Source organism: Vigna umbellata, chromosome 5, assembly GCF_029865625.1.
Source record: "Vigna umbellata cultivar VRB3 chromosome 5, Vumbellata_1.0, whole genome shotgun sequence".
NCBI lineage: Eukaryota > Viridiplantae > Streptophyta > Magnoliopsida > Fabales > Fabaceae > Vigna > Vigna umbellata.
In genome coordinates, this window is record NC_142169.1 from 57,335,709 (window position 1) to 57,479,887 (window position 144,179).

General features: G+C 32.8%; 12 protein-coding genes and 4 pseudogenes across 13 annotated transcripts; 6 read left to right on the plus strand and 10 right to left on the minus strand.

Moving 5' to 3' along the window:
• Positions 1–6,624: 6,624 nt before the first annotated feature.
• LOC124820213 (N-terminal acetyltransferase B complex auxiliary subunit NAA25) lies at positions 6,625–24,557 on the minus strand. The gene is made up of 19 exons (XM_047291865.2): positions 24,245–24,557; positions 24,000–24,156; positions 23,322–23,440; positions 23,123–23,197; positions 21,958–22,051; positions 16,222–16,340; positions 15,269–15,339; positions 14,220–14,361; positions 13,928–14,103; positions 13,282–13,487; positions 12,126–12,256; positions 11,306–11,382; positions 10,695–10,769; positions 10,363–10,555; positions 9,824–9,943; positions 9,600–9,738; positions 8,386–8,426; positions 8,005–8,256; positions 6,625–7,701 (listed from the first exon to the last, which is right to left on the minus strand). The coding sequence occupies exons 1-19, from the start codon at positions 24,389–24,391 to the stop codon at positions 6,994–6,996; spliced, it is 3,042 nt and encodes a 1,013-aa protein (XP_047147821.1). The 5' UTR covers positions 24,392–24,557; the 3' UTR covers positions 6,625–6,993.
• On the minus strand, positions 16,390–21,191 carry LOC148198704 (uncharacterized; annotated as a pseudogene).
• Positions 24,558–36,332: 11,775 nt separating the features above from the next.
• Positions 36,333–37,199, plus strand: LOC124820205 (uncharacterized). Its single transcript, XM_047291856.2, has one exon. The coding sequence runs from the start codon at positions 36,555–36,557 to the stop codon at positions 37,029–37,031; it is 477 nt and encodes a 158-aa protein (XP_047147812.1). The 5' UTR covers positions 36,333–36,554; the 3' UTR covers positions 37,032–37,199.
• A 6,031-nt stretch (positions 37,200–43,230) lies between these two features.
• Positions 43,231–45,830, minus strand: LOC148198705 (cation/H(+) antiporter 14-like). Its single transcript, XM_088116234.1, has 3 exons — positions 45,636–45,830; positions 44,404–45,402; positions 43,231–44,313 (listed from the first exon to the last, which is right to left on the minus strand). The coding sequence occupies exons 1-3, from the start codon at positions 45,828–45,830 to the stop codon at positions 43,231–43,233; spliced, it is 2,277 nt and encodes a 758-aa protein (XP_087972360.1).
• Positions 45,831–48,888: 3,058 nt separating this feature from the next.
• Positions 48,889–52,123, minus strand: LOC148198706 (cation/H(+) antiporter 15-like). The gene is made up of 3 exons (XM_088115449.1): positions 51,806–52,123; positions 50,211–51,215; positions 48,889–50,122 (listed from the first exon to the last, which is right to left on the minus strand). The coding sequence occupies exons 1-3, from the start codon at positions 52,052–52,054 to the stop codon at positions 48,980–48,982; spliced, it is 2,397 nt and encodes a 798-aa protein (XP_087971575.1). The 5' UTR covers positions 52,055–52,123; the 3' UTR covers positions 48,889–48,979.
• Positions 52,124–55,141: 3,018 nt separating this feature from the next.
• On the minus strand, positions 55,142–57,059 carry LOC124820210 (uncharacterized). The gene has a single exon (XM_047291862.2). The coding sequence runs from the start codon at positions 57,057–57,059 to the stop codon at positions 55,461–55,463; it is 1,599 nt and encodes a 532-aa protein (XP_047147818.1). The 3' UTR covers positions 55,142–55,460.
• A 5,251-nt stretch (positions 57,060–62,310) lies between these two features.
• On the minus strand, positions 62,311–65,611 carry LOC148198707 (putative WRKY transcription factor 26). The gene is made up of 5 exons (XM_088116753.1): positions 65,212–65,611; positions 64,682–64,858; positions 64,012–64,577; positions 63,745–63,906; positions 62,311–63,088 (listed from the first exon to the last, which is right to left on the minus strand). The coding sequence occupies exons 1-5, from the start codon at positions 65,464–65,466 to the stop codon at positions 62,662–62,664; spliced, it is 1,587 nt and encodes a 528-aa protein (XP_087972879.1). The 5' UTR covers positions 65,467–65,611; the 3' UTR covers positions 62,311–62,661.
• Positions 65,612–76,994: 11,383 nt separating this feature from the next.
• On the plus strand, positions 76,995–77,734 carry LOC124820211 (wound-induced protein 1-like). The gene has a single exon (XM_047291863.2). It carries the CDS (start codon positions 77,221–77,223, stop codon positions 77,731–77,733), a length of 513 nt encoding a protein of 170 aa, XP_047147819.1. The 5' UTR covers positions 76,995–77,220; the 3' UTR covers position 77,734.
• A 130-nt stretch (positions 77,735–77,864) lies between these two features.
• Positions 77,865–78,404, minus strand: LOC124820202 (senescence associated gene 20 pseudogene; annotated as a pseudogene).
• A 4,790-nt stretch (positions 78,405–83,194) lies between these two features.
• LOC124820209 (uncharacterized) lies at positions 83,195–86,559 on the minus strand. Its single transcript, XM_047291860.2, has 7 exons — positions 86,474–86,559; positions 86,034–86,186; positions 84,912–85,248; positions 84,746–84,830; positions 84,515–84,601; positions 83,533–83,763; positions 83,195–83,277 (listed from the first exon to the last, which is right to left on the minus strand). The coding sequence occupies exons 2-7, from the start codon at positions 86,180–86,182 to the stop codon at positions 83,195–83,197; spliced, it is 972 nt and encodes a 323-aa protein (XP_047147816.1). The 5' UTR covers positions 86,183–86,186; positions 86,474–86,559.
• A 767-nt stretch (positions 86,560–87,326) lies between these two features.
• Positions 87,327–91,914, plus strand: LOC124820206 (mitochondrial 28S ribosomal protein S29-like protein). Of its 2 annotated transcripts, XM_047291857.2 has the most exons (7): positions 87,328–87,745; positions 87,873–88,039; positions 88,901–89,112; positions 90,283–90,537; positions 90,655–90,741; positions 91,010–91,182; positions 91,568–91,914. In XM_047291857.2, exons 1-7 carry the CDS (start codon positions 87,432–87,434, stop codon positions 91,677–91,679), a joined length of 1,320 nt encoding a protein of 439 aa, XP_047147813.1. In that variant the 5' UTR covers positions 87,328–87,431; the 3' UTR covers positions 91,680–91,914. The 2 variants fall into 2 exon arrangements, with proteins under 2 accessions (XP_047147814.1, XP_047147813.1); XM_047291858.2 differs by lacking the exon at positions 90,655–90,741 and having other exon boundaries at positions 87,327–87,745.
• A 331-nt stretch (positions 91,915–92,245) lies between these two features.
• Positions 92,246–93,751, minus strand: LOC124820212 (tetrahydroanabasine acetyltransferase-like). Its single transcript, XM_047291864.2, has one exon. It carries the CDS (start codon positions 93,714–93,716, stop codon positions 92,352–92,354), a length of 1,365 nt encoding a protein of 454 aa, XP_047147820.2. The 5' UTR covers positions 93,717–93,751; the 3' UTR covers positions 92,246–92,351.
• Positions 93,752–103,092: 9,341 nt separating this feature from the next.
• On the minus strand, positions 103,093–106,210 carry LOC124844012 (uncharacterized). The gene is made up of 7 exons (XM_047320863.2): positions 106,064–106,210; positions 105,691–105,813; positions 104,768–104,881; positions 104,377–104,655; positions 104,153–104,266; positions 103,419–103,491; positions 103,093–103,330 (listed from the first exon to the last, which is right to left on the minus strand). The coding sequence occupies exons 2-7, from the start codon at positions 105,751–105,753 to the stop codon at positions 103,293–103,295; spliced, it is 681 nt and encodes a 226-aa protein (XP_047176819.2). The 5' UTR covers positions 105,754–105,813; positions 106,064–106,210; the 3' UTR covers positions 103,093–103,292.
• Positions 106,211–107,012: 802 nt separating this feature from the next.
• On the plus strand, positions 107,013–109,359 carry LOC124844013 (pentatricopeptide repeat-containing protein At3g62890 pseudogene; annotated as a pseudogene).
• A 15,148-nt stretch (positions 109,360–124,507) lies between these two features.
• On the plus strand, positions 124,508–126,868 carry LOC124844010 (protein NUCLEAR FUSION DEFECTIVE 4-like). The gene is made up of 2 exons (XM_047320862.2): positions 124,508–125,976; positions 126,291–126,868. The coding sequence occupies exons 1-2, from the start codon at positions 124,871–124,873 to the stop codon at positions 126,718–126,720; spliced, it is 1,536 nt and encodes a 511-aa protein (XP_047176818.1). The 5' UTR covers positions 124,508–124,870; the 3' UTR covers positions 126,721–126,868.
• An 11,659-nt stretch (positions 126,869–138,527) lies between these two features.
• Positions 138,528–139,446, plus strand: LOC148198708 (uncharacterized; annotated as a pseudogene).
• The last annotated feature ends 4,733 nt before the right edge of the window (positions 139,447–144,179 follow it).

The window sequence follows — 144,179 nt, forward strand, 5'->3', positions numbered from 1 at the left end:
AAAATTAAAAACGAATATTTAAAACTATAGAAATATAAAAATGTTGTTTAGAAAAAAATTAATTACAAAAAAATATAAAAATAGAAATTTACAAATATCACAAAATATCAAATTTTTAATTGAAATTTACAAAATTTATCAAATAGAAAAAGTATTAAAATTTATTAAAAAAATTATTTAAAGAATAAATATAAAAATAGAAGTTAGAGTCAACTATTTTTTTTTCAAAATTTTGTTTTTCCTTTTTCTTTTAATAATTTGAACAACAAAGGTACATTTAAAAATCCGGTATGAGAACTAAATTTTGATTAGTTTTCTGGTGCAGAATGATCACATTGAAATTCAACTCTTGAGAGATTGAAGCTGAATTTTGACATAAAAACAAAGTCATGCTATCCTTTTAAATATTCTAACTGTTCTATGTTTAAAAAAATATTTCTTTACATTTACATCTTTAAATACAATAAAAATAATAAAATTTATTTCAAATATCTTAAATTAATATATTTTTATATTTCTTCTAAAATAAAATTTCTAAGATAAATTTCTATAATTTTTATATTTTCAAAATTTTATGAAATTCAATTAAAAATTCTACATTTTGTTATATTTTTTATATTTTTTCTATATATTTAATAAATTTTAATAATTTTTCTATTTTAAATTTTTTATAAATTTCAGTTAAAATCTTTTATATTTTTGTTATCTTTTTAATTTTATATTTTATATTTTTTTTCTAAATAAAACCTTTTTCTAAACAAAATTTCTATATTTCTATAATTTTAAATATTGTTTTGATATTTTTTTTCAAAATATAAATTTATATTTTTTCAAAAAAAAAATATAATTAAACTACGTCTACACTAAAAGTGTTTAGTTGAGAAAATAAGATGTATGTAAGTCTAGATGTGATAATAAAGATGTTAAAGAATCTACTATTAGAATAAAGTCGTCACGTGTTAAATCATTTGAAAGACGTTATGTGTCAAAATTTAAAAGATGCTCCATGTCAAATTAGAAAGACGGTAAGATAAAAGATGATCCAGATTTTAAAACGTGTCACCTTTCAAATGGTCTTAACATTAATTTAACGAAAGAGACAAAATTAATTCTATTTAAAATATATTAAGATTTAATTAGTATTTATCTCAGAAAACAAGCCCCTAGTGAAATTCCAAAAATGCTCTCTTTGAAAATATGACAGTTGTGTGTTTATGAGGTTTTGTTGTCATTTACTCACTACTACTCGAAAAGAAATTTCAAAATTGTCCATTGTACATGAATGACACTTGTTCCAAACCATTATCTTTTTTTCATTTTCATTATATTGATTTGACATTTAACAACTTTTGAAATTTTGAATATGTTACGAGTTGTTATTTTATTCAACCCTTTTCACACTCAGTTTAGAGGAACATGTAAGAGTTGGGTTGGTGTATTGAATACTTTAAGTGATAAATTAGTTTTAACATGAAAACTTGGAGTCTAGAGAATTTTCTTTAGTAGTATTGTGCTTTAAGCTTGAAACTGAGTTGTTAGTCGATGGGATGTCTAGGGTGTAACTAAGCTGTTAGATGATGGGTCGTCTGGAGATGTAACTGAGTTGTTAAATGATGGGTCGTCTGAAGATGTAACTAAGTTGTTGGTGTTAGAAATATACAGCGGAATGTTTAAAGTCTATACAAAACCAAGAGGAGGTGAATTTGTTTATTGATTGTTAGATGGTCTTGGTGATGGGGGAAAGGGCCAAAAATATAACCACTTATCAAACAGTAATAACGCAGTGGAAATTCAATCCCCCTTTCTTGCGAGAATCTGTGAGGAGCACCAAACAAATAGAACAAAAATAGAATCCAAAGCACAAAGAGACACCAACAATTTTTAGCGTGGAAAACCCCTCAATGCAAGGGTAAAAACTACCCAGACCAAAGAAAAATCTACTATGATCAATAATAGGGTACAAAAGAGTCTCCAATAATAACACCAAATGATATGTTCATTAAGCCAATTTAAATAAGCACAAATACTTACAAATGAGAACAAAGAAGATGAAAAATCTCCAAAATAGGACTGCTGGTGCGGGACCGATTTCTCCCAATCTAGACCTCCGATTCACGATCCGAACGGTCAGAATGAAGAACCATATGTTTGGAACCTACTGTCCAAAAATCAACTCGATCCAACGGTGAACGACTTCACAACGACGAAAACACCAGTGCAGGTTTAGGGTTATGCGGGAATGACTTTCTCTCTTTCTTTTTCTCTTACTTGGCTTTTGCCTCTCTTCAAATGACTCTAATGTGCCCTACTAATCTGACCCATCTCTATTTGACCTAGTGAGACATAAAAGTCCACATTATTTGGGCCTATTCTCCACATAGGAAGGGAGCCCAATAACCCAACACTTGGGTGTTAGACAACCTCGGGCGTTCGATCATTAGGGGTGTTAGACGTGTCTAAGTGTTAGACGATCTTGAGTGTTAAACCGTTTGGGGTGCTAGACCATTTTGTGTGTTAAATCGTCCCGGGTGTTAGATGGTCTGAGGTGATAGACTGTCTAGGGTGTTAGATGGTTTGAGGTGTTAAACTGTCTAGGGTGTTAGACCGTCTAAGTGTTAGACGGTCTAGGGTGTTAGAAAGCCTGGGACATTAGATCGTCAGGGGTGTTAGACGTGTCTAAGTGTTAGACGGTCTTGGGTGTTAAACCGTTTAGGGTGCTAGACCATTTGGGGTGTTAGACCGTCTAGGTGTTAGATGGTCTGAAGTAATAGACTATCTAGGGTGTTAGATGGTCTGACATGTTAAACTGTCTAGGGTTTTAGACCATTTGAGTGTTAGAAGGTCTTGGGTGTTAGACAGCCTGGGGCGTTAGATCGCCAGGGTGTTAGACGTGTCTAAGTGTTAGACGGTCTTGGGTGTTAAACTGTTCTGGGTGCTAGACCATTTGGGGTGTTAGACCGTCTAGGGTGTTAGATGGTCTGAGGAGTTAGACTATCTAGGGTGTTAGATGGTCTAAGGTGTTAAACTGTTTAGGGTGTTAGACCGTCTAAGTGTTAGACTGTTTGGGGTGTTAGACACGTCTGGGGTGTTAGACCGTGTAGGATGTTAGATGCGTCCGAGGTGTTAGTCAGTTTGGGGTGTTAGACCGTTTACGTGTTAGACACATCTAGGGTGTTAAACGATTTGAGGTGTTAGACGATCTAGAATGTTAAACAGACTGGGGTGTTAGACCGTTTAAGGTGTTAGATGCCTCTAAAGTGTTACACTCTCTAGGGTGTGAGACGGTCTTGAGTGTTAGACGATTTAGGGTGTTAGACTGTCTGGGATGATAAACCATCTAGGGTGTTAGACGCGTTTAGGGATGATAAACCATCTAGGGTGTTAGACGCGTTTAGGGTGTTAGACCATTTGAGGTCTTAGACACGTCTGTTATACGCTTAAGTGCATAGACACTTGAGTAGTTAGACACTTGAATTCTAGACTCTTGATCGTCTAGGGGCCTAAACACGTCTAGGGGTTACAAGACTTCAACAACAAGATTATTTGATTTTAAATGTCTATCTTGAATTGATTCATTATGTAAGTCTTCAAAACTTCTCTAAACATCATCATCATCATCAAAATTCTTCTTTTGTCAACAGTTAGACGACGAATAGTCTCAGGTTGTAATTGAGTTGTTAGATGATGGGTCATCTAGAGGTGTAACTGAGTTGTTAGACGATGGATCTTTTTTGGGTGTAACTGAATTGTTAGAGGATAGGCTGTCTGTGGGTGTAGCTGAGTTATTAAACAATAGCTCGTTTAGGGGTGTAACTCAGTTGTCAAACAATATGGATGGGTCGCTTGGGGTGATGTTGAGTGTTTTGACGATGGGTCATGTGGGTGTTATAGAGTGTTTTATACTTTAATTGTGACATCCTAAAACGGGATATTACAAAAGTCATGGAGAGCTCAACCTTGTAGGAGCTCGGTTGAAGGAGCTCGGAGAGCATGGCTATAGGAGCACGACCTTGGAGAGCTCGGCTGAAGGAACACGACCTTAGAGAGCTTGGCTGAAGGAGCTCAACCCTAAGAGATCAGTTGAAGGACCTCATCTTTCAAAGAGTTCGACCTTAAAGAGCTCAACCTTGGAGAAGCTCGATTAAAGGAGCTTAGAGAGCTTGGTTAAAGGAGCTCGACCTTGGAGAGTTAAGTTGGCGAAGCTTGGCTTGGACAGCTCAGTCTGTTGGAGCTCAGCCTTGGATAACTCTGCTTGGAGGAGCTCGGCCTAAAAGAGCTCAAGCTAAGGGAGCTCATGCTAAGGGAGCTCGACCTATAGAGCTTGACCTGGGGGACCTTGGCTTAAGGGAGAGCTTAGCCTTGAGGGAGAGCTGGACTTGGAGGGAGAGCTCGGCCATGAAGGATAACTCGGCCTTGATGAAGAGTTTATCCTTGATGGAGAGCTCGGCTTATAAAGCTCGACCTAAAAGAGGTCAGCCTAGAAGAGATATGCTTAGATATCTTGGCCTTGAGACTAGAGGAGCTTGACCTGGACAACAAAGCTTGAAGGAATTCAATATTGGTGAGCTTAGCCTCGGGGAGCTTGGTTTGAAGGAGCTTAGCCTGGAAGAGGTGTGCCTGAAGAGAGCTCAGCCTAGCTAGTTCGACCAAAAAAACTAACTGGAAGAACTTAGTCGAACAAACATATAATATAATTATTTCAATAATTACAATTATAACAATGTAACCTAATTTTTATAATATCTCATTATATAATAATTTCCCTACTTTATTATTTTATATGTAAAATAAAAACGATTATTAACAAATAAAAATAAACAATCCGTGCGTGTGTCACTCGGTTAGTTGAGAAAAAAAATATATATAAAAACTCCAAAGTAAATTATATAATTAAATATATAAATTATATTATAAAATTTCTATTTTTTTTTATTTTTAATTTTTAACGTTTCAGGTATTAGCACCCATTCCTTAAAAGAAAGTAATGACCGAAGTTGCTTTGTTTGGAGCAATCATAATTGGATAGGTTGGATGCTTGGTTCGTTCAAAAGCATAGGTTGTCCTGTGGCCATCAAGAGTGTTTTTTTTTCAAATTCTTGGGAAATGAAGTTTCAATGTTGTTGGTTGAATATAATATCAGATGACCAATAAAAAGCCTTCAAATCTGTGTGTGACTTTTACTTCTAAGACGTACAAACCAACAAAAGCTTTGAAACTAAGCACCATCCCAAATCAAACTTGCATCATAAAAGCCATTTAGTGACATTACCATTTTCAGTTTGAACTGTAATAGACCGTTCAAAAAATTTAAAATATCGGAGCTCTTACGAAAGCATCCTAATTATATTCTGAGCATTTGAAATTTAAAAACAAAAAGCAGAAGTGGTAACCGTAGAAGAAGAATTTTTAGTATTTATTTCATTTGTGCGTACGATGCACAGATCTTAATACCTATGTATTTGCCAAGTCTCCCTACACAGTTTCCAAAGAGAAATTTATTTTCCCCCTCTGCTTGAATTTTTGTTAAATGAGCCCACTTGAGTTAAAATTGTGAACCTTGTGATTTACCTAATTAAAATCATTTGATTAAATGCAATTGCAAACACAAAATTCCTTGGAAGTCATTGCTCACGTCATAGATCCGTTGCAACATTTTATGAATAGTTTCTTTCAATTAGAAATTTGTGAAGAGATTATGATATGTTAATAAATTTTTATAACATTTTTTTAATAATAAGTTACATGTTATTATTTTATTGATTTATTTAAATTTATTTTTAAAAAAGTATTTAAAATGAATTAATCACAAATCATTATGTAGATTTTATATAAAAGTTATAAAAAAATTGTTAAAAAGACATTTTTTTTCTTGTGAATAGTGATTGCTCATGTTTTCATCTTTTAATCTCCTAATTAACTAACTCCTTTTAGTCCCCCACTTACAAAACCACGTCAAATGGGACCTTTTTACATTGTCATAAATGAAAAACAAAAGCAAAATATTTTTTTTAAGAGCTAAAAGCCAACATTATATATTTACGGACATGTTTCGTTTTTCCTAAATATTGACTAAATATTTTATTTATCATACGAGGATTTTATGCATCTAACAACATATTTCCTTTTTCCTAATAATAACAAAATATCATTATTGTTACACATTTAAGAAAAAATTTAAAATATGAGATTTTTCAAGAGAACTACTAACAAGTCTTGTACTACCAGTTGAGATTTAACTTTTAATCACATGCTATTAAAAAAAGTCAAACCTACTTTAATAATCTGTATACTTCAATAAAGAACCATTTCTCAACTCTTAAAAATGTGAAATCCATTTCATTGATTATGTTAAATAAAAACGAAATTTCTAAGATTAAGAAAAAATATAAATACAGATTCTGTCAAGCTTTGTCCTCATACTTAAAAATATTTAAAGTCCAAATTCATAGTAAGTTATAGAGTAAATGAAAAATTAAAATTAACTAAATTTAGAGTGGAATATAAACGCAATAAAAGATAAAGCGAAATACTAATAAAAATGCAATATACGAGAACATTTCACTCTCGAGAATGAAAATTGCACCGTTACTAACCAAATATGGGATTTTGCAATAATGATGCATATATCATCATCAGAATATTTTATAATTTTACTTTCATTAATAAAATTCGAATCAATACACTGCCAAAATTTCTGCTCAGACTACACTTACGAAAATCCGGCGACAGCTCAAAAGGGGGTGGGTGGGTGTGATTTTAATGTACACTCCAGAAAATTTTACAAGAAAAGGACCATAAAAACAAAAGCGAACAATGAGCTAGCCACAAACCATGATAACTGTTCCATAGAGGCTTTTCCAATATGGCATTCTGTAGATGAAGGCAATGAAAATAACAGCAGGAAAGAAACACATTTTCTCAAACCCTGGCATTCATATATGTATTTTCAAATTGATAAGCGGTTTGTCATGCAGAAATAATATGGAGGATTCTTCATAGTTGAGCTATCTGCTGTTTCAAAGAATGTAATAACTTCCATTTTGAGTCACATATGTCTCCAAATTCCATGAGTACTCTAAGCTTCCCAGAAATCATTTTCCTGGCAACATCAGCAGGACTCCAAGACTTGAGAGGTGGGGAAATATGATCACCAAATTCATCGTCGTTTACAGAGGAAATAAATTTTTCTAGCATGCGAAAGACCTTCCCTGGTCCATCATTATTCCCGTCTTTGTTAAGAAGGAAAAAAATGTTCTCCATATTCTCATCTTCAGGTTTTCTCATCCATTCAGTAATCCATTTCATAACATCCTCTAACACATGAGATAAATGCACCACAGAATCTGTTATAGCATGAGCCATATTCGAGCTAGACTGATGATAAGCTGATCCACTTTTCTTTTTCTTTTTACCAGATGGAAAACAGGATCTCAGACAAGATTGGATAACAAGTCCATGCCACGCCAAAGGTTCTGTAACTAACTGTATCAGAAGTTCAATGCCACTCCAAGGAGAGCAGAGCTGAGGCTCTATGGACCTAATCTTCTCTAGAGTATACTTTTCCAGCAAAGAATCTAAGATATTCCAAATTCGAGGCCTACATCCATTTCCTTCTGGATTCACAAATTCATTGGAACTCAAGCTCCAAGCATTTAAAAATACAGTGAAATTCAACCAGTCAATCAAGTTGGAGTCAGAAACCTGCCAACATTTTTTGAAGAGATGGATTAAGTTCCAAGAAGCACCCATGTAAGATAAGATATTTCAAGCAGAATAAATAACTTGAACACAGCCTAAACAGTTTCACAACTCCGAAAGATAATACCTCACACAGCTCATTTTTCTGTAACACCAGGCATCATTGTCTATATTATTAATACAAATATAAAATATGTTTATATCATGGCACAGTTACGTCAGTTCAGCTCCTGAGAGGAAAAATAATCATGTAGCTTTTGTATTAAAAAATAGTTTAACAGCAGCATAAAAACTGAACAAACATACCACAGAAGAACTTTCTTCATTATGGAAACCCATGACCACTTCTATTGCTTCAGTCAGAGAAAAGCCCAAAAATTCTGCATAGCACTCCAGCAACAATTTTAGCTCCGATGTAATGTCTGGGGTAACCGAACCATTGACCTCCGCATGCTCCTTGACTGATACTGAAGCACTTTGAATCGAAAGATAGATCATCCGAGGAAGTAGGGATTTCTTTTCAACGACTCTCTTTAAAATTGCTTCCCTATCTTTGGTCTACATCAATTGACAAACCATGCAATAAAAGGCGGGGGTGTGAGAAAAAAAGACCCATATAGATAGTTCAGTTTTTTACTGAAAAGAACATAAACCAACCACAAAACATGAAGGACAGGATTGACCTACCAATATTTCTTTCGGATAATAAGAAATCCCTTCAAATGGCCCTGAAACACAAGGCTATCCATTATGCATATTACAGCGATCAACAAACTTATATACAATACAAAAACAATACCAGATTACAACCTGAAGCTCAAACCATGACATTTGGAACTGCATTTAGTCAGTTATACGCCACAAAAACACACATACACATACGTTTGAGCCCTACTAGCTATAAGAATTGCCCAATCACATAATTTTCCATTTTATTTAGATTTACAAGCCCACATATTCCTCCATACAAGCAACCCTATTCTTTAAGTCTGTCCAATCACTCTAAATTGACTATTGTTACGTACCCGTGTATGGGACGTAACCTGCAGGCTCACTCACACATTCTCAATGATAAGGAACAATGGAAATTTACTGAATATACCACTGTTATTGAATAGAAATATTGAGTCAAAGATAACAACCAATAACTGGGAGCAGGATCTCCGTCAGTTACCTGAGAGCATAACCTCTCTTACAAAAGCTAATTATCAAAAGCTAATTATCAAAAGCATACCCTTCCCCCTAGGTTTCCCCTATCTTATTCCTAATCACTCCCTCCCGAAAAGGTAAAGAATAATCATAATTACGTCTATTTATTATGATTATCTGGTAAGAATATCTTTATCCTTATTTAGCCTATATGTAATTATATCCTGAGATACGACCATAAATTCTAATAAATGTCCCGCCCATCCTAATTGTTGTGTCAGTTAGGATGCTTCCCACTGCTCCCAACCGTTCGGTCCTCTTTCTCTCTTCCTTCTACCGCTCGGCTAGGTCCCTCTCCACCTTCTATCAACTCGTCCGCTCGCTTCCTGTTATTAACCGTTCGACCATCGTGCTCCACCCTTTGGCCCACGTCCTCTACCGTTCGGTTTCCTTCTTTTTCCCTCCTATATCTCTTTCTCTTGTATACTCACCAACCCTTAACAACTATCTACTCAAGGAAACCAAGTTAAGAAACAACTTAATATCAAGTTAAACTACTTGTAATGAAACAACAACATACACAGGTAACAAGTACTGCATAAGCTTTCATTACCTTTTATTGAAGCCAAGACATCAAATTGACATAAGATAACTTAGCACATACTTCACAGATCGATATTTGCTTAATATATTGGTGCCAAAAGTTGCAAGAATACAACAACCTAAGCTAGAAATATGATTGAAAAGCTAACCTAAAAGGTAATTTTGCTCTGAAGATGGTGTCCACCAGGGCCGTGACTGCAAGTCCTCATTGAAGGTCAAAGACTTTGACCCTACCTCCTTAGACAGCTCAAGGAAGTGAACACCGCATTTCATACCTTGAAGAACACCCTGAGAAAAATCTAAACTGGTTAACCCTACCACTCAAGTTTATCAAGAAAGGTGATAAAATAGACTACATTCAAGCATGAATCACCTCTTCTTCTTCAATGTTATTGGCATTCTGCTTTAGTTGTAAAATGGATGTTTCAACTCGGGCCACTAAATACTGACTAGAGTGTTGCAACCTATCTTTAAACTGGACAAATTCAATTACCTGGAATATCACATTGCATCATCAATTAAATCAACTCCATGACATTGTTCTTTTAACATTACATCAGAACTGACATGAACAGAAAATTATCATGCAATGAGTACATCTTTTTTTACAATAACATGAGCAGAACCACGTTGATAAAACCCTTTTGTGCTTCATATTAATTTTTACTTTTGGGAGAGGGGCACTAGAGGAAGATTGATGATCTTCTCATATTTGAATACTGTAACTTAGCATAGATAATCAAACCACTTTATGCATAAAGGGTTCCAAAAAAGAAAACCAACTTGCAATTGCAGCTTTATGCATTCATATATGCTCCACGTAATTCAACTCAATGGAAAGTCTCTAGAAATTATAAGCATCTGCAACTCAATGGAAAGTCTCTAGAAATTATAAGCATCTGGTATACATACTTTTGAGTAATTTCTATGTCGATATGCAAGAAACGTTAAATCTGCAGATTCTCTGAAGTGGTCATCCATAAACTTCAAGTAATCTTTTAGCAGATTGTTTAATTCGGTCCAAAGAGGAGATACCAACATCTGAGGCAATATGTGGTGCAATATACTTTCCATCAAGATATTTTTGACATCCAGCGACTTGTACCTGAAGAGAAGAAAAATATGCTTTACATAAGATAGTGGCAAGAAATTAGTCATAGGAGTAGAAATACATGTACATAAACCAATCAGCATGACAGACATTCTATGAAATAATGTAAAATTATAAAATTGAATTACCATACCATTCATGTGCCACTGAAAGAGCACCACAGTGGCTATACAAATGCAACAGCAAGATCTTGTATTGTGACACATATCTGATTAAAGACAAGGAGTAAGAAACTGAGAAAGTCAACGATACACTGTACCATTACCAATAGCAACATCCATTGGTTCATAAGTCAAAAGCTAACATGTACCTATAGGTAACCTTGTAGTGATAAACTCAACTCTTCAAATACAAGAAATAATATATATGGAAAGATCTAATTCGGTCAACTAATTTAAAAGACAGCAAAAAACATGTAATACTAACTTGAAAATCAAGACAAATCCTAAAAATGTTGATATTAAATTGTAAATGATGAGCTGAAGCCCAATAACAGTTTTTTTTTTCACACATCATATAGTTGCAATTTCGCTTTCCTAAATGTAGTAATTCAAAAAAATGCACAATGGTATTATTACAGTATTGAGCATGTGTCACAAACTAGTATATACTAACATAAAGGCACAAAAATGGACTTGCCAAATATATCCCAAGACACATTGAAATGCTTTCTCAAGTTAATACATTTTTCATGGGAGATTCCAATATATATATATATATATAAGGCAAAACAGTCATCCCAACCTCCGTATTGCCAAGCCGAACTCCAAAACCATAATTGCCTCAACCAAATAACCAACGTCTTTAGTACGCCAGAATAACTATACAAACAAGAAGAAGAGGTGAACAGTGGTCAGATGATTGTATAGATATTTGAAATGTTAAAAATCAGATGATGCATACTTATAAACCATGAAATGAGTACCAATGTCACATATATTGCACATTAGAATCCTACAATTCAAAAGCAAACTGAAGAATTTAAATTGAGAAAGTGTAGTTTTAAATTCTCTTACTACACTTGGTTAAGTTATTTTTATGAAAAAAAATCTATAGAATGAATAAAAGACTCAGGTTTGGAATGAATACAATATGGGAAACTCTTAATAAGTTAAAACCAAGTTCAATGTTAAACTAAGCATGTAGGCCCATGTCAGTCCCTCGTACTAAAGCCATAATTGGGTTCTTTTAAAACAAGAAATCAGTGAAGAAAAACAGTAAGATACAACTGACAAGAGCAGAGGTAAAATATCAATTTAAAAGGAAAGAAAACAGACAAAATTGACAAATGACTTTTGTTATAAGAGTTTGATACATAAAATAAGAAATAGTTAGTCAATATTTCTACTCATTCTACATTGACAGCAACAGCCTTGAAACCTAACATTAAATCTTTTTTGTTTCCTTACCGACCTGGCACTGCCCACCCCACCCAAAATAAGTAGGAAAATATATAGATTCATGAGTCAACCAAAAGAATCAAAACTATAATAAGAATAGAATACCTTCACTTTTCTTTTTTTTTTCAGTGTGCATTACAAAATATAAATTTAATACAACATACCTGGACCAAAATGCTACATATCATTGAAAGCAGCTCCTCACCATATGTGCCCTCCTGTGGATCCAAATCTTTTGAAAGTGGAAGGTTTGTGCAATACATCTCAAACATTTGAACACAAGAGGCCTCAAGATCTGAGACAAGTTTAGAATAGTTTGTATTCATTACATTAACAATTAAAATATGAAGCACAGACTGAACTGCAAGACAGGTTTCCACTGATAGATCCAAAAAGAAAGAAAATTATATTGGAATAAAATAATCAGGAAGGAGCGCCATTATGAAGGTGGGAGAAAAGAATGGAAAACATAGATATCAACTTGAACAGATAGTATGATTTCAATCAAAAAGATATGAACAAGCTTAGAAGTGAATTAAACCATCTAGACAATGACCCTATCCTCTGCATTGGTAGGAGAAGCAAACAAGGAGGCCTGCACTTCTAAAATGCAAAAGAAAAATAAAAAGGAGAGTCAAGCATATTGTGACACATGGAACACAAAAAGGAAGTTTGACAGTTTATAATACTACTGATAATAAATTTGTTTTTTTTTGTATATCTTTAGGATGCACTAAAAAATTTTATAGACAGAATATTAGGTGTATCAAACAATAATTTCTCCTGTTCATTAAAATAATCCTTAGGGCTAGAGGATCAAATACATGCTCACTCATTAAAGCACGATGAACAAAAGGATTCAATTACTTACATTTGATTATAGAGGATCTAACACTGAAAGACTAACTCCAAGGCCTTGTTCTTTTGAGTGGATTTGAGGGAGTGGATTTGAGGGGATTTGAGAGGATTTGAAGATAAATTTTTTTGTCATTTATTTGAGTGAATTTGGAGGCAAATGAGAGTGAATTTGAAAATAAATTTTTTTAATTTGTCACGTCAATACAATTCTATACTAATTCTCACAAATTTTATTTCCAAATTCACTCTCATTTACCTCCAAATTCACTCAAATAAACGACAAAAAAATTTATCTTCAAATCCCCTCAAATCCACTCAAAAGAACAAGCCCTAAAAGCTTAATTTGTAAGGTGATAATGCAGACATGGTTTATATATCTTAAAGGGCAGAGCATTGGAATAACAATGAGAAGATTTAAAGAATTAATCCAGACAAGTTAGTATGCAACAATACAACACCCACCCCTTGCACAAGGTGTGGAGATGTCCCCAAGCAATAATTGTTTAATTTTGAAAAAGCTTATAGACAGCCCAAGAGCCTTGGTTGGTGGAGCTGATAAAGTGTCCTGAACTTTCATTAACTTCTCCAAAAGTTCTGTCCTCTGATCAGCAGTGAGCACTTGAACAAACATTTCAACATCGGACGTAAAGCAGCCCAAGTGACCAAACCTGTGAAAAATTAAGCAGAGTTCTTAAGCAAAAAAAAATTGTAAAAGCTTCACTTTTACAAGCATTACTTTAAAAGTACAAGGGACAACATTACTAAAGAAGAATAACTAATACAGCTAGTTAATCCTAAAACAGAAAATCATGTTAAAAACCTCCCCAAAAGTAGGCAAATGGCACAGAATTGAAATATTCGAACAGAACAAAAGTAATGCAGACATAAAGAAATCAAAATGGATTTTTCACACTTTACAATTATTAAAAAAACTAAGCCCTCGAATAAATAGATCTGAACCCACAAACCTAGACTTTAAAATCCATTGGATTTTCCCCAGTAGCATTAGTCAATGTCAAATGTCATTCCCGTAAAGCCCTTCACATGCAAGATATTCAAAAGGAAATAAGGAAATCACAGGAATGATTACTTCTGCACCATAACGTACCTGCAAAAGTATTGCACAATGCCATCCATTACATCGTCAGCATTTCTTTTCCCATACAAATGCTTTCTTCGCTCAATTTCTATAGTTGCCAGGTATGGACACCTTATCAAGTTATGAACAGTATCTGCTAGCAACTTTTGTACACATGTGGAAGCGATTGATATTTGACGGTCAAACTGCATTCATATAGTAGTTTGCAATTATTCAGGAATCAAATTCTGTGAAAATAATCAATGGTCACTCTATGCATAAATAAATGACAAATAATGGCGACCATAGACTAAACATTCACCTGTTCTTCCGTCAAGTGTGAGACTTTGCAGTTGACAAACTTTGGGGGATGAACCGGATCATTAACAGCCTCATCACACCAAATACTATCATCTTCTAACAAACAGCCTAGGTACTGAAGGAAACCCTCCCAGTCATCAGGGCTGCCAAACGATGAGACAATATCAATGGAAGAAAAAAATTGGGAACAAAAATAAGAGACGTGCATAAAGAAAACCATGAATGAGTTTAACTCAGGACAAACATTTTAAAATCACTTCACAACTACATTGACAAGTCAGCCATATCTTAGAGTACAACATAAAATTTCATTCTTGTTAGAATAATTATTAAATCTATGTATGTTAGAGTAATTATTAAGTCTAAAGTAGGGGATATTGTGTCGAAAACCTCTTCCAGCTGTACCTAGTTCTATGCCTAGGAGTCTAGGGCAGTCTAGTGATCTTTCATCTTCCCGTTGTATCATAATTCTATCATTATAAATAGAAGATCATAAGAGGAGTCTTTCAAACCCTCCAAAATATATTTTTTCTCTCTTTTTAATCTTAAGTATGCTCAACAACACAAATTTCGATAAGAAACAAGAACAAAGAACAGTTGAAAGTCAATAGTACAGTTTACAATTTCTGTGTTACAATTGAAAATTAATATCATGAAAATCAAGTTTGCTTCACAGCCAATGACAGAATAAGAGTTCATCTCGTGGACAGTCAAGCTTTGAGACTTCTGTAGCCTACATGCCACAGGTTATTAAACAATTCAGAACCCACCTTCCTACTACTAGTCCATAAGTTTACCTCTAAAGACCTGGCTAACATGAACATTGAACTATGTAAAAGTACAGAATTACCAAAAGGGAAAAGAAGATGCTAGAATAGATATAATAGTAGGTTATTCCATATTCAACTTTTAGCAGACTTTACACACATTGTGTTAATGATACTGTTGATAAAACCAATAACACTTTTATCCATTAACATCTACCACCAGTGAACAATTTTAATTTTTTATTTTTTATGTATAAACAATAGGGGCAAAACCCAGGCATACCATAACTCCAGAATTTTGTTAAAGATATCAGCCGCTGCAGTGTAGTCCCCTGCCCGAGCCAGAAGTCTCCCCTGTCAACTTAAAGTCAAAGTATAGAGGTTGATAAGAGAAGTCAAATAAGAAAAGAAAAATCTTCTGATTTCTGCTGATTTTTTTCTATTCTATAAAAGAATAACAATATTGGAATTGGAAGGAAAGAAAACATAAAGGAGGATAAGATAGAACAATACTGAAAAGTAAAATTGAAATCAGAAAAAAGATTTTCATTAATCTGCATTTCAAACAGGGAAAATATTGAAAGAAAATATGTGAAGAACGCCACATAAAGCCATCAAAACAAACCTAGCACAAAGCAAATTAAATTTTCCTAATGGTTTATCCTTCAATACAGCTAAAAGGGTACAAAAGACTTAGTCTTATGGTGTTTTTTCCAGTGCAGCATACTTCAATGTTATTATGTGCATTAGAAGTTCAAAGGTTCCTCTAAGGTTAAACATTGGAAGTTCAAAACTTCCTCTAAGGCCTAACAACATTTTTCAGTTTAGTACATTTCGCAAATCTCTGACTCCTTATATACGTCTGATGTGTTTCATAATTAAAAGCCAATATTTTTTCCTACAATCCTTGAAAAAAACGCACTTTCAATAATAAATTATAGCTTGAATCTAAAAATCCACTTCCGTGCAGATTTTCATTTCTGAATAGACATTTGAAGAAGAATTTGCCTTGGAAGGTCAATTTCCAAATATTAAATCATGATAATACCATACAGAACGGAACATTATGGAACATACTAATTTGCATGATTATGACTTTCCAATGAGCAACATACACATACCAATGTACCCTTAGTTTAACTAGATGGTCATTTATACTCAACAAACAATGTATGAAAGTCAGAACATAAAACCTAAACACAAATTAGAAAGTTCGAAGAGAACTATTGAGATTACCTGCATCCGTAGCTTATCAACTTCAATCATCAAAAGTGATCCCAATTTCCCAGACAGAATTTCTAAGGCATCCCCAAACTTAGCTTGTCGTTCCAATATAGAAATGTAGATTGTAAGAGCTGCAACCAATTTCAAAGATTTAAAACAAGCACACATGGTATACTCAATTACACGAGAAAGATTAATGGTTGATCATAATAGATAAGAAGGAATGAGCACAGGACATTCCTCTTCTAGAAAGGGTTTTTCGTGTCTTTTTCATCTTTCTGCTTAAACACTAATTAGTGTTCAATTAAAGATTCTACTATTTCTTGGAATTTTCACCTATTGTTACGTAAATGATAAGGAATCCTTCGAGTTGGAGTCCATTTTGAGCCTTCTTGACTTTGTTATATTATCTTCTGGTCCAGATAAAAAGAATTTGGTCTCTTGACCCCCTTCTATGGTTTCATAATGAAAATCATTCATCCAGAAAGTGGGAAGCCTAAAGCTCCATATTGATAAACCTATTTCAAAGTCTAAAGCTCCTCTCCCCTAAGGCCACACTTTATTTGAAAAGTTCTCCATAATAGAATTACTAATACCATAAAGAATTCAGAAATGAGAGAAAAAGGAAAATGAAGTCTTATTAAATATAAAATTGAATTAATTACACAAGAGCTAACAACACAGTTATATATACATAGGAATAGCTTGAGCTACATGCTAGATCTAAGACCAACTAACTCCAGCTGCCATAATAGAAAGAAAACTGGCGAACCCAACTGACTCCAACAGTCATAACAGAATCACAGTTGGCTATCTAACTCCAACAGAATAACTTGGGCTACAAGATAGACCTAAGCCCAACTAACTCCAGCTGTAAAAAAGAATGACAAATTGATAACCCAATTAACTGCATCCAACTGTTATATGACAGTTGGCTAACTCTGACTAATTAATCACTAAACAATCTACATATAAAAGTATACTCTGTTAGTACACAAGTCCCTGTATCACAATGCTATTTCATCGAGTTGCAAGGAGTGTTACAAGCTAAGGGTCAGTTCCACATGAAATTTGACACTGATCTGTAGCTGGATTTTATGATCTTTGTTTAGCACCTTTGGAAAATATCAGATGTGTCAAAGGACCTTCTACCAGTATTTGAAGAGCAGTTTGCTGGTTTTGGTGAAAGTGAAAAAGGTCAACAGTTCTAGCAATGTGCAGTACAGTCTTATCGATATCAGATAACTGGAAAATATCAGCAACCCAGATATCCTTTATAAAATTATAATGGAAACCATAACGGGTTATGGCAGAAACATAGCAGTCAAAAGAAATACAATACCACCACATATAATTCTAATGCAAAAGTAATTATATTATGTCTAAAAATTCAAATAATAATAACATCGTATCAAAACACCACAAATTTGAAGTTCAAAACATAAAATAACAACAAATCATAAAATAAATATATTAAGTTTCTAATCATCATATTCTTCTTCAATCCCAACATAGTCTTCAATATTATCCATCGGGCATATCCCTCCTCTTCACCTTCTGAGAGACTCTTCTCAAAGTTAAGTAATCTTTCAAACTCAGAATCAGTGCTATCATGCAATTCATTCTAAACCCCAATTTGAGTCTTCTATTTAACCCTTCCCAATTGGTGTTCGAGTTGGAATTGCACCTGGACCTTTCTTAGAAGCATGGGAAGATCCAATAACAATACCACCACTTAATGGTTGCTTGTCTCCTTGTATAAACTACTAGTTCTCCAATACCTGAAGCTTCATAAACAACTGCCCAATTAGGAGTGGGATCATCATAAAAAACCAACTCATTTCCACACACTTTATTATCATTATTATCATCAACTTCTCCCACTAACCATTCATTACATTCATTCAATACAATAGCGTCTACTTCATCCCTAATAACGTATCTTTGAGCAAGTTCTCTATTATATAAACCAAATCGTGCAACTTTTTGTGGTCCAACCTATTCCTTTTCTTTGAATGAATCTGCATTATGAATAAGTAAAATGTGAATCAATTTCTTTCCTCACTCTTTAAAGAAGATAATAATGAAACCAGTCATGTCTTATTACTTGCTCAAAAACACGCTAATTGCGTTCACATCCCGATGAACTACATGTCAAACTTAAAATCTTAATTGCTAGCTTTTGTAAGTTGGGAGTTGCATGCCCATAATTCTTCCACCATTGAGCTACAAAAGCAAAAAAAGTAACTTAGAATGTAACCATTATATCTTTGTGCAGTTTAGAAAGCGTTTAAGTGTCTCACATGGAGTTGTGGTCTTCCTTGATTCTTTGGCAAAATCATCACCAAAGAGTCCACTTACACTCTTATAAAGAGGCAACTCAATTAAAAAATTTTGCTGCACATCTTTACTTGGCACCAACCTCCTCATGCAAGCACACAATCCATTTGTAACCTCCAAATCATATTCCATGTCTAGGTTGGAATAATAGAACTTTGGGTTCAAAAAGTGACCAGCTGTATGCAAGGGGCGATGAAGTTGACAAGTCCATCTATTATCAGCGATCTACATCATTGTATTTACTTGCATTGTTGTTGAATGACTTCATTATTGTTTCCTTGGCTTTCTCTATTGCCTCATATATATAGCCCATAGCTGCTTTTCTTTCCCCATTCACTAGATGAAGCACATGAACAAGAGGAGTCATGACTTTGAGATCAAATACATGATTCCAAAATGAAGGCATAAGAATAATGTTTGTGCCTCCCTCCCCTTAGCTTAAGTAGCTTGTTATTGCTCCATTCATCATATGTGAACATCTTTCTCAAATTTCCCTTCTCTTGGTGCAACCTTTGTAATGATAAATAAGAGGTAGCATGCATTGTTATAACATGTCTTACTAATTCCCTCTTATTTGTAAATTGTCTCAACAAACTCAAAATACTAGAATGGCTATAGATAAAGCCAACAAGACTAATTCCCCTTTGAATTGTCTTCTTTATCAAAGGAAGTTTCCAATGTCTTCAAGCATCAAATCTATACAATGGGCAGTACAGGGAGTCCAATAGAGATGGGGCATTTTCTCTTCCAACAACTTACCAGCCAAACACATAATTGCTCCCATTATCTGTTATAACTTAACATTTTCTTCTCCAATTTCCTCCACAAGGGAATCAAGCATCTCAAATAGTTTTCCTCCTGTCTCACAAATTTAGAACCATCAATGGACTTGACAAACATTGTCCCTGTAGGGGAGCTCACCAAAAAGTTAATCAAGCATCGTTGCTTTCAGTCAGTCCACGCATCTGACATAATAGAACAACCATGTTTGCTCCACTGCAATTTATGATCCTGCAACAACTTCTCAGTGTAGTCAACTTCCTTGTTGAGAAGTGGAACTCTGATTTCATGATAAGTAGGAGCAGGTAAATTAGGTCCATATAAGCACCTATGGCATCAATCATATCTTGAAAACTTTTCAACCTCACAAGGTTGAATGACAAGCCTACTTGGCACCAAAACCAAGAAATATATTGATGAACTCAGGCCTTTAAATTTTGTCACATGCCTCTTTGATGCTTGCCTTAGTTTTTCCATTTTTTCTCTTCTCCATTGCAGCAGTTGGATTTCTACTGAACATATCCATTGGTCCATTTCTTCCACTGCTATTTCTCCCTTTATCATTACTGGCAGTGGAAATTTCAACTTCATCTTCACTCTCACGATTATCATTGGCTGTGGGCCATATATTGATGAAGCAGTTGGATTTCTACAGAACATATCCATTGGTCCTTTTCTTCCACTCCTATTTCTCCCTTTATCATTACTAACAGTGGAAATTTCAACTTCATCTTCACTCTCATGATTATCATTGACTGCATTATATCCAGGAGTGACGGAGGAACAGCCTTTTTTTCTCTATATAATTTCCAAAGTTCTTCTCTCGCATTTTTTTGAATCTTGGAGCAAGCAGCAACAATACCCTTCATTGCCATTAGATGTTCTTTTGCTCTAATAACTCCTCCTTTCATAACTTTCCCACAATAATTACAAACAGTAGTATTTAAATTTGATTCATCCATCGGGTAAAAATGTTTCCAACCCAGGTCACTTTTGTGAGATGCTCTTGAATTATCCCGATCATTGGCCATTATTGTTGCTGGAAAATAGGTATATTTTTTGCAAAATAATTATAGTGAAAGTACAGAAGTAGAAAAAAGAATAACAAAATTGAAAAAGAAAAAGACTTGACGGCGCACAGCGGCTGTCGGTAGTCAGCGACAGTCAGTAACAGAAGTAGTGGTTGTAGGTGGGCAAAGGCAAAAGTGAGAGGAGGGATTGTTTTAGGTTAAATAAAATTTTACTGCAGCTGCTGGTGAATGCAGTAACGGACGGTAAAAGGAGTTTTGTACATTAGGTTAGATTAAATAATTTTTTTAGTGGGCTTGGCCCAAATTCTTACCTTATTTTACAAAATTCATAAAACTATGGATGCAATTAGGCTTTTTGCTGCTGGTTATCACTTCTTTCTCCCTTGCCGCCACTGCCATGTCTCTTGCATCTGCTGTTCTTTTTCTCCAAGCCTCAACTACCCATTTCTTCTCTTCTCTTTTGTTAAGTTCTTCTTCCAGCCTGCTTTTTCCCACATGACCGTTCCGCCACCACCAGCCGCCATGGACCACCACGGAAAACCTGATTCACCACTGCCTTGTTGTGGCAACAGGTTGGGAAACCTCTAACAGTTTCCACCATGGCCAAAATTCGATAACACTGGTGCAGTATATGCTAATGCTTACAAGTCAGAGCCTATGTAGCACGCATACTAACATGGACAATGGACACAGATACTATGATATGCATAATCTCCAAAATGTATGGCACGATCAAGATTTATATATTCAAAACCATCTATAAAAAGGTTAGCCACATATAACAATCTAAACATATTGTCAACTAATACATAAATGAATCTAATCCATTTATCTAAAATTCAAAAAGTGAAAAGAGTCTTATTCATTTAAGACATTCCATTCCCCTCTTGATCATCATCATCATTGAAAAAGATACTTTAGCTAAGATTCATTTAAACACAAATTAAGAACTTCAAAAAATTCCACATTATATGAAGATATGATACGAGAATACATAAATACATTCCTAATAATACATATATAATCTAAATATTTCTTATTATATAAGATTTTCTTCTCACTTCTATAATCATATAGAAACTTACTCAACAAGTTTCTAATATTTTGGAAAATCATTGTATCTATCCTTGTTAACATTGTGTTGAAACCATGTTAAAACTATGTCATAGACCCAACAAAACATTATTCAAATTGAACACTTCACCGATACATGTCGTACAGGGTCAAATGCGTGTCAATGTTCGACCATGTTGAACACAAGGACACACCATTTAAGAGGCATGTTCGATCTTCATAGATTAGAGCATTTGGTTGGAATGTAATTCTCATCTCTTGGAAGCTTCCCAAGTGAGCAACTTCTTTTGGGATAAGATGAGGTGTTTGGCTTCTACTTAACGTAAAGTTGGTGGTTTTGTTATAAAGGTTTTCCTCATACATGTGTACATATTGGTTATCTTTGCATCTTTGATGATTTTATCTCTTACGTTTGTATTTTCATTGCTTAGGAGGATATCTTATTTTCAAATTTGTGTTATCTTCTCCTTCAATCTAGATGAATTTATTTTTATCAAAATAACCAATAGCATTAGAAAATCACCTTCGGGCTCTTGTAAGCTATGTGAAGCTACATGTTTCTTAAGTAAGCCTTCAGCTAAAAATAAAAGCTTGTCTTCTCCACTGCCACAAAGTACCTATGAATAGCCCAGTTCCCATAAAATAAGTAAATAAAATGTTTTCTAAGTGAATAAATATCAAGCCCAACACTATGAATAATTTAATATATCTGAACAAAAAATACAAAGAATGTCACATTAATGAACTATTGATTTTGAAAATTTCACAAGGAACCTAGATGCATAAGGTACGGCATGTTTTAAAGCCAAGTTACAAACAAGTAGCACAAGGGCAATTAGAAGTTTGCTTTATGTTATCAAACAAATATTGATATCAACAAAAGTTCCCAACTCAAAACCATCTTATTGCAACATAATAAATGAAATTGATGGTTATTGCTTCAAAGACTTTCAGTTGGATATTATTTGCAATACAGGCAATGCAATATGACTAAGTTCATAACTGAATCGTGATTCACATATGTTTAAGACACTTATACAGTTTCATCATGAATGAGACCAAAACTTGAACCTGAAACCCAGATCAAATTGTTGAAATACTGCAATCAGCAGCAACATAGATCTGCAGTCTGGTGTCAGACATCCCTTGATATCAACACAAGCTTGATGTAAAACATCTTAAAACTATATTGTTTTATTGCATAGTGTAAAAATGTCTGGTGCGAACTACAAATCTCATGCACTACATAACTTTTCTTCCCTAGAGTTTGCATGTTCTTTGAAGAATTATGTACTGGAAACTGAGCAGTAAAGAAGCCAAAAAATATACAGACTTATTAAGCACATACTGAATAACAACTACTATGAAAAAGAAACAGGAAAAGGGAAAAAAATCAACAGTTAACTAAACCTATGGCCATTCTAAAATGAATAACAGAAATGAAAAAAAAAAAAAAAAAACTAAAATATAGGCCACCACTAACTGTAAAGATACCAACTTACAACTAATGTACTAGCAGTGATCATGACATTTGAAATATACTTTATTTTCTTATCAATCCATCATATCATGAAATTTCACATTCTGATCATGTTTATCCCCTTTCAAATTGACAGTGCATTCAAATAAACTCTTTTAATAGACACTGCAAAAGATAATTTAGAGTTAAAAATTGAACTGGGGAGAACCTGTAATTGGATGCTACAAACTGCCCAAAGAAGAAACCTTTCTTCTCCAACAAGCTTATACATTTTGATAGCTGTCTGCCAATTAGACAACAGAAAAACATAAATTTTAAAATTAAATAAATATATATATATATATATATATATATATATATATATATATATATAACATAAACATACATTCATACATACAAACACAAACCTGTTGTTGCTTCACAAACGAATACTCTCGAACATAGCAGTTAAACAGCCCCATCATTAGTTCCAAGTTACCAGGGAATTTACTACAGGCATGTTCATAACACCCAGTAGCCAAGTCCACTGCAGAAACACAAACTCTGGTGAACCAACACACAAATAACCAATTAAATAAATAGCCATGTTTATTTGCTAGGCTAAAATATGTTCTAGATCCATGTAATTAATCCACTTTTTCATTGTCATCCCTTTACCTTCTTTTCAATAATCCCTGTCATGTTTTTTTTTCATTATTCCTCGTTGTTACATAGTTGTTATCAATAATTAATTCAGAGACCACAATTTTTATTTTATTCCTAGTGTTTATTATTCTAGTCTCTGACTTTTTAAGCATCTCAGGATTTAACAAAGCTAAGCAACGGCATGGAAAGAGCCACGAATTCGAACATTAGGATTAAAACACAACGAAAGAACCAAAACAAAATGTAGGTAGATTGTAAGATTTAATAGAAAATGTAAGTTTAGTTGTTACAAAGCATCAAACTAAGTAAGTTGAACCGACAAATATCTCGAAGTTCTGGCCAGTTCAATCTCTACTTTCAATCTTAAAACATTGTATGCAACAAAAACAATAATGGTAACAGCAATAAGCAAAAAAATAAAAATAAAATAAGAGACTAACAGTGATCCAGTCGCTGAAACACAATCTGAAGCGTGCTAAGGGTGAGATCGTCCATCAGCAGAGAATCGTTCGCGTAGAGAAGCTCCTTAGCATTGAGCGCAACGGAAAAGGCCTCGTCAGGCTTCCCCATCCGTTCAATCACGAGCGCTTTGAGAGCCTGAATGGAAAAGCAGGAGCACGAAGACAACGTGAGTTGGAAAAGAACGAAGAATGAATGCAATGAAGGTGAGAATTAGGGTTCTTACGAGAGCGTAGGGGGAATTAGGGTGTTTAGCGAGGAGCGTGGTGACATGCTTGAGCGCGTTCTTGAACTGGCGGGAATCAATGGCGTCCCATATTGGACGAACCTTGCGTTCGGGAATGCCGCCGGCTAAGCCGAACTTGGTTGCCATTGGAATGAATCGAAGGTCCCAGGTGAGTGAGTGAGTGACACTTTCTGCTTGGTCGAATCCGTCACGAACAAAACAGAGAGGAAGAAAAAGAGAATAAGAGAAAAACCTAACCTAGCAGAAAGAAAGAAAGAACTGAAACTGAAAGTACAACAGCGGCGATGGGCTTAGATTAAAATAAAGTGAAAGTGGACTTCACTTCTAAAGATAACAAAATATTACTATAACATTTTCATATAAAAGATTTTTAATATTTTATTTCTTTTTCTAAATTTCATTCCCTCTTCTAACACTTTATTCTTTTTCTTCTTTTATTTCCTCTTCTAAATTATTACCAAATCTGATTTTAAATAATTAATTGTTATAGGGTGACTTGGCGGCAAGAGTGAATAACTTATGTTTTTAAGTCGATTGAAAAAAAAAGTGGGAAAATTTTTTCCCTTTCGTGGAATGCAGCCAAATTAGATATGTTTTTGTCAAAAAGGTATGTTAGATACTAAATAAAGAAATACGCATGTCTTGATGTAATTATAATTTTTTTCTATTTTTAAATACTTGTTGTTCTTACCATATTTTATCTCATTTCACTCGTCATATTCTAATTTAAAATCGGCCCAAGAAGTCCAATTTGATTTCTTGTAATACCTTATTATAGGCCTAAAGACCTTAATTTTACTTATTGCACCACTTATTGCTACCTGCGCCCCTGTAACTTTTAAAATGGCTGCTCTATCTTTGGTATTTTATTTGAACGTTGGATCATTTTTCTTTCAGTCTTATTCTATGATTGCCTAATTCAATTTTATAAAAATAAGGAAATAAATAGAAACAGTAAAATTCAAGAAAAACTCTTATCTTTGTCACGATGACAAAAAAAAAAAAAACTAACTAGGTGCCATATTACAATTAATCATTTGATGACCTATAAATTTTTATTAGATATTTTTTATTAAAAATGCTTATCTAGAAATACTCCAAATCACAAATCACTATCCCGAATCACAAAATACTCCAAATCATATCATTTCCTTTTTGTGAACCAACTTATCTAGAAATTCAAGTGCGTGGTTAGCAAAAATGGTGGTTTGGGTTGATTTTAGGATTTATATTAAAAATGTCATAGGTATAGTTAGAAAAAGGGTGTTGTATTTAGAAACTTCCTCAAACTTGCCATTATGGGATGGAAAATAAAATAGGTAGGATTTTTTTCCTTTTAAAATTGAATTGAAAACTTGAATTGTGATTTGAAATACAAACTTAGATAAATTACCAGAATTGCAAAACAATGATCTAAATATGTTGTATATAAAATAAATTATCCATAAGTTGACTTACAAAAACAATATCTAAATATGTTATAATAATTATAACATTATCTTCACTATAAAAAAATCTTTAAATACCAATCACTTTTAGACACCAACAATAATTAATCACTATAATAATTAATTTAAATATTAATTTATAAACTAAAAATTATGATCTTTTATTAATAAAAATTATAATTAATTTTTTAATTAAATTCTAAATTGGACACTAGCATTGACTATTAATATTTTTTATTATAGAAGAAAAATTTGTGTCTAAATTTGTCACTAGCATTATTATGGATAGTAATAAAGTTAATAATCAAGAGAATTGGATAAGAAAATAGGTAAAGTAGTAGTTGATATCAATTATGGGAGTAGGACTTTTTTATGTAGGTCAAAAAGATTGAACAATTATACATGTGATGTTGAATTGGTGCAACATATGTTCACTTGCACCAAAGTAGATGTTTTACATAGGTGAAGAAGTTTGTCAAACAAAGTTTTATAGTCATCGCTTGATACGCAAAATATGTTAGAGACGATCTTAGTATCTATATAGAATACACCCATAAATATTTTCATTCACATGATTAAAAATATTAACATCACGAATTACTTGTACATCGATCATTTAATTATTTTCTTGAGAGTGTATCAGATAAATAAATATATATTAAAACGGAATCTATTTTTTCTCTTGACAAACTAAAATAACTACATTCATAACTTTCCTAGAAAAAATACACTACAAGTAATGAGTTAAGTATAATATCAATTATAAAATTTGTGTTATAAATATATTACAAAAGTTTCATTGTTTTTTATGTTGATTAAGCTTGTATTGATCGAGTTTGTGTTGATAGAAGTTTTTTTAGTGGTTGAACTTGTTTATTGTTTGAACTCGTTAAAATAAATTTGTGACTCGAGATTGTTGCAACAAATTTGTTGTTGTTGGACGATCTCTTATGCAAGACTTGATAGCCACAAATATTGTGAAGATAGTTGCTTTCCATCACAAGGTGCAATGTGTTTTTGGATTGTTATGGGTTTTAGTCCATCTTGGAATCATTCCTCTATCTATAAAATGTATTTAGTGTTTTTCCAAAATCATAGAACACATTTTCTTTTATCTCCCTCTCAAATATATTTAGTTCTCTCTTTTCTTTTGTTATTCTTCTATTATTCCGGATATATTTATTCTTTTTAGAGTTTCTTGATAATTTTGATATCATCAAAAAGTTTTAAAAATTCTTGTTGTATCTTAAAAAACTTGTACAACACATTATAAATAATTTTTTAAAGGTAATAAATCTAAACATCTCAAAAAAAATTCGAGATTTTATCTATTTTTACAACCAAATAAAATCAACACTTTAAAGTAAGCATAGCTCTACCTTTACTTTGACCAATATTTTATACCCCATGAGTTCTGCCACCACACAATCATATCTATACACGATAACAATCACAATACAAGATAATTCAACACATGCATAATCGTTTAGGTATCTAATTAAGTACATTGAATCACCCAAGTGTTTCATTTATAATATAATATTTTTTTTGATAAAAAACGTAATTAATTGGCACTAGTTTTTTTACATAAATGATTCTTATTACATCGTGTAAGTATGACATCTAAGGAAGAACTAAGTATATTTATATAATAATTAGTAAGAAATTGATATCTCCATTTTATGTGATTGATGGCAATTAAAGCGATGCATGCACCATCTAAAATATGCATGGATTGTTACATAACCTAATTTATCTAGGACCAAGAGCTTGTTTTAATATTAGATTTGATTGGATACTAACCCACTCGTGGATACAAATCATATACTACAATTTATATAGCTTTTGCCAGTTAACATCAATGCTTAAAACTGATCTCGATCTCGATCTTCGTTCTCCAAGATCCCATTCAATGTTTCGAAACATGAAGCAATGCTTACAAAATTATATTTAGATTTGGTAGTTGCAAGAACATCCCGAGGAACTTGAGGTTAAGCTTTACTTAACATGCAAAACCATATATATGGGAAAGAAGATAATCATCAAACATCTAATCTCACCTACTACTCATATTTTTCACTCAAAATAAACCATATCATGTGATACTACTTGGATATGTGATACTACTCTATATCATATCCATTTCAACCGTTATTAAGATGAATTTGACTCTGGTTTACTAATATATATATATATATATATATATATATATATACACACACACACACAGAATAGATTATAACATTATTTTTAATTCAAAATCTTAATATACTAAATTTATGTATCTTCTTCTTCATGTTTCATTTAACTTTGGGGTTTATACTTAATGTTCTCAAGTTTACCATTGTTTGTCTTACTTCTTTCTTATATTCAACGCTATCATAAGGAGTTTCACCTCTCAAATATTTTTAAAAAATATTTAATCTGGAAATTAAAATTGAAATCATGGTATTGGGTTAACGAAATGAACAAAATTGACACGATTCATTTAACCCTAATAAAAGTTAAGGTTGAATTCTCCATACATATATATAAGAAAGGAGAAATGTGTATTAGTTATTATAGGAAGTGGGAAAAAAAGGAAAAAGAAAAAATTGGGGTGGGTGATGAGGATATGGGAGATCTTGAAAAAATAATTAATATGAATAATAATGTAATCCGAAGTCCAAGACGTATCAGAATTACGGGAAATGGTACTAAGGTACAAATCCTAAATTTGTCGTCTACTCAAACTCACTTGTTATGTCAATTTTGTCGTATGCATCAAATAAAAAATAAATAAAAATCTGGTTACCACGTTCATCATTCACTACCAACTGTTTTTGTTTTATTTTGTTAATTAGATGTTTAATTATATTTTATTCCTTTTTTGGTTGTTTTGTTTGAAACAGTGACAATAGTTAAAAATGGCGGAAGATGAAGACCATAATCTGAATCTGAATCCCGTGCCTAGAGATCAAAGCTTCTTGGGATGTTAACTACAAAACCAAAACAACATGCACTTGACTCAGTTGACTCGTACCAGAACCAGCCTCGAGGTTATGCATGCTGCTGCATTTATACTTTATACACCAAATTAAGCTAATTATCATATTTTTAACACTTCTCACATTTTTCATTCTCCATTCAGATTTTCTGTTTTAAATCATTTTCATACGACAGAGTTAAAATTTAAACATCTAATCACATGCTTAAGAGCTTGTTTGATTTGTGTTAGTTCCTTTTTGTTAGAAAATTTGCAACAGTTTTTTTATTTAGTGATCATTTTAAAAATATACCTTTTTATGCTTATTTTTTAATTGATTATGTTCTTTTATTGTCTTGTTGTAAGTTTTAATTTTATTTTTCTTGAATGAAAAACCGTTGTTTTATTTTATTTATATCTTTTTATGATGTAATAATATATTCTATCTTCGAATTTAATTATAAGCAAAAATAACCATTTTCATACTAATTAAGAAGAACGGTTAAGTTCATTTAATATTAATCTCCTTAAATTTGTATGATTTATAAATAAAATTTTGACAAGTGCATTTGTTTTTTAAAATGGATTTGAGAAGAAAGTGAGTTTATTTGGGTTAAGAAAAATATAACAAGAAATGAAATGATTTGAAATAAAAAATTATGAAAGTTAATAAGTAACGTGATAGGTTCATAGATTAAAAAGTAATTTAATTGATAAAAATGAAAATTTGTTATTTTACTTTTAACCATAAATTATTATTATTATTGTTATATTTTAAATTTTATATTTAGATTTATTTTTTCGTTTTAATTTCTCCCTAAACCTATGTATGCCATGAAATAACCGAACCAATAACACATGAAAGAGTAAGGTTATGAAAGAGTAAGGTTATGAAAGAGTAAGGTTATTTTGTTATTAGAAAGGGTTGAGGTTGCATTCCTTGTAAAACTTCGCTTTCGAACGTAAGATGACATACGTTTTCATTACTTTTACACATTATAAGATAAAATGATTATAAAAGAATGAACTTTTATATATTTTTTAAAAAAAATAAGAAAAAGTAGTGTTAAATAATATAAAAAATTTGTGTACATTAAAATATTATTTCTCCATTTGTAAATACACAAAAACAAACAAGTCATTATTTGCATAAATAGCGCTTATTGGAATACAAACACAAGCTAGAATATTTTTAAACATTCCTTAATAACTTTTGGCATAGTTACAAGATATTAATTATATATATTATTTTTCTTTTTATACATATATTACTTTGTGAATGAGGTAGGACAATCATTTGGTGATAAAAAAAATAGAATAAAGAGATATTCAAAAAACAATTACCCTCAAATTGTATTTATTAAAATTAATGTTTAAAAGTAGTAATGCATGATATTTTTTATTTAAAAAATAACATTAAATAAAATTTAAAGAATTAAAATTAGTTTTATTTCAATCCACTAAATATTTTTTTTTTCTTATAGTAGGGACCATATCCCGGTAAGGAGGATGTTATTATTACAATAACAAATAAGTGATTATCACTCATCATTAAGACATCAATGCTAGTTACTTACATCACACTTTTTTAGAATATGCGAGAGAGATAAAAATAGTAGGTGTAGGTGATTAATTAATAGGGTTTCTACATTGGCTTTAGTGTAGAGACAGACTAAGTTCACGTTGTTCAATAATGGATTATAATTAGCACAACCTAAACCAAATTAATTAATTAAGCTTCTCTGTTTCTGTTAGATTTAATAGCAGTGCTCTAGGAATCTTGTAAATGGCATTCCTCGTGCATTCCCTTAACCACCACAATAGTTTATGACAAGAAACCTTTGATTGAGGTTTCTGCTACTGTTGTGGTCGGTGCCTGAAACCTCAGTTCCACGAAGCTTCATCCTCTTTACACACACTCTCGTGCATCCATTTATAGCCAGCACACCAACACCACTACCTTCCAAAATTTCCAGTTACACTTACCATCACACCATAAAGATTAAGGAAAAAACACACAACAAAAGGAAAATGTATTGGTTAGAGTGTAAGTTCAAGGTGACGTCCATGCATTAAGCTATATCGTAGCTTTTACTTTTCTTTTTTTTGTATGTGTAGATCCAAATAATGTTTGTCCAAATCCAAATAAAATTTTCCTTTTGTCCCTTTTTTTAAATTTCGATTTTTATGGAAATTAATCACGAGAAAATAGTAATTACGAAGCCAGCCAACACATGTTCATATAATTTCATATAATTACTTTTGGACGAGTTTTGCACTTAAATACTTATCAGGAAGCAATAGAAATGGTTTGAATAAATCGAGAATTACAAAGTAAAATGATGACAAGAAAAAACACGTATTATAATGAAAACAGGGGGCGATCGGGGGGTGAGATCTGATCACCGAAACATGTATGGAGACTTGACGGGTGGTCTAATTTTGACACGCTTTCACCAAAATTTTCTGATCTATTAATTGTTTGATTTTTTATTTCTCGTTATAGACAAAGACCATTGAAGCATATATGGATGGAGCTCAATAGTTTGATCAATGATGAGTTGTACCCATCATTACCTATTTTCTTTCATGAAAAAAGGACATTCAAATATCTGTCATGAAAGGAAATTGTTTGAACTGACACAAATATCACATCAAGGTTGCCCCCATGCCCTTCAATTATATATATCAAACAGGAAACGTAGCTACCATGCTACGTAGGATGACCTAATAAATGGTACCTTGGTCCACATTTTAACTAAAAATAACAATATTAATAATGTATGGATATAAATATCAGATTAACATTAATTCCTTTTCGAAGTTATGTGAATGTAAGTGTATACAAATACATTAAAGATTATCACTTGACTATGATTTACGGATAAAATAATAAGAGTTTAATTTTTTATTAGAGTATTAATCCTTATTTTTATGTATATTACACTTTTGTATTGAGGTTATGTATAATATGACCTTAAGAACTGGACGGTAGTTTACCGTTTTATAGAATTTAGTTAAAAAATTGAGTGATCAAATTAAAACTAAAATTAACATTATGGATAGTTATATTAAATCTAAGCTATATCATTACTAATTTGATCGTTAATGCTAATCAGAAACATATGTCAAAATCTACACATATAAGTTTGTAGTATTGTGATTGGTTGATTATATTAATTGTATATTTATTTTTTATACTATTAAATATTTACTGATTTTAGCTATTGTAAGTAATTTCTAAGTTCAATTGAATGCAACGAGTGTAAATTAGAGGAAGAATGGCGACCTATGTTTAGAGTTTGAAGACTGTCTGAGTTAATATATTCTTTTTGTTCTATTTGTTTAAAACACCTTTTCTATGATAAAAGATAATGCTGTAAATGGAATACGGATTTGAAGTTATAATAATATATTCTTTATATATAATATTTAGTGTAAAACAATCTTATCTTACTCACAAATTTAGTTGAGAAAAGAACATTGGTTTAGAAATGCAAAATCTAGATAATTTATGTAGCCTTTTAGTTTTTAAGAAGACACACCGCCGTACGTATATACGTACTTTTCCAATGCAATACGTAACAACGATAAGTGTTTTTTTTTTTTTTAAAGAATACTTTGAAATGTGAACATTATGACTCTGAGATTCTGTTGGTAAACATGGTTACCCTTGAACGCGGATTTCATAGATTAAATAGGAAAGGATTAAGATCCTTAATTAGCCCTTTAATTTTGGTTTAAAATGTTTCCATATACTTTATTTTTTGTCTCTTATTGGTGAACCAGTTTCTTGTCAGATGCTAATATTTATCTATTTCTTCGTAACCTTTTGTACAGTTGATCACACTACTTCCAATGGCACCTTCTCATCTAAATTAATAATATTGTTTGATCAACCAAGGTCTCAGTTTATGGGAAATGATATTTTGTTTCTTCTGTTTATTTAATAGCTCTGTATATACGTTGTTACAACAGAGAAATAATAATACTTTAGTACGAATAGAAGTAAACTTTTGATTATCTTCAAACTTTTTACCATTACTAATTAAATCCCCTTTTGCATGCACACATTTAATGGCTTACCTACTTATTATTCTAAATTATTATTTCATTTTCCTCATTCAACATTGATAGGAAGAAAAAAGGAAACAAAATATAAAAAAAATGTACTATCCGTGTTCCGTACAAGACTAGTAGTATACGGGTGAATTAATTTAAAGGCAATTTGAAGCATCTATCGTCTAATTTTAGTATATACAGCTCATAGATACTTTGAATTCTTTTCAACTTATTGTTTTAGTGTAAATTCCAAAAGAATCTAAATTAGTTAACGTAGTAAACAAAATGAACACTTTTTTAAACAGAACAAAACAATTCACGTTATCTTTTTTTATAAAATAATTTATGTACTTTACTGTCAATCATATCACAACAATAAATAATAACATATAAGATATATCACTAATTAACTTATAATAAAGTGTATTATTATCGTTTCGATTAAATTGGTACGAGGGAGGGTGGTCATCCTTTCTTACTCTGCTCTTTTTTATCTTCAATCCTTTTCGATAATGCAATTCGCTTTGATGAGTTGTTGACCTGCACAAGACACTCTGACACTCAAGTCAGATATGTTTCATAAAGAGGTATTTATTTTATTATAATAGATTAAGATGTCTTTACCTGGACATTAACCCTATATTTATAGGGCTTATGACAATCTAGCTCATTAATTCATATTGGATATGATAATAATGTCATATATTCATATTTGATACGACAATCAAACCATTACTATTTAATAATATACTTGCTAACTGCCCATAAATACTGTATATTTCCCACTGATATGGTCAACAAGTGTATTAATTGGTCATTAACGACATCCATCTTACCTGACTCACAATTATTGAATTACCAGTCGGTGTAGATGGTCCTCTCCTAGGACCGTCGGCTACCCATGTATAGTACATTAAGCCCCCCAAGCCCCGAGCAGTTGTTTGTAGGTGCGAAGGGGTTTAACTTTTTGTAGTTGAGTCGTGGTAGGAGCGGTTTGAGCTGGTCACTAGAAGACCATAGTTGAATGTCTTCGTATGGCCGCCCGGGATTGCTAGTGAGTGGATCACTATGAGACACAAGTGAGCTGATCACTTGGCCGCTCAAGATTGCAAGTGAGTTGGTCACTAGAAAACCATAGTTGAATGTCTTCGTATGGCTGTCTGGGATTGCTAGTGAGTAGATCACTAAAAGACACAAGTGAGCTGATCACTTGGCCGCCCAAGATTGCTAGTGAGCTGGTCACTAGAAGACCATAGTTGAATGTCTTCGTATGGCCGCCTGGGATTACTAGTGAGTAGATCACTAGAAGACACAAGTGAGCTGATCACTAGAAGACCATGGTTGAACGTAAGTTGGGACCTTCCTGCACATGATATTTTTACTCACAAAAATATGTGTTTAAGTAAACACTTCTATATTATAATTTATAAATTATAATAAAAAGTCACTAGAACCTGAGAAGGTTGAACGTAGGACTGAATCTTCCTGTGCAAGATATTTTTACTCACAAAAATATGAGTTAAACAAAATAAAGTAAATGCTTCAATATATCAAATTTATAAATTATAATCAGAAGTCATTGGAACCTGATAAGGTTCAACTTAAGTCTGGACCTTCCTACACATGATATTTTTAGTCACAAAAATATGTGTTAAGTAAACACTTCAATATATTATAATTTATAAATTATAATACAAAGTCACTAGAACCTGATATGGTTGAACGTAGGACTGAATCTTCCTGTGCAGGATATTTTTACTCACAAAAATATGTGTTAAGTAAACACTTCAATATATTATAATTTATAAATTATAATACAAAGTCACTAGAACCTGATAAGGTTGAACGTAGGACTGAATCTTCCTGTGCATAATATTTTATAATTTAAAATTAAGAGTCGGTAGAACCTGACAAGGTTGAACGTATTTCTGAACCATCCTGCGCATAATATTTTATAATTTATAATTTAAAATTAAGAGTCGCTAGAACCTAACAAGGTGCATAATATTTTATAATTTATAATTTAAAATTAAGAGTCGGTAGAACCTGACAAGGTTGAATGCAACTCAGAACCATTCTGTGCATAATATTTTATAATTTAAAATTAAGAGTTGGTAGAACCTGACCAAGTTGAGGTCTTAACCTTCCTACACATAATATTTTATAATTTATAATTTTAAAACGAAGAGTCGGTAGAACCTGACAAGGTTGAACGCAGGACCGAACTTTCCTAAAAGTTCTCAAAACAAAAGACATGCCTTTAGGAATTATTACAGAATTTTTTACTCTTGTTGCAAAACCTGGTGTTGATCCGAAGTAGCAATGTCGAGACCGAGCGCCCGTCTGGTTCTTCGTGGCTTCATGGGGATGTCGCTCAGCCCCACGGTGGACGCCAATTGTTTCGATTAAATTGGTTTGAGGGTCGGTCGTCCTTCCTTACTCTGCTATTTTTTATCTTCAATCCTCTCCGAGAATGCAATCCACTTTGATGAGTTGTTGACATGCAGAAGACACTCCAACGCTCAAGTTAGATATGTTTCATAAAGAGGTTTATATTTTATTATAATAGATTAAGATTTCCTTACCTGGACATTAACCCTATATTTATAGGGCTTACGGCAATCAAGCTCATTAATTCATATTGGATATGACAATAATGTCGTATATTCATATTTGATACGACAATCAAACAATTAATATTAAATAACATACTTGCTAACTGTCAATAAATACCGTATATTTCTCACTGATATGGTCAGCAAGTGTACTAATTGGTCATTAACGACATTTATCTTACCTGCCTTACAATCATCGAATTACCGGTCAATGTAGATGGTCCTCTCTTAAAACCGTCGGCTACCCATATATAGTACAATTATAATTAAGTTGGTTATAATTAAGTTGATTATAATTAAGTTGTGGTTATTCTATAACATATTTCATAATTTATAAATACAAATTTGAAATAAAAAAATAAACAATAACATTTAATATAAATTTATTATTAAAATTATCGAATTTTTATTGATTTTAATATGAACAAATTCTTAGATAATTTGACCCTACAGACAATTAAGATGAACGACGAAGTTAGGAGAAACATTCATACTTTCATAATATAAGTGACACAATAAACAATTAATTTTTAAACTCATAACCGAAATATTTTAATTAGTGAAAATTCCTATGTAAATTTTTGACTGCATATATATGTATACCAACCTAGTCAAAATAAAGCAGCATGAATACTGATGATATGGGCTTAATTTTTAAACCAAGATAAAATAGAAGGTAAAAGCTAGTAAGAAAATAAGAATTTAATCATTAATAAGGATCCTTAACCAAACTTGGCAAAGTTTCCTACCACAGTCACTATATATAGTTCTTAAAGCAACACATGGCGGCTAGCTACAACACACACAAGTTAATTACAAATACGAGAAAGCCAACCCCACCATGTGAGATATACTCAAATCCCAAAAAATTTTAAGTCACAAACCAAGGGCAGCTTGGTCAATTTGAATCCACCAAGTTCCATAATTATTAACTACAAGACCACCATCATCATCATCATCACCCACCATCATTATTAAATTCTCCTTTTGCATTACAAGTAGGTTGTTGCTATATATACACAACTCATACACCACCTCCTTCCCTTCTTCAAACAATTCTCCAACATTCAAAGCTACACATAATTTTAGATACCTTCCTTTTTTTCTGATCAGGATTCAAAGTTGAAACCCTAGATCAGTTTTAGTTTCCTACTTTTAATTCATATATATATATATATATATATAGAGAGAGAGCAACAATGGGAAATAGCTTAAGGTGCTGTTTGGCTTGTATTCTTCCATGTGGGGCACTAGACTTGATTCGAATAGTGCATTTGAACGGTTATGTGGAAGAGATTACACGTTCAATCACGGCTGGAGAGGTTCTCAAAGCAAACCCTAACCATGTTCTTAGCAAACCCAGCTCTCAAGGAGTTGTTCGCCGGATTTTGATCCTCTCGCCGGAGACCGAGCTCAAAAGGGGCAGCATCTACTTCTTGATCCCGGAATCTTCGCTGCCGGAGAATAAACGACACGCCGGAAAAGGAAGCATTGGCGGTGACGGTGGTATGAAAAAGAAAGCATCGACGATGAAGAACAACAAGGGTGATGGTGATGATTTTCCATCACGATCACGCAAAGCTTCTCACAAAGAGAAAAAATCGGCATGCCGTGATCGCCGAAAAGGTCGCATTGGAATATGGAAACCTCATTTGGAGAGTATATCAGAAGACTAGTCCGTTTTGTGTTATCCGCCGGTGGCCGGAATCCAACATCGCCGGAAAAAAAAAGAGAAAAAAATGTTCAGTTATTAAAATATATAGGAACAGAAACTTTTTCTCCTTGTTTTATAAATGTATGTGGGAATTTGATCTTGTGGATAAAAAATTTACCTTGCTTTCAAATTGTTTGCTGAGTTGAGTTTGATCATATTTTAATTTGTTTGCTTTCCAACAATAAGGTAAAAGAAGAAAAAAAGAAGTTACCAAGAATGAAGATTTCAAGATTGTACCAAACGATTTCCAACCTCAAATTCATGCAATTATCGTTCTTTATTTATTTATTTATGTTTATATATATAAATTTATTTATTTATAAAAGGAAAATGTGTGTTAACTAAAATTTGTACCCCACAATTGGAAGCCCGGCCAAGCTTATCTAATTGTCTTAAATGGCTTGACGAAATGAAACTCATAATTCAAGAGTGATTTCGTTTTCTAAGCAAACTATAATTGTGGCATCTAACACTAATGATCTGAATTGCCCATTTTTCAACGATAAAACCAAGACTAATTTTCGATAATTAAGAGGAGCAAGCACGTTAGCTACATATATGTCTACTAAAGGAATCTATTCACATATTGTAGAAGAGAAACTAAAGAAGAGGGTCTTAAGTTGACATTATTGTCATTTCAATTATATATTAATTACCAACATTGTTTGTTGGTCTATAATGATCGTATTAATATTCCAACTTAATTAAGGCTATGAGCTGTAACTATACTATTTGAACAATCTAAGTATTTAGTTTTTTTGGCTCTTGTATAGAAGTCAAGGTGAAACATGAACATAAAAAAATTAGCTATTTTTCCCGGCAACGGGAAAGGAATTGCGGATAACAACCTTATTAAATTCTTAACAAAAGTATGTTTCAGTGTTAAGGTTAATGATTGGAAGTCCTCCTCCCCAATCTTCCTTAAAAAAACATTTTACGTTGTAATATGGAATATAATATTGTTGTTGTTGATGATATTTTTTTTAACAATTTATGGGTTAATCTTGAATTGTGAGTGCGAGGGTTTTGAAGTATAAATGAGAAGGAAATTATAACATTTGGCATGAAATTAAAAAGAAAGAAGAAAAAGAAGGAAACATTATGCATGAGGTGGGGCATGGTGGGTGTTTGAAAATTAAAGTAAACGTGGGTAGCTTATTTTGTTGTGATGCAAGACATATAGTTCTGAAATAGCGACATCTTCACGCTACATTTGATAAAGAAACAAAAGCTAACAAGCTGGCATATACATCTTCCTTAACTTAATATTTTTCTTATTAATATTACTCACTTCTTCACATGGATTCTCCTCTCTTCTCTCCCATGCTAACAATACTATATACTAAAGAGACAATTCTTTGCACATCCCTTTGTCGGTCCAACTCATGCATTTATATTATACTCATTTATTTCGACCATCCACCTACTTTGATTTCACTCCATCATATCATATGGGTAGATGGTGAATTCTAACCCAAATTATTATATCATTCTTTCTTCTTAGTTTACTTTTTTACAAATCAAATGTTTTAATTTTGTTTTGATCCCAAATTCGTCGAATGATATCGTTAGGGTCAATCATCGTACATTTAAGTTATTGTCTGCTTTGAAAATTTGTCCACGATTTTGTCTATAGAAAATGTCTTAAAAGGTAAAAAGAGAAAAAAAATATTTAAACTTTCTTAGGCCTTAACTTATAAACAATGTGAGACTATTAGTTGTGGTAAAAAACAAATTTAATTTCTCATTTCATTAAAGAATAAAGTATGTAACTGATTGAAATTTTTGAATAAGAAATATCCTCTCTGAAAAAATATTGAATATGAATAAACAATGTACCATAATAAACCATTCTGATATAAAAAACCAAACATAGTGCATTGCGCAACAATTCCATGTTTTAGAAGAAACTTCGCAAATGGACCAAGTGCTTGTCCATTCTTTGTATATCTACCATAATATTCTCCACATCTATATGATCTTGCAATCTTCATTTGCTTTCTGCATTTTAGCTCTACTTCAGCCTTAAAAACTTTAAAGGCATCCAAAGCTTCATCCTTTTTAGAACGAAGTAAGTAAAGATACATATAGCGTGAGTAGTCATCTATAAAGGTGATGAAGTATTTTGGACTTGCGTCTATCTCTAGACAACAGATATCTGTATGAATAATTTCCAATAGGTTTGAACTCCTCTTGGCATCAGTTTTAGACTTGTTAGTTTGCTTACCCTTTAAATAATCCACACAAGTCTCGAAATCAGTAAAATCCAAAGTATTAAGTACTCCTTCATTGATTAATTATTTAATTCTCTCAATGGAGATATGTCCTAATCTCTGATGCCATAATATAGAGGATTCCTTATTCACAACACATCATTTTAACTCGAAAGTAATGTGCATAGAATTGTAAGCAATATTGTTTTGCAAAATAATGGAATAAAGAGAATCACACAATTCACCAAAACCAACAACTTTAGATTTATTCATTAAGGTAAAATCGAAATCGGAAAAATTAAAAGAAAAACCCACATTAGTAAAAAAAGGAGATACTAACGCGCCTATATGCTTCAGTTTACATGAAACTGCAACATAACATGACGTGTTAGCATTTTTGAGATTTTTGCAAAGGTATATGCCTCAGTTTTGAAATAACTGAAGCCATAAAGTATATATGGCCTCGGCCCTTTCGAACCGTTGCCATAGGATTTGCGTAACTGACAAACAAAGACTTTTCAACTGACAAACAATATAACCTATTGTTTGTCTCTCGAATAACCAAAGCTCTCTTACGTGTTAACTTTTTTTGGCAGACTCTTATACTTTTAAGGACATTCAAACAAGGAAAACAATTAGTTGTGGTATTACGTGAGGAAGGTTAATAGCTAGATTTGATAGAAAAAGATTCAAGAAAACTTGGTTAAGTGTTAGTAATAGAAAGACCTCAAGAAGCAAGAAAAGGCGAGAATATTTGACTATGGCATAAGCATCTAAGACATGTATATTTTGGTTACATAAAGAAATAATTTCTAAATGTATTTACTTAAAATTTGTATTGTGATATTTGTGAGCTTGCAAAGGGTCACAAAACCAATTTTCCTTTAATTTCAAAAGAAAGTTTTGGTTTCCCTTTATTTCTTTGATGTATGAGGTCCATATAAAGCAAATGTTGGGTGATTCAATGTGATTTGTAACATTTGTTCATGATTGTACTCAAATAACTTAGTTATATTCAATAAAGTCTAAAAGTAAAGTTGGAAAACTTTTCAAAAAGTTTTACACAATGATTGGGACTCATTACAAAGTACAAGTTTATTATAAGAAAAATATGATTTACATACAAATAATTATAGACAAATTTGAATTCATAGGTAAATTAGTTGTTACATACGGATCTTACCAACGGATAAGAAAAATCGAATTTCATATGGATTTTTTCATAAGTAATGTCAAAAAAATTTCTACCGAATTTCTGTATGTAATTTTGATGTGTTAAAGCGAGACTTTTGTGAAATATATTATCAATATCTAATGATATTCCTTAGGTAAATTTACCTACCGATTTTACATATAGATTTTAAAATAATTAATTATTAAAAATTAAAATTAAAGTTTATCACTTACACTCTCTTGAAACTTTTCACGTTCCCACACAATCAGTCAGGTAAAGAAAGAGTCTCTGAGAAGAAGAATAAGAGCTCACAACTCTCATGATATTCTCAAACTCGTTTCTTCCCTGTCTGTTTCAACTAGCAATGTCTCAAAATCAAATCTTCCAAAATTTTCTAATCTAGGGTTTTCTTTCGCAAGGCGCAAATTTTTCCTCTCACTCCCCACCCATAATCTAGGGTTTCATCTAACCCTTTTTTCTCCCCTCTAGTGAGCTCCAATAATTTTCGGTTTCCAATTCGCTCATTCTCTTTTGGTTTTTTCATAATCGTGTTTTTAGTGTGTTTTGCTGGTTGCAACTGATTTAAATTTTTGTTTTTAGGGTTTTCAAGGTTTAGGAATGACTACAGTGCATGAAGAAGGTTTCTATCGAAAACACATCCATACTCAACATGGTATGATTTTTCAATCTTGACTTGCAAATACTTTTATAGTCTGTGTTATGTTGTGTTGAAATAAATGTTAATCTTTTAAAACTATAGTTAAAAAGCATACTTTTTTTTATATGATTTAATTGTTGACTGATTTAGCCAACTTTAAATTGAAACTAACTATTTTAGTTTTTTAATAAATAAATATATGTGATAGTATCATATATATTAATTTTGTTTAGTTGATGTTAATCTTATTTATTTTTAGTATTCATATTTATTTAAGTTACCACTAACTTAGTAAATTCTAATTTTATTTATCTTATTATTTATTTTAGTTAAAATTCATTATGTCAACACGAATATAATATATTTTGTACTTTCGTGATGATAAATACACTAGTACAAAAACATCGTATAACGTCGAATATTTTGGGTCTTTCACGTCGAATTCGTGTGAACGAGGTCATATCGAGAGACTTTAACGTCGAATTAATTGTGATCCTTTTTTACAACTCTACGAGACCCTGAAAAGCATAAAAAAAAAATTTTAGTTTTTGGTATTTTGTAAAGCATGAACTATGAACGTGTAATATAGTATCAACAACAAACAACAATGACAAACAACAACAACAAACAACAATGACAAACAACAACAACAAACAAGTTCAACAAAAAATAACAACAAACAAGTTCAACAAATAAGTTCTTCAAAACGAAAACGAAAACGAAAACTAACATTGGTTCATTAGAATAAAGTGTTGTCACAAATGAGAGAGAAAACAAAATGCGCCTATGAAAGACAAGAACACGAAAATAATCGGTCAAAACAAACGAAAATCATATTAAAGTAGTAAATTAGCATGCATTTGTATCAAATGAAAGAAAGATTACATGTGATGGTCGTCAAACTTCGTTTGAGAAAAGTTTGAGCAGAAAAGAGAATCTCGCGTGCTAAGATAAAGTAAACGAATTTTCAATCTCCCACTCAAATTTTTATTGAATTCACTAACTTTTTGAGGTGTAATGCTAGAGTATTCGATATTTTATATTCTTTTACGTTGAATTACAATTTTAAACAACGTTCAATAATTGCATTTATTTACAAAAATGTCACCGGTCATTTTTAACGTTGGCTATTGAGTGGTTGAACGTTAAACACGTGACGTTATAAACTGTTTTTGCGCTGGTGATAAAAATTATATGTGTGACTTTTAATTCAAATATCTAAATTTAAAGACGATAAATCTCCTTACTCACAATTTTTCTATATAAATATGTTCACACATCATCGTCATCTACACTCATAAATCTCTTCATAGTCATCTTCATCCATATTCATAAATCTCCTCACACTCATCTCTTTTACTTGCACTCATGCCCTTCATCCACATAGTCATCTCTTTCATCCTCACACAACTTCTTCACTCGTAATCATTTTGTTCATCCGCAGACGTCTTTTTCACTCACACTTATTTTCTTTATTCGTATTCATAATCTTCATTCAACTATAATACCTTTTTTTTCTATTTTTTTGTGTGTATTTTATTTTATTGAAGATGGAGATCTCATACGAAAAACCATTATTTTGAAAACATAAAAACCGACTCAAATTAAATTAATAATTAAATAAGTATTATTTAGCGTCGGCATATCATGCCAAAACGTTTTTATTTTAAAATTTATTTAATTTAGCGCAACTTCACCAACACTAAACTATTTTACTTAGTCACAAGCATGTACAACACTAAAAACTCTAATTTGTATTTTATATCACTTATCTAGTTTAATCTTTTAACTATTTATTAAATTAGCAATCAATTAATTTTCTTTGCTTTTAGCTCATTTTCCACATCCTTAACTATTCTCAAAGTTTTAAGTTGTATTAATTCCATATATTTTTATCTAGTTTAATTTGTTTTTCAATTTCGAAACAAACTCAATGTATTTTAAAGCTTGAATACTTGGCAAAGCTATCCCATGTTGTGAAAGGAGTTTCTTAAAAAGTTTTCAAACACATCGAGTACCTAGTAAAATGCAAGCAAGCCATTATGAGAAAGAGTTTAAAATTCTGACCATATGTTTAATCTATATGACAAAAACCTGGTAAAGTTTGTTCCTTTTTCTAGAACCACCTTGGTAGTTCTTGTACCACAAAAAATGAACATGTAAAATCTGATGTGGCTAAGAGGTTTCCAAGTGGACCAAGCTCAGGAAGTTCACACCATTCTGTCAACCCTAATGTACATGGAGAGTCTTTCACATGATGCTTACCAACTATGATCAAACTAAAGAGTTTCTCTATTCTTAGAATAGCTTTTGTTGTATCTGCACCATCTTCCACAACCTCTTCCTTGAATGTTACTTTTCCTTCAAGGTAACTACAATAACGTATATGCTCCCTCAAGTCAATGTAAGGGTTCTTCGTTTTCCTTTGTTTGCTTTGCGTTTTAACCCTTACCCAGAATACCGTGAGTCTCACGTTTGGATGCTGAGCTATACGTAAACTAAAAGACAATGCCTCTTGGTCATCCCCTCCACCCAAGTACATCATTGCAACTTCACAAATCAACTTCTCATATAACACAAATCCTTTGTCATTGATCTGACCCCGATCTACAAAGATTCCAACAGAGCAAGGAGCTTTCTTTAGAACATGTTGGTTCAGTGTCCTGATCGAAGCATTCAAGTACTCAATGTTATCTTTACTGTACCATTTATGAAATGGCATGATCACAATGTTAGACGTGAACTCCATTGCAAGGTTGCAGACATCGTAGGGCATGCTGACAAATGGGGTTTTTGCTGTGAAGAAATGCAAGTTGACAGTACCGTTGTTGTGCTTGTGAAATTGATCAAAGGCGTTGTGTATGTGTTGAGATGACTTGTTAGCAATATTATCTTCTGTGAAAGTGGGAATGACACTACCTGAAAGCTCCACAAGGTGAAGGACAAAGACTGAGAGTGGAGTATCCTCTCTAGGGTTAGCGGCTTGCAAAAGGTTGATGATTGGATATACATGTTCTTCGTGATGGACACATGCAAGTATTTTGAGATCTGGTTCTGGCTGAGAATTCCTGATTGTCTTTTTAATATATGATCTATACTTTTTTGAAGGATCATACATGTGATAAACACAAAGACTTGCACAACCAGTTACTACCACCATGGTAAATATAGCAAGGGTGAAAGGTTGTTCTTCTATTGCCTGTTCATAGTAAAACTTTTTTCATAAGAAATTCTACTTATAATATTCTAATGAAGAACACGAAATTAGAATGAAAAAATGGTGACATACCTTCATATTCAATAATAAGTTGAGGAAGCTGAGATCCATGAGGCCTTTACAACACATGATTAGAGACAATGCAAATGAATCCCAAAAATCAATCCGAAAAAGAAGTGAGGAGAAAATGGTGCCCAGAAACTTCCCTAGATACATTGCAAGTAAGATAAGCTCAATGGTGAGTGACTTGAATTCTACTAATGAACGAGGACTGGTTTTAAGGGCAACAATGGTACAATAAGATGGAACTATCAAAGTAGAACCGACAGTGTCAAGCTTTTCTGTGAGAACAGAACCTAAAGGAGGACCATCGGGTAAGATCAACCCAAAACAAAAGGCAACAACAAAAGGAGGTTGTCCTGTAATACTTGCAGTCAATCCAACAAACAAAAGTATACAAATGATTGAAATAAAATGAGTTTCTGTCATTGGTTTTCCTCGTGGATTACGATTGGAGATCCATATAACTAATGGCCTTAAAAGGAAGAATAAAAGGGCGACATAAGAAACCGACACCATTATTTCTGTAATAGGTTTATATGTTTCTAGTCGAATCGCTATAGCACCTTTGATTACCACAAAATAAAATACCCACATGAACGAATCACTAACCACAGAAGTGGATACAGCTATGCGTCCAACCTCTGAATTAATAATATTCATCTCTGTTAGAAAGGCACTTACTACAGGAAACGTAGTCACAGAAGATGATATCAGTAAAACATGAACACTAGGATCTTTAGTTTCCTCTGGGTAGATTGATCTAAAAATGTTTAAAATTACACCACTACATGCTAAAGAAGACACGTGACCAACTACACCGATCACTATTTCTTGCTTTTCAATCTTGAAGATTTGCTTGGGATCAATTTGCACCCCCATCTTAAAGAAATGGATCATCATGCCAAATTCAGCGAACGTTGATAGTGTCATATGGCCTTCTATTGGAAATATCGCTTCATAAAATGATCTGTGTCGACCTAGAAATATAGGACCCAGTATGATTCCAGCCTGACCAGACCAGTGAAAAGATATTATGGCTTATAGTAAAAGTATATATATGAACATATTTCAAAACATGTTTTTGAGTTGAAAGGCATGTCTATGAATGTTTTTACACTTTAGTCTCTCTAAATGGTAATAGAAAATGAGTTAAACATTGATTTTTTTCTTACATATCATTGATTGTTAACAAATGATCGATTGAAAAAGAAATGAACTAAGTAATGGAGATGAAAGCTTACCACAATTTGTGAGGTAATAAGTGTTTGATGACAAGGCCTCAATAAGAAATAAGTGATTCTACCAACAACGTACATAATAATAATTTGAAGAAGTAAGATGGATGTGGCATGATAAAGGGGATTATCTCCAAACCAAATACCTTTAATAACGGGTTTTATATCACATTGACATACTAAAATATCATTTCCAATCATTCCATAAGAACTGTATAGATTTGGAGTTTTGTGATTCATATCAACAAAATTTAAGAAAAGGAATGCTCCAGGACCAACCAAAAGAATGGCTATGACATATACAAAGTTTGGGAACAAGGAAATAAAGTTGAAAGAAAGTGCGAAAGAGAAGATGGAAAGAGATATACTGAAATGATATAGTTTGGTAATGGATGGATGAGGAAGTTAAAAGGTTAATGGTTGAAAACCGTTATCTGACATGAATGGTGATAGTAATTTGGAAGTAAAATTTCTTAATTAATGGTACGAGAGGAGGTACCATTTTAGATATGTTACTTTAATTTACGATTTATAGTCCTGTAGTCAAAATGGAGAAGATAAATGACGCATTAATATGTAGCTAGCTTCATGTTCAAGATGTTTATATGTATCATATTTGTAACAATATAAAAAAAAATCACGTAATGCTTGTCATTGATTTTTTAACTTTACTTCTTTTAATGTTTCATGTTTATAATTTATGAAAAAATTTTAAAATGTTAAGAAATGTAGTTTTTTAATATTAGTATTCTTAAAATACTAAACACAAAAGAGGATGCCCTTTCACATAATTTTTATAGGTTTAATAGTTTTTTTTTATTATTATGATTCCTTTTTCTAATTTCATTTAATTATTGTTTTTATTAAAAGAAATTCTATTCTGTGTCAATTATGGTAATATCATTATACAACCAATTAGATAAAAGAAATTACATTAACTCATTTTTTTAAAAGAATTCAACCAAATTGAGAACATTTAAAAGACCAAATAAAAGAAATCTTTAAAACAATTATTGTAATACAAAAAAAATTGTAATTGAAATAAGTAGTAAATTATAGAGTATTGTCAAATTTAAAATAAACTATCCATTTTTTTAATAAACTTCTGTAAATTTTTCTTGGAATTTTTATTAATTTCATTTTAACTAGATCAAATTTATTTGAATTTTTTAATTCAATTTAAATTAGATTAACTTTAACTTTAAAATATTTTCAAATTAAATATAAATTTATAGTCTAATTGACCATATTTTAGCTTTACTTTTTGAGACTCAACCTAATGTGAGCTTAGTTAATCAAACATAGAGCTCATCTTAATCAAATCTAGTATAGTAGGTGTTTGGCTATTCAATCTTATTTGAGCTCAACTTGACTTAACTAAGTCTAACCTAAGTTATATCTAATATAAGTTATTTGCCAAGGTCAGATCCGACCAAGCCTACCTAACATGTGATTGCCAAACCGGACCCAAACTAATTTACGCTCCACCATTTCACTCCCAATTTGACTTGGACATACCTAACCTTGTTCAACTTCACTTGTGTTTAACCTAACTTAACCTATTTATGATAAAATCGATCATACTTAATTTGGGTTCGGCTTGATCTAACATTAAGTTACATGCCTTTGACCAAACCCAAATTCGAACGACTTTGGTCTGATCCAACCATTCCTAACTTAGACCAAACTTGACCTAGGCCAAACCTTTCTTGATCAGACCCGGGACTGAGTTAGACTTGGCCTAACATGAACTCAAGTTGACTCAGCTCAAATTTTAAATTTGACCCCACCAACTGAATCTTATTTGAACAATGTTGACTTAACTGAAAATATATCCAACCAAACATAACATGGGTCCAAGGTAACCAATTTGACATGGTTTTGATCTGATCTAACTTAACCTGAGTTTGACCTAACCCAGACTAACCTAGCCCAGCTTGAGATTAGACTCAACCCTACCTAATCTAATTTGGGTTTGGTTGCCTCAAGTTAACTTGGGTTTGTGCTACCTCAATTTGACTTTTGCATGGTTCAGTTTAACATGTCTCATCTAACCTTTGTTTGGCTTAAATCCAAACTCATTCTTTTTAACTTACCCAAGTCTAATATAAAGTAAGCTTTTCATAACTTGAACTAACTCAAACTTATATTGATTTTGGATTTTTAAGACCTAAAAAATTATAAAATTTATACTGATCCAAATTTAATTAAATGGATAAGACTTAAAATTTAAAAATATGAATTAAATATTTTGAAATAAACATTAAAGTTATATGGATTTAGATAATTATGAATAGATTTAAAGATTTAGATTTTTTTTATCACTAATAAATACATCGATTATTATGGAGCAAAAGAATATACTATAGTTTTCGTAGATGAATGTCACTTTCTCTTTATAAAGGTTAAAAGCCACATAATGCACCTACATGTGCAACTACATTCAAATGAAACAAATTGCGTAACCAAGTATTAGAATAAAGGTGACGAGCAAGCCGACTTGTAATATTTTTGGGGCACTGATGTTGTGACTATCTAGGATAGGTTTATTCACATGATGGATACATTGTATGGAGTGTAAGTTGTTAGTTTGCTTGAAGTAGCTGAATGATTCTTAGCATATGGCAATCTGCTCATGGGAATTTGGTGTCAAACAACAAGCATGGTGAAGTAGAAGATGCAAGATTAAAGACAGGGATAACTTACCAGCTTAGAATATAACTTAGGTCTCACACAAAGGTGTAGTTGTTATCTAACTGGATTTGAATCTATAATATCTTAACAAAGATGTAGAAGTTGGTATAATATGGCCTAGTTAATAGTTAAGTAGGCTAACACACATATTAAGCAGTTCATGTTACAATTTAACATCTGCAAACAATGGTTTGCAGGATAGGGTTTGTGTCTTATTTAGTCCAGTGATTACTATGTAATGCACTATTAAAACAAAATCTTTGACAGTCATCTTTTTAATAGTTTTTTTTTTACATAGATTGGTAGACTTCAAGTATTCCATTTATATATTGTTCCTTCTTTTTTATAAGTGAGAAAGGTTTTACAATATTGTAAACTAATAAGAAATGCAATTGGTATAATTTTTAAGGTATTAAAGTTAACAGACTTCTTGCGTTGTATTGATTTATTCAATGAACTTCTAAATCAAATAGTTTTATAATACATATCAAACAATGATGACCATGACTTGAAGTCATTTAAGAATGAACAAAAACACTACAAAGGGAAAATACAAAACGAAGGGTAAAATCAAAATTGGAAGTATACAAATTTATATCAAAGGTACATGAGGTATATGCATAATTGTTTCTGTCAAATCCTAAATTTTGCTATACTTATACTTTTCTTATAGAGTCCTCTGGATTACGTGATCCCCAATATCTGGTTTGTTGTTGCACCACTAAAATAGATGTTTGGGCTCCAACATTTAAAGAGACAAGAATCTCTCCAACAACTCCCAATTCCCCATTCTTCCATTTGTTAAGTTCTGACATTACTTTTGAATCACCATGCTTCCTCCCAACCAGGACAAGGTCATAATAACTCTCCATGTATTCAACAACTGAAAGTAAATCTCTTCCAGTCGTTATCATCTCATCTTTGAAAGAAACTCTCTCATTTCGGAAGGCCTTAAGCCTAAATTCACTTAAGATTTCTGTGTCAAGCATTTTGCTTCTTTCTGTTCCTCCAACAATGTCAGTTGAAGATGAAAAATGAAAAAGCGTAATGTAGACATAAGGTTGATCCAACATACGCTTTGCATATGCAAGTGTTTCTCGATCATCTGCACCCCCAAAGAAAAACACAGCCACGTGATAGGTTGATTCCTTTGTGTGGCCACACCAAAACATCTTCTGATTACCACGATCAATAAGGACACCAACTGAGCAAGGAGCCTTCTCTAAAACATGTTTGTTAATTTGCTGAAAAGGAAAAGACGACTCAGTTGTCCTTCCAAATATCCATCGCTTATGAAAGGGTAATATAATAAAAGTTGTTCTCTTTTCAAGTGCCAAGTAGCACACATCATTATGCATTGTAGCATAGGGAGAAATGCCTTTATAGCTATGTATGGTGATCTTGCCCTTGTATGCATCTTCAAACTTGTCGAATGAGTTAAAAATCTGTTCACTTAGAGTAGGAAGTTCCCCGAACTTCTTACACGGCACATGTGCAACAAGAACAGAGGAAGATCGCCCCACAAGCTTAATAAGTTGGAGCACAACTAAATCAATAGGGCTTTCTTTAGTGGGATTGGAAGCAGAAAGGAGGTTTAAAATACCCAGAACATTTTCTTGTTTATGAATGCAAGCTAGTATGCGCAACTGTTCATCATTGTTGTGATGCATAAGTGTCCTCCTTTTGTAAGCAAGAAACCTCCTTGAAGGATCATATAGACTTTTTACAATAGGGGACACAATCCCGCTTACAAAAAGCAAATTTAGAACCATAATTGTAAAGCATTCATCATTCACCACCTGCCAAAAACATGGAGAGTTTTAGTTAAGCTCAAAACAAAAAGCTTTTTAAATTTATAATGTGATTTGAACTAAAATTTTAACTTACATCTTTCAATTTCAATGTAATCAACAAGGCCATTTCAACCGTGCCTTTGATGTTCATTATAAAACCAAGAGCAAAGGCATCTCGAATTGGCATCCTAAGGTAAAGGAGAGGCAACAAAGCCCCTAAAACTTTGCCACAAAAAATAGTGCAAATGATTAATTGAATTCCAAGTATGTTCCTCTTGGTCTGTATGGCATAGACATTTGTCCTTAATCCAACTATGATAAAAAGCATAGGTATGCACACTACAGAAACAAAGCAATCAAGCTTGTCTACCAATGCTGCTCCCAAGGGCGGACCATCAGGTATAGCTAGCCCAATAAAGAAAGACACAACGAGTGCATTTATGCCAATGATTTCACCTAGGAGTCCACAAATCATTAGTGTTACAAGAACTGCACAAATGTAAATTTCTTCCACAGGTTTTCCTTCTGGTGATTGTTGAATTGCCCATAATGCAGCAGGGTGAACTACATATATGACGAACAAAAAAAGTACAAGGGAGGACAAGAAAGATCCAATAGATACTACTATTGACTTTGTTAAAGACAACTTAATAAAAAATGTTAATGTCATGTTTACAATGAAGCAAGCCTCAGCCACTAATGAAGAAGAAGCGGCCATCCTCCCAATCTCTGAATTGAGGATCTGAAGTTCAGAAAGAAAGCGAGTGATTACCGGAAAGGCTGCAATACATTGAAGTTCTATCACAACATAGAGCATCCTATAAGTATCACTATCAAATGAAAAGGAATGGTTGAGGATACAGAAAACCACTTTGGCAAGAATGTAAGGAACAAAATAGCCTGCAATTCCTATAACACAATTCCTTCTACCTAATCTAAAAGTGATGGTTGGATCTATCTTTACCCCACTTAAGAAGATGAATAACATAAATCCAAAAAAAGTCATTGTATCAAGCACACTTCTCTCTTTTAATGGGAAAACCTTCGCAGAAAATGTTGCACTGTGTCCAAGAATAGAAGGACCTAAAGTCATACCACCCTGGTTAACAAAAAAACATTGAAAAACTGAATTAGACACGCATCTACTTTTGTGCTTTCAAGAAACCACGATCAAGTAAAAATAAATAAATTCTTCAACATTGTATGTAGATATTTTTATACAAATTTTCATACTACAGTAAGAAAGTAAGATATAAATTTTAATAACAACAATATTTTCATATATTAAAAAATAAAACAAGAAATCTTTTCAGAAGATTTGCCCCCTACAAACCATAATTTGCATACGTCTCTCATCACAAGGTACACCATTGATCAAATGCAAACACATCAATCAATCGATTCAAAGGTTGTGACTGTGGACAACTACATAATAGGAAAAGGAGTTCTTGTATAATCAATTGGTTTAGAAAATGCATTTGTTTTCATAAAAAGGATTTTGTCCATGAAATTGACAACATCGAACACAATATCTCTTTAAGAACTTTGTGTAATGAGTTTTTATTTTTCTCAAACAAAATTAAATGCAACTATTTACATTAATCACAACATAGAAATAGAAGATGGAGGAATAATCTGTCACAAATTGCAACATGAAAACAGATAGGAGCATTAGGAATTAAAGCTTACAAGAATTTGAGAAACAACAGCCGGTTGACCAAAAGGCTTGAGAATAATGTAAAAGAAATGGGTGAAGATGAACATGAGAAAAAGTTGGAGCAAGAAAATGGGGAGAGAATATGAAAGTGGGTCATCTCCAAACCAGATTCCCTTGGAGCTGATTTGATTAGCTGTGCTATGACATATGAAAGGCTCTCCAAGCGAATTGGTTGCAACACTTAAGGTACTGCGAATGAGGTTTTCCTGACCTACCTCCATGGATGGAGCTTCATGAGAATGTTATGCGAGAACCCATTTGGGAGATAATTGTGATCATGAATGGATGAAATAAACAGAGACAATCAAAGTAAAACCTAATTAATGCTTCCCTTTTATAACTTTTGAATTTCTTCACCAAAAATTGTTAATCTTAGAATGGAATTTTAAAAACAATACATCCAAACAAGTAAATGGCATAAGATCATGCAATAATAAATCTTGATTCAAAAAATATTTTGAAAACATTTACTGTAATACTATTGTTATACACTTTGTATAATTATATATATATATATATATATATATATATATATATATATATATATATATATAAGTTAACGCGTATGCTTGTTTTTTGAGTTGGTACATCTTAGCAATGTTGCGTATGTTTGTTTTTTCAGTTGGTACATCTTAGCAATGTGTACAGAGTTGTAGTATACAAAAATATGGATTCTAATTTTTAAGAGGGTATTTTAATAATTTTCATTACCAAAACTAAAAACAAAAAAAACTCAAACTCTTACTGACCTCTCTCAATCATTTCTCTTCCATCTATCTCACTTCAACATTTTCTAGTCCCAATTGAAAAAATCAGAAACACTTGTCGTTAAACAATTTGTCTTTGTAAAGAGTTAAGTCATTGACATATTCACCTAACAATTTGTCTTTGTAAAGAGTTGAGTCATTGACATAAGATCTCTTCAATTTCACCATCTTCACTAACGTCTCTAATTTCATCATCTGCATAAGTTGAATCATCATCTCTAAAAAAAACCCTTCAGGCCAATTACTAATTCTTTCTGATGTCATTATGCTTCTAAAAATTTAACAACGAGATTTTCTGATTTTTTTCAGGCCAATTACCAATTCCTTTGATGTCATTATGCTTGTGAAAATTAGATAAAATTAGATAAGACAAAAATTATAAAATGAAAATTCATAATAAAATCATTTTTTGTAAGAAATTGTTTAACAACAACAGAGAAAATGTTAGAGTGAAAGAGATGAAAGAGAAATGGTTGAGAGGAATGAGAGAGGTGAACAAAGGTTTGAGTTTTTTTTTATAGTTTTGAGAATGAAAATTATTAAAATACCCTTAACCTTAAAACTTAGAATCCATGATATATAAGGGTATTTTTGTTTGGTACACATTCTTAAAATGTACCAACTGAAAAACAGGCGTAATATATATATATATATATATATATATATATATATATATATATATATATATATATATATATTCATTTATTTTTTTCCACCTTACATACTCTCTTTTTTTATTTAGTTTCTGTAAAGGCATGCATACCAACATGATTTTCCTTCTACCATTCAATTTTTTTCTATATTAAGTAGAAATGAATTTTGAACTATTTAATTAAGAGATACAAACTGTTATCATTTGTATCAACAAGTTCATTGACACTATTTTAATTTATTTGTCTTTAGTTGATATTTCAGGAAATTACACTGATAAATTCTTTTTTTTTTCTCAATTATATTAAAATTTCATTTTTTTTGAAATTTTATACAAACATTCCTTTTGTTTTAAAAACATTACATTATCATCCTTTTTTATATATAACCATACATTTTTAAAATATTACATTAACATCTTAATAAGGGATATTAAAGTAATAACTTTAGAAAATACAAGGAAATATAATTTTAGTTTAACTTATTTTATTTTCAAGCATAATTAATTTTTTGAACTTGATAAAAAATAAAAGGAGTTTAATTTTATTGGGTTATATTTTCATATCTACTTTGTTGTGTTGCGGCCAAGAAAACAAGGACACAACGCTGAAGAAAGGAATTATATAAAGTTTGGTTTTCAATTATCAATAAAAAGTTAAATTATCGTATTGATAAAGTAAAGCTATTTTTGGCACATTAGATAAATAATACAAAGTAAATTTATATTAGAAATCCGAACTTGTGCTGAAGGAGACCAATATAAGTTTCACTGAACCATCAATTTCTTAATTTGGATGATGACCCTGTGAAAGCTAAATTATACATTAACTCTTCTTTTTTTAACCAAAAGTGTAATAGACTTGTGTTGAATACTTGATTATACCAATCTATTCTAAAATAAATTTTGATATTGTCATTCGAAAGATCGAATTTCAATCTTACAGCGAATATAATAAAGTTTAATACATTTGGATTTGAAATTGAACTTGAGACCCACTTAACATTAAAAAAATGCTAATTTTGTTCTATCTTATTCTACAAAACCCGCTGTCTCACTACTTTTAAGTCTATAAATATAAACTCTACATCATCACCATAAACGAAACATATACATTAAATGTTTCCAGCTTAACTTCTATTCAGCTTTAGTAGAAACACCACTTGAGGTGAACACTTAAGAATTTCTATATTAAACCTACTCCTATTCGGTTTGTTCAACTGCTTTATCGAATTAGAATTTTAACCTCATATTTTACCTAAAAGATAGTAGAACTACATGGAGTTCTACCCTACCAAATAAAGCATCAGTAATATTGTTACTGATTTTTTAACATTCTGCAATTACACATTCAGATGTATATGGGTGGAATCTCATTAGCAGTGGACGATTATACTGACCCTGAATTTAAATTGAAAGCTGTGACTTAAAAAATATTCTACAAGTACAATACATCAGAGTAGCAACATGAGTTAATGTTATCACAAAAGAAATTCCACTTCTCTAAAATGTGCATACTTAAACATTCTTCTGTTAATTAACTTATGCATTAATTGGTTCTAATTTATGAATATTTCTTTTCTTATATTAATCTCAAAGTGAAAAGGTTCATAAGCATGCCCTATATCTTATACTAAGAATCGTATTGAAATGGACCATGGACATGACACTAAAAACTTCGTTTATGAACATTTCATTTCCTGCTCAATAATGTCTGAGTGCAAGGTAGGTTTCCTAATGCAGACACTTGCAAATGACCATAACGAGGTTCAATTTAGGAGATTTATGCAGACAACAATTACGCTTCCATTACCAGTAGCTGCCTACATGCATGCTGATGAAATATTGACAAAACACTATTATTTAAATACAATAATCCGGCTCTTGTAGTTATCTTTCTTTTCAAACAAACTTCAAAAACTTGTATACTTGTAACATTGATATCATTAACCTGTCAGTGTCACTCAAGCTGCAACTGAGCAAAAACGTTACCTCATAAGGAGCTGCATAACGACAGAAGAATGTGCAAAATCTTTCATTAACTCAACTCTTCATCAGCGGGCATGAAAATGGAGAGAGAACCAATTTAATTGTGTAACTTCATATCTACACTGTGGAAAACAATAAAAAGAATATCTATATCTCTATACACAAAATGTTAAAAAAGCAAAAAAAAGAGTATGTTTCTTGTGGATTATATTATATCAGTTATCACCACCATTGATGTACTAGAACTCCATAACTTCTAAGTGAAGTAAACAGATTCAGGCATTGAGAATAGGTCTTGTGATATTTTGTACTTCTTTGACCAGGGCAGCATCTCTGCCACCTATTGTAATGGCACTCAAGGAAGAACTCATCAATCAAGCAGATAGCCCCGGTCTGAATCAACCTTGGGATGAGATGAAACTCAGTCCCTTCCACATCCATCTTCACCACCACAAAATCTCTTTTTGTAACAGCACTATTTAGCCACTCTGCAAAATCAAAACCCTGAATTTTATCCATATCACCCATATGGCTAGAAGAGGTCTGCACAGGGTTGATCCTCCCCATGGCTCTCCCTTTCACCGTCACTTGCTTGCTAGGGTCTCTGGTGATCTCAAAGAACAATGTCTCATTCCTTACCCAAGCTGCATAGGGCAACAATGTTACTCCTCTCTTTTCCCTATACTCTTCATGAAATGATTTATCAGCCTCAATTGCATAAATCTCAAAGGTTCTATTCTGCTTTGGATACTGCTTCCTAAACCAACTTCCTATGCTAGAACCATAATTCCTAGCTCCTACATCAACATAAACATACCTATTCTTAAAGGTTATGTCAACAAAAGAAGTTAAGTACTTTACGTTCTTCACATTTTTCTTTAATAAAGTCCAAGGTTTCAATGGCTCTTCCTCAATCAATGCCTCTGCATTTTTAACCATTCCACGTTTATACCCAGGAACAGAGCACTTATTCCCGAAATTGCCACTATCTACACTTTCCATTTCCAAATTAAGGTTTTCCTTTTTCTTCTTCAACAAGATTTCAAGAACCAGAGAGGATTCAACACCGTTGATCTCTCGAGTTCTGATCAATTCACAGCATTTAAACAATTCAAGCAAAGAATCGAAGCTGTAAGCGTCTCGCACTGCCGCGTGCACTGCCGCGAAACCGCCGGGACGGAGCGTGCGGCAGATCTCCGCGGCGAACTCCGCCGGGCGCGGGGAACGTTCCAAGCCGCCGTTGCCGGAGAACTCGAAGTCGAATGAGTCACCTGAGAACGGATGCCAGCGGCCGTCACCGTGGAGGATCAGCGGCGGCGACGGTTTCTTAAAGATTCCGACGGAGTCGACGATGCCGACCTCTTTTAGAGCGAGGACGTCCTCGCCCGCGGGCGTGTCGATGCAGAGGGCGCGGGAGTTCGGGGAGAGGAAGCCGTCTGCAATGAGGTCCTGGAAAATGGCGGCGTAGTACTCGACGGAACGGCGCCAGTTCTTGCCGGTAAACGGATCTCCGGCGTCAGAGGAGGGGGAGGGGGAGGACAGAGTGAGGTTTTCGGAGAAGAAGCAGAAATCGGCAGATTCGCAGGACCCGCCGCGGACGGTGACGATGATGGCGAATCGCGTGGCGAGGATGAGAACGGCGAAGGAGAATAGACGAACCAGAATGTTCCGCAAGGAGCCGTGTTTCGCTGAGGGTGGCTCCATGGACTGGTTCGGTGTAACCTCAGGGAAGAAGAAGAAAAGAGTACTATGAGAGAAAGGGGTAGGGTTTGAAATTTGAGCCTGGTTTGAAGGGTAAAAAGGGAAATGCGCAAGTTTCATTTGGCGCGCGCGGGTTTCTGGAAACGTCTAAATAACCGTTGAAGGTCATGGTTGTTCTTCCTAAGTGTCACTTAATTTATGTCAAATAACAAAACTGCCACTATTTATTTAATTTAGTTTTTATTTTAAATTACACTCTTAGAATTTTTTTAATTTAATTTAGTTCTTTTACTTTTACAAAAAAAAAATTATATTTCTCTTAAATTTGATTTAATTTAGTTTTCTAATAATTTAAATTTAACGTTACTAATAATTTTAACATAGTAAAATATCAAAATACAGATAGATAAATAGATAATTTAATAGCCGTGATATATAATATTGCAAACTTGTAAATTATAAGTCGATAGATCATTGATTTGTTTCTTTAATTACGTATTTTTAATTTTCAAAATTTATTACTTCTAACAAAATATTTTCATTTATCTTTTTCTAAATAAAATCATTAGATTTCAAATAAAAAATTAGTTCGGTTGTAGAATTCAAATGAAAAAAAAAACTAGTTTTGTAATTTATTAAAAAACTTATTCAGATCTCGACGAGAAAAGGAATTAATTTAATTTCATAAATGATATTACTTGTAGTGAAATTTAAGCTCGATATTTATTTTAATGTCACTTCAGATTTTTAAATAAAAGTAGAACATTTTTCTCATAACTTTCAAAATGATCAATAATAAATATTCTTCAATAATCCACAATATTAATTTGTATAATATTTTAAAAAGTTTCATGATCTCATTTTTAAGTTAACTACAAATAATATTATATACTTACCACCTATTAATTTGAATAAAAATATAAAACAAAAAGTCAGGACTTTGATATGACTTGGACCTTAGACAGATGCTTCATCGGCCTTAGACAGCATACATTTTTAAAAATAAAATAAAATAAAATAGGCTACATAGAAATAAAAACTTAATTAAAATAGAAGAAATGTTTAAGTACTTTTCAGCATAAAATTTTTCATAGGAAAATTTTAGTATAATATACTAAAAATATGTAAAATTTTACATTATTATTCATTCACGAAAGATAATACAAACTATAAAAGAAATATTTATAATAATTATTTGACAGCCTATATATATTTAAGATATTTTCACATATATATGTATTGAGGATATAAAAAGTTAAACTATCAAAACAATCAGTAGGTAACACACAAAAAAGTATATACGTATCCCATTTATCTATATAAGAATATACTCATCCTAATAAAAAAAAAAGGTAAGAAAATACTTTAGATAAAAGTTTTTAACAAATTTTTTTAACTTTATAACGCACGTAGTAATATATGATTGGTTTGTTTCAAATACTTTTTAAAAATAAAAATTCAAATATGTCTAGTAATATATATATATATATATATATATATATATATATATATATATATATAATGTATTGTCAGAAAGTTATTATAAAAAGTTATCAATATATGCCATAGTCTTTTGATAATACGTATCATATTTTTTTGTGAAAAACTCATCATGTGGCCATGTAACTATTTAAAGATCTTGCTTTCAAACTTAAGAAAAGAAATCATGCTTAACCCTAATTAACAGCCATTAAGAAAACATCAATATCCAACAAATAAACCCATTATCCATCAATTCATGGCTAACGTTAGAAATCGATACTTAGAATTCCGCATGCTAATCGTTGAACTTACCCTAAACTTAATTAAAATACTCAAACATGCTAATCGCTTTTATCTTTATTAAGGAATAAATTTTAAAAAAAAATCCTATATGAGGTATTTTACAATTTTAATACTTTTTCAATTTTTTGGCCCCTTGCTAAAAGACATGAATATCTGTGCTGCTCTCCATTCTCAATGTCATTAATCTGTTCAAAATTACAATAAAAGAGTGTTGGTAATGATGGTGTGCAATTAATAATTATTAGTAAAAATAAAAATGGAACGTGAATTAATATATCAATCATTAAGATGAATTAGTTTTATGATTTTTGTTTAAAATATATAAAAAGAAAGAAGTAATATATATATATATATATATATATATATATATATATATATATATATATATATATATATATATATATATAGATCTTCATTTATAGTTGGTGTTAAGAGTTTTTACCTTTTTTTTAACAAATGTTGTTCAATTATACTTAAATAAGCATTAATTGGTTAATTCAGTGTTAATCCGATCTTTATTCTGTAATTGGTTTGTCTTATTAGTCAATTGATCGATCTGTCAGTTGGTCGAGATAGTCGGTCTATTAGTTAGTCATATTTATTGACAAAAAAGATATGTACAATACACTGACCCCTAAACTCAAGTACTTATAACTAAAGGGACGAAGAGGTTTGTAAAGAAAAACGGTACCTCACGGTCGTGTATGTCGAATGTTATTATAGTCCAACTGGGAGGGGTTTCTTGGTTGAAACTTGTCCTTAGTCGATAGAGTTTTCGAGAGGGGTTCCTTGGTTGGAATCCGCCTTTAGTCGAACATTTTAGTTTGATCAAGAGGAGTTCTTTAGTTGGAACTCTCCCTTACCCAATGGAGTTTTCGAGAGGGATTCTTTGGTTGGAACTCACCTTTACCTTAATGTTTTAAGTCGATCGTGAGAGGATGAGACCGAAAGGTTGAGGCCAATCAAAGGTCAAGAGGATGAAACTAAGTAGTAGAGACCGAGTGGTAGAGGTTGAATGGTCGAGCCAAAATTTCAAGACTGAAAATTTGATAAAGAAATCAAGGTCCAGAAGTTGAGGTCGAATAGTCGACCAAATGGTTAAGGCCAAATGGCTGGGCCAAAATGTCAAGACTAAGAAGTCGACATAGAAATTGAGGTCAAAAGGTTGGGCTGAATGATCGACGAAATGGTTGAGGCTGAAAGGTGTAGGTCGTTGACGAAATGTTAAGACTAAAAAAATGATAGAAAAATTGAGGCTAAGAGGTTGAGGTCGAATGACCGACCGAATGGTTAAGGCCAAATGATTGAGGTAGAATGACCAATTGCATGATTGATATGTTGTTCATTGACGTCTTCCATTACTATATTGCTCGTCATGTTCCTTGTGGTTACCATGAGATTAAAGTTGCTTTCAGTCCCATGACGGACACCAAAATGTGACGGTATAGGTCAGTCGAGTATTGTCAATTCCCAGATAGCTTTGTAATGTGTTGCTCTTGTCTTTTGTCCGATCTGTCTCCAAGGTCTCTGGCTCGTCTAATACCAAATGTTTTAGTATAGGTTGTTTGAGTACTACAAATTCCCTGATAGCTTTGTCTTGCATCGCTCTTGTCTCTTGTTTCATTCGGTCTTCAAGGTCTCTTGTTTCGTTCGGTCTTCAAGGTCTCTTGTTCGTCCAATACCACTCTCTAGACGAAATGTCAAAATTAATAGAGAAATTGAGGCTGAGAGGTTGAGATCGAATGACCGACCGAATGGTTAAGGCCAAATGATTGAGGTAGAATGACCGATCGCATGGTTGATATGTTGTTCATTGACGTCTTCCATTACTATATTTCTTGTCATGTTCCTTGTGGTTACCATGAGATTAAAGTTGCTTTTAGTCCCATGATGGACACCAAAAGGTGACGGTATAAGTTAGTCGAGTATTGTCAATTCCCAGATAGCTTTGTCATGCGTTGCTCTTGTCTTTTGTCCGATATGTCTCGGAGGTCTGTGGTTCGTCTAACACCAAATGTTTCAATATAGGTTGTTTGAGTACTACAAATTCTCGGATAGTTTTGTCTTGCACCGCTCTTGTCTCTTGTTTCGTTCGGTCTTCAAGTTGTTCTTCCAATACCACTCTCTAGATAAGGTACTCCAATATTAAAGCCAATAGACGATTGATATCACCAACCATACCTTAAATCTTTATTTATAATTAATATTATGGTCTTTTATCTTTTTACTCGTTTAATCATAATCTGATCATACCTTAATAAATATTAGTTGGTTGATTTGTGACTTTTATTGACTAATGATTAATTCGACCTTTATTCTATGATGGATCAATCTTATTCATATATTAGTCGACTCACTGGACCGTTATAATCAACCTACTAATTGATAGAAGTGATCGACCAACAATCCAATCAATCAATCACTCAATATTAGAGTTGTCAAAGCGAGTCACCCGGCCCACCATGGGTTGGTCACTTAGTGAGCCAACCCAATCCGGCTCATTTATTAGCGAGCCGGAAAAATTCGAACCCAGCTCGACCCACCACGGATTGGTGGGTAAACGGGTTGGCTCACTGGCTCACTTAACTACAATTTTTTTTAAATAAAAAAAAATTACAAACTTTCTATAATACAAATCTAAACAAATTTCACTCCCAAATTTCACTCTCAACATAGGTGTTTAATTAATTTTGAAAATAAGGAACTTAAATAATTTTTTCAAGCAAAAACAAAATAATAAATATTTTTTTATAAAATTAAAATTAAATTTTAATAAAATAAAATTAGGTAGGTGAGTTGGTGGGTCAACCCGGCTCACCACGGGTTCAACCCGCATGAGCCGGGTTTAAACGAGCCGGGTTGAAATCTGACCTGCATAAAAAAAATACAATTTTTTCTAACCCAACCCGGTTCAAACCCGTGGTGGGCCAGATTGACTCGCGGGTTGTGACTCATTTTGACATCTCTACTCAATATGTCCATTAGTTTGATTTATTGACAAAAAAAAGAAATATTTAAAATACATATACTATAAAAAAAAACATTAAATTCCGATCTTATAAAAACATGCAAGTATATATTCTTTTCCTTTTTATATTTTGCATCTCATTTATATATATTAGTGAAGAATTGATAACTTGCACGACACATTTAAAAGCTCAGCCTCGTATGAACACTGTTCTCTCCCAACACTTTGCTCTCACCCCGATTCCTCATCACCCCACTTGGATAGGATGACAGCTATTTGTTTAAAGGGAAAACAAAAAGGAAAAAACTATTAAGTTGATGTTCACCAGCTACCTTACCCTCCAAGTAATTAATTCTCAGTTCCCTATCTTTGACTAAATATATTGCCCTAATCAAATACAAAACCACTTACACATGCTTCTCCAAATCTGCTAAACTGTCATCATCAAGATACTTATTTCTTAGATATAATACACATATACCAAGTTATACACTGCTATTTTGTGTTTACTTTTTCTACGAAATAAATGTGAAATGACTGTAATACATGCTATGTCATATTAGTACGTAGCAGATGAGCGAGATTCTACCTCCCAAAGTCACGACACTCTCAAAATAATGATGGTAAAAATATTTTTATAAACATGCAACAATATGAAATGAAAGATATATAACAGTAAAAAAACTGTTCAGTATATATAACAATCCTGTGTGGTATGGAAATATAATAAACAAAATAAAAAAATAGATAAAACTTACATGCAATTTCTTAAGTATTTTTGGTGCTGTCTTTTAAGTTAGAGTTAAAATTTCATATGAAACTCAAACTCTAACTTAAGAGGAGATATAAAAATACTTACACAACTGCATGTGAAAGTTTTAAATAAATGGAATGAAGATCTTAATTATTGGTCAAATAAAATCCTAAGCCAACCCCTTCTAAAAAGTCCAACCTTCCAAGTCTATTCCTTTAACATAGCAAAGAGTCAAGAAACGAGTCATCTCCTGGCTCTTCCTTGGCTCTAGAAGCGAACACATTGTCAGATTGTTGGTTCATGTAAGACCCCATTAATGGATTCCCAAACCCTGAGAATCCAAAACTTCCTGAGCCCTGTTGCATACTGGGGTTGTAGTGTTGTGTCCTTTCTGGTGCTGGTGGTCTAAGATTCTGGTGAGAATTGTTACTGTATATGGAAGTTGCTGCACCAGGGGTGCTGTTTGTGGTAGCGTTTATAGGCACTGCTCTGCTGATAGAGTTGCTGCCACTGCCACGTGCTGCCGGCACGTCATGGTTGTGCTTTCCCTCATAGGTTGTGATCACTGCCCTTAGGTCATGTGAAGCTCTCTCTACGTGCTTCCTCACTGGACATCCTGTGAATGTGCATTTGTAGTAACTCCTGCATCAGTCGCAAAACACAAACAAGTAAGAAAACAGTTTCTGGGAATATTGTTTAGGCATCATGTCATGATTTGATTCCCATGCACACGTGAAAGAAACGATGGTTGCCAAATTTGACCGAAGATAAGGGTTAAGACAACGCAAAGAAAACTACTGTGCGCATACTTTAGAATATTCCAACAAAGAATCACTGGTGCTAACGTACCTAATCAATCAGATACGTAGATAGATATTTTTAAAATCTTGGATTTGTGATGTGTGTATGGCACATTTGAATAGTCAAGGAATGTTAACTCTACCAGTATAAATACTTATGGAATATTGCTTGTATTATTTCCATTATCAAACTATATACCTTACCATATTATTACTTTTCCGTCTTATTAAATCTTATATTATGTTCTTTCATATCAGATATTATATATCTCTTATTGTATTAATACGCTTTCTTCTTCTTCTTTTTCTTCTCACCAGATTACTTTTGTTGATTACACAAAATATTATTGTATTCCAAGTAGCATTAGTTGAAAACTCTGTTGGGGTTTCTGTACACTATTCTTGATAAAGTTTAAAGTAGAACAATTTTCATAATGTTGGACTATTATATATATATTTATATATATATAAAGAAAGAGATGAAAAAGAGCTTTTTACCTTGGATTTGGATTTCCCTTGACTACTTTCTGCCCATATTTCCTCCATCTGTATCCATCATCTAGAATATCGATGTCACTGGTTGTCTGAACCACAACTCTGGGTTCTCTCACTGTTCTACTTCCAACAGCTGATATACCCTCATTTTCACCCTCTATTCTCCTGGAGTAATATTGATAAATAAATAAAAATTAGTTTTTTATTGGAGGGATAATAACACGTCGTTAATGAAGTGAATCACACGAAAAAGAAAATTTAAAAACTCACCATCTTTTGGCATCAGGTTCATCATTATCAAACTCATCTCCTCCTGATTTGCTCTGACCAAAGTCGTCATCTTCCATTGATATTGATGAGTTTTCTGGAGTTGCAACCGAATCCATGTGATGAGTGGCTTGTGCTATTTCATTGTTGACGCTGTTTATTGCGAGTGATGAGGCAGACAATGAGTTCCTCTTGTTAGCCTGAGGCTTAGGATGATTATGACTACCTTTGTAAACAATCTCAGTAATTTGTCCATCTAAGGACCTCTCAACCTTTTTCTTTGTTGGACAACTGGGGTATGTGCACTTGTAGTAGCTTCTTGGATTCTCACTTCCTTTCACTTGCTTTTGCCCATATTTCCTCCAATTGTACCCATCATCTGACCTTCTGCTTAAGATCTGAACCTGTGGCTGGTAACTGCTATAATCTGATTGAAGACCAGCACTGCTGTGGTTATTATTCTCAGAGTTGAAACTCTGCATACCTGAAGAGGCTTCAGTTTTCACCATACTCATATTCATTCTTGAAGAGAATCCATCTTGTTTAGCAGTTTCCGGGAAACTCCACCCCTGTTTATAAACAAAAAACACTTCAAAGAATTAACTCAATTTGTTATATAAAGCATATAATCTTGCCATACAAAGAAGTTTGTGCATTGAAATTGGTCACACACGTTTGAAGATTGAAATCCAGTTGAAGACGTAAGAGGAATCTGTGTTTGTGGTTGTGTTTGGAAGGAGAAACTTGAGAAGCTTTTGTCTTCTTCTTTGACATGCTGCTGGCTTTCCCCATAACTCTTCCAATTGAAGCCTTGACCAGCGTATGATCCAGTGGTCGGAGATGGCAAAACCTGAATCAACAAACAACCAAAAAAACACATTCCCATTAACCCAACAACAAACTTAGTTATATGCGCGATATTCACAAACACAAGCCGCAAGAGATTATAAAAAAGGGTACACCACCATGAAAAAAAAAACGATGAAGATTTAAGCATGTCTGATTCCACATCTGATACGTATTTTCAAGCATGATATTTTACTTTTTTTTAACAGTTTCCAACCTGGCTAATGATAATCAAGTAGTCAACTGAACTCTCATGAGATGAAAAGTTTCAGTATATATTATTTTCCATTAATTTGTGCTACCCTTTGGTTGAAGGAGATACTCAAAGCAAAAGAAAAGAGAGGAAGGTTGACTTACGTTGGAAGAGTGAAGGAGAACTGGGGAGTCAAGAAGTTCAGCGAGGCTTAACCCATGAGGGATGTTAAAGTAAGAAGGAGAAATGGGTGGAAGAGGATGATTTTGAGGATGAGAGATAGGGAGAGATGGAGGAGGTGTGGACTTGAATTTTGGCACACCAGAACCTGTTTGATCCGACAACTCTTGAGGTATTTCGGAACCTCCTAGGTTGTGGTCGGTGGGAGAAGAGAGAAGGTCAGAGAAAGAAGTGGTCATGAATATGGACCTGAGATAAGTCTGAGGAAGAAAAAGAAGAAGGAAGAAGAAGGCTATGAGAGAAAAGAGAGATGAAAAATATGAGGGTTTTGGGTTAATAACATGAAAGGAATGGGAAGAGAGGAAGAAAATAGTTACGTGTTGAATGGCAAAAGACGACAGAACTGAGTAGAGTTTTCTGGGAAGGTATCCCTGGAAAGTGTATGACTATTTTAATTTTAATTTCATTTTTTATTAATACTATTTGAAGGAAAAAAAATAGTATAAAGTTTTTATGCGAGTCAAAGGTTGTGGGTTTGACCAGTTGGCGGCGGGAGAAAAGAGATAGTAATATCTTTCCATTGTTGTGTGTTACTTTTGGTTTTTGAAACGTTGCGTCTCTTCAATCAACATGCTCTGTATTTGTGCCAATTTTTGAGCATGAAATTTAATTCACTTTGTTGAGGATATTTTGTATGTTGTGTAACATGGCACATTCTAGGTGCTGACGTAAATGTTCTGTATCATGCATGTTTCTACAATACATTTCACAATTAGTTATTTTTAAATTGAAATTAATAATAATATTATAAAATCTAAAATAATAATAAAAATGTTACAAAATTGACATAATAAATAATAATAATAATGACATAATACCACAAAAAATAAATAAAAAATAACTATATATACATATATATATATATATATATATATATATATATATATATATATATATAACTTAAAACTGAAGAGATAACATAAAACTAAGTTATATAAATCAAAATATACCAACTTTATTGCATAATGTGTAAAAAAAAAAAGTCACAATTTAAATTGAATTAATAAGATTAGAGTAATATTGAAATTCAAGTTATCTAGAATAGAAAATTAACTAGTTGGTAAAGTAGCATTGTAATAAATATTTAGAATTAATCATACTTCAAAAAAATTAAAATGTTTAAATATTATATATATATATATATATATATATATATATATATATATATAATAGTTTTTATAAATATGTTATTTTATAAAGTAATGTTTACAACTAGTGTTAGCATTAATAAAGAGAAAAAAAAGTTATTACAACGATAGATAATATTTTAAAATATAAAAAAAAAATATATTATGTACATAGTAATTAGTTGTTATTATACTAATATAAAATATTGCAAAATATAAATATACGTACAGTATTGTTTAAGTTAATTATAAAGAAAAAAATGTAATTGATCTTATACTTTACTAAGATTGCATGTAAATTTACAGTATTGTCTTACATTTCACACACTATTCTTTTTCAAATAGTTAATCATTCGTAATATTTGATATTATAATGAGAGATGAAATCCAACTTTGATTATGACTATTTGAATGAACTTACCTAATCAAATTAAAATTTTCAATTTTATATTTAAGATATGTTTCTTTTACGTAAAAAATAATAATATAACTTAAAACATAAAAAGACGATTACAAACTCTAATGCTTGAATCTATAATTATGTTTTTTTTTCATAGTAAAGTGTGAAATGGTATAAATTTGTCTATCTAAATGTATATTAACTACTTCATCTTAGACAAATATTCAAGTTCAAAATGGATAGTATTATAATTATGTAGAGGATTAAAATAAAACAAATAATCTTAATAAATGAAAAATTATCTTGTTCTTGATCGCTCTAGTGTTATTAAGTAGTCTTCAATTATAATTTTTCAAGATATTTTGTCTACTTTGTCTTAGATAAGACAAATCAACATGTGAGCATACTTGCTTGTCTTATATGACTTTCATATTACAATATGTTTATTTAAAAAATAATAATTACTTTATTTTAGTGCAATTATTGTTTATGATGTAATCAACATACTATTTTGTATTAATAACTTATGACCTTGTTTACAGTTTGCGTACAGTAAGAGAAAAATCATATCTTCCAGAATGATTATATTAAGCGGAAAAAAAATCTCAATAATGGTAAGGAATAGAATTAAAAAAAAAAACTAATTATGAGAAAATAGGAGTGCAAAGAAAAAAATGTAAAAGAATTTTTTTTCAATTTGCCATCTCTTAGCCGGCTCAAACCTAGTTGCCTACGTATTTAAGTTATATTTTTAATTAAAAATAAGTTGTATAGGTAAATCAATTCAAATGGATCTTAAACATAATTTGAAAATTAATTATTGAAAAAGTAAATTGTTTTCCTATATACATACTGATTTTATTAAATGATAAACATGTTTTAATTAACTTCATTATTGGTTTTGTTCTGTTCATATTTTTGTACCTACTGATTGGAAACTATTTTCGATATGACTTTATTTTCAAATAATTATTATAAAAATCAATAATTAGTGTGACTGTTTTAGTAGTTTTTAAGTATATTCTATAATCTACCATTTATAGATAGACAAATAAACTTGACATGTCACAGATATGATGTTACAAAATTAACATTAACATGCATTTATAACTCAACGAAAACTTGTAGTTAAACAGAGAAAATAAGGGGCAAAATTAGGTAAAACAAAACTATCAATATACATATAATTAACTTTGCTGCATGCTGAAATTGTCGTGTTTTGAGTATTTAAATGTGACCTTTTTCATTAAAACTATCAAATGACGACAAATTTACAGTTACATGTGTAGACTCTTCCTACTAAATAAATATTAATAAAAGACGAAAACGATATAATTAAATAATAATAATAATATCGTATTTTTAGCTGACTTGTGGAACTGTTGATCACACTCAACTAATTAATAATTTGGTTTAAATAATTAATTTTGCAAGCGAAGTAATATACATTAAGAGGTGTCCGAGGAAATACTTAACCTAGAGTTATATATATATATATATATATATATATATATATATATATATATATATATATATATATATATATATATATATATATATATATATATATATATATGGGGTTTGCTAAAGCAGGTATGCTTGTTTTTCAGTTGGTACGTTTTAGCAATGTGTACCGGGTTTTAGTAGACAAAAATATCCTTATATATCATGGATTTTAAATTTTAAGGTTAAGGGTATTTTAATAATTTTCATTCTCAAAACTAAAAAAAAAAAAAAACCCCAAACCCTTACTCACCTCTCTCATTCCTCTCAATCCTTTCTCTTTCATTTTTCTCACTCCAATTTTTCTCTGTCATCTCTACTGTAGTCCCAATTGAAAAAATCAAAAATTTCTCTCAACCATTTCTCTTTCATCTTTCTCACTCCAATCTTTTCTCTGTCATCCCTACTGTAGCCCCAATTGAAAAAAATCAAAAACACTTGTCGTTAAACAATCTTACAAAAAAAATGATTTTATAATGAGTTTTCATCTTATAATTTTTGTCTTATCTAATTTTATCCAATTTTCACAAGCATAAAGGAATTGATAATTGACCTGGAAAAAATCAGAAATACTCGTTGTTAAACAATTTCATACAAAAAATGATTTTATAATGATTTTTTATTTTATAATTTTTGTCTTATCTAATTTTCACAAGCAGACATCAAAGGAATTGGTAATTGGCCTGAAAAAAATCAGAAATACTCATTGTTAAACAATTTCTTACAAAAAAATGACTTTATAATGAGTTTTCATTTTATAATTTTTGTCGTATATAATTTTATCTAATTTTTACAAGCATAATGACATCCAAAAGAATTGGTAATTGACCTGGAGGGTCTTTTTAGAGATGATGATTCAACATATACAGATGATGAGGGTTAGTGAAGATGGTGAAATTGAAGAGATCTTGAATGAACCTTTGCCTGAAGGTGAATATGTCAATGACTCAACTCTTTACAAAGGTAAATTGTTTAAAGACAAATGTTTCTGATTTTTTCAATTGGAAGATGACAGAGAAAAGGTTGGAGTGAGAGAGATGAAAGAGAAAGGATTGAGAGGAATGAGAGAGGTGAGTAAGGGTTTGGGGGTTTCTTTTTTTTTTTAGTTTTGAGAATGAAAATTATTAAAATACCCTTAACATTAAAACTTAGAATCCATGATATATAAGGATATTTTTGTCTACTAAAACTCGGTACACATTGCTAAAACGTACCAACTGAAAAACAGGCGCCTGTTTTTCAGTTGGTACATTTTAGTAATGGGTACAAACCCCAAATCATTGCTGACCTCCCTCATTCCTCTTAATCATCTCTTTTTCATCTCTCTCACTCCAACATTTTCTCTGTCATCCTATAATAGCCCCAACTAAACAAAATCAGAAACATTGGCGGTTAAACAATCTTACAAAAAATGATTTTATAATGAGTTTTGATTTTATAATTTTTGTCATCCAATTTTCACAAGCATTAAAGAAATTGCTAATTGACCTGGAAAAAAATCAGAAATACTCGTTGTTAAACAATTTTACAAAAAAATAATTTTATAATGAATTTTCATTTGTCTTATCTAATTTTATCTAATTTTCACAAGCATAATGACATTAAAGGAATTGGTTGGCCTGGAAAAAAATAAAAAACACTCGTTATTAAACAATTTCTTACAAAAAAAGGATTTTATAATGAATTTTCATTTTATAATTTTTGTCGTATATAATTTTATCTAATTTTCACAAGCATAATGACATCCGAAGGAATTGGTAATTGGCCTGGAAGGTTTTTTTTAGCGATGATGATTCAACATATGCATATGATGAAATTAGAGAGGTTAGTGAAGATGGTGAAATTAAAGAGATATTGAATGAACCTTTGCCTGAAGGTGAATATGTCAATGACTCAACTCTTTACAAAGACAAATTGTTTAACGACAAATGTTTCTGATTTTTTCAATTGGGGCGGGCTACAGTAGGGATGATAGAGAAAATGTTGGAGTGAGAGAGACGAAAGAGAAACGAGAGGAATGAGAGAGGTGAGAAAGGGTTTGAGGTTTTTTTTTGTTATTTTGAGAATGAAACCATGATATATAATGGTATTTTTGTCTACTAAAACCCGTTACACATTCCTAAAATGTACCAACTGAAAAACAGGCGTACACACGTTAACAAACCCCCCCCCCCCACCCACACACACACACACACACACACACACACACACACACACACACACACACACACACACACACACACACACACACACACACACACACACACACACACACACACACACACACACACACACACACACACACACACACACACACACACACACACACACACACACACACACACACACACACACACACACACACACACACACACACACACACACACACACACACACACACACACACACACACACACACACACACACACACACACACACACACACACACACACACACACACACACACACACACACACACACACACACACACACACACACAAACACACACACACACACACACACACACACACACACACACACACACACACACACACACACACACACACACACACACACACACACACACACACACACACACACACACACACACACACACACACACACACACACACACACACACACACACACACACACACACACACACACACACACACACACACACACACACACACACACACACACACACACACACACACACACACACACACACACACACACACACACACACACACACACACACACACACACACACACACACACACACACACACACACACACACACACACACACACACACACACACATATAGATAGATAATACTAAATAATCATTTCAAAAGTTTATCGGCTTTATTAGATATTTGATATGTGATAGGCATACACATTTTTTTCTCTACTTGAAATATAAGAATTGATGTATAAGAAAGTTAATTTTTAAAATACTCATTTATGTAAAAATTTAAATATATAATCTATCAATTAGCATACTCACTTTTAAAAATTAATTTAAGTATATACTCGGAACTATTTCCATCAATTAAATTATTTTTTATAATAATGTTTAAATAATTAATGTGTGTGAAATATATCACATATCAATAAAATTAAAAAAAATCATGACATAACATACTTTATTACATATGTTAAATATTTAAACATTACTATAAAAATTATTAAATTGATTAAAATTGATGAAAATTAAAAAAATTATTAAATATAAAAAAAAACACATTGAACCAACGTGAAAAAAATAGAAATAAAAAATTATTGAAGTAAAAAAAATACTAATTGCTCTTAAATATTGAAACAAAACAAAAAACCCTTTCACTTGCCACAAAACTCTTTGAAGTTTTAAAATTTTAAGCATGCAGTTAAATAACACCGTCAAAATCTTTTTAGAAAATAAAGAAGAGCCACTGTATAATTCTTCAATGGTTAATAATAGATTTAATTTAATTATGCATCCTTTTTCCTATTTCTGATGCCTTTAAATTTTTATTTATTTTTCACAAAGCTCAAACACTCTTCCATTTCTTTTATTTGAAAGCTTGCTGCACCTAACTCCACATAAACTACCTATTAATTTATCCATGCTAACTGAATTTAATATCGACCAATTAAAAACTGTACTTTCATAATAAAAAGTAGTTTACGACATTTCAATCCCTACAAAATTAAGATATTTTAATCTTTATCCCTTCAATTTTTAGAATTTATAAAAAAATTATAATAATTTCTAGTGATACGCATTTAGATCTGCTAAGTATAATAACATCAAAAACACCTATAGTCTTTTGTCCTGATTTAAAGTTTGTGTACATCCCTTTTAAAGATTTTTCCTAATACTTATTAGATGAAGATATCATTAATATTTGTTGAATTTATAAAACACAAAATTGACCTAAACTTTAATTAAAACATTTTGCATAGAGTAAGATTATTAATGTAAAAATTATGATTAAATATGTTTTTAGTTTTTAAATTTTTATGTAAAATTAATTTTTTTTTTCAAAATTTTGATATATTTTGGTTCAAAAACTTTAAAAATAAATTAATATAGTCATTTTAACCCAAATATTACTTTTTTTCATGTGTCAAGCAACTCTATTTTGGAAAATTTTATAAAATCTGTACTGGTATTTTCATTGTTGTGAAATAGTTCATCGTTGGATCGAGCTGATTTTTGGACAGTGAGTTCTAAATGTATGTTTCTTCATTCTGACCATTCAGATAATCAATCAGAGGTCTAGTTTGAAAGAAACAACATCGTATCAGCAACTATGTTTCGAAGAATATTCCTCTTCCTGGTTCTCATTTGTAAGCATTATGCTTAGTTAGTTTGGCTTATTGAAAACTTTATTTGGTGTTTTTATCGGAAGTTATTTTGCACCCTATTATTGGAAGTATAACATGCCAATAATTGGATTTGGATGATTCAAGTGATGTATTTTATGTGTTTGAGTATGTTTACATGGGTATGTGATGCTTGAATACATGTATGATGTGTTAATTATGTTTCCACGTGTTCTAGGATTGATGTATGTATGTTTGAATGCTTGAATCATGTCTAGAATGTGTTTCAATTCGAAAATAATCGATTATCATTAGTTATAATCAATTATCTGCGCATTGGTATGAGTGTGGTTTCGGGAATAATCGATTATCTAGGATGATAATCGATTATCCCTTCCTGCATGATGTTTCTGGGTAAATTTCATGTTTCGGTAAAGTAGACCGAGAACACTATTCCCCTCCTCCTTTCCTCGCTTCGAACTTGTCGCTCCTTTCCTAGTACCAATTGAGGGTTGACCTGCACAAAACACTCCGACGCTCATGTCAGATATGTTTTATAAAGAGGTCTATATTTTATTATAATAGATCAAGATGTCTTTACCTGGACATTAACCCTATATTTATAGGGCTTATGACAATCAGACTCATTAATTCATATTTGATATGACAATAATGTCGTATATTCATATTTGATACGACAATCAATCCATTAATATATGCTAATATACATGCTAACTGTCCATAAATACTGTATATTTCCCACTGTTATGGTCAATAAGTGTATTAATTAACCATTAATGACATCCATCTTACCTGGCTCACAATCATTGAATTACCGGTCGGTGTAGATGGCCCTTTCCTCGGACGGTCGGCTACCCATGTATAGTACATTTCACTTAGATAATCGATTATCACAGTGCATTTTGGTGAAAAATGACAAATTTGATGAAGAATAGACGTGAACCAAGCCTGAGGAGCTGTGAAACATGATGATAATCAGAGATTGATGTTAATGGTTATGTTTAGGGTCAATTTGACTTGTGGTTGAGAGTGGAGCATGAGTGAGTGTTCGGATGTACCTGAGTATGTAATTGATTAGCATGAGAGTGGAGGATAAGTCTACTTGTTATGCCTCGTAAATAATGGTTCTATCTGCGGATATGCGCTTCTTTTTGCCTTGTGTGCATTGGAAGTAGATGATATGTAGGAGAGGCTACATATGTCCTGTAGGGGAGGTTACAGATGTCCTGTAGGGGAGGTTAATTCAGTATGATTTAATTGTTTATGTTAGAAAATTAGGAATCACATTGTTATCACTACTATGTATTGGGTGTTGGATTAGAGTTGATATTATTAGAAGTTATGTATCTTGTTGTGTGTTTGATTATGGTTGGTATAATAAGAAGATATGTATCTTGTTGTGTGTTTGATTATTGTTGATATAATCCAGTATGTATGTATCTTGTTGTTATGATTGTTTTATCGGTAGTTTACCCAATACATCTTTGTATTTATGTGTTTGTGTTTGTGTGTTTGTGAATTTATCGGTGATGATCGTATAATGTGTTATACGTGAGCAAATAATGTTATATATGTTCCAGAGTCGTGATTGACTTGAGAGAGAGGATGAAAAATAACCTTGTGATTCATTTAAAGCTATTTGTTTATATAATTAGAGTATTTCATTCACTATTTTATTACTCGAAATAATATAATTAAATAAATTTTTGTTAAGTTCGTTTTAATTTTGAATTTTATTGAATTTTTAATAACTGGTGACATTTTAATCGGGTGTTACAAAACTTTAAAATTATTTTAAAATTATTTTGTAACAATTTAAAACAAATAAAATTAAAATTTTAAAACAATATTAGAATAGTTATATAAATAATTATTATTTTTAATTTAAATAGGAATGAAGTTGTTCGATATAAAAAAATCGTTTTTAGTATACAATACCAACGAAAAATAGTATGTTTTATCAAATTTTTGAAAATAAAATTTAAATTGAGAGTCATAAAATTAAATATACATTTTTTAGATTTTTTATACAAATGAGGAAAAAATAGTAATTTAACCAAATATATTTAACCCTAATTAAAACACTATTTTTTTATTGTGTATCTATAAACATATAAAAAGTACAAACATTTATTACATAAAACTATAAAAAAATATCCAATATCAATTCATTTATTGATGATGGGATATATTTAATATTTTAAAATTAATATTTTTTGTCGAAGCACACATAAATTCTTTGACCTTTTCTCTGATAGCAGTTGATATAAATTTCGTAATTAGAGAGTTAGGTGAGTCTTCTTGACCGCCATCAAGTTTCTGGATGAAGAATCAGTCAAATCTTAATATTCAGAGACACTTAAATCACATAACATTATCGCGACAAACAATTAACAAATGAGACTAAATGCTTTTGTTTCATTATAAATATCGTTTTACGAAATTAATAATGTATTACATGTTTTTCACACGTTTTAGAGAAATCAAAAAAATTATACATGTCTAAAATTTAAAGTAAGCAACCACAATTTTTTAAGCAATGCTAATGAAAGAATAATAAATTAATAAACTAAACGCGAATGAAGTGAAGAATATTGCAGTGGATATTTAACCAGCGTTTGGAAAATAGCTTTATATTTACCGTAAACGATAAAAATAACGACTAAAGTTAGCGTCTTAAGCAGAAAAACGGTAATTCTTGGCTTCTGGTGGACGCGCGTCAAATTTGGAAAATGAAGAAACAAACACGGTTAGTGCATCGTATATTTGGTTACGGAATGACTTATTCCCACGCATTTGAGGATTTTCATAAACTTTTATCAGCAAGAAGCTTTCATTTGACAATCAAGCCAACAAAATATATATTGAAAACATTTCCACAAATTTCTCTATGATAATCCTTAAAAATATTTTTTTTTCATAAAAAGAAAATTAATTTATAAGTTATAAGCAAATTGAGAATCAAAATTTCGGAGATCAGTAATTTTAATTTATAACAATATTTCCTTATGTTTTATTTTTCATATTTTTTCTTTATGGAAATTTATTTATTTATTTCTTCTAAAATAATATAAAAGAAAGTGTTTAAGTTGAAATGAGCCTATGGTCGATTGTCTTTTTTTCTCTGTTCTACTTCGATCCAATCATTTTTAAGAACGCAATTTATTCTAATTAGTTGTTGATATGCAGAAGACACTTCAATGCTCAAGTAAGATATGTTTATCAAAAAAGTCTTAACTTGATTAGGATATATAAAAGTGTTTTTACCTGTGCATCAATCTTATATTTGTAAGACTTATAACAAATAAGTCCATAATTAACCATTAGTACAGTATATTTATATTTCATATAACAATTAAATTTATTAGTTAACCATTAATATCTACTGATATACCTATTAACTGTTCATAAATAACCATTACACTATTAATTAGTGTTTAATTACCTAAAACAGTTGTCTAGACTGATAGACTATTTTTAGTTGGGGGTCGATCGGTATATCCCATACAGTAAAAAAGAGTTCTAAAAAAAATACAAATTGTTAATTTACGTGCAATATGATTATCACAATTATCGATTTACCATGAAGACAAATATTACAAACTGAGTTGATTATTTCTACGTTGAGGTAATTTAAATAAGAATAAATATAAATGTTTTACTCATAAAGTTAAAAAAACTAATAACTATAAAAATATATATTTAAAATCATCATATTTTAAGAAAATATTTTATATGTTTTCTGTTTAAATTTTTATGAATTTTTTGTTTCTTTTTTTTAATGAACATAATTTATCCGAAGTATATCTGGATAAAAAAAAATCAAATAAAAGATAATGCGACAGGCTTCAGTATATTCTTCTTGAACTCCTTTCACTATGTGCTTTCCATTTGCAATATTCTAACAATCGATTCTATTCAAATGGAATTCTACAACTTAGTTTACTCAGTAAATGAACGACCAAAACGTGCAACTTTATTTATTTAGAGTTTTTTTTATATTAAAATTTAAATTAAGAGATATTAACTCATCATGTTATCCTTTAAAATCTGTTCTAGAAGAGCCAAATGTCATAATCTTCAAACGAAGCCACCTCAATCTTTGAAAGGTCACCAACTCACCTTTTCCCATTATATATGTTCCAATCCCATTCAAATAATAAACTTGATGGAACTTGCCGTTTCACCCTTATCTACATCTCATCTTTCTTCATCAAATTAATTAATCACAACTATTCCACCCTTTGACATTAATTTAATATAATTTCTGTGTTCTTATATAGAGTTATATACACTCAAAAGCAATGCACCAAAACCAATATCATATTATTCACTACAAAAAAAAATAATACGAGTAAATATATCTTACAACACGACCATGAGTTATGATAATTAAACAAGTATAAGACAAAAACACCGCACTTACGCAACATTACCAACAAATAAAAACATTCGGAACAGTGTTTTTAAATCACATTATGCTGTCGGGAAAAAGGTTGTTTATGATTGAAAGAACTAGATTTGTTGTTTATATGATATATTCTAACATCAACCATCACATAAGAAACCCATGGGCTACAAACGTTCTCCCACCGCCATGATCATCCCCGGAAAGGCGGAGCCGGAGAAGCTCTCCGGCTGGGCGGCCGAACTCGAAAAACGCAACCTAGAGACGGTGAAAACGCTGTACAAGGCGCTGCGCGATGGCCACGCGGAGAAGTTAGTGAAGGTGGTGAGGACAGAGTTGGAATGGTGGTACCACGGACCTCCTCATTGCGAGCAGATGATGAGACTGTTGACCGGCGAGTCAACGGCGAAAGCCTTCAGGTTTCGGCCTCGGAGGATCAGGGCCGTCGGAGACCGCGTGATGGTGGAAGGGTGGGAGGGGGAGGGAGAGTATTGGGTGCACGTGTGGACACTCAGCCACGGGATCATTGCTCAGCTGCGCGAGTACTTCAACACCTTCATCACGGTGGTGCTTCGAGTTTCCGAAGATGGTGATGAGGCTCGGTTGTGGCGGAGCTCCGACCGGGTCCGCGTTCGGGTTCATGGGTCGTTACCGGATCTCGTGCTTTCAGTTTAAATCATGTTTTAATAACTATATATATATTAGGTAGTTATTTCCGTTTAAATCATGCTTTAATAATTTTTTGAACAAAGCATAATAACACTTCAATGTTAAAGGCTTTAAAAAAGTGATTTTAAGAATGGTGTGCGCTAGATTGCTAGAATAAGCCCAGGCACAGATTCATCACAGAGCTGACTTTGCCAAATGCATTGACACGTGGAGGCATTTGGAAGCACCTGTGATAAGCGAGTCACGGTGACAGAAGTGTTGACGTATTCTTTCACCTGGGTTATGACCCCATCGACGGTGACAGTCCACGCGTGGACCCACCACAGCAACTGGGCCTCATCGAACCCTTCTGCGACTACCACAGGCCCAAACCCAACAACATTTTCAGGAACCGGTGCCTTTGAGGAGGGTGATGAGCCCGTGAGCCAGGGAACCAAGTGCTGCCGATGGGATACTGGGCCGTGGAACCACCACTCCAAGTCTCGGGCCACAAGCCCATCCAGCGTCTGGGTTTGTTTTGAGGTTAGGGCCTGGTATAACTCCCTCACCACCCTCGTGTTGCGCTCCACGTATTCTTCTTTGCATTCTTCTGATTGTGATTTTGCCAGCTCCAAAATGCTAATTAATTCGAAATTATGGATTAAATTCCCTATAACCTCACTATAATTGAATGCTAGATTAACAATGGATTAATGGATGAAGATGAATGTGAGAGAGGGATTCTCTTATATAGTGGTAGAGATGAGATAAAGTAATTTTGAAGTGTTAGGTATAGAGTCATCGTATCCCTTTTTTTTTCTTTTTCCAATTCTACTTTTATGTGCACACTATTCCACTACTAAAGTTCTTTATATTGTTATCATTCTTTAAATTATACGTCATAAATAATTTTCATATTTTACAATTAAAAATGCTCGTGATAGATAATATAAACATATAAATATCCAAAAACACCAACCCGAATTTTTATTTTACTCTTATAACTATAAGTTAAAGAAATACTTTGTTAAAAAGTTGACATAGATAATATAAACAAATAAATAATGTGAAGAAATATCCATTTATTATGTTATCTTAAAACATAACGTAGCTAAGGTCGGTGAATATTGAAGTATAAGCACGTAAAATGGCGATGACGTGTGAAACACCAGCCGTGTTAGGAATAATGGGATTTGGTTTTGCATTCAAATTTGTTTTGATTGGGAAATCACATTCCCACGTCACAAAAATTGGACATACTCTTAATTTAATAAGAAATTGAATATATAGATATCCAGGTTAAAATCCACTGCTACTGTATTAGTAAATTCACGCGTTTTGAAAAATATTATTTTCGAAGTTTATAAATATAAGATTTGCAAGAAGAAAAATAAATAGGATAACTTTGTCGAAAAGCAACACAAAATTGAAGATGAATAGCGTATGTATTTTTCCTATGTTAATCAAAGAAAGAAACGTCAAATAATAATTAAGTTAATGTCTGAGAAATAACAATATATGTGAAAAATGTAAGATGAGCTAAAAGTTAATAAAATGAATAATAAATAATAATAATTATATATATATATATATTATTTTATTATTTTTGAGTTAAAAATAGTATTATATATTTTTTATTTAAGTTTGATTAGAACTCGTCAAAATGTCATCAATGTTTCTCCTCAACAAAACCTAACAAAAATATATAATAATTGGTAAAAAATGTTTTAACTTTTCTTATTTTTTTAATAATTAAATGTAAAAAGTTATAACAAGAAACGTCCCTTTAAAAAACACATTGGGGTCATTTGATGATAATTTCAGTCTAAAATTAGAACATGTTCAACGGTTGATCATGATCTTGACCTTCCACTTCAAGGCTCAAACGTCTCTTCATCAACACCAAAGGTCCCTTTCAGGACACGTTAGGTTATATTTTCAAATGTTTAACTTTCAAACACGATTACACAGATATGGAAAAAAATATAATTAATGCTGTGAGGATTTATGGGAGATGATGTGGGGAGAGTGATTCAATGAATTTGAGGATAAATTTTTTGTTATTTGTTTCACTGGATTTGGAGGTAATTGAGAGTGGATTTGAAGGTAAAGTTTATAAAAATTAGTGTAGAATTTGATCGATGTGATAGATAAAAAAATAATTTAATTGATAAAAATTGAAGATTACCAAAATACCCTTAGTAATAAAAATATTATATAAAATAATAATATTATTATTATTAGCAGAAGAAGAAAAATATAAAAATTATAAACTAAAGCAAGGGTAAATATGAAAATTGGCTTAAATCCTCTTATTCCTGCGAAGATTCAAAATCAGATGCATTCCACAATCTCTTCCTTTTTCATTTGTGCTAATTCTTGAAAACGAACATAACAACTTCTTACTTTTTATCTGCGCGAATTCAGGTGATCAGAATTTTTCTTTCAAGCGAACATGCTGTAATCCATGAATGAAACATTATTGTATAGTATTAACCGTACGATGCCAACAACATGTTATGTTATTATTTTTCATCAAATGATGATAATCTTTACTGTAGTGTGTTCTCTGAAATCAATACAATTTCATAACTTTGCCCCAAATATGATACAATTTATTCCATTCAATAAGACATAAATTGTTTAAAGTTTATTTCAAAATCTGAATAATTAGTTAATGTCTGAACAGAAGATTATATATAGTTAAGTCTGTCACTTGCCGATGACAAGTAACAAAGAAGAAAAACTTAAGGCACATTCTCATTTTTAGGAAGAATGATTCATAAGCTTGAAAAATAAAAGGCAACAAATTAGTTATTAAATTGTAATTTTATATACTCTTACATTATTTAGTATTTTTAAAATTTTTAAATTTTGTTTCAATATTCTTTTATAAAATCATAAACTAAGTGTTCTAAGTCAAGTGACATCATTAGAATCAATCATTATACATTTTGAGATATTGTTTGTTAATAACATCTTTGAGAGTTTCAATTAGTTGAAATGAGATTTTTTTGTTGTTGAGGAGAAAAATGAGTAAATGAAATTATGATTTTTATGAATACCATGAGTATAAGGTATGTATTTCTTAGAAAATATGGATTATATTTATAGGATTAACATGAATAGTGAATATATGTTTTTAATTTTATCTCAACTATATAGTAAAAATAACTAATAATAACAAAATGATATATCATCATAAATAATAACTATAATATCAAACATTCAAGATTTACTTATGGTGCGTGAATTATTCCAATAGACATAAATTTAGACTGATAAGAATTAAAAAATTTAATAAATCTTGTTAACAACAATTGAGCCAACTAAAAATACTATGATAATAAAAGAAAAAGATTATTGCTCAAGGAATATACACTGAAGTTATATTAATTCATAAAGTGGGGAATGATAATAACTCAAGGATTACAATTTAAAAATACGTTGAATCAATAGTAATCACTAGTAAAAAAAGAGGATTTAAAATATTAGGAGCAACCAAAGCTTATCAGAATGTGGTGACATTTTTGTAGTTTAGTCGAACTTTTCTACCTCGGTTCAAGGAGAATCGAGGCATATACATCATATGATCTCGGTTAAATATTCAACTGATGCATAATATCCTGCAAAATTTCTGCTGATTTAACTTTTGGCCTGACAACTTTTTTAATCTTGATCTACTACCTCGATTCACTCGAGACCCGAGACATATACACATCATATGACCTCGGTTAATATTCTAACCGAGGCCTAACACCCTAAAAAAGCGTTTTGAATTCCATGCCTAACACTAGAGTTCTCGTTTCTTCATGGACCAACCCATGGGTCGCGTCACCAGGCAGAATTCCTCTCCTTCTCGCACATCTAACCCTAAAAAAGCTCACGAAAATACTTTCTCTCTTTATCCTCATCCCGTACAAGCCAGGGAGAATTCCTCTCCTTCTTCCATTTCTCTTCACTATAGACGACCACGTTGAAGCAAGGATGATCTGCATCTTGAGCGGAGACAACGACCTCACAACGACGGTGTGGAGATGGTGCGACAAGCGGTGTTCGTGGTGGCTCGCAGCGGCGCTCGTGGCGGCTCGTGGCGGCTCGTGGCGGTGCGATTGGTCATTCTTCTTCTTCCCTCTTCTCTTTCTGGTTCTATTCTGGTTGTAGGGAAGAGGACGCGAAATCGACAGAGTAGGCGTCTCAGTGGCGGAGGCGAGGAGAGCACGACGAAAGTGTGTCGGAGGAGCGGCGGGACACGACGATTGAGAAAGTTAGGGTTTTTAGTGTGGGGAATTTCTTTTTGGGGATCCGGTGAGGGTTGTTGATGGTTGCGCTAGTGGAGTAGCCATGGGGGTTTCGGTGGCTAGCAGCGGAGTCCTTCGTAGGCTACGTGGGCTGGATTGGCAGAGGCGCATGGTGGTTGTGAAGCGTTGGAGAAGAAGACTTTGCGTGGTGGCCTGTGGTGGTTCGGTAAAGGTGACACGGTTGTTGGGTGGTGGTCCGATTTGAGAATGGAGTGTTGAAGATTTGTGGGCGCCTTGTTATCAAGCTTCTCCAGAGTGCCGATGCCAATGATATGTGCCCAAAATACAATCTGGTGTGTTCATTTGAAAAGGTTTGACATTTCTGTTTAATCTCAAAATAAAATCTGTCTGACTGGGATTCTAAAGAGACACTTCAACTTTTTGACAACGCAAAGGAGAAGATGAAAGCGTTTTGAAAGATCCCAAGTTAAATACAAATTAGGAATGAGTGGTTGGAAGGAAAACCAGGATGTTGCAATTGAACGCTTTAAGCTAGCAGGAGCTTCTAAGGCAGATATTTCAATGGTTCTAAAGAATTATTCCTCAAATGGAGATGCTAAAGATGGAGATGATAAAAAGGTTGAGAAAACACGGCAGAATAAGACCATTAAACCAGAGATCAGTAAGGCTAATCAAGTATGAGATGGTTTGGATTCGAAATCTCTTATGCGACTGTTATTCAGTTCAGCGTTAAATGAAGACCCTGGACAAATAATATCTTTGTTGCTTGGAGTTTAGAAGAGATATCTTATTTTTTTAAACCAGATACTAAGAAATAGAAAGCGAAAATGCAAAAATTAAAAATAAAAAACACTCTACTGCCTCGGTTCAAGTTCCAACCGAGGCAGTAGAGTTTGAGATACTACCTCGGTTCAAAAGGAACCGAGGCGAAAACATGTCCCTTTTTGACTCGGTTTTTAACCGAGACAAAAAGTCTATCCCTTTTTGCTTTGCTTGTATATGCCTCGATTCATGAACCGTTGTGTATGGACGAAAATAACTGCTGTGATTTCCCGTGACTGCACTAGTGAATATCTGATTTAATGCAAGAAAATTCTACGCGTTCACAAGTTATAGCAACTATTTGGAATTGTTTAAATCAGAATGAGAAGTAAATACTACAACATTTCTTAATAAGTCACTCTTATTTGAAATAGAAAAACAATTTGTAACGAACATAAACAACTTTATAGGTTCAAGTTCAAGTGAAGAACTTTGTCAGCACAAACAGCTACAATAACTGGACCAACCAAATCACCGATAGCACAACCTGAAAAAAAAAACAAGGAAAATCAAAATTACAAAGCCATAAATGAAAAAGAAAGGATAAACTTTTCTTAAGTTAGTGACAATTTTTTCACCACATTTTGTATGATATTAGTTAAAATTCATGTAAGTTATACTCATTAAAAACTGTTATAATCTTGGAAAAGATATTGTTAATTAAATAAAGTCTTCCTAACATTTATGTAAAAGTAAATAGTGACTATGAAAGAATATTTGGATGAAAATTTCATATTCTTACCAACCCATTGGCCAACTGAAGGACGAATAAGGGAAGCACCAATCCCTGCCCCAATTGAGGCAAAAATTAGAGATGCATTGCACCTAACTGTAGCTAGGAAAACCTTTTGTCTAAGAACCCTAATTCTCACATTATTGCTCAAATTTTCATTCTTTGACTTTGACTTAAAGAACTGAAATAATCCGATGCCTACTTGGACAACCCATGATGCTGAAACTCCAAGCATATACCCTATGCACAAATATCAGCATAATATAGATTAAGTCCACAACTCCATTCAATCTTAAAAGAATATAAAATTTATTAAAATTAAATATGTTTTTCATCCTCAAATTAATATACAAAATTGCATATTATTTTTAAATTAAATTTTAAGGTATTTAGTTTTTGTTTCGTATAAAAGTTATGAAAAATATCCTTTCTAACAAAATAACTTGTAAAAGTTATATTATGGGTTTAACTGATTTTCTGTTTATCATATGAAAAAAAGTTGTTGAAAAAATTATTTTCATGACTTACATTTAAGGATTATAACTTAGACATAAATTTATAATTCATGTTTCAAACTTTAATCTTAAACTTTAAAAATAAATAAATACCTATTTTTTTAATTTAATGCTTTTTTATTTTATGTGTAGATGTTTTAAATTGATATTTGAATTGAAATATGTCAAAATGATATAAATAGTTTAAATATCAACTTAAAACACTATTTAATACATAAAAGAAAATTAAGGTTGTTAAATTATAATAATTATATTTATTTAATTTTAATGTTTAAGATTAAAAATATATTAAAATTTATAAAATAAACGAATTCTAATATCACATATAAGTTTATTAATTAAAAATATATTTAATCTTAAGTATAAAAATTAAATATTTCATAATTTAATTTAAAAAGAAAATACACATTGTTATAATAATTTGAAGATGAAAAGCATATTTAACTTCAACCTAATTATTAATTGATTTGACTTACCTCTGAAAGTTGTTTTGCTCACAGAGCAGATGTAAACTAAAGTAGGCATTTTCCTTCCAGCCTTGCGAGCAGCTGACTGGGGAACATCTGTTCAAGAGATCACATGAATTCAACAAGCATAATATTTTAAAAAAAATCAGTATCAAACAATCATAATATGTATTTTTTTACTATGTTTATTCTATTTATCATGTTTTCTAAGGAATATAGGAAGAAGCAAAAATGATGCACCTTTAAGTAGTTTCCACGCCATTCTTCTTGAAACATAATGTACAGTCACTCTTTCTAAAATGCGTCTGGTTGTCACCACAGTGACCTATGACAAAATCCAAAACAAATAAACTTATTAGCTAATTTTCAAACACGGTCTTTTTGAAGTTTGAATCAATAAGTTCACCTCACGAATGATTTGAAACAGTGACTTTTTGAATGGAACACTCAAATTGCCATCATGGTCATGTTTGTCCCGTAGAAACTCAACATCATCTTGTTCCATCTTTGCATGATGCTCCATGAGAGGCAAATAGAACATCAGAAATGATCTCAATGTAATGATTGAAAATGATTTCCATTCCAAAGCAGAAAACAAAGGTTTGAGCTCAATTTTGTAGTTCTTGGTATTGTATTTTAGAGAATCATGGTAGAAATATTTTCCTCCCAAGTTTCCCATATTAGGAATGTGATCTTCAGAAATCATTGCTCCAGCATCACAATGAGCAACTGTTGGCCTGAAACTGAAGTTTTGTACCTATAATGTCAGTGTAAACTCATTGTTTACCAAAGATAGATGTAAACATGATAGAGGTGAACTTAAAAAAGACAATGTCAAAATTCTTTTTATTTGGAAATTTAAATACATTGAGATAATATCATTCACACTTTTATATATATATATATATATATATATATATATATATATATATATATATATATATATATATATATATATATATATTTAAAGTATTGTAGTTTAAAATTTTGTTACAATTTTATTTTTAAAAGTAAAATTAAAGAAGAAATATGTGTTTAAACTTATTTTGATTTTGATTCTTAAATGAATGGTAAATCAGAAGAATTTTTATCGCACAAATAATGTCAATAATTGATAGAGAGATAACAAATCTCTTTTTTTTAAAACAATAATACAATGACATACTTTATGCATTCATTTCACATAGAGTATAAGAATAAAATGATCATAAAAGTATAAATTTTTGTATTTTTTTAAGAAAAAAAAATAAAAATAATATCAAATGAATGTAAAAAATTTAAATGTGTCAAATAATATATGTATGTTTCCTTCCTTATGTGTATAATCCCTTTTTGTTTCCTCTTTTATACTTATTTTACTCTCTTCAATGACAATTAAAGATCTTCTTTTCAGCATTATGTGAAACATTATCGATAATAAATTTACCTTAAGAAGATATCATAATAAAGTTTCTCACATCTATGAAAAACAACAATCAACATGGTGATATTAAACTAGATTGATATTTTAAATGGTGAAAGATCATACCCAAAGAAGTCCTTTGAGGGAAAAGATGTGGCCGCAGCAAAAGATGCAACAGTAGCAGATGCAGAAAATAAGGAAGATTGGTAGGTCCGTTCCGTGTTAAAGCTCTGGTTTTTCTTCCATAGATCTAACAGTAATGTTAGTCCCGCCATGGTCCTTACAAGTTACAACATTAATCAATAAGTGACAACATGGGTATCCTCAACAATCCATTCATAAGATCACAACATTATATTTAACAAAAAATCGACAAAATGGTTGGCAATCATAACTATTGAAATTTCAAATTGTAATTTGATTCGGTTTTCAGGAATAAACTGATTTGGGTTTCTCATGCATGGCAACGATCTCCACAAATTTTAGAATTACATATGTTTTGTTGAACTCATATTCATAACTAAAGGAGTGCATCTTGTAAACAAAATCATGCAACATCAGCATACCTTGACGTGAGCTTGAGACACAAATGGAGTCACCAATGTCAAAAATCAAAGTGGGAGAAACTAGCCAAGTGAAAGGTGGATCTAGTAAAAGTTTATGGAGTTAAAAGAGAGAGAAGTGATAACAGTTATCAAATATGTTTGGAATGTTCGAGATGCTATTTGTGGTAATTCAGATATGTGATTTGTCTTTTTCCAACACCCACAAGGTCCTTATATTTCATTAATTTTATGGTTAGTTTTTTTTTAAACAAAGTTTAAAGTTATAGAAATTTTCAAGAAAAATACCATTCAGAAAAATTTCAAGGTCTCACAATTATAAATATGCACTTCATTCATCATTTATATTAATTTTTTTAAATAAGAATTAGAATTTGCTTTTTTAAACTATATTAATATTTTAAGTGATTTTTTAATACACATATTAGTGAGATCAAACTCTACATTTAAAGAAAACTACAACAGACTTCCCTATATTCAGAAGTTTTTTTTAAGTAAAAAATATTATCATATTATGTAATTCGAAGACACTCCCAAGTTTCAGAATCTAGAAATTATTTTATGAAAAAAATCAAAAGTAAAAAATAATTCAAAAATATTTTTTATGCAAAAATAAATAAATTTTATTATGCAATTTGAAATACACTTTTTACTTCTAGATCCAACATAAAAAATTTTCAAATTACAAAGTCTGAAAAACATTTTAAACCAAAAGGTCAAAAGAAAGTATGGGAGTCCAAAAAGAAATCCGAGCCCAGTGACCAAAAGCATATATGAACTAACTTCTCTGGTCCATGAATGAAGAGAAAAAAAAAAAGATGGCAAAAATACCATAGTACCCCAAATTTTCATTCATTCTTCTTCCTACCTCAGTTCTCTTGTTTCCCAAAACCCAAAAGAAAAACCTCACATCACTGCACTTTTCTGTGAATCACTTCTAGAAAACAAAACAGCAAAGGAAATGTTACGGTCCCTTACGAGAGCTGCAGAGACCCATCATTCATGGCATCTCAAGCTCGTTCCTTTCTCATCTCTCAGCCACACTTCTAGGCCCCCAAAGCCCTCAACACATTTCAAACCCGATCCCAAAAAATCTACTGCCACCCCCGCCGTCGCCGCCGCACTCTACGATGAACAAGAACGTATTCGGCAGCTCGCCGCTGATGACAAAAACCCTTCACTTGACGTGGGGCGTAATGGCCGTCCTCTCTTCACCTCGGCACCTTCCCTCTCTCACCTCTCCCGCAACGACGTCTGCACCTACTTCAAACTCACGTACTATTTCCCTCCAACCTAGTTTTTCATCGTGGCATTTTGTCGAACACTTTTTGTGCGTCTTTGAGTCTCACGTTTTTTTTTTCTTTTCTGGATTCTGCGATCCTGAGTCGGTTTTGTTTTTCAGGAAGGATACCCTGAACGCGGTTTTGCCCGAGGGATTGCCAGTGGGTATGGTGAACGAGTTTCAGGACTCGATGCGTAAGGCTTTACTTGTTCGCCAGAGCTTCTTGGATCTCCGTGATAACTTCAGGCGCGTGGTGGATCCACCAATGTGGTCCTCTAATGGTAAAGGTGCGGTCTTTGTTGTTTTTATAGCCCCAGATGTTTGATCCTGCTGGATTCTTTTTTAATGCATTATTAGGCTCAAATCCTTATGTTTCAATTTTCATTATCAAGTAAGCTTAAGAAGATAAAATTTGGTTGTCCCGACTTGAACTTGAAGCAATAGAATCTACTGCAACATTAGTAAGCACTATAATTTTCTCATAAATTGTATGACCGCACACACTCATTATCTATTATGCTGTGTTAACTTACTTGGTAGCTGCAGTTTTCTATGATGCTAGCTTGATAGCATCAATGTGCTAGGTTGCTGGAAAAAAGTAGGCCGGCTCAAGAGCCTATCCCTTTTTTGGTTTTTATCCTGCTAGCAAAACCAGGCTCCTGTAATCCAATAAATGATGCTTCTAGTCCTTATTGTTCTATTGTCCAATCAATGATGCTTTAGTCCTTGTCATGATCAAATCCAATATCATATGGGCACTCAACGCTCATCTAATTCAAGAAATAATATAAAGAAAATAATTTCAAATAAAATGTTAAGTTCAGTCATGAAAGATCAGGCAAATATTTTTTTTACTAGTATTTTAATCATTGAAATCATTTAATTTTATGTATCCTTTTAGTTAATAAGATAAAAGCACTTTTATAATTTCATTCAAACACCTCTTATCATTTTGGATATGAACTTGAGTCTGTATCTTCTAAACACTATATTTACTTACCTTAAAGGAGCTTTTCACAGTAAAAGTTTTGGATAATTTTTTCTAAATAATATTATCTAAACACACCCACTATCAAGTATGGTGAGTTTGCTATTATTTGTAATAATATTATTTTTTTTACTGCCTGAAAATTAAACATTTTTTACAGGAGTTAAAGTTAGGAAGCAAGTGGTGTTAGATGGTCCTGTTAGCTGTGGGAAGAGCATTGCTCTTGCAATGCTTGTTCAGTGGGCTCGAGAAGAAGGTTGGCTAGTTTTATATGTTCCTAAAGGCAAGGACTGGACCCATGGAGGATTTTTCTACAAGCACCCACAAACTGGTTTATGGGACACACCTGTCCAGGCTGAGAATGTCCTCAAGGCAAGACTGAATTTTAGCGTCTTTAGTTTAATTGTGTTTGCTCTTTTAACTCGGGGTAAGATATGCTAAAGCCATTTTCTGTGACCTGGCCATTCTTTAGAATGTTACAGAAGGGAAAATGATGAAACAAGGTGTTTCTTGATGACATCTTTGGCAGCAATAAGTGAATTTATTAACGGCTGCATAGTTGCCGAGGATGGTATGGTTGTGAGATGTCTGTGTTAGTATGAATCAAGTGGTTTCCTACTCCTGGGTGGATTGGAAATCTATACAACTATTTGCATTCACATAGTTCACCTGGCAGTTTATCTATAATTATCAGTATTATGTTGCAAATTTTTAGATGAATATTTATATGTCAAAAGGTGGTTTTTGGTACCCAAACTGTCAAATTGATGAGTTTAGTCTTTCAACTATAAAAAATATTTGATTTTAGTCCCATTTCCAACTTTTTAGGGGTGAAGAACCACTACGCAATGTTAAATTAAAACATGAAAAATAGACTAAATTCACATATTTTGGAAGTTGGAGGATTAAAATCCTCAATTTGAAATTACATGGACCAAAATTAAGTTTGAACTTAAGTATAGGGACTAAAATCACATTTTTTTTCTCTATCTATACCTAGCAACTTTTAGTGAATAAAGAAAGAATGAGTATGCCTTTCTGTCAATTTTATTAGTTTTTTAAACTGCATTCTTGCTCGGTCTTTATTGTCCTGAATCCTTTTGAGAGTGTAGTTGTTTTAACTCACCCTACGGTGTTGCAGTTATCTTTTTATAATATTGTATCGATGAACATGCAGTCTAGAGGGGAATATCCCCAGATTATCCTGTTATAATGTTGTGCACTATCTGTTGCCGACCATGTTATGTTACTTGTTATGAGGTGGCTTATTATAGTTCTCAACCCCTATACATATAGGTACCAAAACAGATGGATTTTTAATGAAATAAATTTTGAATCTGAAATTCCGAGGAACAAGGAAAATGTTTGTCCTTCTTTGTTTATTTTGATTTGGTTGCCTGGTTTTATTCTACATATTAATATTAATACAAACCCTTATTCTACATATTAATATTGATATAAACCTTACTGTTTTGTTTTTGGCTTCCTAGACTCATTACGCCGAGTTATTTTGACTGTTATGTATGGCTCATTTATTTCCAGGATTTTTTGAAGTACAATGAGTCCTACCTAAAGGAACTTCCATGCCAAATATTTGATCCAATCGTATTAGGTGAGGGTGCTGGTGTTGGATGGTTGAAAGATGCTGATTCCTTGGCAATTCCTGAAGGTACAAATTTATACGAGCTGGTGAAGACTGGTATTGAGCAGACACATGCAGCTGTTGGAGTGGTAGTTCGTTTGAGGAAAGAGTTATCACTTGTTAAAGACAGGCCTGTTCTTATTGCAGTAGATCAAGTGAGAAACAAATTCCTTGATGCTAAATGATTCCCATTCTTTGAAATTAATTGTTTTCAAAATTGGGTTATGTTATATTTTGATTGTCTGTCTTCTTTTGTGGTTGCCTGTATCCAGTATAATAACTGGTTTACATTCAGTGAATATGAGGAGCCAGTCACTATCCGGTCTTGCCGGCCAATACATGCTAGAGAACTTACAATGGTTGGTAGATTGCTTTGTTTTAGTTTAAAACATACTTTACAATATATTGCATTACGGATTATATTTCTGCTTCTAGAAATGTGCTAGTTTCATGCATTTTTATTGGGTTGCTGTAAGCTTACTTCTTTGAAAGTGTTGGTCATGTTTTTGGTATGGGATGGGAAAGAGACCTCAATTTCTGGCATCTCTGTTTGTCTTCCCTAATTTACTCGTGTCAACAATTAGGCTTTTGCGCCAATATTTAGATACCTCCTTCTTACTATTGCAGGTGAAGGCTTTTAGATCAATGATGCATGATGATATGATGGTAGGTGCTTTTTCTCATTCAACAGCAGTAGGAAAACTTAGAAAAGAGTTACCAGATGTTCCAGCAGATGCTCGTGTTATGTTTCCTCGATACAGTTTGGATGAGGCCGAGACTGTGTGCCATTATTATTTAAGGTATGCTTACACAGTCGTAGTGTCTAGTTTCATCTGTTAATAAAACAATAATTTGTTTTATGGTAAATTTTCCCTTCAATAAACTTTGTCAAGTTTTTCTATTTGAAATGTATCATTGTTTAGGCAATATCCCATACATATCTAAGACATCAATAATATCGTCAAAATAAGGAGATACATTCTAAATTTTTCATTTGTCCTTCAGCAAGTGACTCTTAATGACCTTTATGCTCTTGGATCTATCATTTGTTGGTTATTGTTGCAGCAATAGCCTCCCTAGTATATATCCAACCTTTACCATGTTTTGGATGTTACTAATGCAAACAAATTCCTTAGCTTGAAAATTTGTTTCAGTTTGTTGAAGTTGTGTCATTATTTTTGACAGGCAAAGGCTAATTCGTCGCGAAGCTTTCTCAGAAGAAAACTGGAAGAAAATTTACTTCCTGTCCAATGGAAATGGAACTGAGATTAGGGGGTTGGTTCCTTTCATGCGATGACAGATAACAGACGCATTATTTTTCACCATTGAGATGTGTTCTGATTGTGATTTTTAATAATATCTATATCTCATTTGCTTCACCGTAGGATACAGATGGATTGCTGTTGGCATGGTCCATTTCAACCCTTTTGATTAGCATTAACAATCTTCTCAAAGGCGCTGTACTATTATGTATATTAACCACTTGCATCTTATAGTTTCAGAATCAAAAATAATTTTTTTGACTTTCGCTATCTTAAACGTTATTTACAAACTAATCACACCCAGAAGCACACGTATCCAACGTATTTTTCATTTCTCTCCTTGTTGTACAAGCACCATTAAACAAGTATATAGGAATTTGAACGGATCAAGATGAATTATTTTACACTTGAAATTATGTCATGTCTTTTGTAAAAATAATAAACACGCGTAAAACATTATTTAACATTTCAAAGAAGAAAAAAGTAGTGTTTCGTGTTGTGTAATTTTAAGATATTTATATAAAATGTAATTGAAAGACGAATATAAGATGTACTAGTTAAGGATTAAAGTATAAAATAGTTTGCATGTTGGACGGATCAGTTTACTTGAGAAAATATACTAAAATTTAGCATAATACAAGAACTAAGACTTGGAATTGGAAGATAAAAAGAAAAACATTAGTTTAAAAAGAACCAGTTTCTCATTGCTAGATGCTATTATCATCAGCTCTCGTAAGCTTCAGTGACTCCATCTCTTCCCTAAACTTGGGCATGGAAGCTTTGGGCAGGGAAACAAAGACCCTAACTCCTGCTTTCATTGAAGGATCCAAGTTACTAGGAGGCAAGAAAAGGCATAAGTCCACATACCCTAACATATTCCACGGAACTGGTATTATATTCACTGAAGCCTTCCATCCAAAGTTCACTTCTTCCAACAAACTCAGCTGTCTCCAATCTGTTAACACCACAGATGCACATGTTCCTTCAACCCTTACGTTTGTCTGTCTAATTGTCTCTAACATGTTTATTGTGTTTCTGATATACTCATTATTGGAAGGAAGCTTTTTGTTCTCTTTGATGAGCTTCACAATCTCTGAGAGTGGTCTTTCATCAAGTTCTTTCACTGTTTGCACCACATATGAACCCACAAAAGCATTCCCATAATACCCTTCAGGCAAGGGTGGATTCAACAGACGTCTCACCCCTACAGCTAAACACAACATAGTTTTCCCATCAGAGTTCAATTCCAAAGCTCTAGCCCTTGACCTCCAAACATAGGCACCAAGTGTTTCAACAGTTGTGAAGCTTTCCTTCACATCAACACTTTCCTTCATCAGTTCCATTTTGAGTCTTTGTATGCTCTTGGCGTTGAAGTTAAAGCATTCATGTGAAATCTCATTGGTTGGCCAAAATGGTGAAACTGCCCTTGAAGTCTCATCAATGGGAAATTGGAGTTGTTCCTTAAGAAGTGTCCCCATTAGTCTCTCCCTCTCCCACACAGGTTTCACCGAGGGCTCACTTTTTCCACATGCAAGTTCAGCCAAGGCTCTGAAGAATTGAGATGCACCAAACCCATCACAAACACTGTGTGACAACCCCATGCCAAGAGTGAAACCCCCACAGAGAAACTTGGTCACCATGAAAGCCAGGGCGTGGTTTTCACCTTCAGAAGGGTTATCATTATTAATGACCAATTTCTGTGCAGTTGGAACATCGATCCCTTCTAGATAATGAAGAGAAGAGAGTTCACAGTTAGCAGTTGCCTCCAAAAATGGAACTCCATCAGCATTGCAGTTGATTCCAAGTTTTCCATCATCAAATGTTACTATCTTCCCAGCAAGAGGATAATAGTAAACCAAAACCTTTGAGAGAGCTTCTTTTATCACCTGAGCAGGATCAAGTTGGCCATTTGGGGAATCAAGATTTGCTTTGTAAACATAAATGGTCTGACACAGAATGTTGAGAACAGGATCACTGTCAATGGTGGACAGAGGAAGAAGTTCAGATGGTGTGGGCTTGCAGGGTTTAACTATTACAACATCCTTCATATCAAGGACAAGGGGTGTCTTCATGTTTTCCAGGAATTTAGCGGATAAAAAACTGAGATGTGAGGATATAAGTACACGTATCAATATGTATATATAGGTAGAATTGCTTGTGTAACCCTCCTTTAGGTTTCATCCATCCATTGTGAGGTCGGAATCATTACACTCCCATCTCTAGAAGTGGGCTTGGTTGAAGAATTTGACAATGACACACATGAAATAGGAAGGTGACACCTTCATTAGGAGGGAATTGAGATTTGAAAACGTAACTAACAATTATACTACCAACTTTCGTGCTCTAGCAGAAATTTGTAACATTCTTGTTGGCTAAATAGACTAGTGAAGATTACAACAAAATAAATGAAATTAGATATCCCATTTGATTTTCTAACGTGTGTGACAAGGAACCGAACAGTAGCAAAAATACACACACTCAAAGAAATATGCATGTATCTGTATTTCTATTTCCTCTGTAATGTGTAGAAAAAATGAATATAGGTGTCTGTCTCTCCCCCAAGGAAGCCTCCCTTCCTCCACTGGCCAAGAGGTCCAGTCTCAATTCCCAAATAATATTCGATACCCTCTCTCTGTTGGAAGTCCCACATCGACTAGAGATAAGGCCAATTCACCTTACAAGCCGGTTTTGTGGGGTTGAGTTAGGCTTAAAACCCACTTTCTAATATGGTATCAGAGCCATGGTTAGTGCCTATCCTAGCGAGTTCTAAGTGGGCATTCTATTCTTCTATTCCACCCGCAATCGGGCCGCTATTGGACCACCCAATTTCTACTATCACGCACGAGATGTCTATACCTCGGCGTGAAGGGGGTGTGTTGGAAGTCCCACATCGACTAGAGATAAGGCCAATTCACCTTACAAGCCGGTTTTGTGGGGTTGAGTTAGGCTTAAAACCCACTTTCTAATACTCTCCTTAATCTGTTTGTTATTTATATTCCCTCTCTCTTCTAACCAACTAACCACCGTCTCCCACTACTTATTTCATCCCTTTTTTACCCCTTCTCACGTAAACCTTTAATTGCCTAACATTACCCTCCCCCTCATTATCAACCTTGTCCTCAAGGTTGAAGTTAGGAAACTGCTGTTTGATATAGTGCTCCTCCTCCCAAGTAGCACCTTCAATATCATTCTCCTGCCACTGTATGAGGACTTGGGGTATCTCCTTCCCCTGATTTTTCTGGTTCCTTCGCTGTAACACCTTCACTGGGGTATATCGTGGGTTGTCATCCTGCAATTCAGTTGGGAGGGTGCCTTCAACTGAATGTGTTCCAATAGCTAACTTCAACTGAGACACATGGAAAATAGGATGTATTTTTGCTGTTTCTGGTAGCTGTAGCTGAAAGGCGACTGGGCCTATTTGCTGCTCCACGCGGAAAGGACCATAATATCGTGCAGACAGCTTCGGATGGAGTCTTGTTGGCATAGATGTTTGCCTATGAGGTCTGATTTTTAAAAATACCCAATCCCCTACCTTGATTTTGGCCTCCACCCTCTTCTTATTGGCAAAGTGTGTCATTTGGGCTTGGGCCCTGGCCAGATGATATTTCAGTTGCTGTAAAGCCTCATCTCGTGTCTGCAAGTCTTGGGCTACTACTTCTACCATTGTTTCCCCAGGGATGAATCGTGTGAGTGTGGGGGGAAGTCTGCCATAAACAATTTCAAAGGGTGTGCACTTAGATGCCCCTTGATAACTGGTATTGTACCAATATTCTGCCCAAGGTAACACCAAACTCCAACTTTTAGGTTGTTCTGAGCTAAAACAGCGTAAGTATGTTTCGAGTACCCTGTTTAATACTTCCGTTTGTCCATCTGTCTCTGGATGGTAGGCAGTACTCATCTTAAGCTGTGTGCCTTGCAATTTAAATATCTCCTGCCAAAAGATGCTCAAAAATGTTGAGTCCCTGTCACTAAATATGGTCATAGGTATACCATGTAATCTAATCACCTCTTTCACAAATACTGCAGCTATAGACCTTGCTGTATACGGATGCTTAATGGGGATAAAATGCCCATATTTGCTGAGTCTGTCCACCACCACAAGTATAGTGTCAAATCCTTGCGATTTAGGTAATTTTACCACAAAATCTATACTGATGTCCTCCCATACTGCTTTAGGAATGGGTAAAGGTTGCAAGAGGCCTTTGGGTGAGGATGCCAAGTACTTATGCTGTTGGCATACTAGGCAGCCAGCCACATAGTCGGTGATTGTTTTCTTCATTCCTGTCCAATACAGGGATTGTGCCACCCTTCTATATGTTCTATAGACTCCTGAATGCCCTCCTGTGACCGTGTTGTGGAACTCTGTTAATAATTTTGGTATCCAGGAAGATTGTGCTGACAGAACCAACCGCCCCTTGTAATGTAATCTCCCATGTTCCAGGGTATACGCCGGATGTGAATTCGGATCTGCCCTTATATCTTCCATCACTTTCTTTAGAGTTGCATCCTTCTCAACCTCTTCCATAATTTCCTAGAAATTGGACCAATAGGGCCTAGATATCATGTGCAGTACTTTTTCTCCCTCCTCCAATTCCTCCCCTTTTCTTGAGAGCCCATCTGCCACCTTATTGGATGCCCCAGTCCTATAAACAATATCAAATTCATACCCCAGTAATTTAGCCAACCAATTCTGCTGATTTTGAGTAGTAATACCTTGATGCGTTCTAAAGGCTGTCTTAGGAATATCTTCATTTTTCATCCTGATCTGATGATATCCAGCCCTTAAATCAACCTTAGAAAAATACCTTGCCCCTTGAAGCTCATCCAGCAGTTCTTCTATAACTGGTATTGGGTATTTATCCGCCACTGTGACTCTATTAAGTGCCCTGTAATCTACACAAAATCTCCAGCTCCCATCTTTTTTTTTTTCACTAATATTACTGGGCTTGAATATGGACTATTGCTGGGACGAATCACCCCGAGTTTCAACATTTCCTCAACTTGTCTCTCTATCTCTGTTTTCATGAGGTGTGGGTAGCGGTATGGCCTGACACTTATGGGCTATGTTCCTTCCTTCAAGGGTATTCGGTGATCAACTTTCCTCTCAGGTGGCAGCCCCTGAGGTTCTCGAAATACGCCTTCGAAGTCTAACAAAATCTGCTTCAGCCCTGCCTCTTGAGTTGGTGTCCATCTCTCGGTTTTTCCATCTCCCTCTACCGCTTCTGCTTGACTTAAGCTCCACACGAGAGTCATGGCTTCTATCTCCTTTTCTTTTAAGAGAACTTCGGGTGTCACCATTCGACGTGTTAAAGTGGGATCTCCTTTTATCTCCTCTACTTTCCCTTCAACCTCCACCTTCATAATTAGGTGTCCCCAATCCACTTTAATTTCTCCTAGGGAAGCTAACCAAGTGATTCCTAATATCACATCCACACCGCCTAACTCAAAGAGATATAGTTTATCTCTAACTTCCAGCCCATCTAATTTCACGGTAACCCCTGTGCAATATCCACTAGTTATTTTCTTTTGCCCATCACCTAAGCACACTTTATAGGGATGGGTGTCAATGCTTTCCAGACCCAATTCTTTCACCAATCTGGTGGATATAAAGCTATGACTAGCTCCGCTGTCTACTAACACTAGAATTCTCCTCCCCTTCATCCATCCTTGCATCTTCATGGTATTCGATTGGGTGAGTCCTCCGGCAGACAGCCCTGACAGTTCCATCGCCGTGTGTTCCATCACCGGGGCCTCCATTTCGATCGGGTTCACCATTTCGATCTTCTCTTTGACTCCTTCTTCTTCACCTTCTTTCGCCAAAATCATCACTCTCATACTCCTTTCAGCACACCGATGGCCCGGGTTGTATGGGCCTCCACACTGGAAACACCGCCCTTCTTCACGCCTTTTTATATATTCGGGATAAGGCAACATTCTTACTCCTCTTCCTTGAGTATTCCCTCCTCCGCTACTACCCGCTCGAGCGGTTACATTGCTAGAAACGCCTTCCTTCTTCGTTCCCGATCCACCACCGACCCCGCCGACGTTTACCAATCCCTTCGACGCGCCGCGATAGGTCTCCGTCCTCGCGACAGTACCTGAGCTTGAGGAATACTTTCCCCAGGTCACCCCTCCTTTTCCTCCCGTTCCGTTGTTACCTCGCGATACAAAACCCGCTTGCTCAACGTCGCGTGCTCGCTCCATTGCTGTCAACAGATCGCGTGGGTCATGCGGCCTCACCAGATTTCTTAATCCTTCTTGCAGCCCAGCGAAGAAGTATCCCCAAAGTTGTTCCTCATTCACTCCGACTGCTTGCGCCACCAGTACTTCAAACTCCTGTATATATTCGTCGACATTTCCCCTTTGTCGCACGACAGCCAATTTTTCGTAAACAGAGCCCCTATTTAAGCCTCCAAACCTCCGTGTTAGAGCGGCAGTGAACATGCTCCAAGTTGGGTGTCTAGTCTTCTTCCGCCAAAAACGGAACCAATAACTAGCGCCTCCCTCCATACAGATATATACCAGCTTCATTTTCTCCCTCTCTGTCACGTTTTGGATATCAAAGAATTTTTCGGCCTTCGCTATCAAGCCCATGGGGTCCGTTCCTTCGAACGTTGGAAGTTCAACACGTTTCATCCAACTTCGTTGCACATCTCCTCCATCCTCTTCCGACTCATCCTCCGAACTCTCTGGTGATCTTCGTTCACGGTCAGCATTGACGGAGTCGCGGCTCCCTGCGGAGCTCCGATCATGGTTCCTGGAACGTCTTCCTGAGGTTCGTTGAAAAGCGAGAGTCATCGCCCTCACCTCTGCCTTCAATTCCTCCATTGTCGCCTCCATCGCCCCCATTCGCCCCTCCACGCTTCTTCGCTACCTCACCTTCTTCTCCTCTTCGAAGCTGATCCGGCAGGTCGGACCAAATCTATTAGGTTCCTTTATACAAGGAACCGAACAGTAGCAAAAATACACACACTCAACAGTATAAAGAAATATGCATGTATCTATATTTCTATTTCCTCTGTAATGTGTAGAAAAGATGAATACAGGTGTCTATCTCCCCCAAGGAAGCCTCCCTTCCTCCACTGGCCAAGAGGTCCAGTCTCAATTCCCAAATAATATTTGATACCCTCTCTCCTTAATCTGTTTGTTATTTATATTCCCTCTCTCTTCTAACCAACTAACCACCGTCTCCCACTACTTATTTCATCCCTTTTTTACCCCTTCTCACGTAAACCTTTAATTGCCTAACAGTGACTTTCTCGAGAAGATTTAATAATGAGATATGAATACAATTCAAAACATTCAAACGTGTTTTTGTAAAACGTGTTTGTAGCTTTAGCTTATACATATTGATACATATACTTGTATGTGAGTGATGCCTTAGTTTATTTTGGTTGACGTCATGTTATGTTAGATGAACTAAGTACTCTACATAATAGTGAAACTTGAGAGCTCCTATGGAAAATCTTGTTGTTGGTTGTAAGTGGGTTTTTGTTATAAAAGTTGGTCCTAATGGTATTATTGATCTCCTTAAAGTCCATTTTGTGGCCAAAGGTTAAACACAAATTTTTGGGTTAGATCATGATATTTTTTTTTTCAGTGACAAAGATGGTTTTTGTTCGTTTATTTATAGTCATGATTGCTTTCAATAATGGTCTCTTTATCAACTGGATCTCAAAATTATGTTACTTAATGGAGATTTGCAGGAAGATATTTATGTGGAACAACCTCCAAGATTTATTGCTCAGGAGAGTCTTCTAGATTGGTATGTTGCCTATACAAATTTTTATTTGGCCTAAAATAGTCTCTTAGGACCTAGTTTAGAAAATTTAGCAGCGTTGTTCAACAATTAGGTATGACACAATGTGAGACAAATCATTCAATCTTTTATCGTCACTTGAGTGTTGGATGTGTCTAATTGATAGCATATGTTGATGACGTTGTTTTTATGAGCAATGAAAACTATGACATTTCTCACATGAAACAACATCTTTGTCACTATTTTCAGACTGAAGATCTTGGTAAACTTAGATATTTCTTGGATATTGAGACAACATAATCCAACGATGGTATAATTACATCTCAAGGAAGTATGCATTGAATATTCTGGAGGAAACTGAGTTGATGAATTTAAAATCTATTGAAAAATCCATAGATCCTAAAACCAAACTCCTACCAAATCAGGGGGAGCCTATGTCAGATCCTGAGCAGTGTAAAAGATTAATGGGAAAATTGAATTATCTTACATTTACTCGTTTTGACATTTCTTTTGTAGTCAACATGGTAAGCTAATTTCTTAATTCTACATGTGAAGATCATTTGAATGCAGTCATATGTATATTAAAGTACATTAAAGGATTTTATGGAGAAGGGTTGTTATATGATTCCAATAACCATATAAGAGTTGTTTGTTACCAAAATGCTGATTAAGCATGATCTCCTTCTGAGAGAAGGTCTACTTTTAGATATTGTGTCTCCATTGGTGATAACTTGATTTTTTTGGAAAAGTAAGAAACAAAGTGTTGTGGTAAGATCTAGTGCAAAAACATCATATATAACTATGACCTTAACCACTTATGAACTTGTTTGGCTTAAGCAATTGCTTATAAAGTTACAATTTGAAAATGCCATTCAAATGACACTTATATGTGATAATCAGATTGTTTTTCATATTAGTTGTAATTCTATATTTTATGAGAGGACCAAACACATTGAGATTGATTGTCATTTCATTCGAGAAAAGATTGTATCAGGAGATATCAAGACTAAGTTCATTAACTGAAGTGATCAATTAACATATTTTTACTAAATTTTTACGAGAACCAAAAATTAATTATATTTATAACAAACTTGATAGATATAATTTATATATACAAATGGATGAAAATGCTAGATATCTTATATTATTATATATTTTATATTTATTTTTATCTTGAGTTACTTATATTCTATTATTTTGTTATTATTCTTTAGTTTACATTTTGAGCTTATCTCCATGTTTCCTTCTTTACTTCTTTATAAATAAAGTATCATTTTATGCAAGTGAAATGAGTACAGAAATAGTCCTATATATGTTCACCCCATGAAAGGATGCGGTGTTGTCATTATCATTATCTTCCTTTTTTGTTAACTGGAGACACTTGGAAAAGTTTGATGCATAAGGAGTCAATGTGCTGGGGACGCTTGAGCACTGCACTGCACTGGACCAAACACAGTAGTGGAGAGGTGAATATGAGCAGATAATTTCCTAGATCGCACTATGTAAAGTTATTGGTGCAGGTTTCACACCCAGAAATCACAAGCAAGTTTGTACCTTCACACTTAAATTCTTCATAATTTCAAAGGAATTTCTTGATCGAGCATTATGTAGGCGTACAAGAACATCTACGCACTATATCAAATCATAATATATCAGAAAGTTTTTTTCTAAAGCAAGCAAGACACATACCATGTGCTTTGTGGAATACAGCCACGTACTTGCACATGTAAATGGTAAGATTTTCATACCAAAATTTTGTTGAAAAAAACTGTGAATTCGAGTGTCATTAAATAAAAATAGAAAGTTAAACATCATGTAAGGATAAAGTCATATAAGTTTATTGTATTTAAAATTTTGAGTTAAAAATGATATTAATCTTTTATACATGGATTAAACTCATATTTCATTAATACGTATCTTCCAAAAATATATTTTAAAAGATCCATGATACCATGTGCTTTGTGGAATACAGCCACGTACTTGCACATGTAAATTGTAAGATTTCCATACCAAACTTTTGTTAAAAGAAAATGTGAGTCTAAGTATCATTAGATAAAAAATGAGAAAATTAAACACATGTAATAAAGATTGAACATCTATAAATTTATTATTTTTAAAATTTTGGATGAAAAGTGATATTTGTTTGAAGTCCCAAGTCAACTAGAAATAAGGTCAATTTATAATATATAAATGTACTAATATCTAGTCTCATGCTCGAGATGATATATATACTTTACTTAAATTTAAAGTTCACTTTTTAACAATATTAATTTTTTAATGTATGAGTAGAACTCATTTTTTATTGGTATTGTATCCTTCGAAAACATTTCTTAAAAAATATATCATAATCAAAGGTCTTTCTTAGTAATTTAGATAGATTCATGCATTGAAAATTTTCTTTACGGTCACACAAAGTCTCTTATGAATATGAATTTGAACAGTAATGTATTCTAAAAGGGTTTGCAACTTTATTATAATAAAACTTGTATGAAAATGTCTAATAAAAAAATTACTTTTATTGAATATTGATGGATAAAAAATTTAACGTGTTCGAATACAAAATTATTTTCAAATCGATATGTGCTAAAAGGGATTCATTCTGCATGATTTCCAACAATACACTTTATATAAGAGAGCTTAACATTGATAATATGATGAAGGTTAACTCGTCCCATACTTTCGTTATATGGTTTGTAACAAATATGTAGAAAAAGATAATCAGAACTATTTAAGGAATTTAACCCTTTCAATAAATAAATTTTCATGTTCAGACCAGACAATGCAGTTTTGGTCCTATATTTAAGAAAAATAAAGTTATGAATCAATAATCATCACAAACCATATTGAAACATAATGTGCCTAGGACATCCTATTATTTGTGTAGCATTATGCTTTTCATGATTTCATATTGTAATGAGGAGTTTTAGAAAGTACTAGATTGACAATGTTGGTTGGTAAAGGAGGTTATAGGAGCGTGTCAACAGACAACAGGTGTTATGGAAGTGCGTATCACTGTCAATCGTATTTAAATCTGATGTTTGCTGATACCAAATTTCAGTAAATATCCAGAGAGTTAGATGTTATTAGCCCTTCAAGGTTTTAGGTTAGTTTCTTGAAAAAGAAAAGGTAAATAATATAATACGATAAGAAGAGGATAAAAAAGTATTATATTTTTTTTAATATTATAAAGACCTAAAATAAACAATACTCATTATAAAAGGTTAACCGTTATGAATACTAACCAATGAAGTTGGTATGAGAGAAACTTATTTTCAAATAAGTGTTATGTACAAATTATTCAAACTTTAATTTTGATCCATTATTGATAACAATTAGAATCACTTTAAAAGTTTAATTTTAGATTTATCTGTAACACCAAATTGAGATTTGCATCATTACCTTTTTCATCCGACTAGATATTTACTTTTGCGACTGAGGCAGAACAATTCTAATACGTGTGATTGAACTACATATGTTGTTTGGCTTTAGTCTTCATGAACTTGGTTTTTGGACATAAACTTGGTACCACTCTGTAGAGTTTCATCGAATCAAATATTTAACACATACTATTTAATTAGCTACAAATGTTTTGGGTCAACATTTAAGCATAGTGGCAATCGAATTTTTTTCTCCTCAAAATAAGATTGGGTGTTCTAGAAAGCTGTTAAAAAAAGTATAACAATGGAATCTACATGCAACAAAAAAAAACTATTTTATGTAGATTAAATGGCAACCACAAGTTTAAACGGCATCACATTTTTTATAAACTGTAGAAGATAAGCACACTACAAAAATACAAATAGAGAGAGAATGTGAAGATAAACTACATTAATAACATCCTTAGTTGTCGTTTTTATATCTCAATAAAGAAACGAAATTTGAGACAGATTCATCCAACCATGGTCCTCTTCCGCCCTCTTTGTCGCACTGCAAGTTGTGAAAATTATGGAAGTAAGAAGCACGTATTGAAGAAAAAGTGTAAAAGTTGAAGAAAGTAGAAGAGGGAGGGTATAACCTTGTGCTAGCTTGTTTAATGTGGATGACCACTGTTTTGACGACTTCCTGTATGCAGCAAGAATTTGATCCATCTGTTCAGACAAAATCCAATGTTCAAAATTGTTAGTCAATTGATTTCTTGTTTATAATCATACCTTCTGTTTGACTAAGCAGAAAACATATTATAGAAAAAGGCTTCGGTTTCTGTTTGCGGAATGTGAAGTTAGATGACATGGATCCATAGGGTGGTGAAGTAAATCTCAGCTTCTTTGACACAAAAGGAAGTGCTATTGTTGGTCAATGAGAAGTTCATTTGTGAGATAAAGAGTTCATCCTATTCAATGCTTTGTTTCTTTAGCACAAACATTGCCCAAATCAACTTTAGTGCATACACTAGAAAGTCCTGATTGTAAACAGTTGAAAACAGGAATAGGAAATTGGGCAAAAAACTTATCACAAGCATGGCAGACCTCTCACATTGACAGCTTTAATTAAGTATTAACACAAGAGCATGTTTATGAAAATTAAGATGTAAATTGTAACGCTTTAATCTAGGTGTACTAAAGCTAGTTTCAACAGAAGATTTTTAGTAAAACGTACCCCAAATTATGTTTTATGCTACTTTTAGCACTAACTATGTGGAGTGCCCCTCTAATTCAAATTCTTAGAACTGAAAAATAAAACCGTCTTCATCTCCTTAATTTTCTATTTTCTATGGCATCACAGTTAAGGGGAAACGAAAAGTTGGCTTACCACATTCCCACATGATGAATGCATTGAGATAAGAGATCTTTCCAGAACATACAAATCAACAGCTTTATCTTCTGGAAGAGTTGAAGTGAAGCTCAAACCAAAATCAATAAGAACCTATGTAAAATACACTTGAATTCTGTAACAACCATTGACAATATTTTTCATGTTGCATAGCATTAATGGGTAATTGGATATTACAGGACCTAAGACATGAATGGACTCACCAACTGCTTGGTATCACTCTTCAACAACATGTTTGATGTTGTTAAATCACCATGAATAAGACCACCATCATGTAACTTCCCAATTGCTTCACCAATTTGGGATGCTATATTGTCCAGCCACTCTTTATCAGTCCCACGTGACCCGATTTCAAGGAACACATCTTTGACTGAAGAGCCAGTAACATATTCAAATGTTAAAGTGTGCAACACGTGATCCACAGCATACAGCACAGGAGTACAAACACCAAGTCGCCTTGCTTTGGTCATGCACCTAGCCTCCTGCTCAAAAAAATCAATTGGTGAAATAAAACATTCAAGAAATAAAACAATGCACAGCTTAATATACAGAGCTTCAGTGTAAAACAAATAACACAAATTGTCTAAATCTAACCGCATTTAAGCGCTTGAGGGTCAATTTTGAATCCAAAGCTGGATGCCTGTACTTCTTTGAGAAGCGTTCCTTGACAACGGATTTCCTTCCCACAAAAGAAGACTCAAAAACCCTCTACAAAAAGGAACGCAAAAGGCCATAATTTAGTCAGTGCTATTTCACAAAAAAGAATCATCCAAAGCAGTGGGTTGAAGAACTACCCCAACAACAAATAAAAACCTTATCCTACTGGGTAAGATTAACTATATGGATCTCACAATGCTGATGGAGTCAATTGCTAGGAATTTCCTCTAAGCTTGAATTGAAACTTTTAGAGGAAGAGCATTCCATAGTATCCTCACCAACAACATCCCACCTCATACTATGAAGAACAAAGTAACCTCATTAACAACATATCAAAAGGTACTCTCATTATTTTTCCACTGAACCAAACAACTGGAAAGAGAAAAATGAAACTTTCTCTGACCTGTGAGGATATAACCGTGGAAGAAGGCATATAATTTTTTTTTTCTCTTGGCTCTTCACTTGGATGGCCTTCTTGGTGAATGCATGAATGTGTTTAGTGTTTAGTCTAAACTGGAGAGTTGTATAACCTACCAGCTATATTTGGTTCAATGCAGAAATAACGAGAGTACCTTTAGGATGTTTTCGGTGAGGCTACTTTTATCTATCAAAAACTTCATTCTCAGGGAATTAATTCATCCGGGTCCTTCTTGCTACCAATTGTTACCAATTTCCTCTAAAATTAAAACTTTACACCCTCAAAGGGCAGAAAACCAGAAATCAATTGCTACCAAACAATACAATGGAGTGATTGTACATACAAGGTGAGTGCACCAGTAAAAAAACAATAAAAGATAGAAATTTTACATCAAGGCTAGGTGTTAATTAATTCTACAAATCCAGGATGTGATTACACTTACAGCCTCAGCTCCTTGTTTGAGCAGAATGAGTGAAGTATCTCTTGAGTCAGCTTCAGTCTCCATATATTCAACTCTTAAGCAGTGAAATTCCTGGTGTTTTCAACTCTCTTCAGCAACAACTATCTGCTCAAAAACGAAAAGGGAAAAAAGATTACACAGGGGAAAAATAAAGAAGACAAAAGAAAATAAAAACATGTAACTGTAGATATTGATTCTAGTATGAATTGGAATTGAGTAAATCTAGTAATTTCGAATACAATTAATCGAGAAGTTAACGGAATATAGTAAACAACAATTGCAATGATATCATGCAGTAATTGGCATCAATTGAAAGAAGAAGTTAATTGCAGCCACCACAAGTTCAGGAACAAACCTTACGAGTGCCACAGTTAGGGTAACAGAACTGAACAAATAAAACGAGACGTTTTGCGCCATTTTTTTAATGTACAATATCCACTTCAAACAAAATCCGGTCCGGTCTGCAGGCTAACCGGGTTGGACGGTTCGTTGAAAAAAAGTTCAAAGATGCAAGATTTTCGGAGATTTAAAATTCTAGAAAAACAATTCAGAGGATTTAAAATTCTTAAAAAAATGTGTTTCTACGATAAAAAGCCTTTGAAAAACATATCACATATCTTTATTTAGTTTCGTTCACACCGAAAATAGAAGAAATTTTCATTAAAATAAGTTTATAATAAATTCTATTTATAACATTTTATGAACTTTATAAATCTAACTTTATAAGTTAAGGTCTATATCTTATTTATATACATTATAATTTACTTATATTAAAATGTGAAGTATTTATAGTCATCTAAAATTTATATATATTTTTCAAATTCTTATCAAAATAAGAGGTAGTTTTGGATTGGGTAAGATTGTTTAACTTTTGCAGTATACAAAATTTCTAATATATATTTAAAAATAAAGACCCACTTTTATCGGAACTTTTCATATGGGAAAAATTAAATTTATGTAGTTTTCATTTTTATTATTAATATGATGGTTTGATGAACACATGATGAGCCACTGTAGTGATTTTTAAAAACTAAAATTAAATGAATAGGCTTGTCCTTGTTTTGCTTTCTTATGTGATTGAATAAAAATATAAACTAATTGAACTTGTCCAACAGTTGTAGCTGAGACTGTCTATATTCCAAGCAAACAGATATGATCCAACTTTGATTAAATCATAATAATATACATGAGGTAAGGGTTTCAATGTTTAGAAAATCAAATACATTTTCATACTTACAGAAGGGGTTTCACCCTGTACCTCCAAGGACTTCACCCTACATCTTTAAGTTCCGCATTTACCTTCTGATTAATGAGATTTAGTAAAAATGAAATGAAAACCAACTTATTTAATAACTCGACCAGTTTTATAGTTACTTGTTTATGTATCCCTTCACATCTTCCTTTCACCTTTTTCATTTTGTGTTTTCTCGTGTGTAGTTTGTGGTCTGGTATTCCCTTCTTCCATTCTCATTGCATTGAAAGAGTTTTGAGAGAGATTTTTTGTTGGAAAAGTGTGGTGGAGGTATTGTTTGGTGCTGCAGTTTTCATGGTTGGCATTGGATTTGGATTTTTACTTGATCCAATGTTCATGTCCACTCCGATACACTCAACCTTATTAGAGAATGAAGCATAAGAGTGTTACCTATGTTACGGTAGAAGAACAAATCTGTTATGTTGAGAAATAAAACCAAACCCCTTCTTTCAAATTCTCAAGCTTCAATATTCCGTTATCTGGCACCACAACCTTCCCTGCCCCAAATCAAGCAAACCCATGCACACGTCGTCGTTTGGGGCCATGCTCGTCTCACCGTTCACCTTCTCTCTCTACTTTCTTTCTCCTCCACTGTTCCTTTCCCTCTCCGATACTCACTCTCTCTCTTCAGCTCAATTCCGTTCCCCACTGTATTTGCCTTCAACTCCCTCATCCGCTGCCACGCCAAAGCCAACTCGTCGCCGTCTCTCTCTCTTTCTCTGTACTCCGCAATGCGACGCCGTTTTCTCAACCCCAATCAGCACACCTTCACCTTCCTGCTCCATGCCTGCTCCAAGAACTTAAAAATCAAGGTAAACAACAACAGGTTGGGTGTTCAAGTTCATGTGCACGTGATCAAGCTCGGTTATGCTTGCCACGTGTTTGTCCGGAACTCTCTGATTCACTTCTATTTCGAGTGTGGTGATGCTGATTCTTCCCAGAGAGTGTTTGAGGAAGATGCCCTTTGCAGCGACGTGGTCACGTGGAACTCCATGCTGGCTGGTGCAGTGAGAAATGGGGATGTTCGGGTTGCGGAGAAGATGTTTGGTGAAATGCCTGAAAGGGATGTTGTTTCTTGGAGTACTATGATAATGGGGTATGTTCAAAATGGACTTTTTGAAGATGGGTTGGAGTGTTTTAGAGACATGAGGAAGAAGAGAGTGAGACCAAATGAAGCTATATTGGTTACCTTGCTTTCGGTTTCGGCTCAGTTGGGTTTGCTTTGTTATGGGAGATTCATTCATTCCACCATTGAGGCAATGAGATTTTCAATGACGGTTCATATAGGGACTGCTTTGGTAGACATGTATGCAAAGTGTGGTTGTATTGAAAAGGCGAGAATCTTGTTTGATGGGATGGTGAAGAAGGATGTGTGGACGTGGAATGTTATGATCTGCGGTCTTGCTTCGCATGATTTCGCCAAGGAGGCGCTCGCACTATTTGACAGGTTCATTGATGAAGGCTTTCTTCCTGTGAATGTGACATTTGTGGGTGTACTTAATGCTTGTAGTAGGGCTGGTCTGGTTGGTGAAGGGAAGCATTATTTTAAGTTGATGGTAGATGGTTATGGCATTCAGCCCGAGATGGAGCACTATGGGTGCATGGTTGATCTCCTTGCTCGTGCCGGTTTAGTTGATGAGGCAGTTAAGTTGATTGAGGGAATGGCAATTACGCCTGATCCTGTGATGTGGGCGACGCTGCTTGATGCATGTAAGCTTCATGGATATGTGGAAATGGGGGAGAAGATTGGGAATAAGTTGATAGAGTTGGACCCAACCCATGACGGGCATTATGTGCAGTTAGCTGGAATATATGCGAAAGAGAGAAAGTGGGAGGATGTAGTTAGAATTCGGGAATTATTGAGTGAGAGAATTGTCGGCAAAGTTGCTGGTTGGAGTTTGGTTGAACTGCAGGGTAGAGTTCATCGCTTTGTTGCTGGGGATAGAGAGCATGAATGTTCTTCAGATATTTACAAAATGCTTGAAACAATTGGACTGAGGATAACTGAAGCAGGTTTACTAACTGAAACGTTTTGACTGTGGTGCGTAATATAGGAGGAGAATACAAGTAACGAACATGCAATTAAAGATCACAGTGAAAAGTTATGAATTACTCTAGGCTTTTGGTAACGGCATTTCGTGATCACATCAGAAATGTGGAGGATTTTAGAGTTTAAGAGGAGTGTCACTAGTAATCAAGATTGTGTTTGACAGACAGAGAGATACAGATAATAGTTAGGGATGTTTCACCATTCAACAAAAGGATATATATTCCCTTGGTAGGGTGTGTTTAGAAATCCGTTGCTAACTGTTGATTGGTTTGTATTGAACGTGGGTTTAGTTGGATGGAACTGATATGCAAGCACACTCTTAATTATGGATAGGCTATTTTTATAATAACATTTTTTTTCTTCAAAGTTTGTGTTTCCCTACAAAATTTAATTAATTTCCTCATTGCAGGAGTTTAATAGAGATGAACAACAACAGCAAAATGAACAAATGAAAACAAGGGGGAAGAAAATGGAAAATGAAAGCCCATATTCTTCCTGGATTCCTCCATTCAACTGCACATCAATAGGATATCTCCTCACTCTCATGTCCAGACTAGCACCAATTACCAAACGTTTTAGATATGATTTTCTACATCAATTTCAGACGTGATCATCAGAAATTCATAGTTAGAGATCCATATAATCTTGATTCTTTTATCATCAAAGGGGTTTCCTAACCTGTTGTAATTCTAGCTTTTACGTTTTCCGTATCAGAATGCTATCCAAACTCACTCAAACCAGCATGCAACTATTCACCCATCTCAAGCCCTTACTTTTTTTTTCCATGGCCTAAATAAAATTTAAGGAATAAAAAGGAGTAGCAGTAGATGACTCAGTTGACAGCTGATAGCATCAATTGACAGAAGTAATGACTCATTATAGATAAGGGTTGTGTATCCGTAAAGAAATGTGAAACATTTTACTTTTACAAGATGAAAGATTTATGTGAGTAGGGATATTGTTGGCAGAAGAGGATGATACAGAAGATACTACCTATTTGTTTACTTATTTACCTTTCCATCCAAAATTCTGTAACACATGCAGCAGGGGTAGAAGGGTCTAATGAAAATACAACTCAGCAGGGAATAAGGAGGGGCACAAGAAACAGACTAACTAACTCCAGGCTGGATGACTTTTATTGGTCTAGGACCTAATCCATATAATTCGTGGGTGAAAGGGAGAAAGGGTGGGGAATTCTGTTATCCTTTGCTGCATCCTTTCTGTGCAAATTCTCTGTTTTGGTTTACGTGTATTTTGTTCTGACCTCTTAAGGGAATTATTCCAAACATTCTCTTCGTTCCTTACTGGAATCTTAATAATACTAGTATTCAGAGCATTATTTCATTGCCTATTTTACGTTGAGTGCAGTGTTCAATTTTTTACTATTCCAGAAATTATCAGTACTGTTACATTGGTGCTTTCATTGCGATGGCAGAGAATACGCGTTTGAAAGACCTCAGTGCTGATGTCAAGCGGATCCTTGAAATTATGGAAACACGGGATCGTGAAAATGCTACCCGATTCGAGACTTTGGAGTCTGCAGTGGATACCTTATTGCAGAATAAAGCTGCAAACCCTTCCCCTCCGTTTCAGGTGCGCTCCGTCAAGCTCGACTTTCCGCGCTTTGATGGGTCAGATGTCTTACAATGGATATTCAAGGTAGAGCAATTTTTCTCCTATTATAACACTCCAGATGATCAACGCTTAACTATTGCTGCAATACATTTGGACAAGGATGTGGTTCCCTGGTATCAAATGATGACGCGTCATGAGTCATTTCACTCCTGGGTTGCTTTCACTCGAGCGTTGGAGTTGGAATTTGGTCCCTCTCCCTATGAGTGTTCCAGATCCCATCTCTTTAAGTTAACCCAAACAGCTTCTGTGCATGAATATTATGATCAATTTACTGCTCTGGCTAACCGTGTGCAAGGTGTCACCGTTGAAGCTTTGTTAGATTGTTTTATCGGAGGGTTAAAACCGGACATTCGACGGGATGTGATTGCTCAATCTCCATCAACCTTGATTCGCTTTGTTTCATTGGCCAAGTTGTATGAAGAGAAGTACATGAACAAACCCAAACACTATCAGCCCTATACAGCAGCCAAAACACCAACCCCAAACACCAGCCTACCTATCACCCAAACCATTAAATCCACTAATTTACCACCCTTGCTTCCAAATCCCACTACAGCTTCCACCACAATCCGAAATACCCATATCAAAAGAATAACCCCTGCTGAGATGCAACTGCGACGAGAAAAAGGACTCTGCTATACGTGTGAGGAGAAGTTTTCTCCAACCCATAGGTGTCCCAATAGGCAATATTTATTGCTTCAATTACAAGAGGACGATTCTACAGAATTACCCCCTGAACCCCCGGATATTGAGCAGAGCGGTGAACTAAATTTGTTACAAGAGCACCACTTATCTTATAGTGCTTTAAAAGGAGCTTCTGGAGTGGGTACCATGAAATTTCAAGGTTTTATTAATTGCATCACATTCCAAGTTTTACTCGACAGTGGGTCGAGTGATAATTTTTTGCAGCCCAGAATAGCTCACTGTTTGAAGTTGCCTATTAAACCCATCTCGAATTTTCAAGTTCTGGTGGGTAATGGCAATGCCTTAGTTGCGGAAGGCTTGGTCAAGGATTTGGAAGTTCGAATTCAAGGTCATTCCTTGACGTTACCAGTGTACTTATTACCTGTTACGAGGGCTGATTTAGTGTTAGGGGCTGCATGGTTAGCTACCTTGGGTCCTCATATTTCAGATTACAGTACTCTTACCTTGAAGTTTTATTTGGGCAATCAATTTGTAACATTGCATGGAGAGCAACCAACCTTACCTATACAAGCTCAATATCATCATCTCAAACGCATGCATCATACACATGCCATAGATGAGCTTTTTACCTTGCAATTCCAACATTTCAACTATTCCCCAGACCAACAGCTCGAATTACCCTCGAAAATGCCATCTGATTTGGTGATGTTGCTAAATACCTATAAGGTGGTGTTTTCAGTACCTTCGGGGTTGCCTCCTAATCGCTCCCAGAATCATACTATTCCCTTACTACAGGGCTCCGAGCCAGTGAAAGTTAGGCCATACAGGTACCCACACAGCCAGAAACAACAAATAGAGATAATGGTCCAACAAATGTTAAAAGACGGGCTTATTCTTCCAAGTACTAGTCCTTTCTCCTCCCCTATTATTCTTGTTAAGAAGAAAGATGGAACTTGGCGTTTCTGCACAGATTATAGGGCCTTGAACGCTATCACGATTAAGGATAGTTTCCCTATTCCAACCGTTGATGAACTCATTGATGAGTTACATGGAGCTCTTTTCTTTTCCAAATTGGATTTGCGATCTGGTTACCACCAGATTTTGGTCAAGGAAGAGGATAGGTTCAAAACTGCTTTTAGAACCCATCAAGGTCATTATGAGTGGACTGTCATGCCATTTGGTCTCACCAATGCACCTGCCACATTCCAAAGCTTGATGAACGAAATTTTCCAAGGCTTATTGAGAAAATTTGTCCTGGTGTTTTTTGATGACATATTAGTCTACAACCCTTCTTGGTCTGCTCATTTACTACATCTTGAGGTTGTTTTGCAGAAACTACAGCAGCATAAACTCTTTGCCAAATTCTCCAAATGTTCTTTTGGCCTTCGACAAGTAGACTATTTAGGCCATATTGTTTCCGGCCTAGGGGTGGCAATGGATAAATGTAAAGTACAAGCTGTGTTGGATTGGCCATGTCCAATGAACTTGAAGCAGTTGAGAGGCTTTCTCGGCCTTACAGGCTATTATTGCCGCTTCATCAAGCAATATGCAGTAGTAGCTGCTCCTCTCACCAACCTATTAAGAAAAGACAATTTTCAGTGGAGTGCTTCAGCTTCTGCAGCCTTTGAGAGTTTAAAATTGGCAATCACTCAGGCCCCTGTTTTGGCTTTACCTGATTTTTCTAAACCTTTTGTTTTAGAAACAGATGCTTCAGGAGTGGGTATTGGGGCAGTCCTCAGCCAAGAGCATCATCCGATTGCTTTCTTCTCTAAGAAACTCTCTGCTGCAATGCAAAATCAATCTACATATACTCGGGAATTTTATGTTATTACCGAAGCTATTGCCAAGTTTCGTCATTATCTATTGGGGCATCAATTTGTGATCCGAACAGATCAAAAAAGCTTGAAAAGCTTAACTGAGCAGGCTATTCAGACCCCAGAACAACAAAAGTGGCTGCACAAATTATTGGGGTATGACTTTACCATTGAATATAAACCAGGGAAAGATAATATTGCTGTAGATTCTCTTTATAGATCATATTTCATGGCTTGGTCTCAGCCTACCTTACAAATTTTGCCGGCATTAAGGGAAGCTATTTCTCAAGATATTCACCTCAAGGCTGTTCTCGACTTGTGTTTACTTCATAAGCCTCCACATCCAAATTATTCTGTACATGATAACTTGCTTTTCTGGAAGGGTCGCTTGATTATCCCTAAGTCTCATGCTCTGATTCAGCAGCTTTTACACGAATTCCATAGTTCTTTGATTAGGGGACATGCTGGTTTTACCAGAACTTTAGCCAGAATTTCTGCCCAGTTTTATTGGAAAGGTATGCACAAAGATATCCAGCAGTTTGTTCAAACTTGCTTAGTTTGTCAACAAGCAAAAACCGCTCACACCCTACCCGCAGGCTTATTACAACCTCTTCCAATTCCAGAACAGATTTGGGATGATATTGCTATGGATTTTATCACAGGTCTACCTTCTTCCAATGGCTTTACAATCATATTCGTAGTCATTGACAGATTATCCAAGTATGGCCATTTTTCCCCATTAAAGACTGATTACTCTAGCAAGTCAGTAGCAGAGGTTTTTGTTAAAACGGTGGTAAAACTGCACGGAATTCCTAAGACCATTGTGTCGGATAGGGATAAGGTCTTTCTTAGTCATTTTTGGCAGCAATTATTCAAGTTAAGTGGTACTTCTTTGCACATGTCCACTGCCTATCACCCACAGTCCGATGGCCAATCGGAATCTTTGAATAAATGCTTGGAAATGTATTTGAGATGTTTCACTTATGACTCTCCTAAAGATTGGGCTCGATTATTGCCTTGGGCAGAATATTGGTATAACACTTCTTATCATCATAGTTGTGGCATGACTCCCTTTAAGATTGTCTATGGCAGGGATCCTCCTACTTTGGTAAAATACACCTTTAATCATCATGACTCCCCCTCAGTTCAGGAACAACTACTGCACCGTGATCTGACACTTAACAAATTGAAATTGAACCTCCACAAAGCTCAACAGTACATGAAGAAGCATGCGGACAAGAAAAGGAAGTTCGTGGAATTGCAAATAGGTGACTTGGTTTTTGTCAAGCTGCAGCCCTATCGACAACACTCTGTTGCCCTCCGTAAAAATCAGAAACTGAGTATGAGATTCTTTGGCCCTTTTCCTGTTATCCAACGCATTGGACAGGTTGCTTATAAATTATTGCTACCACCAACAACAAAAATCCACCCAGTATTTCATTCTTCCCAATTGAAACTTTGTAAAGGGGATCCTTCTCAGTCTTATGTGCCACTACCTATCACTCATACTGAATTACCACCTGTTATTCAGCCTGCTGCGATTTTGCAATCAAGGCTCATCTTAAGAGGCTCACACCAAATTCCACAGCATTTGGTACAGTGGGAAGGCGTAGATATTGATAATGCCACTTGGGAGGATCAATCCACCTTACAGCAAACTTTTCCTAACTTCAACCTTGAGGACAAGGTTGGTCTTAATGGGGGTGGAATTGTAACACATGCAGCAGGGGTAGAAGGGTCTAATGAAAATACAACTCAGCAGGGGATAAGGAGGGGCACAAGAAACAGACTAACTAACTCCAGGCTGGATGACTTTTATTGGTCTAGGACCTAATCCATATAATTCGTGGGTGAAAGGGAGAAAGGGTGGGGAATTCTGTTGTCCTTTGCTGCATCCTTTCTGTGCAAATTCTCTGTTTTGGTTTACGTGTATTTTGTTCTGACCTCTTAAGGGAATTATTCCAAACATTCTCTTCGTTCCTTACTGGAATCTTAATAATACTAGTATTCAGAGCATTATTTCATTGCCTATTTTACGTTGAGTGCAGTGTTCAATTTTTTTACTGTTCCAGAAATTATCAGTACTGTTATATCAGTACTGTTACAAATTCATTAAACCACACGTTATTAGGAGAATCCACAATTTCTTGTATAATCCTTTTCATTTTTACTACTAATGACGGAAGGGGTGCTATGACCTCCAAATCTTTTTAAAAAATTTTAAATTTATATAAAGAATTTTTTAAAGTTTTCTTAAATTTTCAAATTATATGTAACATGCATATTAGGAACTGACAAAAATTAAATTAAGCACTTCTTATTTCTTTTATAAAACACAATATTTAATGCTAAAAAATAATAAAATATATTAAAAAATAAAAATATTTATTAAAATATTGTTTTATTTATTTTCTATTATCAAATATAATATGAAAAACGATTAAGAAAAAACTAACAAAAGATAAAAACAATACAAATTCAACTTATTTATATATTTCGAAACATAGTATTAATAATTCAATTATTTAATTAAAGAAGTATTCAAGTACTAATTTCTTAGAATATAATTTAAGAAAACATATTTAAATATGAACATATTCAATTAGTAAAACAGATAAATTAGAAAAATTTATTTAAAGTAAGGTCGATATTAAATATAACTTCAAAAACTATAAATTTTAAGTGTATTATTATAGTTCTACCAAAATGATTGATGAACATGCACCACTCTCCCTCGTTCTTGTTCTTCTGTTTCTTGATTGCGGTGATGTTATGATGGTGGATTTAATTGAATTAATGCAGTGCCTTTTTTTTTTCTTTTTCCAATGAGCATGTAGTGAAAGAATTTCTTATTAATATAACTCATTTGGTTAAGTAGAATGAATGATTTGTTGTAAACTTCTTACATGCAATAATCTTTATGGACAAATAAAAAATATAACAATAATGAAGCTTTTACTTCACATTTCATAAATGTAGTTTAACATTTATACTGATCTTAGTGGATTTCACTACTGAAAAAACAATCCTTGTAAAAAGAATTACTCCCTGATATTTAAAAATAAATAAATAAATTTGGAGTTTAGCTTTTTGTAAAAATTAATCTAGAATGTCTCTTTTGTTAATTATTTTTTTAGAAAACTACCCATTTTTTATAGTACAATAATTCAATAAACCGTAAGCAAAATACTTTACTCCCTCCATAACTTGTTAGTATCATTTTTTTTAGTTCAACACAAATAATTTTTTTTTGCCTATAATAACTTTGCTTTTGACTAAAAGTTTAATTAATCTATACATTTTCAGGTACTGTTATTTATTGTAAAGTATAAATGGAACAGGTATAATACAAAATTGAAAACTACTTTATGATATTGCGTTTGGTTTGTGTATGAAAAGCATAAAAACGGTTAATTAAAAAGGAAAACAGTTTAATTTTTTTTTTCAAAGTATATTTTTGTCTTGAATAAAAAATATTTTACAAATCTTACCTGATCACATATGCATAGTTGACAAAAAAAAAAGAATAACTAAAAATATATTAATGAAGGTAGAGATTGAAATAAATAAGATTAATAAAAATATTTTTAAAAAAGGAATAAAATTATATCTTGTTAATGTTAGAAATAACTTTAGAAAAAAATGATACTAACCAAATTGACTAATTTTATTAATCTTAATAAATTAGTTAAATGGTTGTTTATATTTAAAAAAATGGAGGAGAAATTGCATTTTGTGATATTTATCGACCATTGAAGGATTAAGTTTTTTTTTTATTGCACTTTTGTGATGACGTGAGGCATATACCTATTGTGATGTTGCATGCATTAGGGTTTTGTGTGGTTGAAAATTTTAGCTTCAATACTAAAGGAACCGTTATTATTAGTAACGCACATTATTGGACTCAAGTGGAAAGCTTTTCTTTCAAGTGATTTGGTTATATATAGCACTAAGCCCTTTTACTTTCAAACATCTTCGAAATTTTCCACCCTAAATGTTCACACCATATGAAACCGATTGGGTGACAAAACACTAGCCATTTATTTAGTTTGAAATAATATATATTCTTTTCTGTTTTTTCATTTAAAAGCTTACATAAATATTAAAGTAAAAGGTTTATTAATTATTTATTATATAAACTTCTAAAAATCTTTTTTTATATTCAATACTACAAATATTGAGCTTTGACGTTTGTTATTTTTGACAATTTGATGATAGTTCAAACTCTAACTTCATTTTGGAAGATGTCATTTTGATGTAGAAAGTTAAAAATAGGTGTAAGAAAACATTGTTCCTTTTCGCAACAGACGCTAATTTTTATTGAACGACATGAACATGCATCACTGAGGTCTTGTTCACTTGAGTGGATTTGAGGGAGAATAATTGAGGGGATTTGAGAGAATTTGAAAATAAATTTTTTTGTTGATTATTTGAATGAATTTGGAGGTAAATGAGATTGGATTTGGAAGTAAATTTTTTTAATCTGTCACGTCAATCAAATCCTACACTAATTCTCACAATCTTTACTTCCAAATTCATTCTCACTTACCTCCAAATTGACTCAAATAAACAACAAAAAAATTTATTTTCAAATCCTCTCAAATCCCCTCAATTACTCTCCCTCAAATCCCCTCAATTACTCTCCCTCAAATCCACTCAAGTGAACAAGGCCTGAGTGAAAGTTTTTGAGAATGAAAAGGGGAAAATTGATGTTTGTTATGACATTAATAAACGTCAATTGACGTAAGACCAAAAGGTAACAAAAGTGATGTATATCAATGTTGTAGGTTTTTTTATAAAAATAATTTATATATTTTTACAATTTTACTAAACTTGAAAAAGTAGAAAATCAACATAATTTGTAATATTTAATGTTTCCAAAACACATTTTAATGAACAAAATGAAGTAGTCAAAACTAAAAACTTAAGTAATTTATGTCTTAAAAAAAATCAATGGTTGCTACATGTTGGGTATGTCCTAACTTCATCGCTTCAAAAGGTACGCTATCCAATCTTGTTGTATCTTTTTTCTTATAGCCTTCGTTAATGGTGATGAATTCTTGAAGCGTTGCAAAAACAACACAACTTAATTATGTTTTTATTTTAATGTTTAAAGTTGAATGTGATTTGTAATATGTGAAAGATATGTATTTTTATCTCAGTCTAATCATCTCTAATTCCTGCTCGGATGATGGTTTTCATCCAAGACATGATATAGTAGTCACATTCCCATGAATTTACCAACTTGTTACACTGAACATGATAAATAAAATAATCATATATCTAGGTCATAAGTTGAGATACGAAAATTAATACCTTAATTATTAAGAGTTTCCACCTTTGGATACAATATTTACATTTCTTGTACTCTAGGCCTACACATAACTTTAATTACATTTAAATGCATTTTTCAATCAATGTTAAAGGTGATTTCGAGAAAGGAATTTTCGATGTCTTGTATACATAGTTTTCTAATCATACTTCAGTTGAAGATAACTAGTGTTTTCTTCAAAAATGGAATGCAAAACGATCTTTAACATTGTAACTACTAAAGTCTCCATATGTTGAGAAATCATTTATAGTGCAAAATAACATTGTATGCAAACAAAATGTTTCTTGAGAATATGAATTGAAGACCTCCACGCCTACTTCCTACAATTTTCAAATCATCGACTAAAGGTTTCAAGTTCACATCAATGTCATTTCCAAGTTGTCTAGGTCTCGATATCATCATATAATTTCTCTTCATACACAACAAAGGAGAAAAATTGTATATCATTAAAAAAATGGCCATGAACTATGTTTGCTACTTAAGTTCTCATAAGGATTCATAGCATCTGTAGCAAGTGCAAGTCTTAAGTTTCTTGGTTGTTCACCAAATTCTGGAAATGTTTAATCAATCTTTTTCTGATGGGGGGAATCATATGGATGTCAAAGAAGATTATCATATGTTCATTGATCAATGTTTCATTTAAGGTTCTTAACACCTTCTTTAAAGGAAAACAATCGTTCAAACCTAAATATTATAGGTAAGTACCATATCACCTTAGCAAGTGGACCATCATTGTCATCATCACTATTATTTTCGTAAACTTTATTTTTAAACCGTGATAAACCACATGTTGGGCTAGGAATGACAATGGGTCGGATCGGGTATGGATAATGCCTACCCACAACCTGACCCGTAAATAAAAACTCAACCCTAACCCACCACTAGACGCTCGAGTACCCGTGTTAGGAAAGTTTGTAGGTATTTTTAAATCTGCAAGTACTCGCGAATACCCACAAATATTAAAAACTATATTAAATTAAATTTAATAAAATATAAATTAAACTTTTATTTTTATTTTTTTGCGGATGTGGGTACCCGCAGGTCGGATAGTATAATACACACCTAACCCGTTTATAAACAGGAATTAAAATACTCGTTACACGCAGGTAATAAATATCTGTGGGTACAACTACCCTAAGCGAATTTTACTCGTGGATACCCGCGGGCACGACTTTTTTTTGCCAAACCTATGTTGGACACACTTATAGTGAAGCATACTCGTTTCAGTACAAGACACAATCATTGGGGCATGCATGTATCTTTTGGTATTCCAAATCCATCAGACATAAATTTTTTTTTGCCTTGTAATTACGAAAATATAACGTGTTATTTTCATAAAGCATCTCCTTCAACAACTCTAACAATTTTGTGAAACTCTTATCGGTCCATTCATTCCTTGTTTTTAAACTAAACAGTTTCAATGTTGCCGATAGTCGTGTAATGTTGGAGCATTCTGTATACATATCTTCCTCTAAATTATTCTTAAGATATAAATGAGTTCTTCCAAAAAAAAAATTCACCAACATCACATACCATGTTCTCTAAATGATCATTCATCCATTCATCCGCATATCTTGTTTTTCGTGACGTTGTAGGATTCTGTAATACTTCTTCATGCCAAGTTCAAACTGTATAACTTCTCATTATACCATAGATGAATAGATGATCACAAATGTTGTCTAAGTCCTGACGTATTTGATTAAGATAGTGAACATAAGGACAAAAATAGGTCTCATTCACAGAGCTTGGGTGTTGAACATATTGCAAGAACTCAAAAACTCTCTTTTCATACTCTTCACCAATGTCGTTCATTCCTCTAGCTTCAATCCGTACTATGTTTATAACAAACACCATTAATATCAAATTTTTAACTCTCACAAGGTTAGTCCTTAATTCATTTGAAAAAAATATTTTTCATAATTACTAACAAGCATACAAAGAAATCTAACATGATAAATTTGATAAAATTTTAGCAGCATTTCACATTTGTCTCTAAAATACACAAAATGAAAGTGATCATAGATGACTACAATCACATATGCATCCCGAGAACAATACAAAATTATCTCAAGCGAAATTTTATCAAATTTATTCATAAATTCTAATGTACACATTATAACAAATTATGAAAAATAATTTTTTCAAATTGTTCGATTGGACAATAGTTTAATACAAACAATTAAAAGTTTAATAATTTGTGTTAAATCTCAAACAAAAACTAAGTTTCACTCAATATTTAATTAAAATGACAAAAATCACATTAGACAAAAGGCTAGATACAACAAACAAGTTTCACAAAGGTAATATATATCAAAAATTAAAGTGCAACAACCAATTTATAAACAAAATGTAATATACATAAAAAATAAAAACGAAACTAACCTTGAAGGTAGTTTTGCGGCTAGAATAAAATGTCGTCGCCAATGAGAGAGAAAAGAGAACATATTGGTGCTTCAAATATGGTCTATACACGAAACCAATTGATAAAAAAAGATATTATTCCTAAATATTTGTTATTCACATATAATAAATATCCATATTTATACTCATCCATTTAGAAATAAATATTAAAATATTTGTTACCCACAAATAATAAAAATTTAAAAGTAATAAATATTTATCATAGATTTTATATGTAGTACTCATATACACGAATTTTTTTTTTATCTTAAAGTATTATCAAGGGAAATTAATTTATTTAATTGCATAAACTTTTGATAAAATTTGAGTTGTATCTTAGACAGTCAAGTCACAAAAAACCAACATGCCAAACTAAAAAGTCTGCCTTTAAGAACTCATGTGACTAAAAGTCCCTAAATCCCAAAATTTCCAAATTCATGGTCTATTGTTCTCTTCGGTTGTCCGCGAAAATGTTCATCCACATCAAACAACTTACAACACGTCACCATCATTATCAAATATCACGTAATCGTCATCTTGTGCCTTACCCACGATTTTAATTTTTAAGTATTTAATGTTTACTTTATTAATATCATATTTGAATTTCACAATTCTATCTACCACTATCTTAAAGTGTATATATGAAAAGAATCCTAATTTTATGTTGACAAAACATAAGATCAAAAGAAATATATTAATTTACAATCTAATTTTGCATAAAAAAATGATTTTTAGAACAATTGAAACATATATTGAATAATAAAACTTTTATGTTTTTCATAACTTGTACATTATCACCTAGAGTGATTAAAAAACCATTTTTTTATTATTCAATATATTTTAATTATAACACTAAAAATCATTTAGTATACTTGAAAAAAAAACTTTAAAAATATCTAAATTTATAAAAAAAAATAAAACTTATTCATATTGTTTAATTTTAAAAGAAAAGTTCACTATGTGGATGATAGTTTTATTTATTACTAAGTTTTCTTACTTTGTTGTGCAATCATTAAACACATTTTTCATCGTCTTTTCAGAAATTAGACAATTCTGCTTATAATTTTGAATAGAATAATCGTAAATCAGTCAAACTAGTAAATGCTTTATCATTCTTATGTGGATGCTTATGGAATACTTCACGTAACAAATCAATACTCTTACACTGATAGAGAGGGAAAAAGAAATATAAAGATTTAAAAGTTTATTTGTCGTTTTTGGTTATGTCAAATCAAATTGGAGAGAAATTTGTGGCTTGAAGAGCAACTGGGTTTTGATACTTCAGATTAATTGTTTTACTTACGTGGGTATAGGATAAGATCCATGATTCAATCAATATGATATGGTACTTCAGTTCATGTGATTAACAATGAGATGATTATAATTTCAAAAAGTAGGTCCTTGCTATTTGATGCTTCAATTGCAATCTTTGTGGTCCTATTAGTGAATTAATTTCTTATATAAAAACTAAAACAAAATTTTTATTTAATAGATAAAAATAAAATTATATGAAGTGCTTATTATGTATTTTATTTAATAATAAAAGTAAAATTTTATTTGTATAAAAAAAATTAAGGATCAAAGGTTTTTTAAAATATAAAAAGTTCATTAAGATAGATTTCGAATATTCTAATAATTTGTTAAGAAATGAATTTTAAATTTAATTTAATATTGTAAAATATTATAAGATGATATTTATAGTGAAGGTTAAATATTCTTATTTTTATAAACTAACTTTATTTTATTTTTAGTGAACGTTAAATTTCCAACAAAAATAAAGAAAAATAGGATGAAATGAATAGTTCTGTCCTTTTTTTTATTAATATGATAAAAGAGAGTCTCATGTTGAATATTAACACAAGACAAAGTACATTTCTCGTACCAAAGCCCTAAATTTGATTATGAAAATATGTAAAATTCAACACCTTGGGATTTCTTGTTGTATATGCTGTAAGAAGGTTAGGTTCCACAAAAGATGAGTGAATTGAATTACGGGAAGCATAGGCACAAGTTCATTCCGTATTTTGATAATGGTATTGTATAGATCAGGCAGGAGACAGATAATGTCTATTTATTAGTTCATGCGTAATAAAAAAATTTATTTGTTATTTGTCTTGTTATTTTTTAAATATTATCAAGTATTTTAAAATTCGTCAGTATATTGATTAATATTTATAAATATTTTAAAAAAAATATTTCAAAATATATAATATAAATTAAATATTTTTAAATAAAATTAAAAGATATATAATATATAATATAAATTAAACTAAATATAGATTAAAGTTTAATTTTAATTAAATTAAATTTGATAAAATATAAATTAATTTTAATTCTAATTAAATTTTACAATTTATAATCAAGTATTAAGAATAGTTACTACTCACTATTTACTAGTAAATATTTATAAATATCAATTATTTATCGTAAATTTTATTTATGAAGATTTATAAACATAATTCCTAATATTCCTAAGTTATAATTCAATGTAGAAAGATGTTTACAACAGGAAGATTCATTTCCACCATTCTTATTCATGGTGGGATTCTTGAAGCCAATCTCCTCCAATTTGCACACATGCAAATATAATTTTTTTGTTGATTAAGAAAAACTATATCGCTAAGTAAATAACTAATAATTTAACTTTTATTTATTAATTGATTATTAAATATTAGAAGTTGATATTTCCAAATTTAAATATTTATAAACTTGTTTATTACTAATTTAAACAGTAACAAAAGAACGTAATTTGATCTTAAAAATAAATTGAAATTGAGAAAAGTGGCATGTTAGTTCGGATCCCAAATAGAATGTTAGAAATGGGACGATTATGGGGAATTTTGGTTTTTCTGTCATGTATTACGTCATAACGACGAAAGACACAACAGAACCTGTCTGTTTAAATTTTCTCGAATACTGTAACCGATTAATGATACTCGTTTTCCTTTCATAAATTTAGAATTTTGCTATTGGTGTCCAGAAAAAGTAGCATTAATATAAATGGCAAACTAAGTCTCTCATGTTTGGACTATTTCTACTGAAGGATGAGTTGGTAGGTATATCGATTAAATGATTGCCAAAAAAAGTAAATTATTTATTTTGTAAGGTAATTCAATAGATACATTTGGTTCAAAAAGTAAAATATATTAATAATTTACTTTCTACTTTATTTGTATATTAACTTTTGTAGTATTAAAAAATTTACATCTACAAAATACATATACTATTTTCTTTTTGTTAGATTTAAAGTACCACAATATAAAAGTAAATAAATAATAAAATAGTAAAAAGATAACAAATAACAAACATAATGTAAAAAGATTTGTATAAAAATAACTTTGTCCATTATTATATGTATTTGAAATAAATTTTATGCCGACGTACATTACCAATTAAATACCATACATGTATACACAAAATTAAAATTAATATAAGAGCAAAATTTTCCTTCGAAAGGAGTCCAAGTTGGAATAGCATGCAATGTGGAAGGGAAGGGACATAGGTGAGATAAAAATTGGTGGGGCTGTTCTCTGTGATGCGCATTACACCGACAGCCATAAGTTTAAGACATCGTGCGTGTTTCGCAACTTCATATAATTATGTTTCCGTTTATGTCCTTGTTAGGCCAAATCAATATGTTGTGTTCAGATTTAACTTCAAAATCCTAGCTACCCGCGTCAGCTTTCATCATAACACAATGGATCTGTTTCTCTCGCACACACACAACATTTTGAAGTCCGAATCTCTGAATTGATGATGAAAAACATTGATTTTCATATTAATTATGTTAGAAATAATTTCAAAGCATGGGTGCTAGCTAGTATTGCATCATACACAACCCCATTTTGTAACCATTCATCCCTCCACTGAGGGTCATTATACTCTTGACTTTAGCTTTCACACCAGTGTCTCTACCTTTTACTCCACTTTTTCTCAACATATAAACCCTCATACATTCCATACACTCTTATTAGCTTAGAAGGGTACTTCTAAGTTCTTTTTTTTCCCTCTAAACTTCTTCTTTAATCTTTACCATGTCTTCTACTACTCTCCAATGGCTAAGCCTTGTTGGCACAATTTGGCTCCAAGCCATAATTGGGACAAACACTAATTTCCCTGCTTACTCTTCTCAGCTGAAGCAGCTTCTTTCCATCTCCCAAGTCCAACTCAATAACCTTGCTTTTGCCTCTGATGCAGGCAAGCTTTTTGGCTGGTTTTCTGGCCTTGCTTCTATATACCTCCCCCTTTGGCTTGTCCTCTTGACAGGTTCAACTCTTGGCTTGATTGGCTATGGTGTGCAATATCTCTTCATAACCGAACAGATTTCCTCTTTGTCTTATTGGCATGTGTTCTTACTAACTTTTCTTGCTGGCAATAGTATTTGTTGGATCAACACTGTGTGCTATGTTGTCACCATAAGGAACTTCTTATCAGATCGCCAAGTTGCTGTCGGAATAACAACTAGCTACCAAGGACTGAGTGCAAAAATCTACGCCAACATTGTTGATGCTGTTTCTCCTCACAAGAAGGCCAAAGCATTTCTCTTCCTGAACTCTCTCTTGCCTGTGATAGTTGGCCTAGTAGCTGCTCCTCTGGTCAGAGAATTTGATGCCACAAGTCCTAAGCACACGCGTGTTGGGTTTGCCGTGATGTTTGTCATAACGATTTTCACTGGAATATATGCTGTGTTAAGCAGCTTGCAATTTGTCACAAGCAAAGCATCCTCACTGGATATCATGACCGGTATCCTAGTGTGCCTTCTGTTGCCTCTTCTAGTCCCACTTTCGGTGAAGATCAAGGAACTACAGGATAATAGAGAAAATTTGAGAATTTACCATTTTACTATGGAGGAGAATAACAGTGAAGAGAGAGTGGAGAATGAGGTGAAAGAGGGTGAAGTTGAAGAAGAGATTGGTATTATAGAAGAAGTTGGAGTGAAGTTGATGCTTAGAAGAATAAATTTCTGGTTATATTTTTTTGTGTATTATTTTGGTGCAACAGTTGGTTTAGTGTATCTTAATAACTTAGGACAGATTGCTGAATCTCGGGGTTGCTCCAATACTTCATCTTTGGTGTCTTTGTCATCATCCTTTGGATTCTTTGGCCGTCTCATGCCATCTCTAATGTACTACTTCTACAGGTAAATGTACTCTTCCTACCTCCTTTATCTAACACCAACCCCAGCAACCAACTGCATTTACACTTCTCATTTAATGCATATAATGGCTACACATGTGTTAGTTGATCTACTGTAATAATAATAATAATGAAGATGAACAAAAACTGCAAAATTAAAACCACTACTTTTTTCACCCATGTTAAAAATATTCTACCAAATTGAGCCTCTCAACCTTCTGAAAATTACAAAAAAACATCATTCGGCCTCGTAAATATCGATAAACCGAGTGTAATGTCATTCTTCTTACTGACATAGCTTCTAACTATTATTTTCAGGGGACAGTGTAGAATTTCAAGACCTGCTTCACTGTTGGCAGCTATGGTTCCAACCTCAGGAGCATTTTTTTTGCTTCTCAACAGAACTGATCTTGCTCTTTACATTAGCACTGCGGTGATTGGAGTGTGTACGGGAGCAATAACTTCCATTGCTGTTTCCACAACCACTGAGCTGTTTGGTACAAAGCATTTCTCAGTGAACCATAATGTGGTGGTGGCCAACATTCCTATGGGATCCTTCGTTTTTGGCTATTCGGCTGCACTTGTTTACCGTAACGAAGGACATGAACACTATGAGCATGGGCAATGCATGGGCATGGAATGCTACAGAAACACTTTTATCATCTGGGGTTCCTTGTGTTTCTTTGGAACTCTTTTGGCTTTGATTCTTCATGTTAGAACTCGCAAGTTTTACTCACAAATACAATAGGTTATACACATTTTGCTTCAAATAGTATTGTTTCTTTTTTAACATTGTATAACATATACAATGGAGATTGTGGCTTGTATAATCTCCTATTACACTTGAGTAAAGTAATAATAGTAATAATACTAAGACAAATATAAATGTAAATTCATTTTCTTGTCTTCTTTATCACACATCTATTTAGTTTCCCACCGCCCACAGTATTTTTAGGTTTGAGTTGATTGGTGATGGTTCAGAGAGGATCATTCAATTTCAAGAACAGAAAATTACTCTTTGAAAAAAAAAAACAATGAAATGAAGAGAAAATAGGATACATGATAAATATCCTAAAAAGTTAGTATATGATCATACATTAATGTAAAAAATAAAAGTGAACACTTAGATAATTCAAAACATAATTAACTAATGTAAATAAAACTTTTAAGATCATATTAATAAAAGTTAACAAATCTATACACTTGTATCTAACTATTTTCAACACTTTCTATTCTCATGATAATTGTTTAACTTTAACACAAATGCACGTACAAAGAGATTTCTTTTCTCTTCACCAAAAAATCTAGATGGTTTCATATTTAAAACTTCTAATTTTAAGTCACTTTGTTGCATGTGAGGGAGGACTGACACATGTATGACAACAGTTGATTTTGTTCTGAGATGGCAACAAATTATTTGTTCTTGTTGATGTTGATGCATTGTAAAGGCCAACCATAACTTCACACAATGTACGACAATTAGCTGAGTCTTTAAATTGATAAATTGATAGTTATTTTTAGTCTATTTTGGTCCCTCTGTCTGCTATGAAAATAAAACACGCCACATCTGCTTTTTTTAATTTTTATTTTTATTAAAGGACAAAACTATCTAGTTTGCTTTGTGAATAAAAACCTAATTTTCTTTAAAAACTAATACTGAAAGAACTTCAGAGTTCTGCAACAGAAAAAATAAACTTCAGAGTTTCACTCTACTTCATCCATCATTAAAATATTCACATGTTTGTTATATTTTTAATAAATTATTATTAACATATATATCATATGATTTTATAGGGTCTTTCAATGGTTTGTAGAAAAATTAAACCTAAACCTGTGATTTTTTTCATCAGCTTCATGATACAGTGATAGAGGCACATGGAGATAGATATATAGGTCTGCACATTCATGGTTCAAAACTTTACTGTCATCCATAAAAAGAAGAGTGGTTGCTTCCCATTATTATGTATCAACAACTTTTGAGTTTATAATATAAATGAATTAGTATGGTCTTTTGTAGAATTACTGACCACAATTTGAATTTTAGTAGAAAGATTTTTTTTTCAATAATTATACAATTGATATAATATGTTTATTAATTGTTACTCATAATCCATTTTAATAAAAAAATCTATTTAATCACTTTTACTAACATATTTCCTTTTAATTATTTTCTACATCTACAGTATTTAAATTTTCAAAATCTTTTTTTGACAAATCAGTACCAAATTTATAAGAAATTTGAACTAACTTTTACTAATATTTTTATTTTAAAAAATTTATATTTTTTGTATTGTCCTTTTTAATTATAAATTTTATAATGTGTTTCTTGTTTTCAATGTATGAAAGGGATTGACAATAACTTTGTTGTTTATGTTCTATGTTTCTTAGAAATATATGAAACAGTTTAAATAAAAGATGACAATTCTATAATAAAAAAACAATAAATACTTTATTGGCATTATGTTTACGGTAAGGAATTGTTTGGAAATTTTGAAAATTGTTTTCTTTAGTATAGTTGAAACAGTACTACTGAAATAAAATTTATATAACTAGAATATATAGTGAAAATTTTATTTTAATTATAATGAAACTTTACAATTAATTTTTTAAACATACAGATTATATACTTAATAATAAATAGGTCATATTTTTTTTATTCTAACTAACATAATTTGCAATAGTATGAGATTAACTGGTCTAAAGATTTTTTTTATAGATAAAATGAATATAATCTTTTTTTTTTCTTAAGTAAACTGTTTCTATTATTGTTTTTTATTGTCAATAAAATATATATAATAATGTTTATAAAATAGTTTGTACAAATTTGTTCATAGTTTGTGCAGTTCTGTTTCATTATTTTGTATACATATATAATTATTCTAAAGTTTATAAAATATTTAAAAAGTTAGTCTTCATGATGTAGAAAATGTGTATGAAAAAGATGAGTAACTTAGAAGAAAACAGTGATGGTTGACAGGCACCGTCAATCTGCCTTGTGTGGTGGACTGATGAGAAGATGCGCCGTCCCATTAATTTGGATTGCATTATTGAAATTTAAAAAATTACTCTTAGCTATGAATAGTGATGATTTAAGTTTTAGTTTAAAGAAAGAGAATATAATCTATAGTTGTTGAATCATAATAATCTCAAATATGTGAAGTTATATTTTATCATATTAATAAAGAATTTAGTTAGAATAATACTGAAAGAGTTACTTTTTCTTTTATAATAATTTAAAATAAATTGTAAAATATAAAAATAATAATTTCAATTTTTACAATGGTTATTTTAAAATAGTTCATGATATGAAAAGGTTCTACACTAATCATATATAAAGTAAAATATAAATTTTAAAGGTAAAAACAAGAAGTGGAAATATATAGAACTTAAGACTAGATTGAATGCACTTACTTTCTCCTCAAGAACAAGTGAACTGTTCGAAATAAAACCAAACTATGCAGTAATGTATAACACTGTGTTTTCTCCTTTTTCATTTTCTAGTTTTTCCATTCACTAGTGCAATCGGAGGAAACGGCAGAGGTTATTTTCGTTAATAGGCACCAGTTTTTAAACCGAGGCATATTCAGGCGAGGTAAAAAGTGATAGACTTTATGCATCGGTTCAGAACCGAGTCATAAAAATAGTAAGATTATGCCTCGGTTTAAAATTAACTAAAGTAGTAACATTTTTTATTTTTTTAAATATTTTTTTTCGTTGGCCTTTATGTCTCGGTTCATCAGGAATCGAGGTCGTTTCTCACCCTCTCCTGAACCCCCATTTCCTCTCCTACCTTTCCCTCGTCGAGAACCAATTTTTCGGCCCAATCCCCGCCTCCTTCTCTGCACTCTCCGCCCTCCGCCATCTCAACCTCTCCAACAACGCCTTCAACACCACTGTCCCCTCCAACCTCGCCCGCCTTGCCAATCTCCAAGTTCTTGATCTCTACAACAAAAACATGACCGGTCCCTTCCCCCTCGCCATCGCCGCCATGCTCCTCCTCTGTCATTTTCACCTCGGTAGCAACTTTTTCTCCGGCCAGATCCCTCCCAAGTATGGCACCTGGCAACACCTAACGAACTCATGGGAAACATCTCCCGGAGCTTGGAAACCTCACCGCGCTTCGCGAGCTCTACATTGGCTACTACAACGCTTACTCCGACGGCATCCCGTTGGAGATTGGAAACTTGTCCCAGCTTGTCCGTTTCGACGCCGCGTATTGCAGACTCTCCGGCGATATTCCGGCTGACCTCGGAAGGCTTCAGAATATGGACATGCTCTTTCTTCAGGTGAATGCGCTCTCCGACTCGCTCACTCCTAAGTTGGGGAACCTGGAGAGTCTCAAGTTGATGGATCTGCCCAACAAAGTTATCTCCGGCGAGGTTCCAACGAGCTTTATGGAGCTCAAGAATCTAACTCTGCTTAGAGCTGCAGCTCCTCCTTCTTTGTTTGTGATGTGCGTAATCACTTTCACGGGTCATCCATTATGCAACATAACAACTGTTCATGAAACTGAAATATATTTGTAAATGAGTGAAGCACGTGTTGGTGGAGGTGCAATTAATAAAAGAGGAAGAGGAAGTAGCTTTATTATTTTTTAGGATTAGGAGTGGATGAAAGAAAAGTTGCAGGCGGTGGAATATGGGATGGGATGGGATGTGACATTGTCAGGGATGAAGGAAAAGTTGCTTGCACGCGGATTCATGCCATTAATATATTCCCATCTTAGGCCTCGGTTCTGTACTGACTGAGGCATAAACCTCTTTCAACACCGGTTCAGTACAGAACCGAAGCACTAGATCACGTGTCAGGCCAAAACTCAATTTTGCAGAGGCGCGGGGTAACTTTTTCAGAAAGTATTAGGCACCGGTTATGATTTGAACCGAGGTAAAATGCTCTATATGCTTCGAATATTCTTAAACCGGTGCATATAAGTTGGTGAAAACTACAAGATTGCCACCGCTTTCGAATATGCTTCGGTTTTTCTTTGACCGAAGCCTATTAGGCGAGTTCAAAAGCATATTTTTTACTAGTGTTTGGCTGTCTTTATTTGAAATTTCTTTTTACCAGGATAGAAAATGATTATGACTATTTAATCTAATGTTGAAATTATCATAACTTTTATATGATAGATTTAATGTTTAAAATAGTATGATTATATTTTACTTATATATATATATATTTATATATTTATATTTTCTTAATAATAATATAGGTTATAAATATATTATATGAAGTGTAATTTTTATTATGAATTTGATATTTTTTTATATATTTTATATTCATTTATTATTTTTCTACTTTAATAAATTTGTATGAATTATAAGAATTTTTATAATTATTGAATATTTTTATTGACGAAAGTAAATTTATTAATAAATTTAAATTTATCAATGAATTTTATTTATATATTTTAAGATTTAAGTTATAATCTAATGGTTTATTTCATCGATAAATTATAATTCAGATTTTTGAAGAATTTATCCGTCATTAAATTGATCAAATTAGATTGATCAAGTTAGAAAAGGTGTAGGACTAAGAAGGGATTAGAAAAGGTGTAGGAGTAAGAGGAAAATGAGAGAAAAAAAAGAAGAGAAGGAGGTAGAAGAAGAGAAGGAGAAGATTGAGTGGAAGGTAAGGATGCTTGACGAAACTGTTGAAACATAATGAAGAGGAGAGGGGATGAGGAGGAGGAAAAAGAAGAAAAGGAGATGAAAGAAGAAAAAGAGATGAAAGAAGAAGACTCAATCACAATTTTTATCAACAGATTTTACTAACAACCAAAATCTGTCAATAATTACTGATAGATATTGTCGATGAATATTTTTACCAACAAATATATAATGTTGCTAAATTACTAATGAATTGTGAAATTTATAGGAAAATTTTTTGCCAATCACTTCGTCCATAATTTTTTTTTCCATTGCTGAAATCAAATTATCAATTATTTTTTCTATTACCGACAATTTATGTTTGTCAATAATATATATGTCATTTTCTTATAACGACGTGGTGTAAAAATGATTTATAAACTTTGATGTATCCAGATAAATAAAATATCAAAGTTCATAATAATACCTAGCATTAACTTATTTGAAAATATCTCGCTATCTTTATTAAGCTTAATTTTAATATATATCATTCACTAGTGCAAAATAGGGATAAGAACACGGGTCATACGTCTCGGTTTTTAGAAAACCGAAGCATATGTAAAGGCAGTGGCATTTTCGTAATTTCGACGAACTTATACGTCTCGGTTGTAAAAATACCGAAGCATAAAAACCAAATTAACTCGGTTAAAAACAAAATTGAGACCTAATGTTCTGCCACGTCCCACCTAAAACTGGTAAATTTTTTGAAATTGCCCTACTACCTCGGTCCTCTAACCCAACCGAGGCATAAACGTTCCGAAATCCAAAAGGGGTAATTTACCCTAATTTCATTTTGAAGACTTGGGTATCCTTTACTACTCCCGTCACTTGCAACATCCAGAGCACGCAGTGAATAAGGAATTCCAAATTCACTTTCCCCTTGCATATCCATCCATGCGAAATCCAGAAGCAGCTTAACGTTGGCGGCGAGTGCAGCGAGGCATGGTGAGGTCGCGGCGAGGTCGCAGCAAGGTGGCGGCGAGATCTCTTCTTCCCTTCTTTCTTTTCAGGTTCAGACGCGATTTCGCGTAGGTAGGGGCGGCCACCGCGACTTTGTCTCCGCGGCGTGACGGTCCCTGTTCGTGGAGGTGGCAGCAGGGCGTTGATTCGATTTGGGGCTTGGCGTTAGCGATTCGATTTAGGGTTTCGATTTGGGGCTTGGCGACACTGTGGGAGGCGCGACTCAGGCTTCGTTGGTGGCGGCTGGCGGTGGATCTCGCCTTCGTAGGGGATGGACCGACAAGGGCGAGGTGATGGAAAACCAAAGGCGCGACGATGGACCGACAAGGGCGAGCTGATGGTGCGGCGGCGGTGGCGCGATGAGGGTTTCGTTGGCAGCAAGGGTTTCGTTTTTGGCAGCGAGGGCTTCTGCATTTTTGGTTTCTCTACCTTCAGTTTCAAAACTCATCATTCAATTTTATTTTTGTAGATTTTGCCTGCAATATGGAATGCATGCTGGAGTGATGAGAAGGGGCGAGAGAAGGCACCACGGAGGAAGCCATGGAAGCTTTGGAGATCCTGCAGGAAGCACTGAAGGAGAAGAGGTTCTTTGAAGGAGAGAGCATAGGATTGGTAGATATTGGTGCCAATTTCATTGGATATTGGGTTGAAATATTGCAGGAAATTGTTTGCCAAGTTATTGCTGCCAGGAAATTGGACTGAGATATTGCTGCCAAGTTGAGCCAAGAGTTTGTGAATCGCCTGTCATCAAAGAGGGCCTGCCTCCCAGAGATGAATTATTTGTTGTCTTCAAAGCTTGTGTAACTACTCTCTATACGCACTTCTGCTTCCCCATGCTCCACAAGGTGTGGCCAAAAGAATAAAAAATAAAAACCACTTTACGCCTCGATTTAGGTTTCAACTGAGACAATATAAGACAAGATACTAACTCGGTTTACAACCGAGGCATAAGAGGAAGACTTTTTACCTCGTCCGTATATGCCTCGGTTTCTCAACCGAGGCCTATGACCAAAAACAACCGATGTCATTTTTTTCTACTGTACTAGTGTTTAGTTAATAGGTTTTAAAGATAAAAAACTGTTTTACATCATTATTCAACCATAGATAATTTGAAAGAGAAATATTTTTTATTATAAAATATTTTTTTACTATTTAATTTGATTTTGTCCGATCTTTAATAAATTTTGCTTATCAATTTTAAAACTACATACATATAGTCTTTTTAGTTTAACTGTATTAAATTATTTTACGTTTCAAATATTTGAAACTGGTGTTTGAATTATTTGACATGTTCCAACTTGTTAGTTTGAAACGATTTTAGTACGTGAATAAAAGTTAACGTAGTTGAGTTAGAATTATTATATTAATTTATTTTTAAAATTTAAGGACCAAAATAAATCAAAATTTGAAATAAAAAAATTTCTAATTTCATTTTTAAAATTTATTAATATTAAAAAGAGAACATATCATATGATCACTTCAAACAATATTTTTTTTTTAATTTTTACCATTCTTATATTATTTTACTCTTTATATTTATAGTTCTTATTTATCACAATGAAAAACAAAAATACTAGTTTTACATGGATGAGAAATTGAAGTTGGATTTGCTGGCAAGTTTAAGACAATCCAATATAGAGTTAAAATTAAAGTTAAGGTGTGAAGTATACTTTAAATATTTGAAGTTTATATAATAAAGAAGTTTAGTGATGTATAAAATTTACTCCTAAACCAACCTCTTCTTTAATCTTACATATAGTTTTCTATTTTACCTATACAATATTTCTACTCTCATGATCCCAATCTTACATATCTCAGTATTCTTGCGAAAGAGATATGTCTTCCTTTCCATCTAGATAATCTCTTATTTTCATAACATTCCTTGACAAAAGTCCTTTCTGGAAGACCTATTATGGTTATGAGCTCAAATTATTTACAACTAAATAAGTATGACATTGTCAAAAGGTGGGTTTGTTAGAAAAAATAATTATTAATTTCAAAGATAACTTTTGTAGGTTAGGCCTATCTGAAAGCATCATGTTTCTTATTCCAACTAATATAATTAATGTTACAAAATATGGGTGCACATTAATAAAGTTATGGTTATATATATAAATACTCTAAATATATCATTCATGTCAAACAACAAATCAACTTATTATGACAGAGATTTTTATAGAAATTTTCTGACTGAATCTTCTTTATCATACTTTTCAATACATGAGTCTTTTAAAGAATCTGAATTTAATTCCACTGAAATCCACAATATTATAATATAAATAAGAAAACTACATTTTAAGTGTTTTTCTTAATAACTCAAAGAATAAAAATGATTTTTTATTATATAAATATTTAAATAAACTAAATTCAATTTACTAGAGAAACATATTGCATAACAAGTAAGTAACCAATGTAATATTTTAATTATAATATATGATGATATTAATAATAATATATAATGTATAATAATGTATTTGAGATGTTTTAACATAACCTAGTGCAAATGGAGGTTAGGAAATGAGGAACATGGTCTATGGAGAGATATTTTAATTTCAAAATATGGGTTAGGGAGAGATTTAAATGAGAGCAAAGATAACATTAACGACGGTTGACTATTTACTAAGAATGTAAATTATTAAGTAAATATACTGGTTCGATTGTAGCACAACAAGGTTGTATTAACAAAGATTTGAATAGATAAAACAATGATCTATGATTTATTGTATATTGAACAATCTATATGATATTGAAGGCAAAGAAGATAAAGTTTGCAAATTATAAAGAAGGCACTATATGATTTAAAGTAGATATCCAAGGCGTGGTATAAGTAGATTGATTCTTACTTTGTGTAAAATGATTTTCAGTTTATATACTAATATGATAACCTTGATAATATTCTTATTGTGTACCTTTATGTTGATGATCTAATTTTTACTAGTAATGATTAAAAATGATTATAGAATTCAGGGAGACCATGATTAAATGCTTTGAGATGATAAATTTGGACCTCATGTCACATTTTCTTGGCATTGAGGTTATTTAGTAGGATGATGGAGTTTTTATATCTCAAAAAAGACATGTTACTTATGTTTTGACAAAAATTCATAATGAAAAATTTAAAGTCAATCTCAACATTGGTTGAAGAGAAGTTGAAACTTACAAATAATAGTAATGAAAAAAGAATTAATTCAACATACTACAAAATTTTGATTAGAAGTCTTAAATCTTTGACTACTATTAGACCAGACATTATTTTTGGAGTATGATTGTTTAGTAGATTCATGGAAGAGCCATATGCATCTCATTTACAAGCAAAAAAAATTCTCAGATATATCAAAGATACTCTGACCGAGAAAATTTTTTATAAAACTTGTGAGATATATGGATAGTGATGGGATAGGAGATGTTGAATTAAGAAAAAACACGTCAATGTATACATTTCATTTAGGAACATGAGCAGTATCGTGGTTTTCAAAGAAACAACCGTAGTTTTGGTCTTTAACAACCAAGGAAGAATACATAATGATGGTTAATAAGCATTCTTAAAGTGATACATAAAAAATAAGATACTCTCATAACTGATATTTTGTGATAACAAATCAACAATTGCATTATGTAAAAATTTAGTATTTCATGGATAGTCAAAACATATAGATATTCAGTTTCATAAACTCTAAGAACTAGTAACTTAGAAAGAAATAATGATAGAGTATTGTCTCATTAAAGAACAAGTTGATATTTTTACAAAGTCACTCAAAGCTAAATTATTTTACAAGAAGAAATTTTTTTTTGAAATAATATAGAAACTTGACTTAACGGAGACAGTATTAAAATTAAATCAAGAACATAATGATCATAACACTACACAATTTCTTTAAAGATGAAAAAAGAAATTTGTTTGCACTCAAATTTTTCAACACCTACCAAAAATATATAAGTGAATTATAAAAGCTTTTATTATTTTAGTTTATTTTTTCATCTTGCTTTGATAAATAAACTATCAAGATAATACATAATGTGAACATTTATATAAAAAAAAATCTGTATTTAATAGTGAAAACGTGAGTTTTTCTTTTGTGAATTTATTATATATATATATATATAATTTCGTTTCTTCAATATTTTTTCTTTTCATTTAGGAAATAGCATCTCAATTAGTCTAAACATGTTAAAGAGTTAACTTTTCATGACACAAATGTAATTTGGCGATGTGTTAAATGTTGGTACACCATAAATTTGGATCTACAAACTTGTCCTAACTTGTGGGGTAGGTTCGTCGTAGCTTGACCATGAATTCTCTGCTTTGTCGTTGCCATGAATATGCGATTAAGACTATGACTGTGAAATGTTAATGCCGTCTTGCCCTAGAATTCCACACGATGTGACATGCACGAGTTACACCCACACACATACTCAAAAATAAATTAATTAGTATCGTATCTTTTACTCACTCACCACAACCAAGTTTATTCATTTATTAATGATCCTATGGTTTGTTTTATGTTACATGCAATCAATATATAAGCAGAAAGGTACGTATTCTAGTTTCTTTTTCACTCCTAAAACATACACAACCTTTTTATTGTACCATAAGAAAAATACAACCTTAAATGCTTTTATTAGAGGCTGATCAGATGAACGTTTCTATTATAAAATCAGTATCAATTTCTTATTAAAGAACTTTTAAGGTTGACGATAAAGGTGTGTTTGGTAGAGCAAAAGGAGAAAATGGAGATTAAATAAATTTATTTTGGGTTGTTTAGAGAGAGATGAGGGAATAAATAAATATCAGTTATTAATTCTTATCAAGTTAATCAAATTACTATACATTTGTCAAGATATTTCAAATTATTTCTACTTTATCAACATTGAATTTAAATTTTTAGCCTTTTTTTTTTCTATTTTCATTCTCTCTTTTTTTCTCAAAACCTCACAACGGTTACTTTTTTACAACATTTAAATATTTAGTTTGATCAAACATCTTAATTTAACAAATATTTATAAGAAAGAAAAAAAAGTATTTATAAGTTAAAACTGATTGATATATAAGATACTTTTAAAAGACTTATATGATTTTTAATTAATTATTTAGGAAATATATTTTATTGATTATTTAACTAATAACATTCTTAAGAAACTAGTCAATGAGGCATTAGTTTAAAAATACTTTCTCACAACAATATCTAAAAAACACATTTGAATATTATTAACACATTAGAGCAAGAAACTGATTATTTTGATATTAGATTTCAGTTTTATAATCAAAAGCATATTTAGGTGAAATAAAAAGATGTTTTTTCTTACTTTCTTATCGACCAAATCATAAAAGTTCCTATTATGTTTCAATTATATCATACCCTTTATAAATAAATAACAAGAAATATAAAAAAATCATGTGAATTGAGCTTCGGTTTAAATAACAACCGAAGTAAACTCTTTCTTTTTAATTTTAAGGATATTTGTTTCTTCTTACATATTAAACATATATATATTTATAATATTACTCTTATATTTTATTTAGATTAAATATAAGAGAGAATTTAATGTTTAGTGATAAATATAATTTTTTAATAATTAGAGAGTAGCTACAGCATCTTTAATTAATTAAATTATATTATAAAGATCACTTTATTGAAATATTAATTGTAATTAATTATATATAATGTGATGAAATATACCCACAGGATTTTCCTTACATTTGTATGATTAATTAGGATAAAATATTTATTATAATTCTTAATTTTTCCACAGGAATTAGGAATGTGATATAATTTAATAGTTTTATCATAAGGTTAAATGAGTCTAATTGAGTAAGACTTTATCCCACAGGCAATTTTTATGTTAATAGACTCATTGGTAAAGACATGTTTTACATTGGTAAAACATGATATTTATTTTAGTCTCAAATTTTGATAATGAACATGAAAATTTTGAATTTGCAGTTTCTCAATCTGTGAATATTTCTGATATCAAGTGTGGTATTCCTGAATTGAAAGGAGATATTTATAAGATTTGGAAGGAGAGAGTTCTTCTTCATTTAGGCTGGATGGACATAGACTATGCTATTAGAAAACCTAAACCACCGGGTATTACTGAGACTAACACTTCAGATGCCATTGAACTTTATGAAAAATGGGAGAGGTCAAATCGTCTCTCTGTAACGTTCATAAAAACCAATATTTTCGCTGGAATCCGGGGTTCGGTTGATCAGTATGAGAATGTCAAGGATTTACTGAGGGCTATTGATGAGCAGTTTACGACATCTGATAAATCTCTTGCCAACACTCTTATAATGCAGTTTTCATCCTTAAAGCTCACTGGTATTAAGGGAGTGCATGATCATATCATGCGCATAAGGGACATTGTGGCTCAACTAAAAGCTTTGGAAGTTACCATGTCTGATTCTTCCTAGTGCACTATATTTTGTGCACTTTGCCTCACCATTACGCTCCCTTTAAAATCTCTTACAACACACATAAGGACAAGTGGTCGATTAATGAATTATTGACCATGTGTGTTCAAGAAGAAGAAAGGCTATTGATTGAAGAAGGGAAGAAGGTGAACTTGACCACTTCATTTAAGAATAAGAAGAACCAAGTTAATAAGAAGGGAAAGATTCCTGCTCAACCAGTTATTAAGAAGGAGTCCAACTGTTTCTTTTGTAAAAAGAAGGGACACATGAAGAAGGAATGTCAAAAGTTTAAGGATTGGCTTGAAAAGAAAGGTAATTTCTTTGCTTTTGTCTGTTATGAATCTAATTTGACTAGTTTTAATCATAACACATGGTGGATTGATTCTGGTTCTACAATCCATGTTTCTAATACCTTGCAGGGTATGGAAAACCTAAGGAAACCAATGGGAAGTGAGCAACACATCTATTCAGGAAGCAAGATGAGTTCACATGTTGAAGCCATTGGGACGTGTAATTTAGTTTTAAGCAGTGGTTTTGTTTTATGTTTAGAAAAGACCTTTTATGTTCCTAGTTTTAGCAAGAACTTGATTTCTATTTCACAACTTGCACCTTTGGGTTTTTCCTTTAATTTTATGGATTCTGGTTTTACTTTATTGAATAAATCCAAAGTTATTGGCTTTGGGGAATTATGCGATGGTCTTTACTTTATTAAATTGCAAAACAACGCTGCTTATAGTTCTATGCATGTTTCTGCTGGGTTAAAAAGATGTGTTATGAATGAGGATTCTTCTGTTTTATGGCACTGTAGATTGTGACATATCTCCATTGAGAGAATTAAGCGATTAGTAAATGAAGGAGTACTTAGTACTTTGGATTTTACTGACTTTGAGACTTGCGTGGATTGCATTAAGGGTAAGCAAACTAACAAGTCCAAAAGAGGTGCTAAGAGGAGTTTAAGTTTACTAGAAATTATTCATACAGATATTTGTTGTCCGGATATGGACGCAAGTAGTCCAAAATACTTTATCACCTTTATAGATGATTACTCACGATACATGTATTTGTACTTACTTCGTTCTAAGGATGAAGCCTTAGATGCCTTTAAAGTTTTTAAAGTTGAAGTAGAGTTATAATGTGGAAAGAAAATTAAGATTGTGAGATCAGATAGAGGTGGAGAGTACTACGGTAGATACACGGAGAATGGACAAGCACCTGGTCCGTTTGCTAGATTTCTTCAAGAACATGGGATTGTTGCCCAATATACCATGCCTGGCTCTCCAGATCAGAATGGTGTAGCAGAAAGAAGAAATCGAACCTTGATGGATATGGTGAGAAGTATGAGGAGTAATTCAAAACTTCCTCAGTTCTTGTGGACTGAAGCACTTAAGACGGCTGTGTATATAGTAAATCGGGTCCCAACTAAGGCTGTTTTAAAAACACCTTTTGAGTTATTCAAAGGTTGGAAACCTAGTTTACGACATGTACGCGTTTGGGGGTGTCCGTCTGAAGTGAGAATTTATAATCCACAAGAGAAGAAACTAGACCCAAGGACTATTAGTGGGTATTTCATTGGATATGCTGAAAGGTCCAAAGGTTATAGATTCTATTGTCCAACTTATAACACTAAGATTATGGAATAAAGAAATGCAAAGTTTCTTGAAAATGACTTGATTAGTGGGAGTGATTTAAATCAAGACGCTGATCTTGAAAAAGATCACTATGAAGCTCAAACCTCTCAATCAAATGAAAGATTGGTAGTCATTCACGCTCCTCCAGTTCAAAAGCAAATTAGACAACCAATAATTGAAGTTCCACAAATTGCTGAGAATGATAATATAGATCAAGTTGTTGATGGGGAGCAACAAGTAAATGTTGAACAACCAGTTGAACAACAAGCTTTTCATCAAGATGTTGACACAACATTAAGAAGATATACTAGAATCAGAAGACCAGCAATTTCTAGTGATTATGAAGTGTATTTACAAGAATTGGATTACAACATTGGAGCCGAAAATGATCCTGAACGTTTTCACAAGCCATGAGTTCTAAAGAATCAAAACTATGGTATGATGCCATGAAAGACGAGATGGATTCTATGGCATCCAACAAAGTCTGGGATCTCGTTTAGTTGCCTGATGGTGTAAAATCCATTGGATGTAGATGGGTCTTTAAAACCAAGAAAGACTCAAAAGGCAACATTGAGAGACATAAGGCAAGACTTGTTGCCAAAGGATTCACTCAAAGAGAAGGAATTGACTACACAGAGACCTTTTCTTCTGTATCTAAGAAAGATTCCTTCCGAGTAATTATGGCATTAGTAGCTCATTTTGATTTTGAGTTACATCAAATGGATGTGAAAACAACATTCCTTAATGGTGATCTAGAGGAAGAGGTTTACATGAAACAACCTGAAGGATTCTCTTCTAAAGGCAATGAGCACTTGGTATGTAAGCTTAATAAATCCATCTATGGATTAAAACAAGTTTCCCGCCAATGGTATCTAAAATTTCATGATGTTATCACTTCATTCGATTTTGAAGAAAACGTCATGGATCAATGTATATACCAAAAGGTCAGTGGGAGTAAGATTTGTTTCCTTGTATTATACGTGGATGATATTTTGCTTGCAACCAACGATAAGGGTTTGCTATATGAAGTGAAACAATTTCTCTCAAAGAACTTTGACATGAAGGATATGGGAGAGGCATCTTATGTCATTGGCATTAAGATCCATAGAGAAAGATCTCGAGGCATTTTGGGTTTGTCTCAAGAGACCTATATCAACAAAGTTTTAGAGAGGTTTAACATGAAGAATTGTTCACCAAGTGTAGCTCCCATTGTAAAGGGTGACAAACTTGAATTAAGTCAATGCCCGAAAAATGATCTTGAGCGGGAACAGATGAAAAATATTCCATATGCTTCAGCTGTCGGAAGTCTTATGTATGCTCAAGTTTGTACTAGACCTGACATTGCATTTGCAGTTGGAGTTTTAGGAAGATATCAGAGTAATCCAGGTGTTGACCACTGGAAAGCTGCAAAGAAAATAATGAGATATCTTCAAGGAACAAAAGATTTCATGGTCATGTATAGACGAACTGATAATTTGGAAGTGGTAGGCTACTCTGATTCAGACTTTGCTGGTTGTGTTGATACTAGAAAATCTACATCTGGCTATGTTTTCATTCTAGCTTGTAGAGTTGTATCTTGGAGTAGCAAAAAGCAGACCTTGACTGCTACTTCTACTATGGAGGCTGAGTTCGTTTCTTGTTTTGAGGCTACTTCACATGGTGTATGGTTGAAGAGTTTTATATCTGGGCTTAGAGTTGTGGACTCAATTGCTAGGCCACTGAAGTTGTATTGTGATAACTCTGCTGCTGTTTTTATGGCTAAGAATAATAAAAGTGGAAGTCGAAGTAAACACGTCGATATTAAATATCTAGCCATAAGAGAACGTGTTAAAGAAAAGAAAGTGGTCATTGAGCACGTTAGCACAGAGTTGATGATTGCTGATCCTTTAACTAAAGGCATGCCACCAAAGAATTTTAAGGATCATGTAACACGAATGGGACTTGGTTCCATGATATGACAATCATTGTAATTACTTTCATTTTGATAAAACTCTTATTCAGTTTAATGTTTTCTCAATTATTTGTGCACATAATTAGTTATTTTGAGAAAACTCAATTAATTGTGACCTAGAATAGACATATGGTTTATTCATTAGAGTTAAGAGCTTGTGATGTGAGACTAAATACATCGTAATACATGGGAGATAATACTCATTATTAGAGGAACTGTCACCATGATTCATATATTTGGTCTCTTATTACGTTTGATGGTTGAATAAAATGGACCAAGTGGGAGAATGTTAGCCTTATAAGGAAAGAGGTTACATTTTAAGAATATATTTATCCCATTTATTTTATTTCCTTTTCAGTTAATATTTTAAAAGCAGTTAATATTCTGAAAGTGGTCCATTTTAAATAAAAACTGTTTTCAAACGTGTGGGTGTGCCATTATTCCCACAACAATCTCTTCTAACGTTATAAAAATACTCTGTGATGGTTTTTTGGAGCACTATAGAAAATTTCATATCAGGTCACTGAGCCTACTCTTTACTTCATATACATCACCATCGTGTTTTAAGAGCAAGGGTTCAGAAACCAGAATTTAAGCAAGCATACAACAATGGCTGGAGGTTGGTCTTTCTGCTTCCGCTTTCTTTCTTATAAATCTGAATATGATTAAATGTGCTTGTTTGAGATATTTAGATTTATCGAATCTTTAGTATGAATTGTTTACATAGTATTAACACAAGAAACTGATTGTTTTGGACATTATATTTCAGTTTTATAATCATTAACGAAATGAAAAGATGTTCTTTTTTTTTTACTTTGATTATGAATCAAATTATAAAGATTTCTATTATGTTTCAATTATCTCATAACCAAATCATGAAATTATAAATAAATAACAACAAATATAAAAAAAATGTGAATAAAGGTTTGTTTAAATAACAACCAAAGCCTAAACTTTTTTGTTATTTAAAAAAGTATTTAATTTTAAGAAAATTTGTTTCTTCCTACATATTAAACCTGTACAAAATACTAAAGAACCAACACATAAACAATTTTAAGACAAGATCTTCTAAGTAAAACATTATTTTGAAGTATAATAAAACCTCTAAACGAAATAACATTTAACAAAACAAATCATCTAAGATAAAAGTGTTAAACGTTAGAAGCTATATATAAAAGATATCCTAAACGATGTAAGATACTCTAAACGTTGATTCATGTACAAATGTCTAAATGCTTATGAACATCTAACATTTTAATGCATGTACGTATCAATACTTCTTTGTTTGTTGTGTTCTCTGTTTTTGTGCATATCATCATTTCAGTACAAACTTTATTCAAATGTTTGCTTCGTATTAGAAGAATGTTAAAAGATAGGAAGATATTATAATAATGTTTCTTTCATGCCTTATGTCTCTCTCTTCCAAGCAACAAAATTGTCTCTAGAGGATGCAATGTAGTATTTGAACTCACACTAAAAGACTAAATCCCTACGAGAAAGTCAATGCTTAGAATAACAAATCTTTTTTGAAAGAAGTCTATATAAATATGACTCCATGAAGATAAGAACAAGAACAAGAATTATCTTTGCATACAGTCACACTTTGTT

What these genes read in the sequence shown, in the direction of transcription:
- LOC124820213 (XM_047291865.2), bottom strand. Translation starts at nt 24,391, where the DNA reads ATGGCAACCAAGTTCGGCTTAGCCGGCGGCATTCCCGAACGCAAGGTT. An exon ending in TAGCTTACAAGAGCCCGAAG is followed by an intron (nt 16,341 to 21,957) that starts GTGATTTTCTAA and finishes AATTGGTTGCAG; the next exon opens with CTCTTACAATCTACATTTCT. An exon ending in TTCGGCTTGGCAATACGGAG is followed by an intron (nt 10,770 to 11,305) that starts GTTGGGATGACT and finishes GTCTTTAATCAG; the next exon opens with ATATGTGTCACAATACAAGA.
- LOC124820205 (XM_047291856.2), top strand. Translation starts at nt 36,555, where the DNA reads ATGGGAAATAGCTTAAGGTGCTGTTTGGCTTGTATTCTTCCATGTGGG.
- LOC148198705 (XM_088116234.1), bottom strand. Translation starts at nt 45,830, where the DNA reads ATGATTGGAAATGATATTTTAGTATGTCAATGTGATATAAAACCCGTT. An exon ending in TTATTACCTCACAAATTGTG is followed by an intron (nt 45,403 to 45,635) that starts GTAAGCTTTCAT and finishes TGGTCTGGTCAG; the next exon opens with GCTGGAATCATACTGGGTCC. An exon ending in ACTTATTATTGAATATGAAG is followed by an intron (nt 44,314 to 44,403) that starts GTATGTCACCAT and finishes TACTATGAACAG; the next exon opens with GCAATAGAAGAACAACCTTT.
- LOC148198706 (XM_088115449.1), bottom strand. Translation starts at nt 52,054, where the DNA reads ATGGAGGTAGGTCAGGAAAACCTCATTCGCAGTACCTTAAGTGTTGCA. An exon ending in CTGTTGTTTCTCAAATTCTT is followed by an intron (nt 51,216 to 51,805) that starts GTAAGCTTTAAT and finishes TTTGTTAACCAG; the next exon opens with GGTGGTATGACTTTAGGTCC. An exon ending in TTACATTGAAATTGAAAGAT is followed by an intron (nt 50,123 to 50,210) that starts GTAAGTTAAAAT and finishes TGTTTTTGGCAG; the next exon opens with GTGGTGAATGATGAATGCTT.
- LOC124820210 (XM_047291862.2), bottom strand. Translation starts at nt 57,059, where the DNA reads ATGAAACTTGCGCATTTCCCTTTTTACCCTTCAAACCAGGCTCAAATT.
- LOC148198707 (XM_088116753.1), bottom strand. Translation starts at nt 65,466, where the DNA reads ATGACCACTTCTTTCTCTGACCTTCTCTCTTCTCCCACCGACCACAAC. An exon ending in TTCTCCTTCACTCTTCCAAC is followed by an intron (nt 64,859 to 65,211) that starts GTAAGTCAACCT and finishes TTGTTGATTCAG; the next exon opens with GTTTTGCCATCTCCGACCAC. An exon ending in GAACCTGATGCCAAAAGATG is followed by an intron (nt 63,907 to 64,011) that starts GTGAGTTTTTAA and finishes ATATTACTCCAG; the next exon opens with GAGAATAGAGGGTGAAAATG.
- LOC124820211 (XM_047291863.2), top strand. Translation starts at nt 77,221, where the DNA reads ATGGGCTACAAACGTTCTCCCACCGCCATGATCATCCCCGGAAAGGCG.
- LOC124820209 (XM_047291860.2), bottom strand. Translation starts at nt 86,182, where the DNA reads ATGGCGGGACTAACATTACTGTTAGATCTATGGAAGAAAAACCAGAGC. An exon ending in TGTTTCAAATCATTCGTGAG is followed by an intron (nt 84,831 to 84,911) that starts GTGAACTTATTG and finishes ATTTTGTCATAG; the next exon opens with GTCACTGTGGTGACAACCAG. An exon ending in GGCGTGGAAACTACTTAAAG is followed by an intron (nt 84,602 to 84,745) that starts GTGCATCATTTT and finishes TCTCTTGAACAG; the next exon opens with ATGTTCCCCAGTCAGCTGCT.
- LOC124820206 (XM_047291857.2), top strand. Translation starts at nt 87,432, where the DNA reads ATGTTACGGTCCCTTACGAGAGCTGCAGAGACCCATCATTCATGGCAT. An exon ending in TGCACCTACTTCAAACTCAC is followed by an intron (nt 87,746 to 87,872) that starts GTACTATTTCCC and finishes TTTGTTTTTCAG; the next exon opens with GAAGGATACCCTGAACGCGG. An exon ending in AGGCTGAGAATGTCCTCAAG is followed by an intron (nt 89,113 to 90,282) that starts GCAAGACTGAAT and finishes ATTTATTTCCAG; the next exon opens with GATTTTTTGAAGTACAATGA.
- LOC124820212 (XM_047291864.2), bottom strand. Translation starts at nt 93,716, where the DNA reads ATGAAGACACCCCTTGTCCTTGATATGAAGGATGTTGTAATAGTTAAA.
- LOC124844012 (XM_047320863.2), bottom strand. Translation starts at nt 105,753, where the DNA reads ATGGAGACTGAAGCTGACTCAAGAGATACTTCACTCATTCTGCTCAAA. An exon ending in ATTCATCATGTGGGAATGTG is followed by an intron (nt 103,492 to 104,152) that starts GTAAGCCAACTT and finishes TTGTCTGAACAG; the next exon opens with ATGGATCAAATTCTTGCTGC. An exon ending in ATTAAACAAGCTAGCACAAG is followed by an intron (nt 103,331 to 103,418) that starts GTTATACCCTCC and finishes CACAACTTGCAG; the next exon opens with TGCGACAAAGAGGGCGGAAG.
- LOC124844010 (XM_047320862.2), top strand. Translation starts at nt 124,871, where the DNA reads ATGTCTTCTACTACTCTCCAATGGCTAAGCCTTGTTGGCACAATTTGG. An exon ending in CTAATGTACTACTTCTACAG is followed by an intron (nt 125,977 to 126,290) that starts GTAAATGTACTC and finishes TATTATTTTCAG; the next exon opens with GGGACAGTGTAGAATTTCAA.